Source organism: Heloderma suspectum, chromosome 4 (genome assembly GCF_057233095.1).
Source record: "Heloderma suspectum isolate Gila_16-S chromosome 4, 16-S_ref, whole genome shotgun sequence".
Taxonomy (NCBI): Eukaryota; Metazoa; Chordata; class Lepidosauria; order Squamata; family Helodermatidae; genus Heloderma; species Heloderma suspectum.
In genome coordinates, this window is record NC_139461.1 from 281,576,927 (window position 1) to 281,721,105 (window position 144,179).

At 44.7% G+C, this 144,179-nt stretch overlaps 3 protein-coding genes across 6 annotated transcripts; 1 reads left to right on the plus strand and 2 right to left on the minus strand.

The window, feature by feature from the left end:
• Window positions 1-1,143: 1,143 nt before the first annotated feature.
• On the plus strand, window positions 1,144-18,392 carry TOMM34 (translocase of outer mitochondrial membrane 34). The gene is made up of 7 exons (XM_084853991.1): window positions 1,144-1,348; window positions 4,597-4,696; window positions 6,032-6,184; window positions 7,864-8,033; window positions 10,475-10,613; window positions 11,897-12,023; window positions 16,696-18,392. The coding sequence occupies exons 1-7, from the start codon at window positions 1,228-1,230 to the stop codon at window positions 16,798-16,800; spliced, it is 915 nt and encodes a 304-aa protein (XP_084710117.1). The 5' UTR covers window positions 1,144-1,227; the 3' UTR covers window positions 16,801-18,392.
• A 3,949-nt stretch (window positions 18,393-22,341) lies between these two features.
• On the minus strand, window positions 22,342-65,575 carry PABPC1L (poly(A) binding protein cytoplasmic 1 like). Of its 4 annotated transcripts, none has more exons than XM_084853988.1 (16): window positions 65,238-65,575; window positions 61,979-62,190; window positions 60,240-60,433; window positions 59,036-59,151; window positions 58,396-58,535; window positions 57,245-57,339; window positions 56,321-56,458; window positions 53,723-53,818; window positions 48,479-48,745; window positions 44,572-44,662; window positions 43,964-44,092; window positions 42,774-42,913; window positions 40,116-40,209; window positions 34,353-34,483; window positions 30,334-30,422; window positions 22,342-22,977 (listed from the first exon to the last, which is right to left on the minus strand). In XM_084853988.1, the coding sequence occupies exons 2-15, from the start codon at window positions 62,169-62,171 to the stop codon at window positions 30,339-30,341; spliced, it is 1,908 nt and encodes a 635-aa protein (XP_084710114.1). In that variant the 5' UTR covers window positions 62,172-62,190; window positions 65,238-65,575; the 3' UTR covers window positions 22,342-22,977; window positions 30,334-30,338. The 4 variants fall into 4 exon arrangements, with proteins under 4 accessions (XP_084710114.1, XP_084710115.1, XP_084710116.1 ...); XM_084853989.1 differs by lacking the exon at window positions 65,238-65,575 and adding an exon at window positions 64,626-64,763; XM_084853987.1 differs by lacking the exons at window positions 22,342-22,977; window positions 30,334-30,422; window positions 34,353-34,483 and adding an exon at window positions 35,143-35,498 and having other exon boundaries at window positions 65,238-65,327.
• A 7,415-nt stretch (window positions 65,576-72,990) lies between these two features.
• YWHAB (tyrosine 3-monooxygenase/tryptophan 5-monooxygenase activation protein beta) lies at window positions 72,991-91,495 on the minus strand. The gene is made up of 6 exons (XM_084853992.1): window positions 91,347-91,495; window positions 78,916-79,216; window positions 77,635-77,758; window positions 75,735-75,898; window positions 75,229-75,324; window positions 72,991-74,799 (listed from the first exon to the last, which is right to left on the minus strand). Exons 2-6 carry the CDS (start codon window positions 79,207-79,209, stop codon window positions 74,743-74,745), a joined length of 735 nt encoding a protein of 244 aa, XP_084710118.1. The 5' UTR covers window positions 79,210-79,216; window positions 91,347-91,495; the 3' UTR covers window positions 72,991-74,742.
• Between the last annotated feature and the right edge of the window lie 52,684 nt (window positions 91,496-144,179).

A 144,179-nucleotide genomic window follows, 5' to 3' on the forward strand; every position in this document is an offset into this window, starting at 1 on the left:
TATACACATCTATTTATTCAGGGCGCAATCCTATGTATGTTTAGACAGAAAAAGTGGCTGGGGCATGCTGGGAGTTGTAGGACATTTTTTCTTTCTAAACATGCATAGGATTGTGCCCTTTGGGAGCAATCCTATCTAGATAGGTGGCCACCTTCAAACTCGGAGGCGACCGCCTATCGAAAGCAGGGCAAGAGAAGCACGGAGGGGATTGTTCCCTCCGTGCTTCTCCTGCCCTGCTTTTTCGGCTAGACAGCCAATTGCAGCTGTCTAGCCGCTCCGCACTCCTCTTGCGAGCGCAGAGGACGGGGCTGTTCCGTGCTGCCTCTAAGGCAGCACGGAAGTGAGGGGAGCTCGGTTCTCCGGGAACTGACCTCAGAGCGTGGGCTCCGAGGTCGGTTCCTAGAAAACAACATATCCTATGGCCATCTAGCCACTGTCTAGCGGCCATAGGATTGCTCCCTTAGGGTGCAATCCTATGCATGTTTAGACAGAGGAAAGTCCTACGACTCCCAGCATTCCCCAGCCAGCTGGGGAATGCTGGGAGTCGTAGGACTTTCCTCTGTCTAAACATGCATAGGATTGCGCCCTTAAGTTCTTTCCTTTCTTCATTATCTGAATTCTGTACTTGCCCTTTCCTTTATTTTATAAATTTGTGTTAATCTTGCCCTGTTGTATAGATCTAATACATATCTAGGAACCCGAGGTCCGCTGCACAGCCAATGAGCTCCATGGGGCTTGCTCCCAAGCATATGTACATATGACTGCAGCCACAGAAGCCATAATCGTATCTTTCATTGCACCTTAACAGACACGTCGTTCTGAACGAGCTTCATCGGGGAGGGGGGACGTTGGACGTCAATGCAGTCTAATCCTATACAGGGTGAGGCAGGGAGATCCTGCGTGCTTGTTTAGTCGGAAGTGCGTTCAATGCGGCTTCCTCCCAGGTAAAGCATGTGCAATATATTACTTGAAAGCGAGCCCCCGTGAACGCTTTCGGATTTACTTCCGAGTAAGCATGCCCAAGCTGCGCGCCCCCTTTGCCAAACACTGCGCGCGGGATTGCAGCGCCGGCCGCTCAGTGCGCAGAGGCGCCCCTGGAGGACGGAGGAGGAGCCTCGGCCGGATTGGGCCCGCCCCTGATTTAGCCGAGCACGGAGGAAGGAAGCTGCTGTTATTACTTTCCTATTCCTGCAGCCGGAACCGGCTCTTTCGGACCCCGTCGACCTCATGGCTCCTGCCTCGCGCATCGCGGACCTTAGGCAAGCGGGGAACGAACAGTTCCGCAACGGGCAGTACAGCCAGGCGGCTGCGCTCTACGGCCGGGCTCTGGAGTTGCTGCAAGCGGCAGGTACTGGCGGCGGAGGGTGAACCTCCGACAAGGCCTCGAGATCCTGGGAGGGGAATCGCAAGGCGAGGGGTCTGTCGCTAGGGGTCTGGGACAGATATCTCGGCGGCCCAAGCATTGTACTTCCGATAGTATATTTTTTCTTGGTTTGTTGGCCAAGTGAAGTGTCTTCCCACCTCACCTCGCCAGTCTAACCAGTAACCTTGCTCCATGCGTTCTTAGTCTCGACGCCTGACTCATTTATGGCCTGCCACAAATTACATCTATAGGGTACAGAATCCGGCATACAAATAGGGTGACATATTAGGCTTCAACGCCGATAGTTCTACTGTTGACTATTGTCTTGCAAAACTCCTTCCTTCCAAGCCCCAGTTTCTTCACACAAACGCAGCACCCTTCGAGGAGAAAAAGGCCTGTGCTTTCCTCCTGATCTGTTTCATGTATGTACTACTTTAATTTGCACTGTCATTAAAGGCCTTTATAGTAGTTGCTCTCAAAATATCCGTGTTAAATGACTACACCCATTTTACAGGTGGGTGAAGTTGCGGCTGAGAGAGCCACACAGTGACAGTAGTGGAAATGAGACTTGAATCTGGGAGTATAAAGGGCGGGGGGGGGGGATGACTTTTTTGTTTTAATTCCCAGCACTTTCAGTTAAAAGAGTTTCCAGGGCTTGGCAAAACCTTGATAAATTGTGATCAATTGTGGTAGAGAGTTCTGAACTGAATGGAGCATTGGTTTGACTTGGTACTAGGCAGCTTCCTATATCCCAACTCCGGTTTCCCAGATGAGGTCTAGTATATACAGATTCATGCTAAATTGGTGGTTTTAATCCTTCCCAGACACCAGAAAACCCGTACATGTTGGTGAAGAGCAGGGTGCGTTGCAGGGCCAGGTCCTGGCTTGAGGATCCTAAAGCACAAATGCACAAGTACAGCCCACAATGAAGTCCTTAAGACTCCATACATTGGGTACCCAGAATATTTTAAAACAGTACCTGATGGCAGAATATAAAAACTCCATCCCATTAGCTGGTTTGGGGTGCTCTGGGCTTTTTTTTTTTTTTTTTTTTACCAGCTTCTTAGGTAGAGCAGAGGTGCTTTATGGTCCTCTGGATTTATATGGAACAGCATTCTTTTGTCACCCTACATATTCCTGGAATTGGCAGCCCTTGAAGTACATACACCAAATGTGGCAGGTTGAAGTGGGAATACAAGTGGAAGATGTTTAAGTCTTCATAATGGCCTGGTCTTAAAGTTTCTGGTAGCCTCTGAAGCTTCCTCCACAGCCTTGGACTTGTTATGTCACCAAGGTGTCTGCTGCAGTGGTTGTGTCACAATGAGTGAGTTTTGGTTGCCAGCAGAAAATAGAATTATGCTGTCTGACTGGGAGCCAGGAGCTGGACAGCTCGCTTGAGGCACTTTCTGTTTCTTTTCTTCTCTGTTTATCTTCTCAGCCTAATGGGAGAGGCTGAAACTTATTTAACTACCTACTTGTCGTTTCATTTCTGTCCCCTGCATTCCTCCTGGACTTGAGGTGAGGGACAGAACCCATTTAACTGCACTCTGGCTTCGGCCTTGCCCCCCATCCCCCTGCCTACTCTGGGCTTTCCTTAACGTGAGGGATAGTTCCTAAGTGACAGGGAAAATATCCTGAAATGGGGGATGCAGTGAAGAGCCTCAGACTTTTTATACGAAATGAAAGGAAGCAGTGTTCTGTGGAGCCCAGAGGGCCTTTGTATAAGATAGAAGCCATTTTTTGAAGAATACAGAGTATCTGTTCCCTTAGGTCTTTATAAAATTAGGGATGCCTATTCTGCAGGACAGAAATGTTAACTGCTTAAAACTGGGCACTAGAAGGGGCAGATACGTGTGTGGCACCTGAAGTCTTTGGCCTCATGGTCTCCAAAGGCTGTTTCTGACAGGATTTTTTTCCTACTTGGGTATGAATAATGGATACAAAAATGCATGTGCTGCCTGTCAAGAATAAAAGGTACGCATGTGTACTCTTTTTTGCCACGTTCCACTGTAAAGTATTCATTGGCCAAAAATTGGGTTCTTCTTCTCTCATATATCTTAAATGGAACACATCAAAAGTTACATACAGATACATAGAAGGCACATACATTTTGTTCTTCAGTACTCACAAAGAGCCTTTCTGTCCAAACAAGCCATTAGACATGCTTGCAGGAACATCCAGAAAGAAGTTTGATAGTGTGTGACAGTGGGTAGTGTTGGACTTAAGAATGTAAAAACCTGCATCATACCAAGTCAAGCCATTAGTTCATCTAGTTCAGTATTGTCTAAATACCCTGGCAGTGGTGCTCCAGGGTTTTAGACAGAACTTTCCCAGCCCTATCTGGAAATGCCAGAGATTAAACCTGGAAGCTTTTTCGTGCAAAGCATGTACTTTACCATTAAACTGTGGTCCTACCCCAAGTTCAGACCCCCTGGGTTTGCCACTAAGTTCACTGGGGAAACTTGGGCCAGTCACACACACACACGCATCCAAAGCTACCTCACAGGGCTGTTGTGAGGATTAATTGGTGGTGGGGGTGAGAGACCATGCACAGTATCCATTGCAGCACTACCTCTAATGTAAATTATGTTGCACTAGCATAAACAAACATAATCAAAAGGGCAATAGTGCTTGTTGGTGCAACAAGTTTTCAGGGGAAACCTGTCGCACCAGCAAGTGCTATTGGCATTGCTCTTGAGGTCATTTTTGCTAGTGCAATGTAATTACGTACATTGGTGGTAGTATCACATTAGATACTGACCCATGTATAATTCTTGGGTTCTTTGGAGGAAGGCTAGCATAAAAATATTGTAAGTAAATAACAGCAAGGGCACAGGATAAATATTTGGGTCTGTATGTGGAGGGACAACTTAAAAATAGGTTCCCGTAAGGACATCCCTGTCAATTGGGGCGTGGGGTGTCTTGGAAAAGGCATGTCCTTTTGTTGGAGCAGGATAAAAATTAATATTCTCTTGATAGTATATAAAAAGGTGGGGAAGAGTGCTGTTTGAAAGTTGGTTTAGTAATGTCACTAATTAGCCACCTCATTCATTTTTATTTTTCCCAATTGTGACCTCCACCCCCATAACAGTTACTGAGTTTTATGTAGGCAGCAAGAAGCATCTCATAATGGAAGAGGAGGTAGCGCCAACCCTCACTCTACCTTGCTAGCGCAAAATACTTCCTATTATGTTTAGAAGTCTGACTCGATGATTGCTTGCTTTTATGCATAGGAGATAAGAATGCCGAAGAGAAGAGTGTTCTTTATTCCAATCGTGCTGCCTGCTATTTGAAGGATGGGAATTGTAGTCTCTGTATTAAGGATTGTTCTGAGTAAGTAGCTGCTATCCCAAGGAGAAGAGAACAAAAGGCTAGTTCACACATCACCACTTCATTGCTCAACACTTAATGCCTCTCAGACCCTGGCTACAACTGCTCATGTGGAAAGTGACTGGCTCTGCTTGTTCAGAACCCTGAAGGGCTCCCTCCCACTACTCTCTACAGGCAGGGAAAACCAGAAGGATTGAGGCATTGACACACTGGCTAACTACACACTTTGACTGCCAGTAGCTCTTTGCCAGAGAGAGGATCATGTTGCTGGCTGGAAGTAGGATTATCTTCTGATGTTAATTCTTTACTATCAAAATTGCAGGAGGAGCAGGGAACACTAGTACGTTAACCGTAACACTAGAAAGTTAACCGCTACCCCTGGCCAGCAGCAACAACACCTATATGACCCCTTCCTTCTGGCAAGGAGCTGTTGCTATGAGTTTGACCTGGTGGGGCTCTCTGCAGTGTTCAGGAGTCTACAGATTTTGGCTGGTTTGGTAGCCAAGCCAGGACCTGCCTGTCCCCTTCAATACAATCCTGTGAATGTTTACTCACAAGTAAGTCCCATTTTGTTCAGTGGGACTTACTCCCAGGTAAACGTGCATACAATTAGTTCCTGGCTGTAACTCTTACGTTAGGGAAACAGCAAACATAAAGGATGAGGCTGCCATATTTGGTGGTGGTTTAGCTGAACAAATTTAGCAAAATATGTTTTCATAACACCTCAAGCCTTATTCTAGTGCAGGTGGACTGACAGGAACAGGGCCCCAATTTGTGAGTGTCAGTAAAGGAAAATTAATCCTATCAAATGTATTTCACAAAAACTAGAGAGGAAAGCCCATTGTATGTTGACTCTTTGGATGCAGTGGCCATCCGTATAATACCACAAGCACAGTATTTCTTTTATTTATCTCAGTATGTTTTCATTTTCTCATGTGCACCTTGCAAACCCTTGTCAAATGGAAAGGCAGCATGTCGATATTTTGAAATAAATATTTTGTATTGCGGATGTAGATTTTCTACGGTGTTATTTTACATATGAAAAACTGGATTGTGGCGCTCCTAAATTAAAAGTTCCTTGCTTCAGTGAAATACGGTACATTTTAGCTGCTTAGCTCAGTGGCCATGTTGGCTGGGAATGATGGGAGTTGCAATCAAGCACATCTGGTGGGCACCAGGTTGGGGGGGGCAGGAGATCCAAACCATTAAAATAACCAGATGTTTTGCTAAATGGGTGCTGGTTACATGAACCCACTTCCACTGACTTTGACCACTGTCGATTCTGTTACTAAAATGTTGTTATCCAGTGACCTTTTGCCTTCTTTTCTGCTCATTTAGAGCCCTGGATCTGGTTCCGTTTGGGATCAAACCCCTGCTGAGGCGGGCAGCAGCTTACGAAGCTCTTGAGAGATACCATTTAGCTTATGTGGACTACAAAACTGTATTACAGATCGATTGCACTATACAGGCTGCACATGATGGAGTTAATAGGTAATCCCTTGCCCTGTGTTTTAAATGAATGCCCAGAAATCTGTTGCACAAATTTTGTCCAGAAACCAACCTTGGTGTACCCTGAAAGTCAGAGCCTTTCTACGTGAGGCTTTTATTGTGTGCTTATGATTGCTTAGTCATGGTAGTTTGCAGGTCCTTTACATGATGTCATCCCCCTCCAAGGCCTCTCCCATGCTTTGCGACTATTATCAAGTTTTTTTTCTTAATTGGAAAGTGTATTTTTTTATGAATGGCCCCTATAACGCCATTGAAATAGTGTGTAATCGTGCAGTTCTGCTATTCCACAGCACCACCTAGTGGCTGTAAAATGGAATATATAGAAAGGCAGAGAAAGAAAAACCCAGGGGAAAAAACGTGTAAAGGAGCAGATCTTAATCCTACAAAGGAACTGGAAGTAGAAGCCTCCGTAAAGATGCGGGTTAAAAGCGTCATGTGGAAGAGCCCTTAGATTAGGATTAGATTAACCGATCTTGATTTATAAGCATACAAAAATAGCATTTTACCTATACAGATTTGGCATGGAGAGTGAGAAAATTTGTGTTCTGGGCTTTTTAGACTCTATATCCTAGTATTTGAAAATAAACAAGCATGTTGGTTGCCAGAAATGAAGTATGTTTTGGTTCTCCTATCCCACTAAGAATTCCACTCCAGTTTTTCTCCTTTGTGCACCATTAATTTTGGTCTTTCTCCTGGTATTATGTATCAGACTTGACAACTATCATTGAAAATCCTTAAAATGTCTCAGTGGCAGCTATTTCTATCTACCCTTGTGCTGCACAGTATTATCTTTGATATAGGTGCGCTAGCCATGTGGTTTGGTACTTAAGTACATCTCTGAAATCCATGGACTAAATCCTCTAGATAGCCTCATCCAGTTTGCCCATCTGTAATGCAAGGCCAAAAATCTTGCCTGGGGTGAAGTAGCTGATATGTTCAGTTTTCAGTTTCACAACAGCTGTTTACCACGGTAACAGAATGAACTTGCCTCAAACCAGGAACAAAGTATAAAAATGCAACGCTATGTTCTTTGGACACTTAGCAACCAAGGAAATTGCTCAGTATTATGTCTAATAGCCCACCTGTGCTACTGGGGGATGGTGCTTGGGTCGAGGGACATAAAAGAATTCAGGTGAACCAGTCAAAGACAGGGAACTACATCACTCCATTCAGGGGTCAACAAATCTTAGATGGCCTTGGTAGCCAGCAAAAATTAGTTCCTGCTGTGTCCCTGCCCCACCAGAAGGGGGGGGCAAGGTCTTCTGACATTGCACTGAGCCCGCGACCTAGCGCAATGGTGGGGGTGGGGGAGGGGAGTGAACCCCTGCTTTCTTTCACATCTGAGGATAGGGATGGTAACTTGTCCCCACTGGCTATGAAGAATTGATGCACTAAGCCTCAGGCGCTGAGAAATCAGCATGACGTCCCATGGCTTTCCAAGTGTCTCCAAGGCTCAGTGCAACATCTGGGGGAGCGCCTGCTATTCTGTGCTGCTGAAGGCCAGGCACAGAAGAAGGCTAGGGGCTCTTGGTGATTTCATGCTGTTGCCAGATCAAAAAACATACCAGTGGTGAAACAGGACCATACTAACCACACCATCTAGCCACCTGTTTCTGGAAAAGTGTCAGGAGATGGCTAAATGAATAGCTTTCCTCTTCCAGAATGACCAAGGCTTTATTGGAAAAGGATGGCCTTCAGTGGCGCCAGAAGCTGCCACCCATCCCATCTGTTCCTGTTTCTGCTCAGAGAAGGTGGGAGCCTCCTCCTCCAGGAAGCCAAGAAGCTTCTTCAAGAAGCAAAGCAAATGATACTGCACCTATAGCAAAGCAAGGTGAGTAGTTTCCTTACTCTAATGGTTATGAACAGAGCACCCAGAGCCTTACTTAAGTAATCAGATTGATTACCTGTTGAAGATGGAGGCAGATAACTCATTTATGTTGTTGTGTTACTACTTCTCATGAGATAAATGCTGTGTTCCTATAGTATTAACCTAGGTCTGAATGATACACTGATTCCAATCTCGAAAAATGTAAAAGTAATTTCCATAATTCTTTGTAGTCGGTGGTAGGTGCTGACAAATGTGCTTCGGTCCAGGTGTTTTTTCATATTTTATAGAGATGTATAAAGATTTCCAAACAGTGTTCTACAAATATTCAGTTTCATTCTCATTGTCCTGTGTTCCCAAGGAACCACCAAGTGCATTCTGGGATGCCCTGTGCGGATTTATATGTGGGTGGAAAATACCCTTGGTGACAAATGACTATAATAAATACATGTCAGAGCACTGGCTATAAATACATATGCAGTCGATAGATTATCTGAGGTGATTTTTTGACTGGGAGTCATATAGCATAATACCTAAAAGCAACCAAAAGAGGTCTACATTAAACTGTCTTTGTCTCAGGCTCCCTGTGTGAAATTGGGCAAATCTCTTGAGGAATGATGTTCAGAGGCATGAAAAAAAGACACAATCTGATTCTAAATATGTCTAGTAGAAAATAGGTCCCACTGAGCTCATTGGAAATTTACTTCTTGGTAAGCATGCTTAGGATTACAGCTTTATGCACACAATTCTTCTGATACTTAGTGAAAGTTGTGTGTCCGAGGCCTAGTTCTTATAGACATCCAACAAGGAGGCAAAGGTAATTCAAAGAATTACCACCTCTGCCTACAGGTGTGGGATTTGCATGACTAAATACTTCTCCATACTTAAAAAAACAAAACAGAAAAACCCATCTCCTTGAATATGCAAAACTGGAATATCAGGGGAAAGTTTATGCTAGAATTCCTCTCCCTCAAGTCTTAACTTTATTTTATGGCAGGAGTACACAATCTTTCTGGCCCAAGGGCCAAATCTGATATTGCCAGAGGGGCTGCATGCATTCACACACGCATGTACACTCAATACTGAGAGACATGCGCAGGCACGCACATGTTTATATGGGTGGAAAGACATTGCGTACATATACTGAGATGGGACACAGACATAAATATAGATACACAGATGATGGGGGCGGGGGGGAAACAAACACATGCTGCCTTGGGGTCACTGGTGTGGGAAGGAGGCTGCAGCAAACCCAGTCGCTGGTTTTCTTGCAAGGGAATTTTTGTTGTATCTCCAATCTCTCATCAGAGATAAGGAAGGGATAGGCATCGCCACTGACGCAGTGAATGCAGTGGGGTCTGGCAGGCAGCTGCTGAGGGCCTACACCCCAGCAGGGGCCCATTGACAAGAGCCCCCTGGAGTCGTTCCTCCTCTTCACCCTTGCAACCTGCTTGTTCACCTGCCTCTCACTCTAGCCCAGACAATAGAGGTGGTGAAAAGGAGGTTCAGGAGATGCCACTGCCTTCTTACTCTCTGCCTGTCAAGTAGGCAAGTGGTACCAATAAGGAGAGAGAAGATAAAGGAACAATACTAGCTGGTGACAATGACAACGAGAAGATAGACTTGCCGAGGGAGGGGGCCAATTGAGGGTATCTTGCCCAAGAGCCCTCAAAAGCCTGGAGCCAGCACTGCTTGGTGGGCCACACATTTTGCACCCCTGTTTTATTGAGCAGCATTCAATCATGCTATCCCCTTCCTAGAATCTGAGGTGGGAGTACGGTCGAGGCACAGTTTTATTGCTTCCACCGCTATTTGTGTGAACTAGGCCTGCACAGCTTGTGACCACTGAACTGAATGCAACCCAGCATTGTGGACTGCCAGGTGCTTGTTTACCTCCCACCTCCAATGTGTGTTTCTTGTCCCAGGCAGGCAACAAAAATGGGGACGGGGGGAGTGAGAGCCTGCCAAGTTCCTATACCTGGCTGCAGGACTACATTTAGCTTGCTGGGTCCCAAGCTGCCCTGGCCTGTTCAAAGTGCTACTCTGTGCTTGTGCGTGCATGTATGTTTGTGTACCTTATTTCCCATGTGTCGAGTGAGAACATGCTGCTTCTATCAATCTTATGTTCTGATCGTGAGCTCCATGGAGCTGATACTGCATCTTTTTCTCCAGCACTTATCACAAGAGCTTGGTGATATGCTCTGGTACTACCACATTATACAGACAGATTGGCTCAAGTAGCTATTAAATTTATGTCCTCAATCCCTGCTGAACAACCAGTGAAAGAAGCTTGCTTTTATTATTTTTTTACATTGACTGCAATTGTTGAAATTCTACACCTCAAAACATCCAGGGCTGGGTTTTCATTCATGGTATGGCCCCTTGTAAAAAAAAAAATGTGTAGCTTGCCACGTCCATTTTGATATGGTGCTGTTTTTCTTGAATAGCTGCCACAACTGAACGAGCAAATGCATTGAAACTAGAAGGAAATGAATTTGTAAAGAAGGGCAACTATAAGAAAGCTATTGAAAAGTACACAGAAAGCTTAAAACTCCATAAGATGGAATGTGCAACATACACTAACAGGTAATGCTCATGTAACCATGTGACAAGTAACCCTTCCCCCCACCCCATGTCCAAGAAATTGGATCAAGTCACTGTATCATAGCGTAGGGGTATTGGAGACCGATTATGATTGCCAGTTCTAAGTTGTGGGCAGAAAACAATAGAGTCTGTGTTAAATATGTATCTGCATGTCCCCCTCTCTTCATCCTATACTTACGCCTTCTTGGATGAGACTGGTCAAAGCCTCCAAGAAAACAGGACAGGCAAGAGCTCTCCCTTACTACTTATACCGCATTTATCTGTCTCTACACCCTTCTATTTTTGCCTCCTTAAGCTAAGCCATGCCCGTAAAAAGATAAACTCCTCATTTACACCATTCAAGGAGACTGGATTCGATCAGGCCAGCAACAGGATGGGAAGCATATCAATAGGGGGCAAGTGAGAAATTGCAAAGAGCCTGTTGGGGGGTGACTTAGAGCCAATTTAGTTTTTCAGCAGAGCTGCTGTAGTGTAGCTCCCTCCCACCACTTCAGTAATTTCGGAATCCCTAGTTTCTCTCCACGTGAGATAACATCAAAACCAGCCCTTAAACTAGATGTCATGTAAGCAGCTGCACAGACCTGGCAAAAAATCTTGAACATGTACTTGAACTAAGAAATCCAGAATAAGTTATGCAAAATAGTAAGGATTTCCAAATAAATTATGGGAAATTGTGCTGATTTGCTCTATTGGCATAACTTGCAGAATCCAATGTTTCTTGGTGCAGAATTTGGATTGCCTGGCTGCAGCATTGTATTGTTGTTGTTGTTCAGAGTACACACAGCACTGCTTATATTTATGAGTTGAAAGAGGACATACCGTCTTCATGAGCCTAGAGGAAAAGTTTAGGTGAAAAACGTAGGACAACTTAGTGCTCGTAGCACAGACAGCTGCTGTAACAATGGCTATTACTGAAGAGCAGTAAGCCACTCTATATTTAAAAAAATCTTGGCAGTACAGCTAAGACAGGCAAATTACAGCCATGTCAGCTTTGGGGCAAGATGTGAAAGATAAGGTTTTTAGAAGAAATGTAGATATATTGCAGGATGTATCCCAAACCTAAAGCCTTCCGAGGTTTAAGAAGAGTTCCTTGTGATTTTGGACTTGACGCGCATTGTGTTGAAATATAAGAAAAGCCATGTGTTTCAGAATAAAAATGGAGCATTTGCACCACCACTCTATTACATGAATTAGATAATTCCAAACCCAGGATTGCTGTACCAGTTGTTTTCAAATACATTTATAGGTCATTGTCTACATTCCAGGGCTCTTTGCTACCTGAATCTTAAGCAGTACAAGGAAGCAATTCAAGATTGCTCAGAAGCCCTTAAGATAGACCCAAAGACTGTCAAGGCATTTTACAGACGAGCACAAGCATACAAAGAGCTCAAGGTAAGGAATTGCCTGGAATTTTAGATAACTGGGAGGTACAATATAGGAAACATCCCGTTCTCTAAGATTTATTTTATCATTTTAAACAATGTTTTTAGTGTGCAAAGCACTTTATTAGCAGTACTTTTTTTTTACAATCTTATGAGGTAAACCACTGATTTTACAGACAGAAAACTGAGTCTGAAAAATAGTGGTTTTGTAAGCTCCGTGTCTGCCCAAGGATTTACTCTGCTTGCAGAATTTGCAATGGCAAAACCACCTTTCCTTCTCTTCCCCTACCATTATAAGGGTTCCTTGGTGGTTCCTTTTAAGACTTTTTCTTAAAGCAGTGGTGTGATTTACATAGGAAGCAGGAAAAGGAGAATAAGTGTGCAATCCTATGCATGTTTAGACAGAAAAGGGTCCTACAACTCCCAGCATATCCCAGCCAGCCATGCGTTGTAGGACTTTTTTCTGTCTAAGCATGTATAGGATTGCACACTTAGTTGTAAGTTAACATGGTTTGGTGTTCACTTTTGCATAGTTGTTCAGGAAATAAGAAAAAGTTTCAATGGGAAGTTTGATTTAAATCAACTGTTTTTCTTGCTGATGTAAATCATTATTTAAGTTGCTAATTTAAGCGGTTGGGAAATACTGGGAGTTGTAGGATTTTTTTTCTGTCTAAACATGCATAGTATTTCACCTTACATTTCTTTTCTGTCTGACTGTGCGTTCAACTCTCAGTTGTTCTTTTCAGTAAACCAACTCCCGCCACCCCCCCACTTCTGCTTGTCAGGGGATGATTTGCTAACTTTGAAGGTTTGGGTGTGTGTTTTTTTAATTATTATTTCCAGTCCCACTCCCTTTGCTCCAGAGGTTTGAAAAGGAACTGCCCCCAGAAGGTGGCAAGCTTTGGGCAGCAGCTGAAGGGAAACCCAAAGCATGTTGAGTGTTGGACCATGACTAAGGGAGATTAAGAGTGAGGACATTGCCTTTTTTATTTAATCTGCTGGAGGAAACTTTTATCTGTTCATGAGATGTTTATACTTCCCATCAACAAGGGCCTCTGGACAGTTTACAAAAAATATTGAATCAATAGAATACAAACATAATCAAAATATAACATCAAAACAGTATCAATGCCATCAACATACAGTCAGGGCCAGACATATCGGAACAAGGATAACTGTTTTGGCAGTTGGCCTCTGTACACCACCACATTGAAGTTGAAAGGAAACACACCCAGATGGGAGCGGAGTCAGGACTTTCAGCTGTAATTCAAGGGGTTTGACAAAAGTGGGGCACTAACCATTCAGGAAGGACAGCCAGTGGCATACACACACACCCATCATAAGTAATGGAACGAATGACTGACAAGCAGCTGCGTGGCCAGGTATGGCCTGCTTCCTTGGTACCCCATGACCAATCAAGCAGATAAAAGGCCTGGAGGTGGTTCAGAGTGTTACATTTGCATTTGGTAGCTGTTCACTGGAACTCCCAACATGAGGTCCAAAGAGGTGTCCATGCGAGTGAAGGAGGCCATCATTGGGCTGAGGAAACAAACCCATCGGAGACACAGCAAAAACAGTGGGAGTGGCCAATACAACAGTTTGGAACATCCTGAAAAAGAAGGAATTAACTGGCAAGCTCAGCAACAGCAAAAGGCCTGGAAGACCACAGAAGACAACTGAAGTGGATGACCGCAGAATTCTGCTCATGGTGAAGAGGAAGCCTTTCACAACATCTAGCCAGGTCAAGAATGCTCTTGTGGAGGTAGGCATGCCATTGTCAACATCTACAGTCAAGAGACAGCTTTATGAATGCAAATACAGAGGCTTCACAACAAGGTGCAAACCACTGGGAACGCTCAAGAACAGACAGGCCAGATGAGCCTTTGCCAGCAAACACCTAAAAAAGCCTGCCCAGTTCTGGAATAAGATTCTTTGGACTGATGAAACCAAGATTAACTTGTACCAGAATGATGGGAAGAGAAAAGTATGGAGAAGAAAAGGAACAGCTCATGATCCAAAGCTTACCACATCATCTGTCAAACATGATGAAGGCACTGTTATGGCATGGGCATGTATGGCTGCCAATGGAACCAGGTCACTGGTGTTTATTGATGACCTGACTGCTGAGAAAAGCAGCAGGATGAATTCTAAAGTGCATAGGGCTATACTTTCTGCTCAGATTCAGCCGAGTACTGCCAAACTGAGAGGACGCTGCTTGATATTGCAGATGGATAATGACCCAAAACATACAGCAAAAGCTACCCAAGAGTTTCTCAAGGCAAAGAAGTGGGATGTTCTTCAATGGCCACATCAGTCACCTGATCTCAACCCAATAGAGCATGCTTTTCACTTACTGAAGGCAAGACTGAAGGCAGAAAGACCCACAAACAAGCAGCAGCTGAAGGCAGCTGCAGTAAAGGCCTGTCAAAGCATCTTGAGAGAGGAAACTCAGCATTGGGTCATGTCCATGGGTTCCAGACTTCAGGCAGTCATTGACTGCAAAGGATTTTCATCCAGGTATTAAAGGCGACCCTTAAGTTTGAAATTATATTGGTTTGTTCCATTACTTATGAGCCACCAATGATGGGTGTGTGTGTATGCCATTGGCTGTCCTTCCTGAATGGTTAGTGCCCCACTTTTGTCAAGCCCCTTGAATTACAGCTGCAAGTCCTGACTTTGCTCCCATCTGGGTGTGTTTCCTTTCAGCTTCAATGTGGTGGTGTACAGAGGCCAACTGCCAAAACAGTTATCCTTGTTCCAATATTTCTGGCCCTGACTGTAACTATCAGAAATCAGCATAAAATCAGTCAGTCACCAACATAGGGAAAAAGAATTAGTGCCAAAAATCTAGAAATGCACTAGAGACATGAAACTAACAAGCCTGGGAAATAGAGAAAGGTCTTCACCTGGTGTCAATAATACCATAACAGGGGCACCAGATGAACCTCTCTAGAAAGGGCATTGTATAACTAGAGCATGCCTCCTGAAAAGGCCCTCTCTCTACCTCACATAATTGGGCAGGGGTACCTGGAGAAAGGGTCTCTGAAGATCTTAAGGATCAGACAAGTACACACAGGAGGAAGCGATCCTTCAAGGAACTTGGCCACAAGCCATTTAGGGCTTTAAAGCAGGGCTGCAGAACCCTAGAAGGCCACTCCCCCTTTCTTTGGTCCCACCCCCTTTCCCGCAACCACTGGCTGTTTGGTGCCTTTTGTGCAGTTCTTCCCCCATTCTAAAAAGCTGAACTGCCTCTCCTAAGGCTTAGTTACTGGCAGTAAGGGCTTTAAACTCAAATATGCTGGTATGGGGGGGTGGGATAGGCCTCACCCCCACTGGAATGCAACCCCTGAGAGCTTATCTGAAATGGAATTTGGCCTGTGGATTGAATGAGGCTCTGCGCTCCTGCTTTAGTCATGCTAGCCTGGAAACAAACTGGCAGCCAGTGTAGATGACAAAGCATTGATGTGATCATAACTAGCAGACCCCAGTTAATAACCTCGGTGCCCTATTTTGAACCAGCTAAAGCTTCTGGAATATTTTCAAAGGTAGCCCCACATATAACACATTGTAGTAATCCAACCAGGAGGTTTCTAGAGCATGGATAACGAGAAATGACTGTGTTGCTGTAGTAGATTCATAGGCAGGAGAAAGCCAGCAATGGGAGAGGTGAGGTCATTCAGCCAAGCCACTCCAGTAGCAGCTAGCCAGCCCCAGGCATTTGGTGCCAATTCCAGCACCACATGAGACAAGCGACTAGCCAGGGTTCTGCAGTTTCCTCATTCTAAGAAGGCCCGACTCCTGGTTGTTTTAAATTTAAGGCCCAGTCGCTTGTTGGTCTGGTGCTTGCAATAAGTGTTTTAAGGTAATCAGTCTGTTCAGTTCTTTGTCTTTTTCAGTATTTGGCAGAGTTGCAAATCCTTAATACACATTTAAAGCAGTAGCTTCCCCTACTGATTCATGAGGAAATAACCCAATAATTTTCTCAATCACTCATTGGCCTGGTTCACACAATGAAACAACCCATGGGTTGTTAACCATGGGTTGCTTGGGGGTACGCAGGAACAATCTGACTCCTGAGCGCTTCTAGTGCACTAAACAACCCAGAACGACTTGTCTCTGGGTTGTTCTCTGTGACATGTGAACCTGGAACTGTTGGTTGTTGAGGGATAAACAACCCAGAGCTATAACGTAAGAACAAACCACGAAAGGCATCCCAAACTGTAAGCAAAAACTACACCAAATTTAGGGATATGTGAGTGTCTGATAAGCTGGAAAGAATAGCAGGATGTAAGTTGGGCCACTAACAACACTCTGGATTTGCAAGAAGCAATGCAATATCTTTATGTGTGGATTGGCAGCTGAGGAGGCCAGGAGCTAAGCAAGGAGGTTGTCTGAGATTCAACATGTTCAGAGACTGTTGAAAAGTCAGTTGCGATGCATTACAAATAGTGGAGGTAGAAGACAGGGCCGCAGAAGTGGCAGCGCAGCAAGAGGCACCAAAACTCTTTCATCTATGAGATACTGCATTCACTATTTTTTCAGTAATTCAGGGTTGCCAGTTCTTGCTACCGCCAGGTTTTCATGGGGTTTGTTTCCCTAAGGGAGAAGTCAGTAGCTCTAGGCTAGTACAAATACCTCTATCAACCCCCTACCAAATATCTAAATACTACTTTTATTTCTAGGACTACAAATCCAGCAAAGCAGATATCAACAGCCTCTTGAAAATTGAACCAGAAAACAGTGCTGCTAAGAAACTACTGCAAGAATTAAACAAACTCTTAAAATAAGAGGGGCTAAAGACATCTTTGTGCTCTTCTGAAGATGACATGTTTTTCCTGTTTAAAAAAGAAATCACAGGGACCAGCCTGAATGCAGCTGCAAAATTCACCTTTCAGACCTGCTGACATCTCTCTGGTTCCTTGCTTTATAAAAGTTGTTCATTCTTCCTCCTAAAGCCTTCTGAATGTCCAGTGTGACCTCTTGAGATCGCAACTTCCTAGCAAAATTCTAGAGAAGTAGCTGTGCGGCCAGGCTCTGTGCTAGCAGAATGGCAGTTTTTAAGCACTGACAAAGATCGTTCTAGCAGACCAAGCAGCATTTGTCAAATGTGATCTTTCTGGTGTGTGTCTGCAGAGAGAACCTAGGGGCTGCTTATACATTTAGGTAGCAGCAGAGTACACACTAGAGGCTTGAGTTAATAGAGTGGCAGATGGAAGTAAGAGTTTCAAGCATAGTCTGCTTTGCCTTAACTTTTGTGCACTAGGCTCCAGTGGAGTATTTGGTCTTCAGAATGTTACTTGGGAATTTAATGCTGCTTTTGTCCTTTACCAAAGAGCTTGGTACATTGTGTTGCCCTTATAATGTGTGTACCTTTTCAAAATTTGAGTTTTTGCTGATTAGGCTCAGTTTTACTTACCCTTAGGTTAAACACCTGTTACATTGTTTTATACATGCCTTTTACTACACATGGACTCCCCCCCCCCCCCCGTATGCATGTCAAAGTAGTTGTGGGGCTTGGTGGGGACGAAGAGAACACAGACAATTTCCCCCATTATAGAAGTGCTCAGGTGGAGGGGCCTGCATGTACAAGAACGCTTCTATATCTGCCTGCAACAAGTATGGTTTTTTAGGACTACTTCTCACAAACCACACATAAGAAATTTGTGTGGGGTTTTCGCACCTCAGGCTGCAGCATAAAAGACCTGTCTGACTGAATGTTCAGAAAGATTCTCTGAGATGGAGAGAATTGGATAGTAAGAGGGGAAAGGTTTCTAGCCTGGCATTCTCCCTCCTGTACTAATTTTCTCAATGAGGTAGAGGAGCATTTAATTATGGTTGCCTCCACCTGCTGTCTGGTTTAGTCCGGACACACTTTTACCAAGTCATCTGTTGTTTGTGAGAAATAGTCTCAAACAACAACCACAAAAGTGTAGTCCGCTTCAATTCTGCCCTCCAGCTTTTCAGAGTTAGGGTTGCAGTTAGCTATTCACCTTGTGGGAACGAAAACTGTCTGGAGAGTCTTCAGTTTTCCTTATTGCCTGAGAGCTACTGCCTTTAAAGTTGGGGGGGGGGGGAGCTTTGCATGCAGCCTCTTAACACAGGCCTGCAGTGTGCAGGTTCTGCAGCAAGTACCTTAGAAAATTACTGCTGTTAATGTTGCACTGTGAAATACAGCACAGCTCTACTCGTAGCCGACCCTTTCTCCTCCCTCTGGAGATTTTGAACAGAAAAGAATGGCTGGCCACAGAAGCATTATTTAAGTTCTCTCTCAGGCCTCAGTGGTAAAGCTGGATTCTTACACCATAAGTCACTCTACGCTCCTGATGTTGTTTTGAACTTTTAAAATAAACATGTTTGGTTCTGCTACTGTGTGCAATTATGATGGTAGACATGAGAGTTTATTTTGTCCATTTTAGACTGCCTCTGTGAATGTTCCTGAGCAGGACTGGCTCCAGGTTTGAAGGAGCCCTCACTCAGTAAAGTGCCCTCCAGTGGGCCCCCTCCTACATCTGTGGCCCCCTTTTAGCTTTACCCAGTTGCAGCAGCACCCTCATCAGTGGCAAATGGCAGCTGCTATTTATATTTCCCACAGTGCTCCAGGAAAACACTATAGCAAGAGCATGGTGGGAAATTAAAATAGTCCCAGATCCACGGGGGGATGGAGACAGGTTTCAGCACTGGTGGGCCCTGTTGAGGAGATGGGGTTCTGGCAGGTGCCCAGGCCTGTTCCAAAGCAAAGGAGTTATTCCCCGGAACACAGTAGCTTAGTTCTCCATGAACATTATACTTCTATGTGGCTTAGTTCACACGGCACAACAACCCAAGATATTTCTTTTTAAACTCTGGGTGGTTGTGAACACAGCAACATGCTTGGTTATGCTGATTGCTCCTCTTGTGAGCAGAAGTGGCTAAATAACCCAGGGACACTTTATTTATTTATTATTAAATTTATTAATCGCCCATCTGGCTGGTCACCCAGCCACTCTGGGCGATGTACAACATACAATAAAACAGTTTAAAACAATAAAATTCTACAATAAAAACATTTTCTAAAATACCCTAACCCACCCCAAATGCCTGCCTGAACAACCACATTTTTAATGCATGACGGAAGCTCATTAAAGAGGGGGCATGGCGGAGTTCCCTAGGGAGGGAGTTCCACAGAGTGGGGGCCACCACAGAAAAGGCCCTCTCCCTCATCCCCACCAGTCTAGCTGTCCTGGCTGATGGGACAGAGAGAAGGCCATCCGAGGCTGATCTTGTTAAGCGGCCTGTCTGGTGCTGCTGGAGGCGCTCCTTAAGATAGGCTGGGCCGCAACCATATAGGGTTTTAAAGGTCAAAACCAACACCTTGGATTTGGCCCAGAAAACAACTGGTAGCCAGTGCAGCTCCTTCAGCACTGGAGTGATGTGATCTCGCCGGCGGCCGCCTTTAATCAGGCGAGCCGCCGCGTTCTGTACGAGCTGCAGTTTCCGAACCGTCTTCAAGGGTAACCCCATGTAGAGCACATTACAGTAGTCTAAATGAGAGGAGACCAGGGCATATACTACCGATGGGAACAGATGGTCAGGAAGGAAGGGGTGCAGCCGCCGTATCAGATGGAGTTGATACAGCGCTGTCCGGCTCACAGCTGACACCCGAGCCTCCATGGACAGCTGGGAGTCCAAAATGACCCCCAGGCTGCGGACCTGGTCTTTCAAGGGTAGCCGTACCCCATTCAACACCAGGTCAGCATCCCCCAGCCTCCTCTTGTCTCCCACCAGAAGTACCTCGGTCTTGTCAGGGTTCAGCTTCAGCTTATTCCTCCCCATCCAGCCACTCACCGTCTCCAGACATTTGGACAGGGATTCTACGGCCAACCTTGGTGAAGATGTACTTGCTGTGATATGCGAACTTAAAAAGTCTCTCTTCTTGGAATAGCCAAAATTCCTGGTTCACATATCACAGCAAGCAAGCCAGGGCCGCTCACAGTGGGAGAGATCAGGCAGTGTGCATTAGGAAGCGCACTCATTCACAACAACCCAGGTTTTTTTAAAAAAAACTAGGTGGTTTTGATGTAAAAATTGGGCCGATGTGATGGTGTTACTTTTATGAGTGAATTCTGAAATAAGCCACTTAAGCAGTAAGCCAACAGAGTATGAGAGTATCTATACTTAAAGTGTATGACTACAGCCAGGGCTGTGTGTACAATGCAAAATATAGTATTGGGCACAGAAGTTGATTCAAATCAAAATGTTCATTTAAAAAGTGAATTTGAAACTCTTTATTCAGGAAGCAGTTAAGCTGGGCCACCCTACACCAACCAGGTGCCCTCCAGCTATTTTGGACTTTAACTACCAACAGCCCCAAGCAGCATGGTCAATGAGCAGGAATGCGGAGTGTTTGGTACAAAACATCTGGAGGGCACCAAGTTGGGGACCGCTGAGCTAGGCCCATCCTAACTTTCTCTCTCCCCAATCCTTTGGGATCTTCATTCACAAGGAATTTTTTTCCCTACCTAGTCATTGTAAAAGTTCCAGCCAGAGCTTCATGCTTTTCATTCTCTCTCCTGGCCTGCTCCAGTTTATATTAATGCCTGACTAGGTTAGACCTGGCAGGCATTTTACATTTTGCTATTGAGGCTGTTTTTGATAGATTCATCTGAAAATGCAACATACTCTCTGCAAATGGTGAGAAGACCCAAGCTAGCTGCCTTCAAAAAAAAATCAATACCAGAAGGGCAAACGAAAAAACTTCCAGAGGTAGGCGGCAGTCTTCAGGTTCAGGGTCCTTCATAAGTCAGCCCTATCATTAGCAAAACCTGCATAAATGGTAAAAGAAAAGAAAAGATCTAGTCTATCATTTATAAAGGTGTCAGAAGCTAGCTTGGCAGACTGTTGGGGGGGATGTTTTTCTTTTTGAAGCTCACAATTTGGCCAGCCACATTTGTGATTGATGGGAAAATTACAGCCTAAGTCAGTGTTCCCCAACCTGGTGCCCACCAGGAAGGTTTGACTACAACTTATATCCCCAACCACCGCAGCTCTGCTCGTCTAAATACATCTGCATTTTCATGAGGGGATGAGAAACATCTAGTATTCACTGCTGCCCCATCACTAATCAATGCCCTTTTTAAAGTTAGTAGGAAGAGCCACTTCACTCACATCTCATTCTGAGGCATTATTTTTCCATCACGAAGTACAAGGACTTAATAATACAGCACGCTGCTACAATCTTTAGCCTTCTGAATTAGAAGAGGGAAAAGAGTAGGATGACCAGGATTTCCAGCTACACACTGCTGAAAGAGGTTTATACCACCAGGTGGCTCCTCCTCCCTTAACTGTCCCCAACAGCAGCCATTCTAGCGGGCTGTACAGAGGGAGATGGGTGGGGAAGCAGGGCCATTCCACCAGCCTTGCTAAAAGACTTCATTCCCCCCCCCACTCCCCAGAGTTTTTTCCTTTTGTGTCATGTCTTTTAAGACTGTTATCCTGTGGGGAGGGGCTGCTTTGTGACACTGATTGTATGTAAGCCTTTGTCGAAGACTTTGTGTCATCCTAAAGGAAATCAACCCTGAGTGCTCATTGGAAGGACAGATACTGAAGCTGAAGCTCAAATATTTTGGCCATCAAATGCAAAGAGAAAAGTCACTGGAAAAGACCCTGATGCTGGGAAGGACTGAAGGCAAAAGGAGAAGGCGACGGCAGAGGATGAGATGGCTAGATGGCATCACCGATGCAATGAATATGAACTTGAGCACGCTCCGGGAGAGAGCGGAGGACAGGAAGGCCTGGTGTGCTATGGTCCATGGGGTCACAAAGAGTCGGACACGACTGAACGACTGAACAACAACAACAAATTGTGGCCGAGGAGTGCTTTAAACAAATGATCAACACGTCAGCACCTTGCCCTGCCTATGCACACAATGCAGTTAACGTTAGATACCAGCTCAGTATTAAAGTGACTGGTACAGTCCTTGTGCATACTTTACAGAGCAGCTTTAGTCAGCAACGTTACTGTCAAGCTATAATTCAGCCATCTTTCCAAGTTGAATGTTACAAACTCCTTTCCCTCATTTCGCATACACAGATGTGAACTCTATTGGGCATTTTACTTAATAACCAAGGATTCCTAAAAACAACAACTTGGAGTTTCCTTTCCAGCTCCAAAAGGAATTAACAGCAAGTATGATCTTGGTAATTTCTACAGGATTAAGGTTTAGCTGTAGAAAGGGGGGGGGTGTATATGTGACCAAGTAAATCAAGTAGGAGAAAGTTGTTTTTAATCAGAAGAGTGTCAGTTTAAAAGCAACAAGAGTTACTTTTATCATGCAATATAAAAACCTGTTGCAAGTGTCAAGTATGTATGCCAGCTGGCTTTATTCAAGAAGAAATAGCAGACATCACCTTGGTTCATTCCATTAATGTCTGAACAGTACTGGAAGTCTTGAAGCTAGACGTGTGGTTGCTAATGCAATTTATACAGTGAACACTGAAGAAAGACATCTAGAAAAGGACACAAGGGTTGAGGAAGTGAAGCTTCAGCTCTTTATCATGTCAACAGCAGGAACAAATAAAATATTGTTACAGGCCCCAGTAGTGGTTTATGATTAAGGCTACTAAAAGTGACCAGCAATGAGAAATTAACTTTTGAAAAATCAAAACAATGGAACCATTCTGTTCCACTTCATTCTGCTATTACATTGTCACAATATGTCCCCCACCAACTAGAGTTGCCAGAAGAGCACTCGTGAATATTATACATGTATATATTGTAAATGTAAGTACAATACTAGTGGGAAAGAAAATTGCAGTGGATCTTAAGTGCACAAAAGAAAGTGTAATTTAAATAGGGCTAGATTTTTGCATGAAGGACTGGATCATACACATATGCAAAAACAAAATAAATACTTTGACAATATTACAACGGAAGCACTTCTGCCTTGGTGGGTCTCTCTTCAGCAAGGTTGTCCATTTTCTTTCTCCTGCAAACATATACTTTTAATCTTAAATGGAGAAGTTATGGTTAAGTGCTGTCCTTACAAACTGTTATTGTTCTTTGTAAATCTAGATTTTTAAGATACCGCCGGTGTGGCTGTTTGCCACTTTAAGTGCCCTCTCTGGGAAATAGGTGGGATATATGCTTTAAAAAATAATAAGTCTAAATTAGAATACAGAGATAGGTATCTACCCAAACAGCCTTCCCCAAACTGGTGCTCTCCAGATGTGTTGGACTACAACTCCCATCACCCCAGCCATCACAGCCAGGGTGGCTGGGGTGATAGGAGTTGCAGTCCAACACATCTGGAGGGTATCAGGTTAGGAAAGGCTGACCTAGACTGAATTATGTAGCCATCCTGGCAGTAATACAGGGATGCATAGCTTGTAGCCCTCCAGATGTTTTGGCCTATAAACTCCCATCATCCCTTACCATTGACTCTGCTGGCTAGGGCTGCTCGGAGTTGTAGGTCTAAATATCTGGAGGGCAACAAGTTGCCCATTCCTGCAGTAATAGGTAAAGAAAGAGGGGCACATTTGTCCCTTGAGATGCACCATTTGTCTGTATCTACACAGGCACAGGGGTCCCCAATCTTTTCGGGTCAGTGGGCACATTTGGAATTTTAAGACAGTGTTGTGGGTGCTTGCACAAAAGGACTGCCATGGGGTGGGGCTTGTTCACTCATAAACTGGCTACTGTGGGGGACATGACCGGTCACAAAACACTCATTTCCCCAGAAGACAAATGGGTGAGACTAAAAGAAAAGTAACTTGCCCAAGAACCTAACTACAAGGCAGAGGTGGGGGCTGAGCAACACAATACAAAAAACACTCTTTTGAACCCAAATAAAGATAATACTGGAGGACAGCACTTCACTTTGAGGCATGCCAGTCTATGAGTGACTAAGTAAATAATTTTTAAAAAAATCTTAAGCAATAAAAAAATCAGGAGGGGCAGGGAGCCTGGCAGGTGCCAAGAGAGGTGTCCATGGGCACACTGGTGCCCACGGCCACCACATTAGAGACTCCAGCTGTGGGAGGTGGCCTGCCAGGGCATGCATCTAATTGGCATTCGGACCACATGCAACAAGTTTGTGCAACAAGATGGGCCATTTCCCAAAGCCTGCCTGCACAAGCAGAGTGGGCATGAAAGCTGCAGCAATGTGCACAGTGAAGTAGTTGCTCTATCACTGATCCAGACAAGGAGTGAAGCAGACAAATGTCACCTTCACACACTCAGGGCTAAACTACTCCATGTGTTAAATGCGTAGGGTGTCGCTGATCTTAACTTTTTTAGTTATTGTAAGTGCATGGGGCCCCAGTCCAGATTGATGCCAATTTAAAGTTGTTTTTTTCTTAGTCCCCAGGCAGGGTGGGTACAAATTTAGGGAGGTAAGCAGCTGGGTGGAAATGCTTAACCCCCAACCACCTGCATGTGGAGGTCCCAATCCTGATCAGGGGCCCATTTGATTCTGAGAGTTGTACTCCAGCAAAGGAGATTGTTACCTTGTCGTGGTGCTGGAGCTTGAGCACCTCAATGACGTCATGAGCTAAACCGTGAAGGGACACCCAAGATGGGAAGGTCATGGCAGAGAGGTCAGACTAAATATGATCCCTGGGGAAGGAAATGGCAACCCACCCCAGTATTCTTGCCATGAAAACTAAATGGATCAGTACAACCAGAGATATGTCGGTATACCATCGGAAGATGGGACTCCCAGGTCAGAAGATGGTCAAAATGCTACTGGGGAGGAACAGAGGATAAGTTCAACTAGCCCCAGATGTGATGACGCACCTAGCTCAAAGCCAAAAGGATGGCTAGCAGCCAATGGTGCTGATGGTGAACGACGAATCCGATGTTCTAAAGATCAACACACCATAGGAACCTGGAATGTAAGATCTATGAGCCAGGGCAAATTGGATGTGGTTACTGGGGAGATGTCAAGATTAAATATAGACATTTTGGGTGTCAGTGAACTGAAATGGACTGGAATGGGCCACTTCACATCAAATGACCACCAGATCTACTACTGTGGACAAGAGGACCACAGAAGAAATGGAGTAGCCTTCATAATTAATAATAAAGTGGCTAAAGCAGTGCTTGGATACAATCCAAAAAATGACAGAATGATCTCAATTCGAATTCAGGGTAAGCCATTTAACATCACAGTGATCCAAATATACGCCCCAACCACAGATGCTGAAAAAGCAGAAGTAGATCAGTTCTATGAGGATCTGCAGCACCTACTGGATAGTATGCCAAACAAAGATGTTATTTTCATTACAGGAGACTGGAATGCTAAGGTGGGTAGTCAAATGACACCTGGAATTATGGCAAGCATGGTCTGGGAGAACAAAATGAAGCAGGACATAGGCTGATAGAATTTTGCCAAGACAACTCACTGTGCATAACAAACACTCTCTTCCAACAACCTAAGAGACGACTTTATACATGGACTTCACCAGATGGTTGACACCGAAATCAGATTGACTACATCCTTTGTAGCCAAAGGTGGCGGACATCTATGCAGTTGGTAAAAAAAAAGACCTGGAGCTGATTGTAGTTCAGATCACGAACTTCTTCTTGCACAATTTAGAATCAGACTAAAGAGAATAGGGAAGACCCACAGATCAGTTAGATATGAGCTCACGAATATTCCTCATGAATATGCAGTGGAGGTGAAGAATAGATTTAAGGGACTAAATTTAGTAGATAGGGTCCCGGAAGAACTATGGACAGAAGTTCGCAACATCATTCAGGAGGCGGCAACAAAAAACGTCCCAAAGAAAAAGAAAACCAAGAAGGCAAGATGGCTGTCTGCTGAGACACTGGAAGCAGCCCAAGAAAGAAGGAAAGCAAAAGGCAACAGTGATAGGGGGAGATATGCCCAATTAAATGCAAAATTCCAGAGGTTAGCCAGAAGAGATCAGGAATTATTTTTAAACAAGCAATGTGTGGAAGCAGAAGAAGATAATAGAATAGGAAGGACAAGAGACCTCTTCCAGAAAATTAGAAACATCGGAGGTAAATTCCAGGCAAAAATGGGTATGATCAAAAACAAAGATGGCAAGGGCCTAACAGAAGCAGAAGAGATCAAGAAAAGGTGGCAAGAATATACAGAAGATCTGTATAGGAAGGATAATAATATCGAGGATAGATTTGACGATGTGGTCAGTGAGCTAGAGCCAGACATCCTGAAGAGTGAGGTTGAATGGGCTTTAAGAAGCATTGCTAATAACAAGGCAGCAGGAGATGACGGTATCCCAGCTGAACTGTTTAAAATCTTGCAAGATGATGCTGTCAGGGTGATGCATGCCATATGCCAGTTATGGCAACCAGCTTGATTGATAACTGGCAAATAGAGGGAGAAAACGTGGAGGCAGTGACAAACTTTGTCTTTCTAGGCACAAAGATTACTGCAGATACTGACTGCAGCCAGGAAATTAGAAGACGTTTACTTCTTGGGAGGACAGCAATGACAAATCTTGATAAAATAGTGAAGAGCAGAGACATCACACTGACAACAAAGGTCTTCATAGTTAAAGCAATGGTATTCCCCGTAGTAACCTATGGCTGCGAGAGCTGGACCATAAGGAAGGCTGAGTGAAGGAAGATAGATGCTTTTGAACTGTGGTGCTGGAGGAAAATTCTGAGAGTGCCTTGGACTGCAAGAAGATCAAACCAGTCCATACCCCAGGAAATCAAGCCAGACTGCTCACTTGAGGGAATAATCTTAAAGGCAAAACTGAAGTCCTTTGGCCACATCATGAGAAGACAGGATACCCTGGAGAAGATGCTGATGCTAGGGAAAGTGGAAGGCAAAAGGAAGAGGGGCCGACCAAGGGCCAGATGGATGGATGATATTCTGGAGGTGATGGACTCGACCTTGGGGGAGCTGGGAGTGGCAAAGGCCGACAGGAAGCTCTGGCGTGGGCTGGTCCATGAAGTCACGAAGTGTCTTCACGAAGAGTCTTTTTTTATTAATGACTTGGAGGAGGAGGTGCAGGGAATGCTGATCAAATTTGCAGATGACACAAAACTGGGCGGGATAGCTAATACTTTGGAAGACAGAAACAAAATTCAAAGTGATCTGGATAGACTGGAGCGCTGGGCAGAAAACAACAGAATGACATTTAATAGGGATAAATGCCAAGTTCTGCACATAGGAAAAAGAAACCAAATGCACAGTTACAAGATGGGGGATACGTGGCTCAACAACACTACAAGTGAGAAGGATCTTGGAATTGTTGTCGATCACAAGCTGAATATGAGCCAACAATGTGATGTGGCTGCAAAAAAGGCCAATGCTCTTTTGGGCTGCATTCATAGAAGCATAGCTTCCAAATCCCGGGAAGTACTAGTTCCCCTCTACTCAGCACTGGTTAGGCCTCATCTGGAGTACTGTGTCCAGTTCTGGGCACCACACTTGAAGAAGGATGCAGACAAACTGGAGAGGGTTCAGAGGAGGGCAACAAAGATGATCAGGGGACTGGAAACAAAGCCCTATGAAGAGAGACTGAAAGAACTGGGCATGTTTAGCCTTGAGAAGAGAAGACTGAGGGGAGATATGATAGCACTCTTCAAGTACTTGAAAGGTTGTCACAGAGAAGAAGGCCAGGATCTCTTCTTGATCATCCGGGAGTGCAGGACACGGAATAATGGGCTCAAGTTACAGGAAGCCAGATTCCGGCTGAACATCAGTAAAAACTTCCTGACTGTAAGAGCAATACAACAATGGAACCAATTACCTGGGGAGGTGGTGGGCTCTCCCACACTGGAGGCCTTCAAGACGAGGCTGAACAGCCATTTGTCAGGGATGCTCTGACTTGGATTCCTGCATTGAGCAGGGGGTTGGACTCGATGGCCTTGTAGGCCCCTTCCAACCCTACTATTCTATGATTCTACTATTCTATGATTCTATGAGTCGGAAGCGACTGATCAAATAAACAACAACAACAACAACACATCTGGAAGGCACCAGGTTGGGAAAGGCTGCCTTACTAACTGGGTTCGCGTGACACGCTAACCCACGGTGGGTTGTCATCTGAAACAACACAAACAACCTACCCTAATAGCCTATCGTCTGTTGTAGGGATTGTTTTACCCACGATGGGTTGGCGTGTTGCCTGAACCCAGACATGCCAACCCACCATGGTGTTACAAAGTAGCTCTCTTTTGAGTGAACAGTACTGACTCCATTTTTGAGACAGCCAAAAAGCCAGGTGTCTTCATCCCCAGCCTCAGCAAAGGTGAGAGAAAGGCACAGGAATGGGGTTGAGAGCAACATGCAAGACTAGATCAAGCAATTCAGTTTCTAATGGACTGCTTAAAATGCATTCCCCAAAGGCAAAGGTGGGGGTCAAAATTCAGCAAAACATGAACGTGCTGGAGAACAACAGTTGTATTCAATATGCTCCCATTGTTGAACTCCAGCTTTGACAACTGTCTTTAAGACAGTCATTAAGATGCAAGGTCATCTTTTGTTAAGCGAATAAGAGATAGTAAGTAGGACTTTTGGTTTTGGCAAGTACAGCCATCATCCTCAAGCACACTCTTTTGTCTTTCTCCCATAGCAAGCAGTGCCTATGAGCAGTGTCTGGCTCATCAGGCTCATCAGAGTTGTGATGTCACGGCCTTTCTCTGAACTGTGTAAGAAGCCTCAGGTTGGGGCAGGCCATGCTGCTGAAATTACTAGGTGCCTCACCCCTGCAGGGGTAAGATGCCACACTGATGCTGAAATCACTCAGAGTCTCTCCTCCCAGAGGAAAGACTCTATGCTTAAATCACTGAAATCACTAAGCTCCTTGCTCGCCAGAGCAAGGTGCCAATAGTGGGTGCTTTGCCTCCCTTAGTCAAGACTCTCTGCTTTCCTTCCTCTTCATTTGAGACCTGGAATTGCAACGCACACTAGTTCCTGTCTGTAAGAAAGGGCTTCAGCCCAAGGAAAGGTATATTGCTTTTAGACTCCTTCCCACAGTCTTGAAAACTGTTTTTAGGCCTGGAGCTCAGCTTCACCAAGAATGCAGCTAATTTCCCCACCAAAGCATAACTTGGTGAAGGTGGGAGCATCCCCAGTTGGTCTTAAGTGTTAAATCCATGTGCTCAGCTAATTCCCCCAAACTAGCTTGTGGATTTGAATCTTTGTAAACCCCAATAAATGTGCCATTGTGGTGTTATCCTCTCCAACAGTGTCTGAGTGTGAATATCTTTGGGTGGGAATCGCCTTCTTAGCCATAGATGCTCTATTGCCAATGTCCAAAGATTCCTTATAAGTGGGTGTGTGTCTCATTAGAATGTGTGCAAAGTTGTACATGGGTCTATTAGAGCACATCATGAAGTGCCCCATTAGAGCACATCACGTAACAATGGATAAAGGGCATCGGGCAGCGAGCCACTCAGCAAAAGCGGCAAAAGCTGCTGAGAGATCATAGCCATGATCACTTTGGTGGTCATGGTCAAGCCACTGCCAGTGCTTGCCCTTTCCCTTGCCAGGGACAGCCCTGCCAACTGTGCGGGGCGATCACCGGCACCCCCTTCGTCCCTGCCGATCCTCGTTGAGGCCCTGATCGCGGTCGGACCCCCTTTTTAGTTTACTTCCCCAGCCCTGTTTTTGTGCAAAGACAGGGCTGGGAAAAACATTTCTGCACATCCCCATGCCCAGGAATGTGCGCAAATGTCTCCCTAATTTTTTTCCCTTCGGTTTATTGGGTTAACAAAGAAAAACGGCTTGCCCCAACTGCAGCCCTGAATGTTGCACTTAACAAACATTCAGGGTCGCAGTCGAGGAAAGGCTGTACCAACTCTGCTGCATGCATTTTTCAGGGTTCCCCACACACAGTTCCCCTTTTCTTTCAAGATTGCTGAAGCTGCCTCTCATTTGCCAAAACACAAGCAGCAAGAGTGATCTTTGGGGTTAAGTGGGGTGGGTGTCTAGTTTCATATGAAGCAGCAGGGAGGCTAGCACAGATAGGGGTCAGCTAGGTAAGGCAATCCTGCAAGGATGCCTGTGCGTTTAAGGTCCACCCTCAAAAGCATGGGCATCCCATTGGGAAGTGGGTAGTTTTAAATGTCTCCCCCCCCCCCCAATGGGTTGGCATGTCATGCGAACTTGCCCATTGTAACGAAGTCAAAGTACGTGTAACTGAAATAATCGCATGTTCTCCCCCTGTACCCACGTCTCCATTTCCCCCTTCATCTGTCGCTTCTCTAGGACCATCTTAGATTGTAAGCCCCTTGGGGCAGGGACCTGTCATACCTGTTCTCTGTAAAACACAATGTACATAGATAGCACTATATGAATAATAATAACCACGTTATGCCTGTCATGTTCTTCCGTTCCCACCTTGGTCATTGGAGGAATGCTGCTGAGCTGCTCTTACGGGATACTTCAGAGATCTGGTGCGCTTGCAGTACAGCAACTGCTTCATCAATCTAACAAAAGCAAAACCAAGACAAGACGGTCATTTCATACAGCCAGTTGTACCAAGATGAACTCTGCAGATCAACATGCTGGATAGCTGAAGCCCCTTCTCCGATCCTAGAACACCATTATTCTTCCTGAGATGGGTGTTTCAGAAAGCAGGGCTGCTACACAGGCAATTTAGACTGAAACGAACTATGCCTTTAAGCCGCTCGCTGCTTCTTCTTTTTTAGCATCCAAGGAATCTGGCACACATTCAGGACCAAGCCATTAAAGGAAACTTCACTTGAGTTTTGCTACCTGTAGCACATTCAGGCAATAACTTTTTCCACTTTCATGGGTTGAGGATTTCCTGGACCCTGTTTAACAGATCTTGGGTGATGCATCGAGACTCTGTCACTTTACATTTCTGATTCTTCATCTCTTTGCCTGTTGGCTCTACCTTTGTTTGGTCCCAAGCCTGATTTCAGTAGCTCTCTTCTTAACAGTCTTGCTGTAAAGGACTTGTTTGACTTCTGAGCCCAATCTAAAGTCCTGGTTTTGACCTTTAAAGCCTTAAATGGTTTGAGACCAAATTACTTGAAGGACTGCTTTCACCCATATCATCCTGCCTGCACTTTAAGATCAGAAAGAGAGGCCTTTCTCACATGCCCGCCTGTGAGGGCAGTTAGATAGGTGAGTACATGAGAGAGGGCCTACTCTGCAGAAGCCCCACACCTCTGGAATAAATTGTCATCGGGGGTCCACCAGGTCCCATCATTGCAAGCTTTTACGAAGGCCCGGAAAACTTACTACTTTACTCTGGCCGTCCTGTGATTATGTTTATCGGACTAGGTTGCAGCTGCAGCTGTATGTGGAAGGTTTTATTTTTATGCTGGTGTTAGCTGTTTTTTAGGATATTTGCTCATCTTGCTGTTTTTATTACTGCATCAATTTTTATTATGTGAGTTCTAATGTTGTATGCCACCTTGAGAGGGCTTTTGCTCTGAAAAGCGTCGAAGAAATAATAAATGAATGAAATAACCATTCCATCCAGAGCCACTGAAACATGCTGTTTCATTAGAACGAGCTGCTATTAAAAATACAATATACAAGCTTTTGAGATACACAGAATTCTTCCTCATGCAAAGGGAGGATGGGGAGAGAGAAAAGAAGCAGATGTTTCCCAGCCCAGACATAAGAAGCCTAAGTTTCTTTTCCCAACTGGAAAAAAATGGCAGAGAAGGAAAAGGAAGCTCTTGCAAATGATTAGGTTAAGGCCAGACCATGAGATAAGGCAGTCAATTTTTCATTCCAGGACGCAGACAAGTAGCTTGCCAAACCCACTCTGCAGCACAGATCCATTAATGCTGTTAGGCTAGTTTAAAAAGAGAGAGACTGTACTCAGCTGCCTTAATGTGCATTAAACAGCTTCCTACCAATTTTGAAAGCAATTTGCAATGTCATTCCCTCTAAGCCCTCCTACTCCCCAATTATAGATGCTCTTAATCTCCAAAAACAACTTCCTCTTTTATCACAACTTCCCCATGCCCCCACTTCTTAAAAAAAAACAAAAAACTCTCCAACATTCTCACAGTCTACTCCCCATGTCTTTGTCAGATCATAGTTCTGGCCCCTGGGTGAAATGGGATGCTGCACTGGATGGATCCTTGCTTTCATCCAGCAGGGCTCTTCTTATTTATTGAATGCCTGTATGGTTGAAACACTAAACCACCCTTCCCCAGACTGGTCCACTCCAGATATGTTGAACTAGGGCACCAGATTGGGAAAGGCTGCCTAAACCTTTTTAAGAATGGCTTTTCTAATATTAAAGGAGTGACCAAGAGAGGGAGGGAAGGAACGACAGTACAGTGCGTGCTTACACTACATCTTATCTCAGCACACATCTGCATGGTGCTAATCCATATGGCCGTGTGTACACATCATGTTCATGTGCCAGCCTATTCCTCGTAACTTCCAGAACTAGAAACAAGATCCTGCACACATTGACTTGGTTCTCACGTAACAGCGGCATTCAGCAGCAAAGTACAGGCTAATTAATTAACCCATGATTTGTGGGGATGTGTATCGCATGCAAGCCACTTCCAGTTTGCAACAACAACCTATGAATGCCCAATTTGTAGGTTATGAGCATGACATCCAAACCCAGACACTTTGGGTTATTTATGGGTTAAACAACCCAAAGTTAGCCCATGGTTTGTTCGTAGATTAACTTTGGGTTGCTTAACCCATGAATAACCCAAAGTGTCTGGGTTTGGACATCACACTAACAACCTATGAATGGGGTGTTCATAGGTTGTTGCTGCAAACTGGAAGTGGCTTGTGCGCAGCCCCATAAATCATGGGTTAATCCATCATTTGCTGCCAAATCCACTATTATGTGCGAACAGTCCCACTCAATCTTATGTCAAAATGGATACAGATTGGAAAAGGTCAGTTTACATTCCAATTCCAAAGAAGGGCAACGCCAAAGAGTGTTCAAACTACCGCACAATTGCGCTCATTTCACATGCCAGCAAGGTGATGCTCAAAATCCTACAAGCTAGGCTTCAGCAGTATGCGAACCGAGAACTACCGGAAGTACAAGCGGGGTTTCGAAGAGGCAGAGGAACTAGAGATCAAATTGCCAACATTTGCTGGATCATGGAGAAAGCAAGAGAATTCCAGAAAAACGTCTATTTCTGCTTCATTGACTACGCTAAAGCCTTTGAGTATGTGGATCACAACAAACTGTGGCAAATTCTTAAAGTGATGGGAATACCAGACCACCTTACCTGTCTCCTGAGAAACCTGTACGAGGGTCAAGAAGCAACAGTAAGAACCAGACATGGAACAACCGAGTGGTTCAAAACTGGGAAAGGAGTACGACAATGCTGCATATTGTCACCCTGCTTATTTAACTTATATGCAGAGTATATCATGAGAAATGCCAGGTTGGTTGAATCACAGGTCGGAATTAATTGCCGGGAGAATTATCAACAACCTCCGATATGCAGACGATACCACCCTAATGGAAGAAAGCGAAGAGGATCTAAAGAGCCTGTTGTTGAGGGTGAAAGAGGAGAGTGCAAAAGCTAGTTTGAAACTCAATATTAAAAAAAACTAAGATCATGGCATCTGGCCCCATCACTTCCTGGCATATAGAAGGGGAAGAAATGGAAGCAGTGAAAGGTTTTATTTTCTTGGGCTCCAAGATCACCGCAGATGGTGACTGTAGCCATGAAATTAAAAGACGCTTGCTCCTTGGGAGGAAAGCTATGGCAAACCTAGACAGCATAGTAAGAAGCAGAGACATCACCTTGCCCACAAAGGTTCGTCTAATCAAAGCTATGGTTTTCCCAGTAGTAATGTATGGCTGTGAGAGCTAGACTATAAGGAAGGCTGAGCGCCGAAGAATTGATGCTTTCAAACTGTGGTGCTGGAGAAGACTCTTATGAGTCCCCTGGACTGCAAGGAGGTCAAATCAGTCCATCCTAAAGGAAATCAACCCTGACTGCTCATTGGAAGGACAGATACTGAAGCTGAAGCTCAAATATTTTGGCCACCTAATGCGAAGAGAAAACTCTCTGGAAAAGACCCTGATGCAGGGAAAGACTGAAGGCAAAAGGAGAAGGGGACGGCAGAGGATGAGATAGCTAGATAGCATCACCGATGCAATGAATATGAACTTGAGCACACTCCGGGAGGGAGCGCAGGACAGGAAGACCTGGCGTGCTATGGTCCATGGGGTCACGAAGAGTCGGACACGACTGAACAACAACAACAACAGGCTGTGTTGTGTCTTCTTTCCTCAAACAACCATTATGTCACAAGCCATTATGTCCTGCTTGTGGGCTTCCCATAGGTATCTGGTTGCCCACTGTGGGACAAACTGCTGGAATAGTTTGGCCTTTGGCCTGATTCAGCACAGCTTATCTTATGTTCTGATGGGATTCCAGTACCTTAGAGTGGAGAGATTCTGATGACTCCAGCATGAGCAACAACTCAGAGTTATCTATCTCCAGCAGCATGCCCGTGATCTTCCCAGCCAGGGAGGGATGCATGGCATGGATTAGAGGGTAGAGACGTTCACCTGTGCACAACAAAAAAGGACAAGAGCATGTATTACCAGGAGTGGGGGGGGGCAGGGGGGGACTGCAACTTCTGAATAAAGCCCACCCAAAGGGACTACATTCCATTTCAGGCCCAACATCATCAACCAGTACTCTTAAGCAGCAACCAGAGCTCACCAAGGCCAGTCCTGGGCCCACTGAGCCAGATGGCTGGACCTGGGAAGCCACCTACAATGTCCCAAAGCACCTGACATAGCATCATTGTGGGGGATTTTGGGAAATTTTAGGGGGCAGCTTCCTAGCTGTCCACCGCTGCCTCCTATGGCAGCAGGAAGGACTTTTATAAATATCAATTCACTACTACTACTACAACTACAACTTGACATTAGCATAGCAATTTCAAGAGTTCAAAGCACTTCACATGCATTATCTAGTTAGAATCCTTATAACAATCCTGTAAGGAAAGTCTGCATTATTGTCTCCCATATTCCAGATGGGGGGACCGCGGCTGAGAGAGTAGCTTGCCAAAGGGCACCTAGTGAGTTCATGGCAGAGAAGAGATTCAAACCGAAGATTTCCCAACTCATTAGTTCAGTCCCTTAACCACTATGCCACACCAGCTCTCTCGGTTTTCTTTTCTGCCCTACTGCAAAAACAACTTCACTGGACAAATCAAACATTTAGCATCCTCCAGGAGAATTCTCTCTCTTCCTTCTTTCCAACATATATTGTTACGGTAGAGTCCCATTTAACTTGCTGCACACTAAAAAGGCATTATAAAGGTTGCAAAGGCTATATCAAAACAGTTTGAGTCACTCGTGTTTCTCCTGATGGTGGCTGGGTCTGTCTCATCTAGAAGCACTGGGGAAGGTAGGAAAGAGACAACCAGGGAGAGACTCCAGGATTCAGCAATGCCAAGCAACAGCATGCACGAAGTGCTGGCAAGAGTGGAAGAGAGCCAAGACTGCTGAACATAACTGGATAACTGTACCCACCTGTTGCAGTGGAAGAGAAATATAGCAGCACGTTGTAGACCTAAAATGGAGGCAAAATGTAGCAGGGCAAAAGAAGTGCTTGGATAATGCAATTCATTATTGAAGCACAACCTCTAGGTTCAGAGGCATATGGCATGCCTCTGTATACCAGTTGCCAGGGGACATCAGCAGGAGAAGTCTGTTGCCTTTATGTGCTCCTTGTGGGCTTCCCAGAGACATCTGATTAGCCACTATAGGGTACACTAGTGTGGTGCAGTGTTTAGAGTGTTGGACTGGGATTCAGGAGACCTGGGTTCTAGTCCCCACTCAGCCATGGTAGCTCACTGGGTGACTTTGGGCCAGTCAGAGACTCTCAGCCTAATCTACCTCACAGGGTTGTTGTGAGGATCAAATGGAGAGAAGGGGGATCAGGTATGCTGCCTTGGGCTCCTTGGAGGAAAGAAGGGATATAAATGTAACAAAAAAATAACAGGATGCTGGACTGACCTTTCGATAGATCCAGTAGGCCTTAAATCCTTAATCCAAAATAATTAATCTAAGCTCATCCTTTTGCCATTTTCAGAAGATGGACTCGCCTGTTCTGAATAGATCAATTCAGAACAGTCAAGTTCTACCTCCTTGGCAAGTTCACATGACTGATGGGCAGCTTCAAGAATCCTGCTCTCTTTTCTTCTGGTCATTAAACTGAACTTGGGCTGGACATCAAATATTGAACACCTTCAAATAGAGGTCTGTCCTCTGTATAGTAAGGCACATGGCCACCCTAAACACAGTTATTAGCAATGGAGGTTGGTGGCTCCCATGGCAGTGGGGCGGTGAATCTGCTCTGGGTTTCAGTCAGAACCCAATGGCCGAGAGAGTGTAACCAGAATTGATCCAAGAATATGAAAAAGTTCAGTATGTTGGAAAATATATTTTAAAACTCAAGCAGAAAAACAGTGAATACTTTTTAACTTATAGAAAAATGAAAACATGCTACACAGGAAATACTCGGATATAAATGATTTATATCATTTTGCATTTATAAGAGTAAATGCAAAAAAAAAATCATATGCAGAAGTAAAGTGTGAAACATGCAATGGTTACAGAGAAAATACAATTGTAACCATGAAGCGGCGTGACTGTTACATGCAAAGATTACACCACGCAAAGTAAACTGCAGTTTGACTCTTAGTGAGGGCTATTAGAAAAACAGTATCAGGAAAACTGTATTAGGGCATCAAATGAAATAGCTATGCCATACAAAAGGTATAGTAGGCAGAAGTAGAAGCAGTTTGAATTGTTAATTAGCTCCACTTAAAACTTCCACCAGTCCAAACTAGTTAAATACAATTCTTAAACTTCCAGCTATATAAAAGTGTAGTCCAAACCTTTAAGGAAAAGGAAAGGGGAAAGGAAAACTGTAGCTACCTATCCCAAGCAGAGATCTGAAGAACAGGCTCCTGTGGACTCAGATGAAGACTGGAGGAGACCTCTCCCAGAGTTCAAGGTGTAGGACCCAGCAAAGTCCAGATACAAAAATTAATCCAGATAGAAAGTGGAGAATATGTTTTAAAATGGATAAGGTAGTGAAGACTCACCAGTGAGTAAAATAAAATAGAGGGGGAAAACTGAATTAAGCTGCTCAGGAGCCAAGCAAAGTACTAGCTGCGGTGAAGGGATGGCCCAAAACAGTCTCAAAGCCAGGAAAAATACATGCTCAGAAAAAGGGAGGACCCATCTTCTCTCAAAAGGCAAAAACCAAGCTGAGGCCAAAAAGGCCCCCCAAACAAGCAAAATCTGCTAACAAAGCCCAGAGTTGAGCAAGAAGTAAAGATCAAGCAAGAAAAGGAGGAACAAAGGTGATTTCCTCTAACAGGGTGCAGTTGCTTTTTGATCCACTGATACCCCTGAATGTTTCTGCTTTTTGATTTTGTTTGTTTGTTTGTTTACAATATTTATATACTGCTCCACATCAGAAGATTTCAGAGCAGTGAACAACATGATAAAAGAATAAAACAGGTTAAAAGAGTTAAAACATTTTTTTAAACAAAGACAAACCCCAAAAAAGTGGAATTTAACAAACCACAGCTGGTCATGCAAGGAAGGCCTCTTGAAATAACAACGTCTTCAGGAAGCGCCAGAAGGAACACAATGTTGGTGCCCGCTTGACCACTAAAGGCAGGGAATTCCACAGGAAGGGGGCCACCACACTGAAGGCTCTTTTTCTGGTGGACTCCAACCAGGCCATGGGTCCATGTGGAACCACCAGGAACATGCCCTCTGATGACCTCAGTGACCGGGCAGGGTGGTAAGGAAGGAGGTGCTCTCTCAGGTATCCTGGTCCCCAGTTGTTTAGGGCTTTGTACACTAGTACTAATACCTTAAATCTGGCCCGGTAGAGAATAGGTAGCCAGTGCAGTTCCCTCAGCAAAGGAGTTACACGCTGAAAAGGGGCAGCTCCCAACAACAGCCAAGCTGCTGCATTCTGCACTAGCTCCAGCTTCCGGACCAGCCTTAAGGGCAGCCCCACATAGACCGCATTGCAGTAATCCAGTCTTGAGGTTACTAATGCCTGTACCACCATGGTCAAGCTATCCCTGTCCAGGAGAGGCCATAGCTGGCAAACCAGCCGAAGCTGGTAAAAGGCACTCCGAGCCACCGCAACCACTTGGGCCTCCAGCGACAAAGATGGATCTAGGAGTACCCCCAGACTATGGACCTGATCTTTCAGAGGGAGTGCAACCCCATCCAGAACAGGCAATGAGCCTATCTCCCAGACCCGGGAGCCACTCACCCACAGGGCTTCTGCCTTGCCAGGATTCAGCTTCAGTTTATTAGCCCTCATCCAGCCCATTACTGAGTCTAGGCACTGGTTCAGGACTTGCACAGCCTCTCCTGATTCAGATGTCACAGGGAGATAGAGCTGCATGTCATCAGCATACTGATGACATTTAGCTCCAAATCCCCTAATGACCACTCCCTGCGGCTTCATATAGATGTTAGACAACATTGGGGACAAGATGGTTGCGGCACCCCATAGCTCAATTGCCAAGGGGCTGAGGAATAGTCACCCAATTTTACTCTCTGAAATTGGCCCCGTAGGTAGGACCGGAACCACTGTAGCACAGTGCCTCCAATACCCATCCCATGGAGGATACCATGGTTGATGGTATCAAAAGCCAATAAGAGATCGAGAAGAATTAACAGGGTTGCACTCCCCCTGTCCCTCTCTTGATAACGGTCATCCATCAGGGAGACCAAGGCTGATTCAGTCCCGTAACCAGGACGAAACCCAGATTGAAATGGGTCTAGATAATCAGTATCCTCCAAGAGTGCCTGCAGTTGGACCGCCACAACCCTCTCAAGTACCTTCCCTAGAAAAGGGGTATTTGCAACTGGGCAGTAGTTGTCTAATACCATTGGGTCCAGAGTGGGCTTCTTCAGGAGTGCCCGCTTTTCCCTTCCCTCTAGTTGCCAACTGGAAAATTTGGTTCTAGATCGGTGAATGACATGTTGGGGGGCAGAAACCTGCAGGGACAGTTTCAATTGTTTTAGGGGTTGACGTAACCCTAGGCCTTATCAGGGTACAGGGGAACACTCTAGAATCATGGAGCTGCCAATCACAGGGAGTGGGAAATGGTGTAGGTTCTCATAGTGGCCCATTGTTCCATGGCTTTGACAGCTTTGTCAGCATAACAGTCTGCATCTCAGACTTCAGGCAGCAAGACTTTCTGCCCTTAAAGAAAGACAGGCCTTCTTGTGAACCAAAGTTTTACTTCCATTCCATTCCATTCCATTCCATTCCATTCCATTCCATTCCATTCCATTCCATTCCATTCCATGGCTTCCTCACAAGGCCTTTGTTCCCAGTACTTGAACCCAAAAAGGGACTTGAGTAACCGCACTTAATATACTGCTGTATTATCCATTGATGTCTTCTCCACAGCCAAGACAAGCCATCTGTAATGTTTTCTCATAAGTAAGCTCCGTTCAGTATAGGTCATTTCCAGTGTTAATTAAAAGCTTCCTTTTTGCAGGTCCTGCACATTTTATTGTGTCTAACATGGGTGTGGAGAGGGTAGATAACTCCCGGATGACTAAAATGCTCAAGTGTCTCCAGGGAGAGTGGAATGGGGATCCAGCCTGCCCCTTCTTCTAGCATCCCCAGCCCAAGAACCATAAAAGAAATTAAATAACTAATATCCAACATCCAAGGAACAAATAGTATACTGCAGCCTTCTCCAACCTGGTGCCCTCCAGATGTGTTGGACTACAACTCCCAACACTTCATGCTTGGAGAACGTTGGTATGTTACTTCCCCTGAGGTCTTAGGTAGTGAAATAAACCATCCCACTCTTTGGAGAGATTTAAACAAAGCAGATACGGAGAACTTAATATTTGTTTCAGGGGTTAAATTCCAGAATCTGTTCTGAATGTCAAGGTTCAGTTCTGAAACACAGGCAGCATCTGAACACGTACAGAGTGCATTGCCAGCATTACTGAATAATTACAACCAGACTCTGAGTCTGGGAGAAACCAAGAAGGGCTTTGCAAGCTAAAGAGTGGCAACTTTAAGAAATTAAGTGTTGGAATAAAAGTCTCACCCAGAGGTCTAGCTAGATTAACAGGGTGGCTCAAGTGGGGGCAACTTGAGGACTGGACTGGCCATACTCACCAAGCATTTGTTTCTGCTCCTGAGGAGAGGCTGCAGCCAATATGGATGCTGTCAATGGCTCCTGCCCATGGATGTGAACAGCTGGTTCTACAACCTAGAGACCAAGGAGCAGAACACACCAGTAGTAGACCCGCTGCTCCAGTTGTTCCCAAGTGAAGTATTAACACACTTGATAGTGCCCCATGGAACTTCTTCTAGTTACCGCAGCTCTTCCTGCTTGGGGCAGTTTCCAATACTGTCCGTGCACCAGCGGGACCCACCGCCAGCACAATAGGAAGTTAGAGCTTCTTAAACCAACGCTCATTTCAGGAACGGAACAAGTCAGGGAGCTCCACTGATTTGTCCCATTCCAGAAAAAAACCTCTTTGGCTCATTTCCGAGGTTGCTCTAAGAAGCGTTAGCTTCCTGTTGTGCCGACAGTGGGCCCCACCAGAGCAACACGATCTGGGTACTAACCTCAATCTGAAACTCCCTACAAGCTCATGTGACAACTTGGGCACAGGCTCACTGAAGCTCATCAAAAGAAAGGGATTTTCTTCCCTCTCAGCCACAACGGGGTGCAGAGAGACAATCTTCATGGATCACTGCCTTGTTGTGGCGAAGGGGCTTGCGTAACTCAGTGAAGCCATAAGCTATGCTGTGCAGGGCCACCCAAGACGGACAGGTCATGGCAGAGAGTTCTGACAAAATGTGGTCCACTGGAGAAGGAAATGGCAACCCACTCCAGTATTCTTGCCAAGAAAACCCCATGGAACGTATCACAAGGCTAAAAGAGAGACAATATTGCACCTTTAACTTCCTATATTTTCTGCAATGCCCAGCATACAAGTCAGCAATACATATTATGTATGAGGGGATCAGGGTGGTGGTGAACGCCTCCCTTGAGGAGGGAGTGATGCCATCACCCCTCAAGGAGGCAGTGATAAGACCGCTCTTAAAGAAGCCCTCCTTGGATCCCCAAGGTCTGAACAACTTTCTCCCAGTCTCAAATCTGCCATTTTGGGGCAAGGTGATTGAGTGGGTGGTGGCGATGCAGTTGAAGGCACATTTGGAAGAAACTGATTATCTAGACCCATTTCAGTCGGGCCTCAGGCTTGGGCATGGGACAGAAACGGCCTTGGTCGCCTTGGTGGATGATATGAGGAGGGCTCTGGATGGGGTGAATGCTCCTTCCTTGTTCTCCTCGACCTCTCAGCGGCTTTTGATACCGTTGACCACGGTATCCTCCTGGACCACCTGGAGGGGTTGGGCATTGGAAACACCGTATTGTGGTGGTTCCGGTCCTTCCTCTCCGGCAGGTACCAGAGGGTAGCACTGGGAGAGGTGGTTTCGGACCCGTGGCCACTCATTTGTGGGGTACCACAGGGTTCCATCCTCTCCCCGATGCTATTTAACATCTATGTGAAGCCGCTGGGAGCTATCATCAGGAGGTTTGGGGTGCGGTGTCATCAATATGCGGATGACACGCAGCTCTACCTCTCGTTCAAATCTTCACCAAGGTTGGCCGTAGAATCCCTGTCCAAATGTCTGGAGACGGTGAGTGGCTGGATGGGGAGGAATAAGCTGAAGCTGAACCCTGACAAGACCGAGGTACTTTTGGTGGGAGTCAAGAGGAGGCTGGGGGATGTTGACCTGGTGTTGAATGGGGTACGGCTACCCTTGAAAGACCAGGTCCACAGCCTGGGGGTCATTTTGGACTCCCAGCTGTCCATGGAGGCTCAGGTGTCAGCTGTGAGCTGGACAGCGCTGTATCAACTCCATCTGATACGGCGGCTGCGCCCCTTCCTTCCCGACCATCTGCTCCCATCGGTAGTACATGCCCTGGTCTCCTCTCGTTTAGACTACTGTAATGCGCTCTACGTGGGGTTACCCTTGAAGACGTTTCGGAAGCTGCAGCTGGTACAGAACATGGCAGCTCACCTGATTAAAGGCAGCTGCCGTCGAGATCACATCACTCCAGTGCTGAAGGAGTTGCACTGATTACCAGTTGTTTTCCAGGCCAAATCCAAGGTGTTGGTTTTGACCTTTAAAACTTTATATGGTTCCGGCCCAGCCTATCTTAAGGAGCACCTCCAGCAACACCAGACAGGCCGCTTAACAAGATCAGCCTCGGATGGCCTTCTCTCTGTCTCATCAGCCAGGACAGCTAGACTGGTGGGGACGAGGGAGAGGGCCTTTTCTGTGGTGGCCCCCACTCTGTGGAACTCCCTCCCTAGGGAACTCCGCCATGCCTCCTCTTTAATGAGCTTCCGCCATGCATTAAAAACATGGTTGTTCAGGCAGGCATTTGGGGTGGGTTAGGGTATTTTAGAAAATGTTTTTATTGTAGAATTTTATTGTTTTAAAGTGTTTTATTATATGCTGTACATCGCCCAGAGTGGCTGGGTGGCCAGCCAGATGGGCGATTAATGGGGCATAGGAGCCATGAAACAAGGGATGAGACTGAAGTGGCTGGGTTCTAGTTGGTGTCCACATCGAGACCATACCCTCACTAATGACCAGAGCATGCACACACCTTTACTATGTTTGCCAGACTGGATGTTAATGGGACCATCACAAAAATCTTCCACGTGCAAGCGCAGCTGGAAAAAAACATGGTCTGTGCAAGGTTCTGTTCTCTGCATTGTTTCAATGATTGCACAGTGGGAGGTTCGTTACCTGCTGCATTGGCATGGCTGTTACAGAGCTCAAGGGCTGCACGTTCCTTACTGCTGAAGAGTATTTGTACTGAGAGATACTCCGCGAGAAGGTGGGTGAGGAAGGTGCCCGAACACTGATCGTCTGGGTCCCGATGTTGGCTGGAATGAGAACAGGAGCATTTTGGAAGGCTGGCTTTCATGCCGCACACCTTTAAAAGGGCTTCTAAAAATGGTATGAAAAGAAGCGGGGTCGGGGGAGATAACAGCAGCCCCCAACTGCATCCAGAGTCTGGGTCATACAGGCCTGTGAAGTCCGCCCAAGTTCACTGCACGACACCATTAAGTCAACACAACCGAGTCGTCTAAAGTTCACAATAAAGATCCCCATTCATGTATATGGCAGGAGGTAGAAGGATGTACTGGGACACCATTGGCACAGGGGCTAAACCAGACACCAACCCTTGGTGACCCTTTTGTCTGGAGGAGGCAGGATAGGAGCAGGTTTTTTTCCTGATTACTCAATTGATTCCCAAACTGCAGTCCATATACCAGGGCTGCAGAACCCCTTTCAGCCCGAAGGCTGCATGTCATTTCAGAGAAGCTTTCGGGGGCCACATTCCAGTGGTAGGCGGGGCCAAAAGCAAAGGGGGGTGGGACCAAATCCCCAACATTACCAGCATATTTAAGCTTAAAGCTCTTACTGCCAGGAACTAAACCACAGGAGAGGCACTTCAACCTTTCAGAATGGGGTGAGGGGTACTGTACAAAGTCTAGGAAACCACCTAATGATCATTGGTTGTGTGAAAGGGGGTGGGACAAGGGGAATGGGGACAGGCCATGGGAAGGGGCCACCCTGGAGGGCTGGATTTGGCCTCTGGGCTTGCAGTTCTGCACCCTTGCAGAACTGCACCTTAGAACTCAGTGATACCCACTGAGCCTGCTCCAAACGGTATCACTCAGCCCCAAGTTCCATTTCCTGATCATGCTGCCCTGTGACAGACCCCAAGAACTGGGTTTTATGTAAAGCAACAATGAAGAGCATATTGCACATTTGCCTTGCACGTTTTAGGCTTAGTTTGCTGCCTGCATCCAAGCAGTCAGCTGCGCGAATGGATTATTTTATCAAAAGCGAAGCAGAAACCATTCATTTGAATAGACGGATATGTTGCATTCCATTGGCTGATAAGCCATCAGCATTCCCTAACTTACCGACTCTCTGGGCATTGGGTGGTACCCTGGGGACCTGAGTGGATGCTTGCCTCATAGTGCTGATGTTGGACAGCAGGCGCCTCGGAGGTGCGCTAGTTCTCAGGATCGGGGTGGCTGAATGATAGGATGCTAAAGACATGAAATACTTTCGTCAGGAAACTTATTTATGCAGCAGTTAATGGCATAAGCAGAGAACTCCGCTTAGTTCACATTGCGGAAAGCTGACCCATACACCAAGGGTGTTTCCAGACAAGGCTTTTATCATGCAATTGCCCAGCCTCATTCACGGAATGGTACGGAGGGTCCACTTCTATCCCTTCCTGCGTTTTCCCACCGCTTCTTCTGACTTTTTTTTCTTTCCACAAAACAATCCATGAAGGAGGAAAAGATGGAATAGCTGCACAATGCCTTTTGATCAGTAGCACAAGGCGCCCTCCATTTGGAAGCAACTGAAGACCACCACACATTCCTCCCACCAGGATGTCTGAATTGGAGATTGGGTGCTGCTTTCAGGGCAAGGCTTAATCCCAACACCAACCATGGAGAGGGCGAAGCTGCACACCAAGCATTGCCTGCTTTGAAATTCACACGGATGCTGCTTAACTCACATGGAGGCCTGGAGGGCTGCGCATTCCAGCGGGGGGCAGGACGGACGGGAGCAACGGGACTAGGGCTGTAGAAAGTAGTTCTGGTTTGTGGCTACAAAAAAGTACACAAGGCAATCTATGTAAATTTAATGAGGGTGTGTGTCTATTCTCACATCAGCCCTGCCACATTTTGAAATACAGGAGACCTGGGATTTTACTAGCAATATGCAAGTTCTTTCTTAAGCAGCTTCACTGGCACCAGGATTTGAGAACGAGGGTGCTTCCAGATGACCCTTTTTTTCATGCCATTGCTGTGTCTCATTCATGGAATTTTTAGTGGCGGGGGGGAGTGTCGTCTGGATGGTGTCATCTTCCACTCATAGTCCCCCTGTGTTTTCCCCACTGCTTCTTCTGTCTTGTTTCTTACCACAGGAAATCCATTAAAAAGGCACTTCTGATTATTTGTGCTAGGACCTCTTGATCTGGAAGCAGCCTCATTTACAGACTAGAAGTTTAGAAAAAGAGCTACAATGAGATGGTTCAGACATAATGCTAAGCCATAGTTTGGCACTATGTGAATGAGCAAGTCAAGGAACCTCAGGCTGGTACGCTCCTTCCACGCAACAATTCCTTTCCATGTTTGAGGCAGGAAATAGTTTCTTGTTTTATGCAAACCAGAAAACCCTGGTTTACATTTGCCCTGCAAACTAAGACTGAAAACCTGAGCAAATGCACACTGCCATTGCTGGGTCAGTCAAAAGAGCAGATTAGGATTTGTCTTAAACCAGGAAAAGGGGGAAGGGAATTCCCAAACACACACACAGAGGATAGAGCACTTGAATCTGAGGCTCCTTGACCATTCATGTAGCAGACCATGGTTTGGTCTTATGCCTCAACCACTTCTAAGTAGAGATGTCAGAGAAATCCGCAATGGAATCAAATGAGTTCAGATTTCTATGAATCTGACCAAAGGATTCCTCATCAGACCGGCTTTTCCTGAGTTGTAGAGATTCCACAGACTTGTGGACCCTTTTTAAAAAACTTTCTAGAATTTGATGCAAATTTAGTCATAGAAAAATACCTAAAATAAAAAACACCACCAAAAATGTGCATTTCCCTCATAGGCTAAAGCATTAAAATGTGCATTTGGGGGGATTTGTGCTATGGAGGGATTTGTGCATTTTCATAAGTGCAAATTTGCGCAAATCTGGGAATTTGGGAAAAATCTGATTCAGTCAATGAACAGACGATGAAAAAAACGGCACCTGACAATCTGCAAAACTCAGATGGAATGGATGTTACAGAATCCGTACATCCCTACCTCCAAATGATTATAATTGTCCAAAAAAAGAGAGCAAGTTGAGTGTTTGACCTGGGCACGTTTAAGCTCCAGAAAAAGAAAATTGAGCATGGGGGATATACTGACAGTTCCCAAGAAAGAAAGAAAGAAAGAAAGAAAGAAAGAAAGAAAGAAAGAAAGAAAGCAAGCCTGAAAACAGCAAGATCATTTATGAGTTAGGACAGGAGAGGATGAGTTTTAAGTCACAAGAATATAGATTTAGGTCCAACTTTTAAAAAACGCTTCATGGCTAGGATGAATGAATGAATAAATAAGTTGCCTATGGAAGTAGGAAAGCTGCTACAGTAAAGATTCTCTCAGAGGAAGACTGGACACTACACACATCTTTTCCCTGTGACTATATGCTGAAATTTCACAACCACTGTTCAGTGCTTACATTCAAGACTCATTGCCCCTCCTGTTTATTAGCAATACCATCGAGACCATCAAGACTCATGTCCACAGCAGGTCCTGACTCAGGAAGTGTCAGATGGTGCCAGCCTATCTTAAGGAGCGCCTCCAGCAACACCAGACAGGCCGCTTAACAAGAACAGCCTCGGATGGCCTTCTCTCTGTCTCATCAGCCAGGACAGCTAGACTGGTGGGAACGAGGGAGAAGGCCTTTTCTGTGGTGGCCCCCACTCTGTGGAACTCCCTCCCTAAGGAACTCCATCATGCCCACTCTTTAATGAGCTTCCGCTGAGCATTAAAAACGTGGTTGTTCAGGCAGGCATTTGGGGTGGGTTAGGGTATTTTAGAAAATGTTTTTATTGTAGAATTTTATTGTTTTAAACTGTTTTATTATATGTTGTACATCACCCAGAGTGGCTGGGTGACCAGCCAGATGGGCAATTTATAAATTTAATAAATAAATAATAAATAAAATAAAATGGGGATATATAGCCCATATGCTACCACTGGGAACCGGCCAAAGAAGGGAATGACTGGATGATCAGCCAGACAAGCAAAATGCCACTTGAACATATGTCTGAGCAGATCAGGTGACAAAGCCTAGGCCTTGAAAATGCTTCTGAGCTGGGCTTGTTCCAAAGCAGCAAGGGGAGGAAGCTAGAGCTGATGCTCCTGCTTTTGGTTTGTGACACAGCCCCATCTGGCTTCTCCTTTGTGCACTGGATTGGAAGGGTACTTTCAGCCCTGAGCTCCCTGAAGGCCAACCAGTGATGAATGAATGAATCCGTTATTTACGGACAACTGACCATCAGCGTAACTGGTGATACCATCAGGGCAGGGTTTGGGGGCAAACCTCCAGGCCCTGCCTCAGCAGACTGAAGAAAGCCCCCAGATGCAGTAGGGCTGGCATACCACATCTTGAAGAAAATAAAGTGATACACATGACCATCTAAGGAGCACCCCCACCCCAGCCCCAAGGCAATTAAGTACAGAATCTAAATTTACTGACCTACGCCACTGAGGCCAACTCATACATGATGAATAGCTCATCATTCAGTCACTTAGGACCAAGACAGGCACGACATAGGCGATCCATGACAGAATCTACACACTCACACACACATTGGCTGGGTTCACACAACACGCTAACCCACACTCAGTGGTTGAATGTGGGTTGCTGAACTGTGGATTATCACGTTGTCTGAATGCAGTGCGTTTTCCACAGGGTAGCTTGTTAACCACCCTGAACAAAACAGCAAACCATCTTTGATCTGGTAGATCTCACTCTGAGTGATTTGCTGTAGATTGGCAAAGGCTTCTGACTTCCAATGGTCTAACAATAACCACCAGTGGAGGCTGGTGGCTCCAATGTCATAGGGCAGTGAATCTGCTCTGGGTTTCAGTCAGAACCAGTCAGAACTCTCAAGGAGCTAACCAAGGTGCCAAATCCTACTTCCAAAATAGGTTCAGCACCTTGGACAGTCCCTTGAGAGTTCTGATGGCAACCCAGAGCGGATTCACCACCCCACTGGCTTCAGAGCCACCAGCCTCCACTGATAAGCATAACTAAAAAGTTTTCTCCTAAATTAGTTTGCTGGAAAAGAATGCTTGGGGGGAAGCGGAGAATGTTTCTGTGTGTGAAAGCAATTCTTGGTTCTCATACTGCTCACACATTCCTGAACTGAGCATGTGCTCAGAGGCACCCTGTTCCTTAATTCTTGGCATACGTCCACCTGCCCAAGCCAGAACTTTGCTCCTGGCTCCGGTTGGTGGATCCTGCAAGCCTGAAGTCTGCCCACCCCTAAGTTACAGCATCGTGACTGCTGTTGGTGCTACTAAATGAACACTTTGGTGAAAACGAGGAATGGATTTTTGTGTGAAAGGTCTCTGGTACTAAGCTAGTTATACTGAGGGATATGAGAGGGCGAAGTGGGGTCATTCCACCAGACCTGCTGAAAACAGACTTAATTTCCCCCCCGCTTCCCTCCCCATTCCTTTTTCCTCGTGTCTTTTTAGATTGTAAGCCTGTGAGCAGGGGCTGCCTTGTTTTAGTGATGGAATGTAAGCCACTCCGGGAGCCTTCTGGCTGAGGAGCAGAATAAAAGTACTTTAAATAAAATAAATTAAAACACGGAACGTCGATGTATTTAAGAGCAGCAGCTTCTATATGGATCTTACCTGTGGAATGGAGGGCAGGAAGTAGCCAGCAGGAGGCTGAAAGGAGCAAAGGAGCGGGCCAGGCAAGGCCCTCATGCTAGCCAGTCTCTGCATGTATTGGTTGGTGAGAATGGCTTTTCGTTCCTCTTTCCTCTGAGCCAGGGCGACATACAAAGGCTTGGTGCTGACTATCCTCCCATTCATTTCAGTCACAGCCTTCGTAGCCTCTTCTGGGGAGGAAAAACATACAAACCCAAACCCTTTGCTGTGTCCACCCTCTGTCATCACCTAAAATTGAAAATCAGAATAAAGGCCACTGAGTGCGCAACATTCCTATCCGCGCAGCGCAGGCAGAGAGAAACGGATCGCAAACGAAGGGGGCCCAAGGACAGCTTTCCAAACACAAAGTCCTAGGTTTACAACTCACTTGGTATAACCTCAAGTCCTTCTTTTCAGTTCAAGGCTAAATGTGAACACTTCTTGCTCTTACTATAACAAAGCTTAATTTATTATACTCTGCTATAAAAGCAGGGAAGACCCATATTGATATATGCTGGGGGGGCTGAACCTCTTTCAGTTGAAGGGCCAATTTCCTTTTGGGGGAAGCTCTCAGGGGGTCGCATTCCAGCAGTGGGCAAGACAAAAGGCAAAAGGGTTGGGGCCAAAAATGCCAGCTTCTTCTTCTTATTATTATTATTATTATTGTTATTATTGTTATTATTATTTCTTAAATTTATATCCCACCTTTTTTTCCATCCATAAGGAACCCAAGGTGGTGTACATAATCCTCCTCCTCTCCATTTTATCCTCACAACAACGACCCTGTGAGGTGGGTTGGGCTGAGAGTCTGTTGTTGTTGTTCAGTCATTAAGTCGTGTCCCAAAGTCACCCAGTTAGCTTCATGGCTGAGTGGGGACTAGAACCCAGAACTCCCAATTCCCAGTCCAACACTCTAGCCAGCACAGCACACTGGCACACATATTTTATTCATTTATTTATTTCATTTCTATACCACCCAATAGCCGAAGCTCTCTGGGCGGTTCACAAAAATTAAAACCAAACAGCACACAATAAAACAATTTAAAATATATAGAACATTAAAACCACAATATAACAATACAACCACGATAAAATCTAGCAGCAGTGCAGGAGTTTAAAATACAGATTTAAAACAACAAAGCTAAAAGTTTAGAAAGCTAAAATGCCTGGGAAAATAAAAAGGTCTTCACCTGGCGCCGAAAGGAATACAATGTACTTCACTAGGGAGCTCATTCCAGAGCCGGGGTGCCACAGCAGAAAAAGCCCTCCTCCTAGTAGCCACCCGCCTCACTTCCTTTGGCAAGGGCTTACGGAGAAGTGCCGTTGAGGAAGATCTTAAGGTCTGGGCAGGCACATATGGGAGGAGGCGATCCTTCAAGTAATCTGGCCCCAAGCCATTAAGGGCTTTAAATGTTAATACCAGCACTTTGAATCGGGCCTGGAAATGGACTGGCAGCCAGTGCAGCTGAAAAAGTACTGGCGTAATAGGAGCTCACTGGCCAGTCCCTGTTAACAATCTTGCTGCCCTATTTTGGACCAGATGAAGTTTCCGGACTGTTTTCAAAGGCAGCCTCACATATAACGCATTGCAGTAATCCAGACGAGAAGTTATCAGAGCATGGACAACTATAGCTAGGCCATCTCTGTCCAGGTAAGGGCATAGTTGGTATACCAGCCTAGGCTGGTAAAAAGTGCTCCATGCCACTGAGTTCACCTGTGCCTCAAGTGACAGCTCTGGATCCAAGAGCACCCCCAAACTACGAATGTAATCCTTTAGGGGGAGTGCATGCCCCTCCAGAACAGGTTGAATATCACCTAGTCGAGCAGATGAACCACCTACTAACAGTCCCTCCTTCTTGTCTGGATTGAGTTTCAGTTCACTGGCCCTCATCCAGTCCATTACCGTGCCCAGGCCCTGATTCAGAACAGCCACTGCCTCACCTGGGTTTAATGAGGAAGAGAGGTAGAGCTGGGTGTCATCTGCATATTGATGGCACCTCAGCCCACACCTCCAGATAACCTCCCCCAGCAGTTTCATGTAGATGTTAAACAGCATAGGGGATAACATAGAGCCCCGTGGAACCCCATGGCACAATTGCCATGGCACAGAGAGATAATCCCCCAGCACCACCTTCTGGAATTGGCCATCCAAGTAGGAGCGGAACCACTGCAGTGCAGTGCCTCCAACTCCCAACCCAGACAACCTATCCAGAAGGATACCATGGTCGATGGTATTGAAAGCCACTGAGAGATCCTGGAGAATCAACAGGGTCACACTCCCCCTGTCCCTCTCCCGGCAGAGGTCATCCCACAGGGCGACCAAGGTAGTTTCCATTCCAAAACCAGGCCTGAAGCCTGATTGAAATGGATCTAAATAGTCCATTTCATTCAACAGTGCCTGGAGCTGTCCTACAACCACCCGCTCAAGCACCTTGCCCAGCAAGGGGATGTTGGCCACTGGCCTATAATTGTTAACATCCTCTGGGTCCAGGTTAGGCTTTTTCAAGAGTGGTCTAATTACCACCTCTTTTAAAGCGGCAGGCACCACTCCCTCTCTAAAGGAGGAATTTACAACCTCCTGGACCCAGCCGGACATCCCCTCCTTGTTTGATTTAATAAGCCATGAGGGGCAAGGGTCAAGCACACAAGTGGTCAATAGGATTTGGCCAAGCACCTTGTCCGCATCCTCAGGCCTCAGTAACTGAAACGCATCCAATAAAACTGGACCAGACGGTGCTCTGAATGCCTCTACCAATAGAACTGCATTAATCGTGGTGTCCAATTCATGACGAATCTGAGCGACTTTATCTTCAAAATGCCTTGCAAACTTATCACACATTCCACTTTCTCTCTCCCTGGCCCAGAATGTAACAGGCCGCGAACCACCTGGAAAATCTCCGCTGGACGATACTGAGAAGATGCAATCTGGTGGAAAAGAACTGTCTCTTTGCCACCCTCACCGCCACAGAGTAGGCTTGATAGTGGGCTCTTACCTGTGTTCGGTCAGACTCAGCACGAGTTTTCCTCCACCTGCGTTCTAGCTGTCTCCCCTCTTGCTTCATTGCCCTCAGCTCAGGTGTATACCAAGGAGCTGGCCGGGCTCTGCTCAGAGGGAGAGGGCGCTTGGGCGCAATCGTGTCAACCACCTGAGTCATCTCTGCATTCCACAGAGCAACCTGGGCTTCGACAGGAGCACCAGCCATACCAGCAGGAAAATCCCCCAGAGCCCTCTGGAATCCATCAGAATCCATTAATCTCTGGGGGCAGACCATTTTAATAGGTCCGCCACCCTTGCAGAGGGGGAAGGCTGCCAGGAGTCTGAACCTCAGCAGGAAGTGATCTGACCATGACAAAGGGACAGATGTTAATTCCTCTACTTTCAGATCACCATCCTCCTGCCCAGTCGAGAAAACCAGATCAAGCGTGTGTCCTTTTATATGCGTTGGGCCGATGACATGTTGGGACAGCCCCATGGTTGTCATGGTGGCCATGAAGTCCTGAGCCGCCCCGGATACAGCGGCCTCAGCATGGAAGTTGAGATCCCCCAGGACCATCATCCTAGGGGTCCTCAACACCAAGTTCGAGACCACCTCTGTCAGCTCAGGCAGGGAGTCTGATGGGCAGTGGGGTGGGCGGTACACCAACAGAATCCCTAATCTGTCCCGGGTACCCAACACAAGGTACAAACACTCAAGATCTACAAACACATAATTCAGCTTAAAGCTCTTAGTGCAAGTATAGGTGAGACATTTCAACCTTTTAGAATGGGGAAAAAACTGTACAAAAGCCATGAAACCACCAAATGATTGATGGTTGAGGGAAAGGGGGTGAGGTCAGGGGAAGGGGGCATGACCCTCTGAGGAACCCTAGAGGGCCAGACTGAGGGCTGGATTTGGCCTCTGGGCCTACAGCTCTGAACCTCTGGTATATGCTGTCAAAAACAAACAAACAAATAACCACTGTACCGGAGGTTGGTAACTTTGATGGTTCCCCTCCCCACAAACTGGGTACCTGTAGAGTTTCTGCTCACCTCTATCAACAGTCCCACATCTACTCAATGCCCCAGTGCCTTCACTACCCCACTTCTCTGCCCACTATAGTTGTTCAGTTTCAAGTTCAGCAGCCAGAATTCCAGGGCTTCACCACACAAGGCTAAAATCCTACACCCTTAGCAGGCCTTCTGCTTCCAGATTCTTTGTGGGATTAAGGTCAGCTCCTGTTTATTCCAGGCTTTGTTTCTCAGCAGGCTTTATACGTTTCATTTTACAGCCACTAGATGGCGATGTTGTTATAGCAGAACTGCACAATGTCACACAGCCATTGCAGCAATTAAAGCGGATTAATATTTGTTACTGCATTATCCGTGATCTTTTAAAAAGCAGGAAAAATGTCAAAAAGTGTGGGAGATGCCCAGGAGGTTGATGAGTTGTGTAAGGGATCTACAAACTTCTGTGAGTGACCAATCATGAGTGTGCCATAAAAGCCTTGTATAGAAATGCTCCCTGTCTAATTTACTGCAGAGAAAGCGAGGAAGAGAGAATGGCAAGTCACTGGATTATCTCACGACAGCATCAGCTTCACAGAAGAACTGGTGGTAAAGCTGTTTCTGGACTGCAGTGTTCAGACTGCAGGTTTGGGCTCATGCGATTGCTCCTTGCACACCAATTCAAAATAAAGAAATTCCTGTACATAAAAAAAAAAATACCCTAGGTTTCCAAGATGGGTGAGTGGTATGAAAGGTGCAGGGAAGTACAGGGTACAGTCCAGGCCTTTTCTACATGAGGCTTTTAACCCACACCTTGACCGAGGTTTCTGCTTCTAGATTCTTTGCGGGATTAAGCTTGGTTCCTTTACACGTGTTTTTTTTCCTGGGAGTTTTCTTTCTCTACCTTTCTATATGTTCCATTACACAACCACTAGGTGGTGTTGTGGTATAGTGGAATTGCGCAATTACATGAAGCTTCTATAATGCCACTGAGAAAAATAGCAGACTCTCCTTGTTAGGAAAAAAACTGTGATAATGGTTGCAAAGCACAGGAGAAGCCCTGGAGGATGACAATGTCATGTAAAAGACCTGCAAATTACAGTGAGTGGGCAATCACAAGTGCACAATAAAAGCCTTGTGCAGAAAGACTCCCAAAAACATCTTCAGCTGGTAGAACAAGGGCTAGGTCTCCATTATTAAATGGCACAAAGATACTCATTTATAAAATATAAGAACCTTACCTTGGCGCTAGTGATGGTTCCATACGGAGAGAATTCCTTCCTCAGTCGCTCATCATCAATCCCATCATCCAGGTTCTTTACATATAAGTTGACTCCCTAGAAGCAAACAGACCCAGCCAGCTTCCCCATCATTCATATTTATTATCTGTACACATATTTCCTACCTTTCTATATAAAATGCCCAATGATAGTGGCTCCAACATTTATTTATTTACAATATTTATATACCACTACACATCAAAGGATTTTAGAGCGGTGAATAGCAAGGATAAAAGAATAAAATACCATGTTAAAACAATTAAAACATTTTAAAGAGACAGGTTCTGATAAATGCCAAATTTCATAAACCACGGCTGGTCACTCAAGGAAGTCTTCCCAAACTAACAATGTCTTCAGGAGGCACTGGAAGGAACACAACATTGGCACCTACCTGACCTCCAAAGGCAGGGAGTTCCACAGGAAGGGGGCCATCACATTGAAGGCTCTATTCCTGGTGGACTCCAGCCAGGCCAGAGGAGGCGCTCTCTCAGGTATCCCAGTCCCATGCCATTATAAAGCTGGAAGGGACCCAAATGCCACCTAGACCAACACCCAACCCTCTATATCAACCTTCCTTCCCCAACTTGGTGCCTCCAGATTGCTGGACTACAACTCCTATCACCACCAAACAGCAGGCCAGTGGCCATACTGGCTGGGGATAATGGGGGTTGTAGTTCAGTACATCTGGAGGGCACCATTTTGGGGAAGACTGATCAAGCCTGATGAAGAGTTCTGGAGAAGTCAAAGATTCGCAAAGTATTTGGTGATATTTTGATTGACCCTAGTAAAGATGTTGCCCCAATCTGGATTTTAAAAACTTCTACATCAATGGTCCAGCGCTTGACATGTGCATATCAGAACATTCAGGGCAGGGGGCAAGCAAGCGACACTATTTTTGAGGGCCTGCTTGAGGGATGCATTGTGCTTCAAGAATAGGGCTGCCATATTGCTCTAGCTGGCCAGGTTTTATTCAGATTCTAGGTATGCCACCCAGTGCCCATTTACACCATTAGTTGGCCAGGATTCCCAGCTTTCATTTAAACATGGGAGAAAAAGTCTCTAACTCATGCAGAATCAGAGATAGGAGGCAAAATGTGCAGGCACAATTTCTGCCCAATCATTTGTGATCGGGCAACTGCCTTTCAGTGGTTTTAGCCAATGAGTGCAGTCATAGCTATGACTGACATTCAGGGCATCAGTGCTAGCCATAGAGAAGACATGTGCAGGGTGATGCACCCATGCAGAAAAGGGACTTTCTGGTTCATTTTGAACCCCTTTTTTTTAGTCAGCCATGGTGGTGAAGTTATTGCTTCCCACTAAAAACTAAGAACTGAGAAATCCAGAATTTTAGTTCAGCTGTGATTGGATAGTAACACATTTGCCCCTAAACAAAAGGTAGCAGCAGAGACAGAAGTTCATGCTCTAACTTAGACCTTGTTTAATGCAAAATACATAAATAGACCTTCCCCCTCCTACCCCATTTGTCAACATTTTAAAATGACCCTGACAGTAAAAATAAAGTTCACCATTATTATAGCTATATTTTAGAGTCAGATGCTGTGGCTGAGAATGTGTGGGTTACGTCGACCATGAAAAGTAGCCCAGTGTTGTTGAACCCATATTTCTGGGAAAGGTCGACAGAGAGATAAAAGCGGATAACAACCCTGCAGGATAGTCCAGTGTTTTTATCCAGTCTCTTAGCATGGGGGGGGGGGGGCGGGGATGGAGCCTCCTGCATCTGTGAAGTTGATTGTAGAAGCAGCACTGAGAGAAAGGTGTGAGTAGTTGGCTTCTCACCCATGGGGCAAAATATAGGGACTGTTGTGGGTGGTGGGTTGCGATTGCAAAAACAGCCTAAAGGGAAAGTGTTGAAAAACCCCTTCCCTGGTGCTGCTTCTGTAATTAACTTTGCAACACCCTCTTGCATTTCCCTTTAAAAAATAAACAAACCTGAACATGTAGTCTGAGCTTCAGGTCATTAAATAGTGTGTTAAAATACCGCAGTACATAAGAACGTAAGAAGAGCCATGCTGGATCAGACCAAGGGTCCAACTAGTCCAGCATTCTGTTCACACAGTGGCTGATCAGCTGCCCACGGGAAACCCACAAAGAGGACAATGATGCAACAGCATGCTCCTTCCCATGTTCCGCAGCAACTGGTGTACATAGGCATACTGCCTCTGATAGTGGAGGTAGCATGTTAGCCGTTGATAGCCTTCTCCTCCAGGAATTTGTCTAACCACCTTTTAAGTAGAAGTTATCACTACCACCCCTCCATTCGAGGTGTCACTTGCGGCCAATGGCTGCTTTGGTCTTCCAGCCAAAAATACCCTCCCTGCAACACACACACACACACACTCTACAAACCTCAGGTCACAGTAACCAAAGGTCAGTTTAGTTCAACGCTCTCCTCTTTTGCATCTGGCCCCTCCACCCTCAAGCCCTGGTATAACGGCATACTGGAGCTCCACCACAGTCTGTGGGATTCTTAAAGTCACAGGCTCTTTATGTCCCTTGCCAGCCACACCCAATCAGCACCTTATCTTCGTTTCACATTACCTGGTATCTGCTCACCCTTTCCTGCTTGATTTGCTCAAATTTACGCTTCAGCTCACTCTGACGTTCCATCCTCTTCTGAGCTCTGCCAACATACACCATTCGGCCACTGATCTCCTTCCCATTCATGTCTTCGACAGCCTGCCAGAAGAGTGGGGGTCAAGAAAGAGGGTCGCGCACAGAAGAAGCTGCGGCATCCACTCTCCTCAACAGGCCGGGCATCTGACTCATAGAAACATGCCCTGCACCGGTTTTAATTTTTATTGCAAGGGTTTTGAAACTCTTCCAGGGCTGAGTTCAATTTCGGAGAAGCTCCCGGAGGCCGCATGCCAGAGGTGGGTGGAGGCAAAGGGGGCGGAGCCAGAAACAGCAGCGTAGTTTAGCTTAAAGCTCTTACTGCCAGTAATTAAGCATATGGAGAAGCATTCCATCCTTTTAGAATGTGAAAAAAGCCTCTGCAAAAGCCGGTAAACCACCAAATGATAAGCAGTTGTGGAAAAGCACTTGGGACCATGGGAGGTGATCATGGCCTTCTGGGGAACCCCAGAGGGCCAGACTGGAATCCCAGGTGGGCCAGATTTGGCCCACAGGCTTAAGGTTCAACTGTTTTATTGCCTTCGCTAAAACCTACCTTCCAAGATATCCCAGGCAATGAAATTCCACCCTCCTCCCCCAAACAGCAATTTACTTAGTATTGAAGGCATTATGCATTAGTTGCACAGGGAATAGCTTCATCACATAATAGCTCCATCTGTGAAGAGGCACCAGTGCAAAAAGCCCATTAACTTCTTACATACACACACAGTCCAAAGTCAAATCTCTCCCCCACCAATACGTCTTTCATTCAGGTTTTGAGAGGTGTACTGATTGGAATAAGAAGGGTAGGCAAGCAGCTGGCTGAGATAGATAGAACAAAGACCATCTTGCCTTCCGAGCATCTTGATGCTTCTCAAAGTTGACAAACCCAAACCCTTTCGAGCGGCCTGTATTATCCATCATGACCTTGACACTCAGCGTCTTCCCTGGAAGCAGAACAAGCAGCTTTAGGCCAGTGTGACAGCCAGCAAGGACTCTAAGGCATGCTGGGGCCACAAGTTATATGGTTCACCTCAGAGCAAGGATAAGGATGGTGCCAGGCAGGTGGGACTACTCTCGACCACAGCAGTGGGGGACCTCCAGCCCGCAGGCCTAATTCAGGCCATGGAAGTTTCCCATCTGGCCCACAGGGGGTTATGCTCCATCCATGGATTCTATCCCTCGCCAAACACCACCCCCTGGGCTGGAAGCTACTGGGGGCCTAGGGAGGAGATGGGAAGAGGAATCCCCTTGTTATCTCCATTGTTTGATCAGAGGTAACAAGGGATTCTCCTGCAGAAGGGATTACTCTCCGATCACAGGTAGAAGATCACAAATCAGGGATTCCAGATAGGCAGACTGTCATTACACACACACTTTGACTTGCACATGTTTGCTCTGGAATGAAGCATTTTTTGTTGCCTCAAAGCAGAGTCCCAGTTTTCTCTTTTAGTTTAGTGGTGAAAATGAGCAGTCCTGGTTACAGGGTAAAGATTTCTGCCCCAATAAGACTAGCTTTCCTTTCCTGCCCTGCACACCTTGATCACCATTCACTGCCAGGGATGAGTCCCTGCTCCTACATAAACTGTAGATCTGCTAGAGAAACTAAGAGAAACAGATCAAGCAATTTATCAGGCAAGCTTCTCTCAGCTCTGGTATGATTAGAAAGGGGGAAACCATTTCTATTTCTAAACTGGGTTCCATACTGAGATTTATCCTTAAGTAGGATATTTAATAGCTACACTCTTATAGTTGAGGGCAGGTGAAGGGATCTGTATTCTCACTTTACCAGAAGATGGATTTGGTTTGATTGGCAATGTTGTGTCAGACTATCACAATGCTGGTTGTGACTTCAGCTATTTGAAGAGCCAAACAACAGAAGCAGCCTCCAAAGCATTTGGGAAAACTAGTTAATCCTCCTTACTCAATTTTCTCTTACTCACACAATCTTAAGATCACTATCCATGACACTGCAGACTGCACTTTTAAAAGGCTGCACTTACCGAATTTTGAGAATATTTCCTGCAGCTTCTCATCATTCATGTCATCTCCAAAGTTCTTGATGTAGACATTGGTGAATTCCATTGCCCGGGCTCCATATTCCGCCTCCCGCTCCCGTCGAGATTTAAAGTGGCCAACGAACCTGCAAAGTGTAAACAACGTACACATGAAACCACTTCACAAAAGAACTGCATATAGAGCAAGCAAAAGGAAATCTCCTGTGCTGTTCCTATACAATCAGCAGGGACTTTTTGTTTTAAGTGCTAAGTGGACAATAAAGCGTGCTCCAGACTCTTGCCTGCAAAATATTTTGCACCAAATACTAGATAACCTGAACTGCCCACCTGTATCACACTCGGAATGAGAAATGCAGGGATAAATAGCTGAACCCTTGGATGAACACAATGAAGGTGAGAAGCATTTGGAAGCTACTCTAGGAAGAAGAGGAGAGAAACTCTTAATATTTCTGCCCTATATATGTTTTCTCCCCAGATGAAAAACACTTTCTCCAAATAATGTTCAATGCATAATGTACCCTTGAAGTATATTAAGAAAATGGAAGACCTAATGACTACGTTTCATCACTATGTTGGACATATATAGTAGAAATCTTCCCACCCATCTCCGCAAAACTCCACTTACACCTTACGGTCATTGAGGAGCATCCCATTCATCGTGTCAATTGCTCTGTTTGCTGCCTCATGGGTCTCAAAATGGACAAAGCCATAACCCCGGGATCCATTCTCATCACAAACAACCTTTAAGATACAGTGGAGAGGGAAAGAGAGAAGAGTGAAGAATGCCAGAAATGTGGAAACAAAAATGGGCCATTGCCTGTCCCTCTTATCCCCAATTTGCTTGCCTGTCTGTTCAATAGCTGCAAAGCCTCCATATAGGGCCAGCCTTGCCATTAGGCAGAGTGAGGCAATCGCCTCAGGTGGCAGATACTAGGAGGTGGCGGCAAGGTGTTGGAAAAGAGAGCTGTGAAGCACACAGCCTGCCCTACACCCCCTTAGCTAGCCTGCTGCCTTCAGGTGCAGTGATGGACACTGTCCTATTGACACTGTTGAATTATTTAGCTGCCAGTCCATTTGCGTTTTGTACATGGAATGGGAGCGAGCACCATCTTGTTCTTCATCTCAGGCAGCAAAATGCCTTGGGCCATCTCTTCCCCCATAACACTGAAATCCAGCCTTCTTCAATCTGGTGCCCTCCATGTTTTGGACTACAACTTCCATCATCCATGCCCATTGCCCATGCTGGCTGGGGCTGATGGGAGCTGTTATCCAAAACATCTGGAGGGTACCAGGTTGGGGGGAAGACTGCTGTAGCCAGAGACATCTCTATGCAGAAACACAACGGGGCCTTGAGCAATAAGCAAAAGTCCTAGTCACTTTAGGGAAAGGAGGTAGGTTCTCTCCATGTGTCAAAGGGGAAAAAATCTTGGATTTGAATTAATTCAGAATGAGCTGAGTGTTCGATACTTAAGTTCTGGTTCTTTGGACAATGGAGGAAGTTTTGACAGCAAAGTAACCCTCTCCTCTTGCCCCATCCTGAGAAGATGCTATGGGGGTGGGGGAAGCAAGGAGGAAATACCTAATATGCTTTGCCTGGGAGCCAAAAAAAAAAAAAAGGCCGAGGGCAAAGCAGTAAGATTGATTGGGGATTTCATTCAAATGGAACCCATTAAGTGTTGGTAGGTTATATTTTAAATCGTTGCTCACCAAAAGATATTAAGGAAGAGTGAAGTCAGGATGCCTACATTTTTAATACTGCTGGCCAAAAATGACCTGTCACAGTGAGAGAATCATTTTGAGTGTTGTACTTCTGCCGGTGTTATAATTACCTTGCAAGAAAGGATATTACCAAAAGCCGAAAATGTGTCATACAGGGCTTTGTTATCAATGGAATCATCCAGGTTCTTGATGAAGATGTTCCCAACACCCGATTTCCTGAGTCCCGGGTCTCGCTGAGACCACATGATGCGAATGGGCCGACCTTTGATCACTTCAAAATTCATGGTATCCAAGGCCCGCTCAGCTGGTAGAAAAGAAAGCACATTCAGTTATATACAAATGTAACAACAAAACTGAGAGTAAAGGGGGAACTGAGACACAGCCTAGCACCTAACCTTTCAGAAAGCTGTGCATGCACACATCGAGTTTACTACTACCAACAGAGATAATGATCTCCAAGTCTTGCAACCAGAGGTGGGGATTAAGAAACTAGGGTAAGAGGAGAAACTGGAAGCTGTAGGTACAAACAATTTTCCATGGGACATGGAAATGGGACCATGGTTACATGAGTTTGTTGATAAGATAGGCAAAGTTAGATATGCTGCTGATGCTGGATCCTCTCTGAGGGACCTCTGTAGATCACAGATCAGAGATAAGAGTCAGGATTACTCTGAGGCGGAGGGAGGGAGATTCAAATCCCTGAAGGAATCCCTGAAGCTGCCATGGGCTGGATGGGGAAACGTCCCTGCTTTAGGATGTTTACAATGGCTAGACTTAATCACAACAGTCTAGTGAGATGGGGTAGGGAAGGGGGAAAGGTCAAGACTTCCCTTCACTTTGGTTTAGTTCAGCAGTTACTTTGTAGATATCAGAAATGGTTTAGAATGCAAAAAGTGGCTTGCTGCTTAATATCTAAATGCTTAAATTTAAGAGCTCACCACTGGGGATCAAGTAACCATGTCAACAGGGTTCTAGTTGCATCTTTCCCAGGGTGGGGACGGGGACCACAGACTCAGTTCTTTTCCCAAGGAAAAGCTTAAATAAGTCACAGGCACATTCTCCAATATGGATTCAGTACAATATTTGAGGGGTTATATGTTATCTCACTGGGAGACAATGATATTGTCAAAAATTAGTGAAGAAGATTTACAGGAAAGATGGCAAATTCAATTTGGGTTAACTTAAGGAATTATTACAAACATATCAGTTGTTAGTATTCGACACCACTAGGAATAATAAAATTGATAGGTACAATGTGAATTTCAAGCAGCAGATTATATGCATATGTGGTGGCTTTTCTCTAAACATCCACATTTTCTGGAAACAAGCGAATGGAGACATAAACAGGATGACTTCATGTGGCCTAATTTTTGACCTAAAAACAATGTTACTGGAACTTTTTCATTCTTACATGAACCAGTGATATCTAACTTCCTAACAGCAGCAAAGACAATAATTGTTAAGAATTGGAAAAATGCACACACACAAAAATTATGTTTAAAGAGTGGATAAACAAAGTTTGGCAATGAGTGCAATTATCAAAAATTAGTGAGACATATGGTAGCCAGCTAAACCTCAAATTTGTGAAAGACTGGAGCTCTTTGAATGAATATTGGAGAATAAATTATAAGGTGGAAATTAATAGGTATTCATGTATCAATATCTCTTAATAATCCAAGTAGTTTCGATGATATTTTGTATAAATCATATATGCAGAGTTAGTGCAAGATGTTATTTGTTTTGTAGCCATTAATAGGTGTAGATTATTGTATTTGTATACCAATACAGTTAATGAATGAATGAATGAATGAATGAATGAAAGAAAGAAAGAAAGTAAGGTCTCACTTACCATCAGCAGGCTGCTGAAAATTTATATACGCGTAACCCAGAGATCGGCGTGTGGCAACATCTCGACAAACTCTGATGGACATAATTGGTCCAGCAGGCGAGAATTTCTCATACAGCATGGCTTCAGTCACATCCGGATGTAAATCGCCCACATAGAGAGAGGCTAATGGATATCCAGGGCCACTAGCATTCATGGTCAATCATGCAGTGTAACTTTGGAAGCGAAGCAAAACCTACTTACTCCCATGCAACAAAACAGGGATTTTTGAGATACAAAAACAGCAGGGCTTTGGAGCAGACATGGCTGCTTCCACGTAACCTATGATTGAGCCCCCCCAGTCACCAGTGCAGAAACTGACTGTAGTACAGTGAATAAAACCCACATGGTATCAGGGGAGAAGAATGAAGGCTGAACTGCCTCTCAGTTAACCTTACATTTTTACCAAGATGTTCCCCTATACCATGTATATGGGAGTGAAAAACAAATGTGTACATGTATCCCTGCTGAAGCTGCTTCCATGTCATCACCTATGGGGGCTGGTGCGGGGGGCAAAATACCTCAGTCAGCCCAGCCAGCAGCAGGAGAAATGCCAACAAAGGAGAAGGCTTGTGGCCTGGGATTTACTTACCGAGACTTGTCCCTAATTTTACAGGTATGTGTGGGGTCCCAAATCAGTAATCTCCTTGATAGGAGCTATTATTAGTGATGTTGTAGAGAGCAAGGGGGAAATACTTCATTATAAAAATGTAAATAGATTACTGTCCTGAGGCCTACATTTATCTTTTATTTAAAATATTGCCAAATGGGTGTGATGTACATTTGTTTTATTGAGTAACAACAAAATACCTCAGTCAGCCCAGCCAGCAGCAGGAGAAACTCCACACAAGGGAGAAAGCCTGCGGCCTGGCATTTACTGACTGAGACTTGTCCCTAATTTTACGGACTACAGGCCCAAGCTGCAGTACTAGCAAGACGAGCCCTCTGCAGCACCTCTGCGGGGTAAGCGGACTTATATTGGGCTGAGGACTCCTGATGGGTTCTGTGGGGTTTTGCTTTGTTGCTCTGGTGGATTCCACACACACCCTTTCTGTTTGTGTGCAGTGTTCTCTCTTGGAGGGGTACTGTTGCAGGTTATTTTGTTTTACATTTTTTTCATAAAGTACCTCTTTGAATATATCTGTCGTATTTTACTCCCTTGAAGCAACATCATGATTTTAGAGCCACGCAAGGTAAAATATTTAAACTAATTTGTGACCTGTGTGAGCCAGTTGGCAGGATTACATACACACATACACTTAAATACATTGCCCACTGGGATCCCGTCCCTATTCCGTAATACACATTATGGTACAGTAATGCAGGAAGGAGTTGCAGAACTCAGCTCCCGGTACACAGAATACAAGCAATTATAATGTATGGTCCAATGCCCACCAGCAAGTCACAGAAGCTAACAGGGGATGCTCAACAGAGGAATGGGTATAGAGGAGCATAAATGCATTGGATCAAACATTGTAATTCTGGGTACAAGGAGCCAGGTTCTGCAACTCCCTCTTCTGATAATACTGCATCAGATTAATCTCAAGCTTTTCCTTCCATAGGTCTCCTTAATAAGAAACTCGGAGACCATCAGAATAGTCCACAGAATTTGGAAATCAGTTGTAAAGAGCCATGCTTCTACTTCCACAAGTTCACTTCTTTAGTTTCTTCTATTTCAGCAATTCTATCTATATGGTCTCCTCTCTTTCACCTTCCGGCAAAACCAGAACACAGAATGTTCCAGAAAATGGTGGCCATTGCAGTGCTTCTCTAAATGAGAGATACAATGCAAGACCAGTTTCTTATCTGCTTTGCCGTCCAAGACCACATCAGAATTACAACTGAAAATGTATTTAAGCTGCTTAGGAAACATATGCAAAAGCAGCTTCAGCTTCTTGGCATTTTCAAAATTTTAGAGTTCCTTTCTCACAAGCATAACTACACATATGCCATTTTGCAGCAGAGGTAAACCATACAAGCATTCCTTTAAAACTCCCATAATTCCTGACCATTGGCCATGTAGACTGGTGCTGATGGGGGTTGTAGTCCTAAATATTTAGGGGGACCCAGGCTGGGGAAGGCTGCTTTACACCCTCAGCTGAAGATCTGCATTCAGAGGGAAGCCATTTTGTTAGAAGCTCTTGTTGCTTTAACCCTCCATCATCCAGCTTAATTACTTCAGAAGGAACCCTATGAAAAAGGAGCTAAGGCAGTCATAGAATGGAATCCCACACATACCAGTTCTCATGATACCTCAAACCATATATGTTTCATTACTGCTCAAAAACATTGGAGAGAGAGGCCAAAAGCAACTAACACAACCCTTTTGCAATGCTCTTATAAATTTCCCAATAAGAAACTATTGTATTTGGAAGGCATGAGTGGTATGATGCATTGCTGCCACTACTAATACTTGGTCTGTGCAATTAAGGAAAATGTTTAATTCCTTTTGTAGCTTAAAACATACACACACACACACACACACACATATGCAGACACACGCACACACACACCGATTATCCTAGAAAGGATATCTAAATGATCTGCCTTTCCCACAAACACTCAACCTATTTCAAACATATCTATAATTAATTAAATTTTCTTGTCCTACCCTTCCTTCAAGTTATTTTCAGAACAACCCTGTGAAGTAGGTTAGCTTGAAAGATAGCAATTAGGCCAAGGTCACAGCGTGAGCTTTGCAGCTGAACAGGAATTTTGACCACGGCCTTCCTCTAGTCTAGGAGTAGACAACTTGTGGCCGTCCAGATATCTTCACCTACAACTCCCATCAGCCTGCATAGTCAATGGTGAAGGATGACAGGAATTGTATGCCAAACCCAAAACATCTGGAGGGCCACAAGTTATCCACCCCTTCTCTAGCCACTACACCACACTGACTTTAACTGAAGAAACAGGCACATAGTAGGACACCAGCAAGCTGGGAAAGAGGAAACATTCACAACAGTAACTCTGAAAATGGGAAAACCAGCCCACAGTGCCTCTCTCCTTCAGACTACACTCCTATGCGTACTTACTTGGAAATAAGTCCACCTCGACACACACCAAGTGGGAAGGCTGTCTGAGTAAATATGCTCAGGACCAGGCTACACATGGAAGAAAATACTCTCTTGATGATACCCCCGTCCTTGCCACTAGCCAGCTTTCCCCCAACCCATCAAAGACTCACATGTGGCTGCATGCAAGACCACCAGAAAAAGCTCACCTTGGGTGCATGCAGGTGCTCTCTGATGTGGGAGCAGCTCTCACAATGCTATCACCCCGCCCCTTCCCCTCGCAGAGCAACAGGTGTGAGAGCCCAGCTTCCTGTTCCCACCTGCTCTCTCTGCATTTTAGCCATGCTGCTGGTTCAGCCTTCCCCAACCTGGTGCCCTCCGGATGTTTTGGACCACCTCCCATCAGCCCCAGCCAGCATAACCAATAGTCAGGAATGCTGGGAGTTGTAGTCCAAAACATTTGTAAAGCATCAGGTTGGGAAAGGCCGCACCAATTCCTTCCAAGGGAAATTTACAAGAGAAGGCAGTCAACCCAGACCCTTTTCTCAACCACACAAAAGTTTGAAAACATTTTGGGCTGGAAGCTAGTTTCATCTCCCATGCCAGTTAGGTCATGTGCACACACACACACACCCATCATAGATGTAAACACCAACAGTTAGGTTTGCCAGCCACTTGTTTCTGAGAAATTTATGAACTCTACAAAATCATGCAAAACATACATTCTAGATAAGACTCCTATCTTCAGCACCGGGCCTACTCCCACATTTACTCTCTGGGTGTTTAATTTTTAAAGAAGGAGGTGCTGGAATTCAACTCTGGGCCACAAACTTCACTTTTAACATGTTTGTGGAGGAGCGGTATCTGTGGCTGCAGTAACACTGGTGGTCTGCACATACTTACAGCCACACTCTTCTTTAGTATCACCCTGCATTGACGAAGTGTAAACATAGGTACTGGCTTAAACTAACTTATATTAAATCCTATATACCAGGGATGTTGAACCTCTTTTGGAGAAGCTCTCACAGCTGCGTTCCAGTGGTGGGTGGGGCAAAAGGAGCAGGACTAAAATACCAAACATGACCAGCATATTGTAGTTTAAAGCTCCTACTGCTAGTAACTAAGCCTTAGAAGAGGCATCTCAAACTTTTCAAATTTGAAAAAAAAAAAATCACAAAAGCTGGGAAGCCACCAAATGATAGGTGGTTGGGGGAAAGGGGCGTGGCCAACCAACAACTCTGCTACGTACTAAGAGCGAACCCTATCTCCAAGTGCCTGTCCTTAGCCAGAATTGCACCATCCACACACAAGTGTGAGGTGTCAGCAGGCTTGGGAACCCCACGTTTTGCAGAAGTACAGAAAATCTTTAGGAAAAAACATTGGGGGGGGGAAATGAAAACAGCTCAGTGGAGGCTGAGGATGCTCAGTGGGCACAGGATGGTCACCCACTGTTTGGGTGGGTGGGGAAATAGGAAGTGAAATGGAATGGAGTATGCTGGAAAAGGACATGCATGGCAGGTTAGTATCCTGAAAAGGAGTATGCCAACACTGCAACATTTTGGAGCAGATCCTACTTGTTAAAGCAGATTACTCTACCTACTAAATAAGTAAAAACCCTCTTCTTTCATGAGGCATATCAGACGACGTCATGCACCCAATGAAGTATATGGTGAGCAATTACATTTTAAATATTCTGTTATTTGGGGATTTGATTTACAAGGCATTGTTTTGTAGTATTAAGATACAGATACACATTTTCTAGGAGCTAGGGACATGCACAAAACGGATATTAAAAATGGAAATGCAAAGAAATCTATGGGTAAACATTTTAGTCTACATGTTGTTGTTGTTGATTCGCTCAGTCTCTTCCGACTCTTTGTGACTTCATGGACCAGCCCATGCCAGAGCTTCCTGTCGGCTGTCGCCACCCCCAGCTCCCCCAAGTTCAGTCTACATAGGACTCAGATATTTCCATCACTGGGGCAGGGAATTCAGCAGCTCACTCCCAGGGACTGGGCTACAGAAATTCAAAAGGGTTATTAGGGATGTCATATATGAAATTCATGTGTGTGTGCATGTGTAATAGAAACTAAAATAAAACAAGAATTACCCTTGGGAGAATCCCTATGGGAAGTGAACTGGTAAAATCAGAGACAAGAATAGCTGTGGATCTTGAAACAATATATTACTGCTAAAAATATTAAGCTTCTGTTACTCAGCTAGACTGAGTCATGCTCAGAAGCCATCAACTCAGCGACAACCGACTGGAGTTATATATCTCAAATGTTCTCCTCCCCTACCAATAGTATTCAAGGGCTAGATGTGTTTTGGTCTTAGAGCTTCTCTGCGTTAAGCAAAACCCCCACATCCTTACTGGGGCTTTCTGTTTTTGGTTTATGGGATTATGATGGGCTCCTTTACATGGTGGACACATGGTTTGAATCGAGGAAAGTCCTTCCTTGGCAAGTTCTATATGTTTCTGTGTATTTCCATTTACAGCCAATAGATGGCGCTGTCATTATAGCACTATGCCAGCATTTGATTTGACACAGCTGATAGATTGGAATAACGTCCCTTTTTTCATTATCTCCAATCTTTTTGAAAGCAGAATAAATGGGGGAAAGTGTGTTAGACATCCTGGAGGTTGATGATGTTGTGTAAAGGATCCGCTAACTTTCATGAGTGGCCAATCACGAGTGTGCAATAAATTGCTCATGTAGAGAAGCTCTTGGGCTGCAGAAACAGAGCCAATGAGAAGCTCCAGTGGTGCCTCTGCCTGATGAGCTGCCCTCACTTAGGTATCATTAGATAGCTCAGAGGCTGACTTTTCATCTACCATTTTGAGAGCATGCTTAATCATTTCACACTGGAAACTTTCCACAATTTAGTTATTTTAATAAGTGCCAATGTTTCAGGGTCAGGGAACCTGCACCCTCCAGTTGTTGGTACTACAGATGCCATTATGCTTGGCCATTGACCATGCTGGCTGGGGCTAATGGAAGTTGGAGTGCAACAACCTCTGGAGGGGCCACAGGTTCATCACGCCTGTATTGCATAATCTTTTATTCCCATTTAACCCAGGACAGATACCTCTGTCACCCAATCCTAATTATTTAAGAGAGAAATCCTATTGGTATTGACGGTTGCCCTCGACTCTGGACGGGTCTATCCAGTGTGCCTATCCAGTGCAGAGCGGGAAGAGCAGTGAGGAGTGGAACTCCTCCCCACCTCTGCTGCACTGCTTTCACAGCTAGACAGCCAATTTCGGCTGCCTAGCTGCAGGACCTCGGAGCATGGGAAGGGGCGGCCAGACGACACATAGGAAATGTCATACCAGCACTTCCGGCCTCCCCACCCCAGCCCACACCGGGAACGCCCCATTTCCCCCACTCCGCGCTGCTTTTCCGAGTGCAGAGTGCGGGGCTGATCCGCGCTGCCTACGAGGCAGCATAAGCAGGGGTGGAGCCTCAGAGCGTGGGCTCCGAGATCAGTTTCCGGGAAACAACCAATCTTATGTCCATCTAGCTGCTGACTAGCAGCCATAGGATTGCTCCCTTAATGTGTTTCCTTGCATATTCTAATCCTGACCCACACCCTACCCATGTTGCCATGGTCCTTGTTGCTGCAAGACTAATCCAGCCCCATTTTCAGAATTTATCTCCATGGATTTATCTCATCTATTCTTTCAGCTTATTTCTGGTGCTATATAAAGCCATTGCTATTTCTTTCAACTTGCCACTCAGATACCTTACTTTTTTTTCTCTCTCTCTCTCTCTTTCCCTCTCATGAAATGGGCTGTTCAGATGTCCATAGGCATCTGCTCTCGCAAAGCGAGTTATTGATGTTATGCTGCAGCAGAAGCAACTAGGCTCCTGGAGCAATTCCTCTGAAGTCGGGCCATAATATACTTGCCCTTTGCTGTTTTCCTGATGGCTCAGTCTTCAAACTGATTTTTTAAAGTTGTGGATATGCATCAGATCCAGCTGAATCCCAAATCAAATCAGGCCACTTTGGAGAGATTCTGAGGGTCCCCAAGGTGAAGCAGGATTCCCTTGGAAGTGACCAGGACCAAACCTGGACTGTCCCAAAGCTTTGTAATTTGGAATGCTTCAGAAAGGCAAACAGTCGGGGCAGAGGGGAGAATCACTACTTTGATTTCTCTTTTCCATACACAGTAAACGTCAAGGGGGTGAGGAGGGAGGGGAGTTAAGTGACTAACAGCTTTACCTTGTAATCACAGAGAATGGTTTGCCAGGGGCTCTCCAGTCACTGCTTGTGGGGAGGGATTTATCGTACAAAATTCTTTGCTCAAGGAAGCTCTTGCTTCTTTTGCTGAGAGCAGTAACATTCTGGAAGAGCTTTTGTTTTGTTAGGAATTGTTTATGGCTGGCTTCTTTATTTACTCATTCCAGTTCCAACCAATCCTCCAATTAGCCAAATTCCTGGAGGAGGCTGTCAATGGCTACTAGTCCAGAGTATCAGAGGCAGTGTGCCTATGTACACCTGTTGCTGGGGAACATGGCTGGGTGTGGGTTTCCTGGTTGGCCTCTGTATGAACAGACTGCTGGACGAGATGAGCCTTGGTCTGATCCAGCATGGCTGCTCTTATGTTTTCCTTATTCCAACTTCCCAGTCCTTTTCCTAAATCCTTCATTTTCTTTTCTACTACATCCATTCATCCTGATCTTCTGTTTGAAAAGAAGTTTCATTTTTCTTCTTTATTAACTTATCTTAGAACGAATTACATAGGCAGTGTTACTTTCCTTCCCCGCCCCCCATTATGGATTTAGTTCTATAGATTTTATTTTAAACCAACTTTTGATCTCTTGCCACCCTAAAATCAACTTTGAGGGAGCCCTGAAGAAAAGCCCCTGTACCTATCCTCCTGTTACTTGGCAACTTTTGTACCAGGGGGCAGAGCTGCAGTATCTGCTGTTTCCATAGCAACTGCCCTCCAAACAAAAGGAGTTTGGTTTTTTTGTTTTTTTTACTACCCAACCCCGTAAATACTCCCCTTGTACAAAAAGCTTACATGTATCTGTCTGAAACAAATGTTATCTCCACAGATGAGGTAACTATGCTGGCAAGTATCATTTAATTCTGTCAAGAACAAAGAAGTGATCTGCACTTTCCTTTAACTTACTGTGCCTGTTTCTTTAACATTTGGTAGGTCCCATCCCCTTAAAAAGGTCTGCTATGTCTCCGAATTTCTTCCAATTCAGTTAAAAATTATAGCATTTCATGGATTTCCCATGGTGGCCAATGGGAGACATGAAGCTTTGGGTTCCCAAATTTCGCTTCAGGCTCAGACCCAAATCAAAGCAGACAGCCTCTGAATCGGTTTTTGAGTTAAATCAGGCTGTTTTCCAAAGTACCAAATCTTGTGGCTTATGCACACACCTAGCATATTTCAGCTACTTGGCATTATAGCAGCTTGCTTTTCAAAACTGTCTAACCTAAAGGCATTTTAGGTCTAGCCTAAAGGCTCCTTTTTCAGATGTGATGAGATGCATCAGAAAACCAGAATCTATTATTACCACTCATCATATCTCACAATGGCAAGTTTGCATGCTGCTAGGATGTGCAGTGCAGTATCACTGGGAGCAAGATATTTAAAACTGGGATCTGGTGAGCTATTGTACATACAAAACCACAGATCACTTAATCCTTGCCATGATTCGAGTAAGTGTAAAGCAAGCACAGCTCAGTCTTCTGCCGCTGAGCTGGTCCTCAGTTACCTACAAAATCCCATTTAGAGACATTTGATCACTACAAATTAGGCTCCACACTATTTCATACATATGGGCTCACTATCATGGTACAAAGGCCTGTAGAGCTCCCACGCTACATGCCTCACAGGGCTTTATAATGAAGGTAGTTTTTGAGTGACATGAATTTATGCCTTTTTTCAGAAAACTAAGAAACCAAGGGCCATTACAACCGATTTTGTTCAGTGTTATATTTATGAATCTGTAAGGGATTTAAACTGTTTCAAACATCCAAAGCTGCTTAGCATTCACACATAGTAATGCGTGTGAACTCCCATGTAAAATTAAAGTAGCCAAGGAGCTGTTTTATAAAGCTTGCTCACCATCCTCGTTAATGAGGCAGTGTAGTCCAGTGAACAGGAAGTTTGGCTTGGATTCAGATTCAAGTCCTACCTCTCTGCAGCTTTGAGCAAGTTGCCTCCTTCCACTTTTTCTGTGGAACAGAAGAGTGACGAACTCCACAAAGCTGATGTTTTTCCCCATGAGTTACCATAGGGAACCCTTGCATCCTTTAGAGAGCAATCCTACCAGAATAGGTGGCCACCTCCGAACTCAGAGGCGACTGCCTATCCAATGCAGGGCAGAAGCAGCATGGAGGGGATTGTCCCCACCATGCTTCAGCCGCCCTGCATTTGCGGCTAGATAGCTGATTTCAGCTGTCTAGCCACAGGAAGGAGTGGGGGAAGCGGCTGCCAGATGACACGTTGGATGTGTCGTACCGGCATTTCCACCTTCCTGGCCTCAGAATGCCCCATTTTTACCACTCCACACTCATCTTCTGAGTGCCGGGGGGGGGGGGGGGGAAGGTTCTCAGGGAACCGACGTATCCTACGGCTATCTAGCTGCTAACTAGCAGCCATAGGATTGTGCCCTTAGTTATTTTTGTAAAAATTTATAAATCACCTTTTAGGGTAAACTTTTAGAGTATTTAGGGTCTCTGAAGACCTGTAATAATATGACCTAACGGAAATCAATCAGCACAGAATTCTACAAGTAGGAGGCCACTACCTAGAAATCCCTATATTTGTGCCCACCAGTCTAAATGTTCTTACAGGCAGGCACACAAGAAAGGCCTGCAATGCTAATCTCAGCATGTGGACAGGTTAGTATGGGTTAGATACCTGCAGCACTTTTTAAAACCTGTTCTATATTGTACAATCATCTATTCCTCCCTCCCTTCTGAAATACACCAGTGTATAGATTTGAACAGCATGGGAACCATTTTACATGCTTGTTTCCCACACCAGTTTAGTAACATCTGTAAGAATCAATCATCTGCATCGGGCAACAGACTTCATAGGAAGTAGTCGCATCAGCCTTCAACTCACGTAGCTGCATTTTACAGACATTGCTAGAGCAACAGGGAACAATAAGTAGCCCCACAGAAGCGCTGCTGCAGGCCCCCAATAATATACAGATTTGTCTTGTCTCAGTCAAGCCCACACAAGAATTGATCTTACTCCAGCTTCCAGGGTGCTGCTGCAGCACTACCCATGCAGAGCCCTTAAAATGTAGCCATGTCTTTTTTCCCTGTGGAACTTAGGCAAGCAGCTCTTTGGACCCTCAGTAACTGCAAGTAATTCTTTGGATCCCAGCTACAACCATAAGGAGAGAATATTATATCCATGTTCTAACAGAAGTTCAAGGAAGATGTTGCCCAGTGTCATTGCCAGTACTCCAAATAGATATTCCTTCTTGGCAATACCCTACTAGACCTAACACTCATGCAGAAGGCCAATCTGGTTAACATTTTTTCTGAGCTGATGAATTTATTCAGTTTTAAGGCTGTTTGCTTTTTAACTCCTTTCATAAGCCACACAATATAGTGCACCTTAGTTTTATACTATCTATTGATATTAGATAGAGATGAAATTTCCAGAGAGACTTAAGGGTACAGTGTATACTGCTATCCTACAAAACACAATTTTCCCAACATACAAAAACCAGTAGCAGCAGCACTTTGGTTACAGAGTAGCAGCAAAAGTTGAACTAACAGAGTGAGAACTATATAAATACCTCCATATTTCCTTCAGTGAAAACCAGCTTATAGACATAGCCTACATACTGAGAACAATTTCATCTATTACAGACTGTTCTAGTACAGTTAGTACATATATGAGACATAAAATAGCATGGTCATTCTGCCACCACAATGTTCCGCCATTACAGTAAGAAATGTAAAAAATAGACCACAAACTGATAAAATTCTTTATTGTCTTTGAATTGTTTTACACTTTCCTGATTGTGTAAGGTGAAACTAGAACTGTTTAAAAGACATACACAAATCTAGTACATCGATAACCAGGTATTTCTTTTTGCTATACTATTCTCACAACCACATGTGTGCTAGGCAATACAACCATCACAGAAGCAAACTTTAGGCAAAATACTGGTCAGTAGAAACAAAGCAAAAAGAGCTACCAGATATACAGACAGGCTCGATTCCACATTCACTACTGCATTTATCAAGCGCCAAGTATAACTGCACAATTTGTTCAGCTAGTAGAGGGGAATTTTTAAGTCAGTGCATGAATTTCTCTCTTCAGCAGACAGAAGAACAGACAAAAAGATGGATTCTATGAGCTAAGTGGAATGTTATAGGCAAAGGAATGATACTGAAAAGATTGATAGGGTGAATATTCAAATCTTTCCACTGCATTATTCATGCAACTCCTATTGAATTCTAATCTTTGATTGGACAAGTTTATGAACAATTGAACATTCAGAATTTTAGTACCTCAAGTTAACAAGTAATACACATGTTTATGATCTGTATTCCTAAGGCAGCTATGGGGAATCTTGAATAAGAACCTGATCTTGGTTATGACCAAGTGGCAGATACTATGAGCGGAGAACTACAGCAGCACTGGCAACTCTTCAGCATCTAAGTGAGACCTGTCCTCCAGCATATTTAAGTCTCTCCCATCACCACAGAGTAACACCACACACAAAGGAGCCCAGACTTTAAATTGAAGCAGGAACAGAGGGTGGGTAAAACACAATCCATACAAAGAAGAGCTCTGATACTCAGAGGTACAGGCCTCCCCCCTAAAGGGAGGACAAGATTTAAACATTTTAAAGTAGGGAAAGAGTTCTACTTAGCATGACTATCCAGCAACTAATAAGGCCATAAAAAGTAGAAACATCCTGTTGGAATTCCATGTTAATGCACTAAAAATTCACTACCAAGAATAGCCCACACTGTAAATATTCCACTTATTGCTGTGGGAAGGGGCTCAATGATGCCCATAGTAAGAGCACTGAATTATTTCTCCAGAGATGAAGGCCCAGTTTTCTGCCACTGTTAGTCTGGAAGTTAGGCTGTCATTTCCCCATCTTAAATTGAAGCCTTAGAAAAGTTTTACATTTACATGAGCATTTGGCTGAAAAGCAGTGTGTCCAGCATCATTATTTCAAAAAACAAAACAAAAAATGTCTGAATGAATGTGCCTATTAAATTCACAGAAGTGAGCTACTGAACTGGAATGCCACACAATAGATTGTTTCCCTTCCATGTTGCAGTGTCACAATATAATCTTTATAATTTTCTGTACAACTTTACAGTAGAATTGTACTTCGACAATGTTGATACCAGATTATAATCCTTCCAAGGACTTACATGATTTGTGTCTACTCTTCCATCATTTAGAGTTTTGTAGAGTCAACTGCAATTGCAAAACCCATAATCACAGTGTTCAGTTAAAAAAAAATATAAACACGGTAATCATAACTGCAAGTGTTCATAATAGGAAAGGTTTAGAATGCCATTGCTCAACTGATTTCCATTTTACGTACACAAAACACCAACCAATTGTTTTTACCCCACAGACAGTTTGCTACGTTGAGGTTGTGAAGTCGATGTACTATTCTTTTTGCTTGTCGCACAAAGGGATATAATGTGTAGGATACAGAGTGACATTGAACATATAGTGAAGCGTGACAGCCATTAGTTCTCGCCCTCCCCAGCTTCCCCTTCATCTCCCTGGTTTTCCGATGTCCATAGCTGTAAGAAAATACAAACATGTTTATGCTGAAAACATCCAGTTAATTACATTGGTCCAGAAAGGGGAGGTGGGGCAATTTGTTTTAGTAGAGCACTCCTCTTTAGTAGAGCAATATGATTTTATTTGAGTGGAAAAGATAATGAATGATGAACTAAAGACTGGAGATTAGATGAAGTTAAACAATAAGTACATGAAGCCTACAGGCAGCACACCAAGATCTGCTAGCAGACCAATAAGGGCATTTGTCAAGTTTTCCACTATAGGTATGACTGCTTCACACATGAGAGCTGTCATTAACTTCTACGGGACTTTGAGCTACCCTCAAAACATTTTGTAAGGATGCAATTATTTATCATTTATGGGACAATAAGTCTTAAAACCTCAAACGCTGCATCATTTAAAGAACAGTCATTCCAAAGAATACTTACAGTAAGGTTATCTCTAAGTAGCTGCATAATCAGAGTGCTATCTTTGTAAGATTCTTCATTCAATGTGTCCAGTTCAGCTATTGCTTCATCAAATGCCTAAACAAATTCAAATAATTAAATGTTTCATCCACTTGTATCACTCTGTTTGGATTCCAAAAACTATGGCCAGCTGAGTGAAAAAAAAAACCTGCTTAACAATACTCATAAGACCTGCATCTATGTTAGCATCATGCCTTTATTTCTGCCGGTGAAGTTGTATTTCTTTAGAATTCAGAAGTTTGTGCATTTTAGACAACAGAAGTCTAGTTTTCCCAGAGAAGAGTTGGTCATTTTAGCTTAGCAACCTTTCTTCTGAAAGGATGCATTTGAAGGTACAGCCCTCAATCACTATTCATTGAACCATAAATGTCTACTTTCAGAGCAATAGCTTGTTTTCCCAGCTGTTTAATGTGTATCTCCCAACTTGTTTCCCCATAACCATTTTTGATAAGATTAAGTCTGCTTACTGTCTTTGCCAGACTACAGGCTTTCTCTGGCGAGTTTAGTATCTCATAATAGAACACAGAGAAGTTGAGTGCCAGACCAAGTCGAATAGGATGCGTTGGCTGCATCTCTTTCTTGCTGATTTCAAATGCTTCTTGATATGCCTGCTGAGAATTTGCTACTGTTGCTGCAAAAATAGATGGTATTAAGTTTATTTTAATAGCTTCTTGACATAGGCAATTAAAATCGGAAGCATTTACAAAAGGTATTTCTTTAAAGTAGGGTTGAGCAGTGTTCTCCAGCAAGTAATTTGGCAGAAAAAAGGGAACACCAGAATGTTTCCCCAAAGACTCAATATTTTACCTTTTTTGTACCTGTTGACAGTCCCAATCAACGGCTGCTTCGGGACCAGTCTGCTTTATGACTGGCTATTTCTGACCTAGTAACAGGGATAGCCACTATGCAGCAAGATTTGGCTGCACAGCATCACTGACAGCAAGCAAAACTCAGGGTTAGAGCAATTCCTACTCAGGAAGAGGCCTGATCTGAAGAAAAAAATGGTGCCAAAGTGACAGCCTATCAGACTGTGAAGAAACTCACAATGGAGCACCACTGCCTAAATGTCAGATACCACACAGGTGGTGGCATGGACTGTGTGTACTTAAAAAAAGAAAAAGTGCCAAATAAGGATGCTTGAAGTGGAGGAAGAAATTCTGCAAAAGGTATCCCCCTCCAGTCCAGCTCAGCCCAAGTTTAAAGAATAAATTACTCAAACAAGTGTATTTCCTAAGCTAACTGTGGATATAAGCCAACTATACAGCTGACATATTGCAATGTATACAAAAGAGTGACACAACTTTAAATGATTTATTATAAAAGTAGCATGGTCTAAACAGTTGCATGCTAATACTGCATGATCCTAGCTGCAGAACATTCCCTATTCCATCATCATAAGGTATTTTATCCAGAACCAAATTCCATGGTGTCTTGAACAGTTAGTGTAGTATAAGTTGTGCCTCACATTACTGTTGTGATCAAATCATGACATTTGAACAAAAACCCCATACCTAAAGTTTTCATTTGGTTCTACATTTGCTGACCTTCCAAACATATTACAAAGTTTGCAGGGGAGGGGGAGTAGAAAAATTTCTACAGAGTCCGGAATTCAACAGTGCTGTGCCATTCTGTTTGCAGGGTGGCTTTTGGTTCATCAAATGCCTCCACTAATGAAAGAGAGGAGGCAAGTTTTCCTAACTCCCCTTCCCCCTGCAAATCTGTTTTAGAGAGCTGGGAGATCTCAAGAACAGCATAGAAGCTAGCAGGAGAGTTGCAAGGGGAGTCAACAAAAATCCCACCTTCCATTAGCAGAGACGTCTGCTGGATCAAAATCTACTCTGAACAGAATGGCATCGTTGGATTCCACCCAGTAAATGTAGGCTAAATGATAAAATATCACTAGCTTGGTATCATGCGCAGGCATGTTCTTTTCATAAACAAATTAATACCCCATCCCAAGGGTTTAAGGCACACGAGAGATCAGACTACTACAACTACAGATTGTAAGTACATTTTATTTCATAAATCTGTGACTTTATAGGCAGAACAGGAAGTACAACCTACAAGGAAGTACAGGAAGTACAATGCTTTCTGCTTCCCACAGAAGTGGAACTTTCACATCTTTTCTTGTGGTTCGATGCTCAAGTTCTCCCTGCACTGGGAGCTTGTGCATTTGTATATACAGGAGATATGAATGCAACAGGAAGTCAATTGTTCCTGTTCCCCTCCTCTGTATTCTGAACATCTGAAGTCACGGAAACAAATTTAACTTGAAATCTAGGAACAACCTTTTCTATGATGTTACACGCAGCTTTTGTAAGGTATTATTAAGAAAGACTTGGCATGCAAAGAAAGTTAATCACCTACTTTGCTTGTTGTCTCCAGATGCTACCTCTGAAAGGTATCTGTAGTAATCTCCTTTCATTTTCAAATAGAAGACCTTGCTTTCTGGCTGTGTGGCATTAACAATAAGGTACTTATCCAGCAGTTCCTGAAATAGGTATTATTTAAAAATTACACACTACTTTCTAAATTCATCACCATGATGCATAAATCTACAGGAACACATTCTGGGAGACCTCTATTGTGAACTTTAGCAGACAAGCCTGCTTCATTAAAACAGAGCCCTTCATCCATTTATGGACACTTACACAAATTAAGTTGATTAGTTCTGTGCAACAGGCAGGCAGGCTTTTTATGGTGTGGCAGAAACTAGGCCATACTGCACCAAACACTGGAGTATGTTTTAACCAGTTTTTCATTTCCATTCAGCTCATGCCTAAACCAGTTTTCTATCAGGAACCAGGTCTCATTAACTCCCAAGATCTGAAGAGGTCAGTCAGCCAATTGTTTTTTAAAAGTGTGAAGCATGTGGATAAATGTCTTCACCCAGAAATTAAGCTGGGCGTACATGGTAAAAATCAGGTGGCTCACAGAAAGGTTTGGTGGGCATTTAGAGAATGTGGACACTAAAGGAACACTTGTTTAATAGTGAAGGGAATACTCCCATGGTCACCCACTGATGGATCCTCCCCCTTCAGAAGATATTAGTGAATACGCACCCCATGTCCAATACAGGAAATCCAGGACAACTTCTTGACAACTATGATTTTCTCTTGATTAATAATAGGTGCATGAGATGAAAGCAAACATTCATGAAGAATCAGGCCAGGGAAAGAACTACCAGGAATATGCTATCTCTTATCTGCTGCCATTGTATGGCTATGAGGAAACCATAAAAACACTGGGGAGTATTACAACTCCCTCAAGCAGACTAGGAAGGGTGAAGCATCAAGTTCTTCTAACTTTAGGGATAGAAGGCTGGTTGCTACATTACACTAGATAATGTAAGTAGGATGTTTCTGTTGCATAACGAGTGAATGCTTCCAATCGTCTTTTATGTTCATCTATGACCAGCAATTGTTTTTAGGTTTGGTCCATACAAGTATATACTACAAAGCTTCAAGGGAATTTAAAAAATCCCTACAATTCTTGAGAAACTAATTACAAATACAAGCTAAAATCTTTGGCTGTTGGACCAAACTAGATCTGTTAACAAGGGATAAAAATTATATCCCTGCCTTAAGTTTCCTCACAGACAGAGCTCCTTAGCAAGTATTGCTAAAGAAATTGCTAGTGGACTCTTACCAGAACATCATTGCAGATGTCTTGAAGTTCAGCCTCAATCTTCTCACGATATTCTCTTCCCATCTGCTGTTTTTTCTCATTCCGTTCTGTCTTCTGTTCAATGCTGGAAATGACGCGCCAAGAAGAGCGACGGGCACCAACGACATTCTTGTAGGCGACAGAGAGTAGATTTCTTTCTTCATTGGACAGCTCATGCCCCTGCTCAGTGACAGCCTTCATGGCAGCAGCCATATCATCATAGCGCTCTGCCTGCTCAGCTAGTTTGGCCTTCTGTACAAGTTCACTTTTATCCATGGTTATTCTTAAATGAAAAAAAAAAAGAATAGGAATGTGTACTTCCTGTTCAATTTCCTCCAAGGGGACAGAACCAGGATTGGATAGTAAGTGTATGATGTGATAACAGTGACAGTAAACAATGAGGGTTTGGGCTGTTCCTCATACCTCATACCCCAAAGAAAGGTTTCTTATTAATAGGGCTCCACAAATTTTGACTGTGCTTACTAGTCAGTCATAATCTGTGGTCACTACTGACCCCTGCTCCCTGCAGTTACTAAGTTAACAACATCCCTGGAATCTGGGTGCAACTCTCTCAAAGATGTGCTGGAAGTACGAGGTCCAAGCATCCACAAGGAAAGAGGGGCATGCAGTCTCACTCTGGGAAGGAAGACAACCACACTCAAAACCAAACCAAGGGCAACAGTTAGACTGAAGCTGAAGTTTAGTACTGGGGACATGCTATTGTCCCCCAGACCAGAATGCTCAGGATGGTCTTGAGGTGGAAAATGAAATCAGGGAGGCATCCAAATAAGGAAGTGTTGTAATAAGGGGCAAGTTCAATTATCCCCACATAGATTGGATAAAGGCATGTTCCAGTCATGACAAAGAGGTTAAATTTCTCAATGCCCTAAACTTCTGTGCCCGAGAACAGTTGGTCATGGAACCACCCAGAAGGGAGGCAACCTTGTATTTTATCCGAAGCAGTACCACCCAGGACCTAGTAGGAGATGTGCTGTCGAACCAACTGGAAACAGTGACCACAGTGCTGCCAAGGAAGTCCAAGACAGTTACGTTTGACTTCAAATAAGGAAACTTGTCTAAAATGATGGTACTGGTATAAGAGAAGCTGAAAGAGTCAAGATGGTTAAGTCCAAGAGGTCACCAGCATAATTAATGAGCAGTGTTGAGGAAACCATTAGAGAAAAGGCTTCCTTCAGAAAATGGAAGTCTTGCCCAAATGAGAACAAAAAGGAACACAAACTTGCTCAAAGGAAATGCAAGCAGACAATGAGAGATGCAAAAAAGCATTTTATAATACTTCCATACTGCTTAACATATTAACATATCGCTAACAACTTCAAGCCAACAATAAATATATCAGAAGCAAGAAACAAACTAGAGAGGCAGTTGGACCGTTAGATGACAATGGAGTTAAAGGACCACTGGAGGATAAGGAGACCGTGGAGAAACTGAATGAATATTTTAATCTGTCTTCATTGCCAAGGATGTAGGACATATCCCTGTGCCTCAACAGATGCTTTCAGGAAGGGAATCGGAGGTTCTATGATTCTATGAACTGAGGCAAATAGTTGTGACAAAAGATGAAGTTCTTGGCCTTATTGACAATAACCTAATTGAAAGCTAATACGTCACCACGCCCAGCTGATATCCAACCTAGAATTCTTAAAGAACTAATGTGAAATTGCAGATCTTCTAACAAAAATATGTTGTTGTAGTTCAGTCGTTAAGTCGTGTCCGACTCTTCGTGACCCCAAGGACCATAGCACGCCAGGCCTTCCTGTCCTCCGCTCTCTCCCGGAGTATGCTCAAGTTCATCTTCATTGCATCGGTGATGCTATCTAGCCATCTCATCTTCTGCTGTCCCCTTCTCCTTTTGCCTTCAATCTTTCCCAGCATCAGGATCTTTTCCAGGGAGTTTTCTCTTTGCATTAGGTGGCCAAAATATTTCAGCTTCAGCTTCAGTATCCTTCCAATGAGCAATCAGGGTTGATTTCCTTTAGGATGGACTGATTGGACCTCCTTGCAGTCCAGGGGACTCGTAAGAGTCTTCTCCAGCACCACAGTTCGAAAGCATCAGTTCTTTGGCGCTCAGCCTTCCTTATAGTCCAGCTCTCACAGCCATACGTTACTACTGGGAAAACCATAGCTTTGATTTGATGGACCTTTGTCAGCAAGGTGATGTCCCTGCTTCTTACTATGCTGTCTAGGTTTGCCATAGCTTTCCTCCCAAGGAGCAAGCGTCTTTTAATTTCATGGCTACAGTCACCGTCTGCAGTGATCTTGGAGCCCCAAAAAATAAAATCTGTCACTGCTTCCATTTCTTCCCCTTCTATATGCCAGGAAGTGATGGGGCCAGATGCCATGGTCTTAGTTTTTTGAAAGTTGAGTTTCAAACCAGCTTTTGCACTCTCCTCTTTCACCCTCAACAAGAGGCTCTTTAGATCCTCTTCACTTTCTGCCATTAGGGTGGTATCGTCTGCGTATTGGAGGTTGTTGATCATTCTCCCAGCAATCTTAATTCTGACCTGTGATTCATCCAACCTGGCATTTCTCATGATATACTCTGCATATAAGTTAAATAAGCAGGGCGACAATATACAGCCTTGTCGTACTCCTTTCCCAATTTTGAACCAATCGGTTGTTCCATGTCCGGTTCTTACTGTTGCTTCTTGATCTTCATACAGGTTTCTCAGGAGACAGGTAAGGTGGTCTGGTACTCCCACCTCTTTAAGAATTTGCTACAGTTTGTTGTGATCCACACAATCAAAGGCTTTATCATAGTCAATGAAGCAGAAATAGAGGTTTTTCTGGAATTCTCTTGCTTTCTCCATGATACAGCGAATGTTGGCGATTTGATCTCTAGTTCCTCTGCCTCTTTGAAACCCAGCTTGTACTTCCGGTTGTTCTCAGTTCACATACTGCTGAAGCCTAGCTTGTAGGATTTTGAGCATAACCTTGCTGGCATGTGAAAACAAAAACATGTAGCCTCTGTAGCAGAGAATGGCCTAAGATCAGCCACCATAGCAGAGAATGGCCAATGTAACACCAATTTTTAAGAAGGGATCCGGGAAATTACAGGTTGGTTGGCCTACCATCTGTTCCAGGTAAATTGATGGAAAGCATTATTAAACATAAAATTAGTAAGCAAATAGAAGGACAAAAGCTGCTGAGGAAGAATCAGCATGGCTTCTGCAAAGGGAAATCCTGTCTCACTCATCTTTTGGAGTTCTCTGAGTGTGTCAAATATGATCTGGCAGACATTGTTTACTTGGACTTTCAAAAGGCTTCTGACAAAGACTCCTGAGCGAACTTAACAGTCATGGAACAAGAGGAGAGGTTAAAGAACAGAAAGCAGAGTAGGAATAAATGGTAAATTCCCCCAGTGAAGGGATGTAAACAGTGGGGTCAGACAAGGATTTGCATTGGGACCAATACAACTTGTTCATAAATGATCTGGAATAGGAGTGAGAAGTGAGATGGCCAGGTTTGCTGATGACACCAAATTATTTAGTGTGGTTACAACAAAAAGGGACTGCAAAGAGCGCCAAAAGAATCTCTCCAAACTGGGAAATGGACATCAGAATGGCAAATGTGGTTCAATGGAAGCAAATGTAAAGTGATGCATGTTGGGGCAAGAAGTCCCATCTTCAGAAGGTTCAATCCCTGGTATCTCCAGGTAGGGTTGGAAAAACCCTACCTGAAAACCTGGACAGCTGCTGCCAGTCAGTGTCAACAGTACTGCACTAGATAGACCAACGATCTTATTTGCAGCTTCCTATGTCTACATCCAACTTCAGGTATACTCTGATGGGATCTGAGCTAGCAGTGACTGACCAAGAGAAAGATCTTTGAGTTGTGGACAGCTTGATGAAAATGTCAACCCAGTGTGCAGCTGCTGTGAAAAAGGCAAATTCCATGTTAGGCATAATTAGGAAAGGAATCGAAAATAGAATTGCCAAGATCATACTCCCCTTATACAAATCTATAGTGCAATCACACTTGGAATACTGTATACAGTTCTGGTCACTGCACCTAAAAAGGATACTGTAGAGTTGGGAAAAGTGCAATGAAAATGATCAAGGGGCTGGAGCAACTCCCCTATGAGGAAAGGTTACAATGTCTGGGACTGATTAGCTTAGAAAAAAGGCAAGGAGCAACCTGACGAAGGTGTACAAAATCATGTATGGTGTGGAAAGAGAGACCTTTTTCTCCCTCTATCATACTAGAACCTGAGGTCATTCTATGAAGCTGATTGCTGGGAGATTTACGACAGATAAAAGGAAGCACTTCTTCACACAGCACATAGTTAAACTATGGAATCTGCTACCACAGGATGTAGTATTTGGATTGCTTTAAAAGTGGATTGGACAAATTCATGGAGGATAAGGATATTAATCGCTACTGGTCCTGATGACCATATGCTACCTTCAGTATCAGGGGCAGTATGCCTATGTACACCAGTTGCTGGGGAACACAATTGGGTAGATGCTATTTCACTCATGTCCTATTTGCAGGTTTCGCACAGGCAGCTCATTGGCTACTGTGTGAACAGAATGCTGGACTAGATAGGCCCTTGGTCTGATTCTGCATGTCTCTTCTATTCTTAAAATATTGGCTTCAATACAAACATAATCTGACTTACCCAGCAACCTGAAGTGCTGCTAACAAAATGATTAACTATAGACTTCCTTGAGCCAACCACCACCAATATTTATAGTGTCCACAAATATGCAGGGCTGACAATCCAACTTACTGCTACTCAACTGCACTTTGCTCATATAGCTTAGACAAGTGAGAGGACTGTCCCAGCTTCTGAAGCATAGCACCCTTCCAAGTAGCGGAAAGCTAACATCAAACCTTTAAATGAGCAGTGATGTGGGACAACAATTTTTCTAGTGTTTAATTTTTCCAAGGAAATTTTTCTGTTTCACAAGTTGACTAGTATTAACAAAAGAATGCCAACTGCAAATACAGTATTAGGCAAGCTTTGCAGCTTCAAACTTCTAATGAATGGTTTTCAGGTGATTATCCCTAGCAAGTATGTGAGATAATCTGTCATTGAAATGCATGTATGTCCCAGTGTGAAATTAGTCACTACTACTAGGTAGTGACATTGAAACTGAATGTGCCCCAACAACCTTAGTGGAAGAAAGCTAAAATAGATGAGTAGTTGTCAGCATATCATGCACAGTTCTTTGGGTTGAAAAAATAAACTACTGCACCCTTTCTCAACCTGATGCCCTCCAGATGCATTGGACTACAACTCCTAGCATCACCAGCAAGCCATGCTGACTGGGGGCTGCCAAGTGTTGTAATCCAGCACATTTGGAGAGCACCAGGTTAGGGAAGGCTAATGTAGGGCACAATTCTATGCATGTTGAGATAGAAGTCCTACAATTCCCAACATCTCCCAGCCAACCATGCCTGCTTGGGAATACTGGGAGTTGTAGGACTTACTTCTGACTAAACATGCATAGGATTGCACCTTTAGGGCACAATCCTATTGAGATAGCCAGCAGCCTCTGAAGTAGGAGGCTGCTGAGTATCCAATGCAGGCCAGCTGCAGCATGGAAGCAAGCCTTGCCTCTGTGCTCTGCCTTTTGGCTTAGGGGAGCAAAGGAGGCAGCCCAGTGCAAAGGAAGCTGCGTAATGCAGCTTCTGTGGTCTCCTCCCCATCCCCTTTTACCTGTCTCCATGCTCTGTTCCTGAGCACAGAGATGTAGCCAGTGAGGAGAGAACTGTGCCAGCTATGAGGGGGTGAGGAGTGCAGTTTTTGGGAACCGAAGTTGGAGCCCTGGCTCCGACCTCGGTTCCCAGAAACCAAAAAAATCCTGTGGCACTCTAGTCAGCATTTAGTAGCCATACGATTGCTCCCTTCATGTGTCAGTTTTCAGTACCTTTGCTTTTTTCTTACATTTTAACTACTCTTGTCTTTAAATTTTTACATGTATTCAAATAAAACATTTTACAACGTATGTTAGATCACATTACGTGTACTTTAATTCCCCCCCCTCAAATATTTCAAGTCCTTGTGGTTACTGGGACAAAACATTAAGATGCGGTACTTTTTAAAGCTTTGTTGTTTACTAAATACAAGTAAAATAAACATGCTAAATTAGATCACTCTCTAGGGCATCAGAAAATTTTGATGCAAACTGAAAAATTTCCATTGCAAGTGACTGTATGCAAATCAGCCTACCTTGCATAGGAAAATTTTCCAATTCAAAATTTTCCAGAAAACCCCCATCTCTGAAAATCAATCTATATTATCATGGAAAATGTCAAAGTGACAGGAGTATGAGCACAGTAATATCCTGGCTCCACTAATGCTAACTACTGTGGTTGTTCTCAGGAGATAAAGTGGCTCAAACTTCGAGACTTGGACTAATCAAGTAATACCAAAGGAGCTGTATACTAGAGGACTAGCTGCCAGTTCACTAGCGACAGCCAGAAGTGCAGTTCTGGAAGGCGGGAGGGAAAGCCTCCACTATTCTGCCACAGGAGTAACAGGTTTTTAGAAATCCGCCAACAACACAGGGAGGGAGAGTGCGACTCTTTCAAAACGGCAAACGCATGCAGCATCAATGCTGGGATGCAGCATCAATGTTACTGGTTCTAGAAAAGGGGTGCTAAAAATACATACCATGCCTGCCACTTGCACCCTGTAAAAATCCTTCACAAGACAGTGGGTACAAAAGCAACATACTTTACAGGAATCAAGAAAACCAAGCATTGCTAGATACTGGAAACTATAGCTGAAACAATAGTTAAGAATCAGATCCCTGCTGCATGCACATACAGTCACAAAGACCCCCTATAACTCAAAGGCATTTTAAAAGTAAAAAAAATATTGAGTAATTTGAACAGCAGCAACATCTAGAATGCCTGTTTACTCCACCTTATTCTGGGATAGCCATCCCTGACTGCTTCAGCCTCTGATTAGCTTACATGTTCAAGGAATGAAGTCAGAGACTGAAGCAAGAAGACAGACAATCTGAGAAAGCACCTCACCTCCCTTTTATAATGGGAAATGTAATACAGTTGTTAAAATTGTTGACTAGGGGGAGCTCACAGTTCCTAGGAAAGGCAAAAAATGTGAATGACCCCAGAGAAGCAGCAAGGGTGCTGCTGAAGCATAATGAATTCCTTGCCTGTGTAGACAGAAGTTGCTACTGCAACTGAATCTGGACTATATTAACAAGCACAGATAAAATGTAATTCTCTCCTCATTCTCTTCTTTCAGTTTGCAGTGAACTGACATTAACCACAAATGGCAACCAGCTTACAATCCAACAGCACAACTGCTAAAGTAAACTATAACTATTTCAATTTCAGCAAAAGGCTTGTCATAACAGTTACAGATGCATCTTACATGAGGAAAGTGATACTGAACTATAAAGAAGGTGAAAGCCCATTGCTAGTTACTGGCCACATCAGCATTGGAATAAAGTACAAAGAACTGTTCGCAGAATTGCACTCTTTTCCTCTCCAACTTGAAAGTGACCCTTGCAGAGAATTCCTGAGGCTCCTTGGTACTTTTAAGGCAGACAACGAAGCCATTTTCCAGCAACAGAGCAAAACAGCAAGCTGGTTCTGGAGAGCTTATCACTGGATCCTATATTCTGCTCTAGGATCAAACTTGGAAGTTTCTTTTGCGGTCATCAATGTTTAGCACCAGTTCATACATCGCCATTGCAGAGTTTTCTCCTAGTTTATCTATGGGCGCAATCCTTTATGTATTTATCTGGGAATAAATGCCCTTGAATTCAGTAGCACTTCTTAGTAAACGTGTACAAAACTGCACTGTACAGGCATACAGTAGTAACAATATACTTCATACAAATGATTACAAATTGCAGTGATCCTCCCAGCAATTTCCCCATGTCATCTCCATCATAAATTTTCGCCCCCATTTCGAGTGCTGATTTTGCAACCTTATTCTATCCTGCTTTTAGTTGGAAGCAAGAACTTTCTCCTTTTGAAGGTCTCACATGCCCCCTCTTTAGAAGTGTCCCTCCTGGGGCTAATCGCTTCAGGGCGATTTTCAGCAGGACTGCAGTAACAAGGAAGTTACCCCCACCTCTTGAACCATGGTGTTATTCCTGCTCAAGAGACCTCGCAGCAATTTCATTTTTTTTAAAAGATGGGCTCATTAAAATTGCTTATACACACTTAATGCTACATTTAGTTTGGCCCGTGAGAGTCATGTGGTTGAATCCCTCCTTCCTGCCTAACAGGTATGGAATACTCCCCATGACCTGAAATATAATACAATATAAAAGAAATATATGCGCGCGTGCGCACACACACACACATAGTTGAAGACGTGGGTATTCATTTTCACACCACAGGATGGAGGACCCCCCAAACTTGTAACTTCTCAAGTATCCAAAGAATCCTGCTTTCTACATCGATAGCCTTTGCTTTATATAATTTGTAAAAATTATTCTTACACACTAAAACAGATTTCCTTCACAACAGACTGAAATACCTGGACTGCGATGCATTAACACAAACACTCTGATTTTCAGATCTCAAATCAAGCGAATTCATTTTAAAGAGTTTGATCTAATTTTACTCCTTATAGAACATCTAACACAAAAGCTTTAACATTTTTATTTAGCTTTATAAATTTGCCTTGATGCAAGATTTGCTACCAAAATATTTACATCTATCTAACAAGGTATGGGTAGGCAACCTCCAGATGTTTTGTACATACTGAAACTCCCATAATCTCTGACTATTGGCCATGCTGGCTGGGGCTGAAAGGAGATGTAGGCCAAAACACCTAGAGGGCACAAGGTTGCCCGCCCCTCTAATAGGGCATGTTAAAAGTCCTGGAGTTGAGCTGCATCTTCTTTCAAGAGGCAGCCTTTTTTCTCTCTCAAATGTAAGCAATCTTTCTAGGTCTAGATGTACAAAGGAGCAGTTTGGATACTCTCCATTGCTTATCTTGTTAAGCCAAGAGTTCAGTTGATCTGTGCTCATTATGAGGGTATTTGGAAAAGGGAAGAAGTGATAGGGGAGGGATCTCTGAACAAAAGATTCAAAGCCATGGCAGAAACAGGGTTTCCCAAGAAGAACTAGCAAGCTCAGCATCATTTTTCAATAGGCACCCCCGGGAAGCTAGTTGTCATGTATAGAACAAGACATGCATTTTGGATTTAAGCATTTTCTAGTAACACGCGATTTTCAAATGTTTCCTGCCGAGAAAGGTCAGATAAAGCCACAGGGACATGCAAGCAAAATCAGAAGCTGTTCCAAGAGATTACTAAATTGGTATTCTGTGCCTGATTATAGGATCCTTTGAGGTAAGTCAGTTTGGATTCACCGTTTTTGTAGTCTGTTACTTCACATATCTATGAATTACATATGACATTCAAAACAGATGAGAAATGATACTTAAAATCCTGTAGAAAAGGAAAATTGGTACTGAAGTGTCTGACTTGCATAATATAGTAAAATGGAAATTCACTGTCAAGAAATATTTTGATTACCTGAGTGTGCATTTTTAATGAAGAAAATAGATCCTGTTTTAGTCAATTTCTAACACATTAGAATTAAACCTCTTAAGAGACATTTGTAAGAGAAAATTGCTGACAGTTTTCCAGAGTACGCATTAAAAGCTGTAGCCAAATCGTTAATACTGAGCTTTCTTTCTAAAAAAGCCTATTGTAGCCAAACTTAAATAATAATAAGACTGGTGATCTCACCCCAACAGGCATACATCCTCATTACACAACAGGTGCAGAAGATAAAAATGGGTGCTACAACACTAACATCAGGATACGTATTTTGAAAAATTGTTTCCATTTGCTAGAATCAAGAAGGAGAAAAAAAGAAAAGCTTCAAGTGGAACATCCCAGTTCTACAACTTCCATATTCAATACTCAGGAAACCAGCAGCTTTCTGACAGAAGGGGGGAAGCTTTCTTTATAATTCAGTCACAGATATGCTGACGCAAGAGCAGCTACAGTATTGACAGATATTGTGGATTATGTGAATGCTCTCCCAGCAGGCAGCACAGCTGGCAGTTACTTTTCAGGGGGCACAAGAACAGAATGTCCCTGAAGCCCCTTCCAACAGCATGGCAATAACTCAATTTTTCTTTCTGCAATAGCAGGTTTCTTGCACATAACTGCTGTGTGTCCTTTTATGTTGACCACAGCCAAACAAGCACAAGCCACTAACATTATATTGATTACTCATAACATGATAAAATGGACTCTACCTCACAAAAGCTTATGCCACAATAAATCTGTTGGACTATGTTGTAATTGACATCAGCATCAATCATCTCCTTTCCATGTATGCCAAACCATCCTAATGAAGAATGAATATTCACTCATACAGCCACAAACATCATGTAAGGACTGTACAATCTTTACATTATGCCTCCTAATAACCCCAAGGGACTCTCACAACTAGTCAGTGATCCTATGGTAGAGGCATCCTAGATTATACTGGTTTTCAATTCAGGTTCCAGTCTTCTCAAACTGTAGGGAAGGGTTCTTGGGGTGGGGGTATGGAACACCCAAAAGGGGGTGTGAAGTTCCAGGGAGGAATAGGACCCTGAAGGAGGTGGAACCTTCCTCTCTTCACTAGCCAAGATATGAAGGTGAAGGATTTAATTATTTATTCATTCATTCATTTCATTTCTATACCGCCCAATAGCTGAAGCTCTCTGGGTGGTTCACAAAAATTAAAATCAAAAAGCATACAGTGCCCTCTGAAGCTGGTTCCTCACTACTTCACTCTGGATTTGTGAATGTGATTGTTCTTCACTTGCTCTCTCGTGCCAACCTGATTTGGAAAAAACATGATTTGTTCTAAAGATTTATGTGTCATTTTAGGAGGAGTCTGTGTCATTTTAGGAGGAGTCTGATGTCTTTTTCTATTCCCCTTTCTAATGGAAGTTTTGGGTTAGTAACCCAAATTGACAGGTTTTCACACAAAGCAGCAAGCTGCATATCTACAACTGCAGGTAAAGATAACTGCTATGGAATGGATGGGTTGATGCCAGATGGGAGTAAACTCAAATCTAAAAAATACTGATAGAGACATGTAAATCTAAACAGCTCAATTCATATGAAAAAAGCAGTATGAAAAATTCTGCCCAAGTTTCACCTCCTTAATATTTATTCTATTTAAAGTATGATGCGCAGTTCTTTTGAATAAATGTTTATGTGGATCACATATTACCACTTTAATGATATGCTTATCTAGGGTTCTTTTTTTTACTTAAGATTTTTAAAGAGCTCTGGCTTAAAAGGCTGCGCCAAATTATGGTCAATTCCCATTTCCTAATATAGCTTACATTAAAGTTCATGAACAGTTAACCAGTAAGAACTACTGCCCATGACAAACCCTGGTGTTAACCTGCCATTTGGCTTCTGGAGTGCTCCTTACCGCTTACCCAATTCCCCCATTACTAAGAAACGTTAATTAACATAAAATTTGTCAGAAATGCTAGCGTTATGCTTAAATGTAATCTACTCCCATGTCTTTAAAAACAAAATACATGGGGCTGTGTCCAATGTTAGTCCTACTTGACATGAATGGGACTTAAAGCAAACGAACATTGGATATAACCCCATGGATTAAAAATAAACAGTTTTTAACAACGAGAAATTGAGCGTACTGGAAGGGTGGTGGACCAACAAGTAGGCAAAGGAGGTGGTGGGGGAAGCAAGGTTGAAATCCTAAGCGACTGAGGTCCATGGGGTCTGCTTCCACGCTTGCTTTCCGCTTAAAGGAGAACGGGCTGTTAAGAATCCTTTCCCCCCACCTTTCTAGGTGGGCAAAGTGTCAAGGGGCGGATTGGGGGTGGGGGCGCTGCGAAAGGAGGCAGGTCCGCCCACGGCAAGTGCAAACCGAAGGAGCCGAAGGCCCTTTTGCCAACAGCGAGGCTAAAAAAGAAAAGCCCCATCTCCGGTTTGTTCCGCACAGGTGAGCACGCCCAGCCCCAGGCAAAAGAAGGAGAAGGTGGCGGTGACTCAGCCAGGGCGGGGCCGCTTCCAGGCGAGGTGACGGCGCCAGCTGAGACCCAGGGAGGGGAGCCGGACGAGGGCGAGAGCGCACACACACAGAGAAGGCAAGCGCCCCATTACAGAGGCGGGGCCGCCCACGCCCGTTAGTCTCAGGGCGTCGGCGGGGGAACATCAGGGTGGTTAAGCGGCAGCGGCCTGGCGGCCTTGCTCCGGCCTCTTCCGAGCCCCCGTCTCAGGAAGAACCGATCCCGAGACGGCGGTGCTCCCGCCTCCCAAAGCCCTCGGGAATGGAGGGCGCCCGAGGGAGAAGGCCGCGGCTCTCCTCTTTCCGCCTCGCCTCCGTTCCGTGGGGGAAGGGCAAGGGAGCTGCACACGGAGCCGCAGCCGTTACACCGGGAGAATTTGGGCGGGAAAACCGCTCACCTGGCGCGGGTAGGGCTAAGGCAAGGGAGAAGGCGGCTCAGGCCTCACAGACTCGGTCCCGGGCGGAACAAGCGTCTCGGCGCGCGGCAGCCCGCTTCACGATTACCACACATACACACCCTGCGGCTCCTGCAGCCACTTCCGGCCCCAGGGACACGCCCTTTCCGGCAGGGACACGCCTCTTCCCCTCCCTTTCCTCACCCGCTTCCCCCATTGGACTAGCAGGGCCGCGGAGAGGAGTGGGCCGGCTGCAGGCTGGGAGAATGCCGCTCGGTAGCCATGGTAACAGGGCACGGTGGTCTGGTCCGCGGTGGGGCTGCGGGGAGGGGGAAGAAGACCACTTGGGCCTTCCTCCTCTTCCCGTTCCCCCTGCCGCGTAAGCCCACCCCTCGCCTCCGCCTCCGCCGCCGCATAGTCCCCGTTCATTTGGCACCACCCAGCTCTCGCTGTCGCCCAGCCCCGGCTTCACTGTGTCATATTGTCAGCCATGCGGGGCGGGGGGGGGGGGTTCTGGGAGGGAAACGGGCACGGTGTGGCTCAGAGACAGAGAACCCGCGCGGGGAACAAAGAGGAGACGTAGTCCCTCCCTCCTCCTTTCCCACGGAATGGTAGCTGCCACCTCGGCGTGATCTCGCAGCCGCTTGTGTGGGTGAGCAAAAGGTGGTGGGCGAACCCCTGCAGCTGTCTGTGGTAGGGGTAGACAACCTGGTGCCCTCCAGACAGTTTAAGCTACAACTCCCATAATGCCTGCCCATTGGCCATGCTGGCCGGGGTTTATGGGACTTGTAGTCCAAAACATCTGGAGGCCGCCCCCTTGCCCACCTCTGTTCTATCGAGCCCATCCCTCTGCCTTCAAGGGAGTTGGAAGGTCAGTGGTCGAAGCTACGCCTTCCATGCACCAGGTGCCAGCATCAACCCTTGTCACATTCAGTGAGAAAGAAGAGCCAAATAACAGGTGATGCAAAAGGCCTCTACCTCAGACCCTTGAGCCAGGGTCAGACAAAACTGGAGAACATCCAAAATAACCCAGTGGGGAAAAGTGACAAAGCCTCAAGATGTAGAAAATAGATAGTTTTATTCCTCAAAGTAGCCAATGCATTTCAGCCCTGTACTGTATATTTTGGGCCTTCTTCAGGGGTTAAAACTTAAAAATTGCCTGCAGAGATCTCTGAAAAGGGATGTCTCCAAGATGAATCCTGCATCTTGGAGTATTCATCTTGAATTAGTGTCTTTTCAGGGATCTCTGCAGGCATTTAAAAAAAAAAAAAACAACCCGAAGAAGGTCCAAAATATATGGTACAGGGCCAAAATGTGTTGGGCTATTTCAAGAATATATATATATAGAGAGAGAGATAGATAGATCTTGAGAGATCTCTTTTTTCCATCAGATCCTTGAGCATCATTTCAGACCCAGGCCAGTCATAGTCGTTGCTACTTCCCATTATTTTTCCCTTTCAATGTGGTTCATAGGGTTTACTTAATAAAACTCTGTTAAAGCAAACCTCACAATTAACATAATAACAAAACAGAAAGCGACAATATAAACCATTTCATTACTATCCCCATGAACCAATCCATCCCCTCTCACCTCCCCCACAGGATCCATTCTTTGCTTTATTTGTAGCTTGCATGGATTTCAATGGAGCCCAGTCATTTCAACTGTCAATTGCAGCTTCCATGTTTCCCATGGACATTCTGACAGCTCCCTTTACTTTGTTTCCAATGGACATTCCTGTCCTTCGTTTTAGTTCATCCCAGTACTTTGACAAAGTCTCATCTTGTATGGCAGCTTCCTATGTTTTGATTTGTTTTAATGATGACTCTTGAATAAATAGTATGTCACCTGTTGCCTCTTCGCATATACATATACATAAGCAACTGCTGCCTCTTCCCTGGTTGGATGGCAGGGCCTTTGTGTCTTCACCTGTTAAATGACCAGCAGAAATTCAAAAGATAAAACTTTTTCTTGGCATGAGGCATGCAGTGAGAAGGAAAGCTTCAGTAGCTTATTTTCTGTGACACCTGTGAAAAGTAAGCTCTGCCTGGAAGGGAAAAGAAAATGTGGCAATCTTGCCCCCAACTCTACCCATTTCCTCAGTGTGTGTGTATGTGGAGTCAGGTGGCCTGAATTTGAACCAGTTGCTGCATAATATGCAAATGAGTTAACCTATGCTTTGTTGTTGGGTTAACTTTGGGTTGTTTAACCCTTAAACAACTCAAAGAGTTTCTGGGTTCGGATGTCACACTAACAACCTGTGAACAGGGGAATCATAGGCTGTTCATTGAAAGTGGAAGTGATGAGTGCTGGAGGCAGTGTGCTCACTCGCTCCTGGCAATTCGTGGTATACATGCAAACTGGGACACACTGTTAAGAGTAGTGCTTGCTGCAACCATAAAAGCCTTTCTTGCTTCTAAAACCATCAGAGCAGCTCCTCCCCCTTTATTTTTTTTTTAAGTGGGGGCGTTCTTCTCATTCTTTATTTCAGAATGAGAAACTTAGCTCATCACTGGGCTTTATTTTTTTTTATTTTTTTTATTATCATTTAAAGCATTTTTATGCTGCTCCTCAGCCCAGAAAAAGGTTCCTATAGTGGAATCAGTAAACGACAGTCCCTGCCAGCAGGCTTACAATATAAAAAGATATGACACAAGGAAAAGGGGATGGGGAGGGAAAAGGCAAAAAGATAAGATTTTTCAGCAGGGCTGGTGGAATGGCCCTGCTTCACGTCTTATTTCCTGGTGAGGGCAGTCCAAATAGAGCATACCCTGATCATCCCCCAGCCTGCTCCTTTGTCTCTTGCTCCTTTACATTTACAATGGGCCTTACATTCAGTAGTGGGAGAGGAGGCAGCAGAGGTGGCAAGACCAGTTCTCCCCCTGAGCTGTGCTCTCTGGCAGCCTGGAGCTTCTGTGTGCCCCCCCCCCCATTATATGTTACAGGCAGGTGCCACCTTTAGCAAGAAAGTGGTTCTTTGCTCTCCATATACCAGCAGCCAGAGAGAAAGTGCTGAGGGAGCTTGACTCAGGTTGTGGCAACTTGGCAGGACTTCACTTACCTGTGTGGGGAGTTGGTGTCATCAGCAGCCACCCACTGAACAGTCAGCAGTGAGTCCAGGCATCTCCCAGTTAGTGCTGGCTTTCAAGCCATTCCTGGAATCCTTGACTGCTGCCTCTGCTGCCACAGAGACACAGTCACAAAACACAGTGAAAACTTAGCAGCCTCTGATAAGTTCCTTCTACATCCCTCTGCAAAGTACTGTGATTAGAAGTAAAAAGGAGAGGCCTGGTAAAGTTATTCCCTGGTTGGAAAGTAGAGCTGTCAGTTACAAAAGTACAAGCCCTCCTCTCCTTCTCCCTCTCCTCACTCTGGCGTTTTACTTGAATGGAGAGCATAGGGGAAGGAATGTATCAATGTTTGTGGACACTGTCTGTATCTGTGTCTTTCTGAATCACTCCTGAAGCTTCAGGAGGTCCCAGATTTGCTTTGCGGCAATTTAGAGGATCTTTGCTTTGCTTCAGATGAATTCCAGGTCTGTCCAATTCAGTTCGGGATTCATCCAAACCGATGCACAACCCCTAGCTTTAACAAATCATTTCAAAATGTTGTAATGTTTGTTTGTAAGTTGTACACTGTTTGATTGCTACTTTGATGTCAAAGAACAAGTATAGAAACAATAAATAAAAAGAAAACATACTGTCTGACAGCACTCTTAGTAAGAACTGCCTTCCTTCTATCATGAAGACAGACAATCCGAGCCACAGGCTGGTTAAAATGAAGTACTTCGATGATAGCAGATGACAATCCATTGAAGTCCCTCTTTTGACGTGCAGTTGATTTCTCTGTGATTTTAAGCCACCTGTAGCTGGCAAAAGTAGTTGTGATATAGCTCGATTGTAGGTCAGGCTATGAAACTGCAGTCAGAAAAATACTTTACTCTGGTGTAATCCCATTGAAGTAAGTGGGTTTTATTTAGAGCAAATTGAGGTATAAGAGAGGCAACCTTGCGGAGGCTTTTGTTTTTGTGCTTTAGCGTTATGATCCTGAAAATGATCACAAACCTATAAGCATCAGTTGATATTTCTGTTCTTCTGTGATAGTATTGTTGCTTGCTTTGTGAAGCAATGTTATTATTTCAAAGACTTCTCTTTTTCTCCCAAACGGTAGGAAACGTTGCAGATGACAGAAGCGTGGCATTTTTAGTGGGTTCTTTCAGATGTGATTTTTATCTTGCTATAAACACCTCACTGTCCCATTAACTTCACTTACTTATATCTTAGGGTGCAATCCTATGCATGTTTAGACAGGAAAAAAGTCCTATAACTCCCAGCATGCCTTAGCATACCCCAACCAACTCCCATGCTGGCTAGGGAATGCTGGGAGTTGCAGGACTTTTCTGTGTCTCCAATGCATAGGATTGCACCTTCAGTTGCTTAGATGTGCTTTTCCATGGCTGGTTGTGAGGAGTCTTATCAATCAGGGCCTTACTTCAAGAAGTACACCAGGTCCCAAATACAAGACAAGAAACAGATTTCTTGTTGTGTCCCCCCCCCCCGTGTGTGTCTGTGTCTATGTGTGTGCATGTGTAAAAATTACTGTAGCTCTAAAACATCAGGATTGGAAGTGGTCAGGAGACTGGTTTGATGAGTCCCGATGTTGGCATCTGCTGAATCAGTTCAGATAGAGCCTCTTATAGGGACTGTTGGGAGCATGGCAAGAGAATAGACTAGGAAAGTGTCAGGGCCCAGTGGGGTGAAAGACAAACATCATGGTCCAAATAGGTCAGGGGTCAGGTTCTAGAGCAGGCAGACAACAACCTAAAGGGCCAAAGTGTCATGGGCCCATCTTTTCTGGCATATACTCTGGCACGCTGACACAGGACACCCAAATCAGTGATACTCTTTATTGTAGTAAATCTCACAGTAAAAGCTTAATGGTTACAACTCTCCAGAAGTTATATAGCTAACGACAGCTATAGGCACATGGCTTAATATAAGAAACAGTCCAAACCCTAAATACTGCAACTGTGTCTGAGATCAGTCCCATGATAATTTCCCAAGTTGAAATCTCTACAGTTCAGAATACAAAGCAAGGTCAAGGGTTATGGTATGTCCAAGCTAGAGTGAGAGCAGCAGGTAGCAGAGATCTTCCCTTTTAGAGCCTCTTTGATCCATGCTCTCAGGCAGACTAAGTTCAGGTTTCAGGATTAGAGCAGGCAAGTGAAAGTCCCAGGCAGTAGAGATCTTCTCCACTAGGGTCTCTACTACACTAGATCCCAGGCAAGCTAAAAACACAGGTGTCAGGATGGGCCCAGGCATTAAAGAAGGGTTGAGTCCAAACAAGAAAGTGATCCAGGCATTAGAGATGTTGTTTCCAGTTTTATATTCCATGCAGGTTCTTAACAATACAAGGTTCAAACAGATAAAGGTCCAGATTTGATGGAAAGTCCAGGTGACAAGTGCTTCAGGCAGCTCAGACAGTGGTAAGTCCAAGCAGGAAGGGGTTTAGGCATTAAAGATAAGAATGTTCTTAGCAAAGGCTCTGGTACCTCAGCACCAGGGGCCACAAGAGCCCTCCTTCTTATAACCTGACAGAGGACTCTAACTGATAAACTAGCATTATGCCTAACAGGGCATGTCCGTTCTGCCTCCGTTCCCAAGGAGGCAGAACAGCCTCCGTTCCCAAGGAGGTAGGTTTGAAAATCCCCCCTTCTTTAGCCTTTCCTCTCCTAGAGTCTCACAGGACACCTGCAAGTTGTCCTGATGGCACAGAGAGTAAGGCACCTGGGTCCTGATGCCAGATTCCATGGTTCAAATTTATTCACACCATACAGGAAGCGTGCTGCACATTTAACAGCAGTCTCAGCTAATTTTTGTGCCAGATAATTTTTGTGCTAGCTCCTTGAAAGCCATGCCTCTCGTCAATTAGGAGACAAGAGCAGGGTCCCTGTGATGGATCTAGGTCTTGGGGTGGGGGCCTCTACACTATGGCAATACCACCCCATCATCAAATGTGGAGGATCATCCCTCTCCAATGGGTAATCTTTCCCTTCACCTCTGCTGCCACCATTAAACTGCACCCCTTTATTTAACATATACCTTTTTTTCCTAAGGCAGCTTGTCATTAGGCATGGCATAAGACAAATCAGAACAGAGGTAACAGGAAAGTAAACAAAGATATACAGTATTTTATGAAAAAGAAAACAAGAAAGCTTATTATTTAAGAAAATTGTTACTACTTTTAAACTAGTGCTGTGCCAAAAATGTCAATTCTTCCATTTTTGGTATTTCGTTGGGGGAGGGGTGAAATGAAAACTCCAGCAAAAGAGGCTGGGAAAGGTAAGAATTTCGAATAACTTTCTTCTTGGGGAGGAAAGCAGGATTTCAGCTTACCCTTTTAAATGTAGGAGGTGGCTGAAGGGTTTTCTTTCTATTTAAAAACAAAACAAAACACCACATGCACTAGCAGGAGCCCATGACTCTTCTCCAGCCCAGCAACACTTTCTGAATGCCCAGGAGACTATGTGACCTTGCCCTCTCCAACAGGAATTCAGGAAAGGTTCCAGAAGCTTCTTTGCAAAGCGTGAGCAATCAGGGATTTTAGAGCTTTAGAAAAGTTTTGATCTTCCTTGCAGCAACACAGAGCAAGCAAGATAAGTGTTTTTCTAAATCTCCCAAAGTCCCATTTGTTCTTTGCAAAGAAGCTTTTTGCAAAGAAGCTTCTGCAGGCTGGGAGTTCTTCCTGAATGCCTATTGGAGAGGGCAAGGTCACACAGTCTCATGGGCACTCAAGAAGTGATGCTGGGCCAGAGAAGGGTCTTGTGCTGGCAGTGTTTTTCAAGTTAAAAAACACACACATAGAAGATCCTTCAGTCACCTTTCAAACTTAAAAAGGTATGTGGAAACCCTGTTCCCCTCCCCAAGGAGAAAATTCTCCAAAATTCTCCCCCTTCCTGCAAAAGAGGCAGAAAAAACAACACCTCTTTCACAGGGAGAGAGAAAAATTCCTGAAAATGGGGGGGGGGGGACACACAGCACTGTTTTAAACAGGGTTTCTATAATTACTGTTACCACCAAATAGTTATTAGAAGCCCCAGTTCCTACCCCTAACCAGCCTTAAGCCAATTCCTCTTTCATGTTTCACCCGTTAGCTCACAGGCCTAACAATGAGGACTTGAAAGGCAGTCTGGTTGGGTTTGACTTCCACTTGGAACCTTCAAGGGTTTTTACCAGTCTTCACTTTGGTCCAGCAGCTGCCCAGTCTTCAGACCACCACCAGCTGACACTCAGATTTCAGCTCTTTCCTCTGAAGGCTACTCCATGAGTCTTTCTCTCCTCATTGCAGGCCTTCTTCAGCTTCTGCCTCATGTACTCTCAGCTCAGCCTCCTCAGCTAGTCTTACAGCTGCTCTTCCTTCTAGCTGATTACTTTAGGCTCCCCAGCATCTCATGAAGACTCCTCCTGATTACTCTTCCCCAAGCAAACTGTCCTGCCAGCGTCCCCCAGGCAGACTCTCAACAGCTCCTTTTATTCAGTCAGAACCCTCCAGCCAATCAACTTTAGTGTGGCCAACATTCTGTTACCCCACAGAACCAATGGACATCTTTAGAATGTTCAGTTATTCTCTAATCAGATGGTGCCAGTTTCAATCATACCTCCCCATATATAAAGACAGAAATGTGGCTTCATTTTTATCTCTTAGTATTAGTGGTAAATACTAATTTGCCTGCAGTCCATATTTACTACAATGTAACTCTCCTAAGGCACAAGCCTAGAGTAAAAAGCATATATTTTTCTTCTGCTGTTAACCCATCCAGAGCCTTGGTAACTGAAACCAAAACACAACAGTTACACCTTTGCCTCAGTTTATCTCAGATTCTTTGCAGCACTACACATCAGCAAATTGGGTTCATTAGTATGAATTGTATATAAAGCAATGAGGAGGTGTGCCCATCAGGCAGCTGACTTGTGTACCCAACCAGAAGAATCTGATTGCAGTGGCCTCCCCTGCCCCCTATATGATCGTGAAGTTCCTGTGCCAGGAAAATCATGAGTTCTGGAGGGGAGGGGTGATCCACAGGTCTCAGACCCTGTTATAGTAATGATATGATAATGTTCAGCCTCTGAAAATATTGTCATGAATACCAAAATTCCGTGCATGCAGTTAATTTTTCTCCAGGTTTAAGGAGAAAAAAACAGCATTGTTCATGTTTACCTCTGGCAGATATATCTACTTCTTTGTGACCCCCTAGTTTTCACAACAGGAGAGAAGCAATGTAATTTTGTGGAGAGACGTACGCCACACTGGGCATGTTTGTGCCACAGGGAAAAACTTGCTACAGAGCCAGTAGCTGCAGATTATCATGGATATTTGTCCATGATAATTAACAACAGTCTTGTCTTTGCATGCACTTCCCATTTACTTTGTGACATTATCATTGAGCAAGTTGTTACAATGAAAGGATGCCTATATCTCCAGGAGGCAGCTTTTTGATTATGAGTTCTTGTTCCACAAGCTTGGAATGTGCTGCAACTAGCCAAGGGCTGAAAGCCTGCCTTGCTTCTGTGGAAATTTGCCCTTCTTTGATCAAGCACACGGGATAGTCCAGTGCAGACACCATGCTCACAGCTGTGCTTACCAAAAACAGTGTGGATGTTCCCAGGTTTATGCAAGCCAGAGGCACATTTCAATGCTAATTCCAAAGGTCTAATGTGCTCTCAGGTGGGTAGCGGCCCACATGGACAGAGACATCCCATGGCTCAAATTGAGCAAAAGGAAAGTGGCTAAGACCAACCTATTGTCAGGGCTAATACTTTAGGTGAAGACATTTCAGGTTCACTGATATAAAGTGGTTATAAAACAGTGTGTTGTGGTCCATGGAGTTTTAAAGACAACTCATATTTAACTTGTAGCTGATAACAAAAACATGCCTTCTGCAAACACCCTTAAATATTGTTTTGCACAGGATGTTTCCTGTGGTTCAATATGTATTTAAGGCATCTGCAATGGTCGTTTGATCTGCCTGGGTGTGCACCATAATATCTTTCTGGTTGGCATCTGCCCTGTGAACATAGCAATCTGTGTAGTGTCAGATTTCTCTGCTGCTACTTGCAAGAGGCTGAAGTGGAAGAAAATGTACACACACGCGCGCGCACTTGTGAAAAAGGATTATCTAAGGCAGCAGGATACAGAAAGTAAACAGGAAGCATACACAGTGCTTGCTCATGGTAGAATCACTACAGCTCCATGTTCTTCCAGTAGATGGCAGGGAAGCCTAAATGGTGGGAAAATGTCGTGCACTCTTTTCTCAACAACTTAAAAGCATATGTATCCTGAAACTGCCCAGTCCTTGCAAAAGCTGTACATATTTTGAATTCATTATTACTAATAGTCTCAGAGGCTAAGCAACTATGGAACCGTGTGCATGTATGGAAAATGGGACAGAGAATAGCAAAACAACTGCATCCTGTGGATGTAATGTGTAGTGATCAAGTCTAATGCCATTTATATATGTGGAAAAGGTTTATTCCACTTTTCTCACAGAGGCCATTGTCAAAACATAGGCAAGCAGAACCAGACTGGTTTGGTCCCTTTCTTATAGGTCAGCCTCTCCCAACCTGGTATTCTCCAGATATTTTTGGACTACAGCCCCCATCATCCCTAACCATTGGCCATGCTGGCTGGAGTTGATGGGAGTTGCATAAAACATCTGGAGGGCACCAGGTTGGGAAAGGTTGCTATATACAGGCTCTAGGTCCAATTGAAATGTACTAAATTCTTCCTGATGGAAGGTTGTTAAGCTAAAAAAAGCTGATCTTGCCTTAATTGACATGATTTTTAAAATTTATTTATGTTATTTAAAATATTTCTTGGTCACCTTTCAGGGCAGGTGGTCTCCCAAGGTGGTGTACAACAATAAATCACATAATAAAAACAGATATGGTAGTAAAAACACAGTAAGAACAGCAATATTAGTGTGAATTTTATACTAAGCTGCAGGGGCAAAAATGCTCCAGACATAACCAAAGGATGTGAGGTGAGAGTTTTCTGGCAAATGGGAGATAGATGGCTATCTTCACTCTCTTTGAAGCAACTGCTTATATCAAGCAGTGCACTGTCTTCCACTTGCCAGGAAACCTACACCATGCCTGGAGCATTTTTGCCCCTGCTCCTGGAGCTTGATATAAAATTCACACTAATGGCATCAATTATTATTTGTCATCCTAATGTGGCAAGAACACCAAAGAGTTTTGAAATAACCAGTTTATTATGGCATGAGCTTACAGTGAATTCCTTCTGGTGCATGGAACGTTATCCTAAGTTGGCTGGTGGAATCCTGATCCATAGAATCCAATGGCATGTTAACTTAAGGTGCAATCCTATGCATGTTTAGATGGAAAAAAAGTCCTGCAACTCCCACCATTCCCCAGCCAGCATGAGGAATGCTGGGCGTTGTAGAACTTTTTTCCATCTAACTATGCATAGGATTGCGCCCTTAATTAATGTCATGTTTGTTCATGTTTGTGAAGTCTGATGTCCTGGAGTGCTTTGTCCCTGATTCTCCCCACCATGAGCACCAGTTTGTGTGAACTAATTGCTGCAGTGAGCATTGGATTGAATGTGCCTATGGCCAAATGTGAATGGCCGATTCACCTGGTACCAGTCTTGTAATGGTAACTGTGTATGCCTCACCATTGCAAGGGTGTGATGGATAGGGCATATCATTGGCTGTTATCCATGATGGTTATGTGTACATGTATGGAAATTGTGGTAAAGAATAGGATGCTCAGAGACAATAGCAGAATTGCCTTCATGCCCAATTCGTGGTCTTACTGGAGACATTTGACTGGCAGGTTGTGAGACTGGATGAACATTTGGTCTGATCCAGTCGGGCTCTTTACTGCAGGGAGGTCAAATCAGTCCATCCTAAAGGAAATCAACCCTGAGTGCTCATTGGAAGGACAGATACTGAAGCTGAAGCTCAAATATTTTGGCCACCTAATGCGAAGAGAAAACTCTCTGGAAAAGACCCTGATGCTGGGAAAGACTGAAGGCAAAAGGGGAAGGGGACGGCAGAGGATGAGATGGCTAGATAGCATCACTGATGCAATGAATATGGACTTGAGCATGCTCCGGGAGAGAGCGGACGACAGGAAGGCCTGGCATGCTATGGTCCATGGGGTCACAAAGAGTTGGACACGACTGAACGACTGAACAACAAGTCTGGCTCTTATATATTATTTATTTTTGCTTAATACATTTATATCCCAACATTCCTCTAATGAATTGCATGGCCCCCTCTCCCCATTTCATCCTCACTGTGAAGTAGGCTAAGCTGAGATATAGAAAACAGCCCATGGTCACTCAGTTAGCTTGATGGCCAAGTGGAGATTTGAACCTGAATCTTCCCAGTCCTAATCTTACATTTTAACCATTGCACCACACTGGTTGTTCTTATGTTCTTTAAGTGGAGGTGAGTTGTGGTGTAAAAAGCATAGGCTGAGTTATGAGCTGGACTCATGGTGAGAGAAAGCAGTCTCCTAACCTCTTCACTTTTTGCCAACTTCTGCAAGGATCCACTCAGTCAACATTCAGAACATAGAAATCTGGACTTCTGAACTGAGACCTTAGAGATGATGTTGCTTAATTTATTGGGAAGATGAGCAGTATGCAAATAGCTAGCTAATGTAATTATTTGCTTTGCAAATTCCGCTTGTTGCCATTTCTCCTGCATGGTGTCGTGTCATGTTAACCAAGAGTCTATCTGAGAAGCTTATTGAAGCAAGGAGTATGTGAGCATTTACTATCAAGAAGGGCCCTGCAGACTAAATTCTGCTGTCTTCTCAATATTATGTGATTTGTCAAAGTAAATTATTCAGAGTGGAGCCTGTAGACTCAAACCGTATCTCAAACCTATTATGATGTAATTAGATTTGGAGGACAGGTACTCAATTTGGTCCAAAATAACAGCCATTCAGCCTTCACAGTCAAGTGTATTGAATTGCATAGAGACAGCAAAGAAGAACTTTATCTTGGCTCCTCTGACAGGCATAGTGTGGGCTCATGCAACGACGACTGGCAAGTGAAGATGGAGAGGAACAAAGATTTAATTCATTTCCAAATAAGTCTTCACAAGCTGCTTTGGGGAAACTTCCTGTGATTCAACAGATGCTACGAGACAAAAACTGGGAACATGAACAATGATGCTCGCCAGAGTTATTAATGCTCCCCCAGACCTTCCCAAAACAGCTTGTGGCTTGACACATTGATATAATTACAGATTAAAAACCTTCACTTCTCCTTGTACACAGATCAAACTATTCTCAGGTGCCAGCCAAAAAGCCAAGCAAAACAAGTCATCAGAAGATCCCATTAGTACAGATGAAAATGAGAACCGTAAATAATTGAAGGCTAATGATCTTCACCTAGAAATTACTTTCAAGTCATCAGGAGCCACATAAAAAGGAGAGCTGGGAGACACATAGGAAAATGAATCTGTTGAAAAGGAGGGCTTAATAGGTGTTTTTGAACTTTGGGTACGTGGGGAAAATTGGGAGTTGCTGATTCCATATTGCTGATTATTACACAGGGAAAATTAATGTGTTCAGATTGCAGGAAGAGTTTAGACTAAATGAGACTAATTATGAAAAGGTTATGCTGACATAGGGTTACAGGAACATAAAACAAATGCCTTGCTATACATAAGAACATAGGAAGTGCCCTGATAGATCAGACCAAAGGTCTATCTAATCCAGCTTCCCATTTCCCACAGTGGCCAACCAGATACCTATGGGAAGCCTAGAAGCAGCACATGAGCACAATAGCACCGTCTCACTTATCTTCCCCAGCAATTGGTATTTAGTGGCATACAGCCTCTGAAACTGAAGCAGCATATAACCATCATGTTGTTGTTGTTGTTGTTGTTCAGTCGTTAAGTCGTGTCTGACTCTTCGTGACCCCATGGACCATAGCACGCCAGGCCTTCCTGTCCTGCGCTCTCTCCCAGAGTGTGCTCAAGTTCATATTCATTGCATCAGTGATGCTATCTAGCCATCTCATCCTCTGCCATCCCCTTCTCCTTTTGCCTTCAATCTTTCCCAGCATCAGGGTCTTTTCCAGGAAGTTTTCTCTTCGCATTAGGTGGCCAAAATATTTGAGCTTCAGCTTCAGTATGTGTCCTTCCAATGAGCTGTCAGGGTTGATTTCCTTTAGGATGGACTGATTTGACCTCCTTGCAGTCCAGGGGACTCGTAAGAGTCTTCTCCAGCACCACAGTTCGAAAGCATCAATTCTTCGGCGCTCAGCCTTCCTTATAGTCCTTCTCTCACAGCCATACGTTACTACTGGGAAAACCATAGTTTTGATTATAGGAACCTTTGTCAGCAAGGTGATGTCTCTGCTTCTTACTATGCTGTCTAGGTTTGCCATAGCTTTCCTCCCAAGGAGCAAGCGTCTTTTAATTTCATGGCTACAGTCACCGTCTGCAGTGATCTTGGAGCCCAAGAAAGTAAAATCTGTCACTGCTTCCATTTCTTCCCCTTCTATATGCCAGGAAGTGATGGGGCCAGATGCCATGATCTTCGTTTTTTTAATGTTGAGTTTCAAACCAGCTTTTGCACTCTCCACTTTCACCCTCAACAAGAGGCTCTTTAGATCCTCTTCACTTTCTGCCATTAGGGTGGTATCGTCTGCGTATCGGAGGTTGTTGATAATTCTCTGGCAATCTTAATTCCAACCTGTGATTCATCCAACCTGGCATTTCTCATGATGTACTCTGCATATAAGTTAAATAAGCAGGGCGACAATATACAGCCTTGTCGTACTCCTTTCCCAATTTTGAACCAATCGGTTGTTCCATGTCCGATTCTTACTGTTGCTTCTTGACCCTTTCTCAGGAGACAGGTAAGTGGTCTGGTACTCCCATCTCTTTCAGAATTTGCCACAGTTTGTTGTGATCCACACAATCAAAGTCTTTAGCGTAGTCAATGAAGCAGAAATAGACGTTTTTCTGGAATTCTTTTGCTTTCTCCATGATCTAGCGAATGTTGGCAATTTGATCTCTAGTTCCTCTGCTTCTTCAAAACTCCGCTTGTACTTCCAGTACTTCTCAGTTCACATACTGCTGAAGCCTAGCTTGTAGGATTTTGAGCATAACCTTGCTGGCATCTGAAATGAGCACAATTGTGCAGTAGTTTGAACACTCTTTGGAATTGCCCTTCTTTGGAATTGGAATGTAAACTGACCTTTTACAGTCTTGTGGCCATTGTTGAGTGTTCCAAATGTACTGGCATATTGAGTGCAGCACTTTAACAGCATCATCTTTTAGGATTTTAAATACCTCAGCTGGAATACTGTAATCTCTGCTAGCTTTGTTGTTAGTAATGCTTCCTAAGGCCCACTTGACTTCACTCTCTGGATGTCTGGCTCAAGTTCAGTGACCGCACTATCATGGCTATCAGGGACATTCAGATCTTTCCTGTATAGTTCTTTTGTGTATTCTTTCCACCCCTTCTTAATCTCATCTGCTTCTGTTAGGTCCCTGCCTTCTTTGTCCTTTATCATGCCCGTCTTTGCACAAAACGTTCCCTTGAGATCTCCGATTTTCTTGAAGAGATCTCTAGTCTTTCCCATTCTATTGTTTTCCTCGATTTCTTTGCATTGTTCATTTAAGAAGGCCTTCTTGTCTCTCCTTGCTATTCTCTGGAACTCTGCATTCAGTTGGATATATCTTCCCCCTTCTCCCTTGCTTTTCGCTTCCCTTCTTTCCTCAGCTACTTGTAAAGCCTCATCAGACAGCCACTTTGCTTTCTTGCATTTCTTTTTCTTTGGGATGGATTGAGTTGCTGCCTCTTGAACCATGTTACGGACCTCCGTCCATAGTTCCTCAGGCACTCTGTCTATCAGGTCTAATCCCTGAAATCTATTCCTCACCTCCACTGTATATTCATAAGGGATATGATTTAGGTCATACCTGAATGCTTTAGTGGTTTTCCCCATGTTCTTCAATTTAAGCCGAAATTTTGCAACAAGAAGCTCATGATCTGAGCCACAGTCAGCTCCAGGTCTTGTTTTTACTGACTGTATGGAGCTTCTCCATCTTTGGCTGCAAAGGACATAATCAATCTGATTTCGATATTGACCATCTGGTGATGTTCATGTGTAGAGTCGCCCCTTGTGCTGTTGGAAAAGAGTGTTTGCTATGATCAGCGTGTTCTCTTGGCAAAACTCTATTAGCTTTTGTCCTGCTTCATTTTGTACCCCAAGGCCATGCTTGCCTGTTATCCCGGTGATTTCTTGACTTCCTGCTTTGGCATTCCAATCCCCTATGATGAAAAGGACATCTTTTTTTTGGTGTTAGTTCTAGAAGGTGTTGTAGGTCTTCATAGAATCGATCAACCTCAGCTTCTTCAGCCTCAGTGGTTGGGGCATAGACTTGAATTACTGTGATGTTGAATGGTTTCCCTTGGATTCGTACTGAGATCATTCTATCGTTTTTGAGATTGTACCCCAGTACTGCTTTTCCCACCCTTTTATTGACTATGAGTGCTACTCCATTTCTTCTAAGGGATTCTTGCCCTCAGTAGTAGATGTAATGATCACCTGAATTAAATTTGCCCATGCTTGTCCATTTTAGTTCGCTGATTCCCAAGATGTCGATGTTCAGTCTTGCCATCTCATGTTTGACCACCTCCAGCTTACCTTGATTCATTGATCTGACATTCCAGGTTCCTAAACAATATCATTCTTTACAGCATCGGACTTTCTTTTCACCACCAGACACATCCACAGCTGAGTGTCCTTTCGGCTTTGGCCCAGCTGCTTCACTCTTTCTGGCGCTACTTGGAAATTCCCTCTGCTCTTCCCCAGTGGTATACTGGACACCTTCCGTCCTGAGGGGCTCATCTTCTGGCGTCATATCTTTTAGCCTTGTGATACGTTCCATGGGGTTTTCTTGGCAAGAATACTGGAGTAGGTTGCCATTTCTTTCTCCAGTGGACCACATCTTGTCAGAACTCTCCGCCATGACCTGTCCGTCTTGGGTGGCCCTGCATGGCATAGCTTATGGCTTCACTGAGTTACACAAGCCCCTTCGCCACAACAAGGCAGTGATCCATGAAGGGGATAACCATCATGACTAGTAGCCAAAGGAGTCCAAGATGGGTGGGATTTTTTTTTAAAGGAAATTCTAAAGGCACAATTACAAACAATTCCAACAAGAAAAAAAGGCGGAAAACAACAGAAGAAGCCAATGTGGCTTCACAAAAAGCTTAGAGATGACCTGAAAACAAAAAAGGACACATATAGGAAGTGGAAGGAAGGCCAAGCTACAAAGGAAGAGTTCAGGAAGGTAGCACAGAATTGCAGGGATGGCGTCAGGAAAGCTAAAGCTGAGAATGAGCTGAGGTTAGCGAGGGATAATAAAAGCAACAAAAAGGCTTTCTTCAGATACCTGCATAGTAAAAGACAGAGGAAAGAAATGGTGGTTCAGCTATTAAATAAGGATGACAAAATGATAACAGATGACAAAGAAAAGGCAGAAGTGCTCAATTTCTACTTTGGCTCAGTCTTCTCCCAAAAGAGGGTCTATGACCCACCTGGCAAAGATGCAGGCTGAAGGGGCAGGATTGCAGCTTGAGGTCAATAGGCATATGGTCAAGGAACACCTAATTACTTTGAATGAGTTCAAATCTCCAGGGCCAGATGAACTGCATCCTGGAGTAATAAAGGAAGTGGCAGAAGAGCTCTCATAACCACTGTCTATTATCTTTGAGAAATCCTGAAGGACGGGTGAAGTGCCCAATGGCTGAAGGAGGGCTAATGTTGTCCCTCTCTTCAAAAAGGGCAAAAAGGAGGAACCTGGGAACTACAGACCTTGAAAACGATGCAGTCAGTACTTGAAGCCAACATGGATTTGTCAAGAACAAATCCTGCCAGATGAATCTGATCTCATTTTTTGATCAGGTCACCTCCCTTGTGGACTGTGGGAATGCTGTGGACATCATATACCTTGATTTCAGCTAAGCTTTCGACAAAGGACCCCATGATCTCCTGATGAGCAAACTAGCTCAAAGTGGGTTAGATGAAACGATCCGGTGGATCCACAGTTGGCTACAGAATCGGACTCAAAGAGTGCTTATCAATGGGATCTTCTCAAACTGGGGTGAGATATCAAGTGGGGTACCACAGGGTTCAGTCCTGGGCCCAGTGCTCTTCAACATTTTTATTAATGACTTGGAGGAGGAGGTGCAGGGAATGCTGATTAAATTTGCAGATAACACAAAATTGGGCAGGATAGCTAATACCCTGGAAGACAGAAACAATATTCAAAGTGATCTTGATAGGCTGGAGCGCTGGGCAGAAAACAACAGAATGAAATTTAATAGAGATAAATGCCAAGTTCTGCATCTAGGAAAAAGAAACCAAATGCACAGTTACAAGATGGGGGATACATGGCTCAACAACACTACAAGCGAGAAGGATCTTGGAATTGTTGTCGATCACAAGCTGAATATGAGCCAACAATGTGATGTGGCTGCAAAAAAGGCCAATGCCCTTTTGGGCTGCATTAATAGAAGCATAGCTTTCAAATCCTGGTAAGTACTAGTTCCCCTCTACTCGGCACTGGTTAGGCCTCATCTGGAGTACTGTGTCCGGTTCTGGGTACCACACTTTAAGAAGGATGCAGACAAACTGGAGAGGGTTCAGAGGAGAGCAACAAAGATGATCAGGAGACTGGAAACAAAGCCCTATGAGGAGAGACTGTAAGAACTGGGCATGTTTAGCCTTGAGAAGAGAAGACTGAGGGGAGATATGATAGCGCTTTTCAAGTAATTGAAAGGTTGTCACAGAGAGGAAGGCCAGGATCTCTTCTCTATCTTCCCAGACTGCAGGACATGGAATAATGGGCTCAAGTTACAGGAAGCCAGATTCTGGCTGAACATGAGGAAAAACATCCTGACTGTTAGAGCAATACAACAATGGAACCCATTAGCTTGGGAGGTAGTGGGCTCTCCCACGCTGGAGGCATTCAAGATGAAGCTGGACAGCCATCTGTCAGGGATGCTTTGACTTGGATTCCTGCATTGAGCAGTTATAGGCCCCTTCCAACCCTACTATTCTATGATTCTATGATGATCTTATCCTCCATGAATTTGTCCCATCCCCTTTTAAAGCCATCTAAGCTACATCTTGTGGCAGCAAATTCTATTATTTATGCACTGCATGAGAAAGACCAGACCAGACGTCCACTTGGTTTAGCATTCTGTTTCCAACAGAACATTAAAAGAGTTACAAAAAATGATAGTCACATTTATATATATCTGATGTCATCTTCTGGGGAGCAATAAGATGAGCCAGAAATGCATGACAGTTGCCTTTTGTGTAAAAGGATGTTCCGGGGATTGGGTTATGCTCTTTAAGAATTCAGTCGAGCTGTTTGACTGAAGCTGATAGGTGGGAGATTCAGGACAGATAAAAGGACGTACTTCTTCACCCAGCACATAAACTATGGCATTTGCTACCACAACACGTAGTGATTGCCGCCAATTTAGAAGGCTTTAAAAGGGGATTAGATAAATTCCTGGCAGAGAAGGCTATGAATGGCTACCAGTCCTGATGGTTATGTGCTACCTCCAGTAACACAGGCAGTATGCCTGTGTACACCAGTTGCTGGGGAATGTGGGCGGGAGGGTGTTGTTGCACTTGTGTCCTGCTGGTGGATTCCTGGTCAATAGCTGGTTGGCCACTGTGTGAACAAAATGCTGGACTAGACGGATCCTTGGTCTGATCCAGCATGGCTCTTCTTATGTTCTTCTGGGTTTGCACTAAGTGATGGACTTTTCCAACAGCAGTCTCTAATACCTACTGTTCACTTAAATTAGCGGCGTTGAACCTCTTTTAGCCTCAGGACTAAAGTCCATTTTGGAGAAGCTTTCCAGTGGTGGGCGGTGCCAAGGGCAGAAGGGGTGGGGCCAAAATACCAGCATATTTTAGCTTAAAGCTCTTACCATCAATAACTTAGGAGGGACATTTCAACCATTTAGAATGAGGAAGAAACTGCAAAAAGCCGCAAAACCACCAAATGATCAGTAGTCAGGGGAAAGGGAATGGGGCCAGGAGAAGGGGGCATGGCCCTCTGGGAAACCCCAGAAGGCCAGGTTGGGATCCTAGCAGGGCTGTATTTGTCCCCTGTGCCTGAGGTTCTGCATCCCTGAATTAAAGCATCTAATTCAGTAGGCATTACTATTTCAAAAATTCATTCAAGTCTTTGGGTCAGGCTATGCCTCATGACTGATACACATGTGTCACATGCCACAGATCTTTCCAAGCTGTCAGTTATCTGTAGGTAGAGACGCTGGAGAAATCCTCAACAGAACCAAATGAGTTTGGATTTTCATGAATCTGACCTATGGATTCCTCAGCGGACCAACTTTCCCCCTGTTGGGCAGATTCCACAGACTTGCTGGCATGTTTTCTAACTGTCCCATCATAGAAAAATACACATTAAAAAAAAAAAACCCTGGCTAAAAATGCACATTTCCCCCATAGGCTAAAGCATGAAATTTGGGGGGAATCTGTGCATTTTCACACTGCGAATTTACGCAAGTGCACATTTGTGCAAATTTACAAACAAACAAAATCCAATTCTGCAATGGGTGGATGATGGAATGAAAGGTGCCTGACCATCCATGAAACGCAGATGGAACAGATTTTATACAATCCATACATTACTATCTGGAGGTCAGCCCGCTATAGCATTGCCACTATCTGCAAAAATGGGACTATCACAGATTTGCCACCACAATTCGGGCAGTGGGTAGGGGGGAACCCGCAAAAGTTAGGCCAATTACAGTGCTATTAAAAGTTTTATTGCGTTTGTCACTTTACTCTCAGGTAATCACAGATCATCATCATGCCACTTTTCCACATAAATGTGCCCAACTTGTCTCACAACACACGGACACGAATACAGTTTGAATCCAGGGGTGATTGTTAGGCCAAGGGATTCCGTGATATGCCTGTTTGAATCTGAATCTGGAAATCCTGGTGGCCATTTTGCAATCTGCCATGCTTTCAGAAAATCTACTTACAAGGCAAATGAGCAGGCATCATGTATTATTGCGACGTTTGCATTCTTGTGATATTCCATCTTTTCTTGTACCACGCCTCTTGCATTCTTGAGATATTTTAATCCTCTTAACATGAAACACTCTGTGTAACTGATTTGTCTTTTGTTCCAGCCATATTATTTCTCACAAGCAACCCCCCACCCACTGCCCCCTAAAGTGCGAGAGCCAAACTGTATGGCTTTCATCAGAACAACATCTGTGCTACCCACAGCACTATCCCCGGTACTGCATTTCTCAGTGTTTTAACTCTTCAGTACAACATCTCAGAACTAAAACATGAAAGGCAGACTGCCTCAACCATTCGCGATATGGACAGTGACAGACATCATGCAAAAATGAGCTGGCGATGCAGACATACACGAATTGTGTCCAGTGGAATTGGGGGGTATTTTAATTCCGATAGCTTAAAAGAAAAGTGCAGGCTGGGCCAGGCTGCTCTATATTCTATCTGGGTCAATAAAGCTCTGCACTAGAAATTGATCCAGGCAGAAGACCAGAAATAAAAATAACTGCAGGAAAATTCTGGCTGTCTTTGAGCAGGCTAAACAGGTTGCCAGACAGACCTAGGCCCTTTTCACATTATCTTGACTTGCACAATAAATTGGTCTCAGTTTCCTTTGTGTTATGCACTCTCTGCACATTCTTTCTCAAGGTTGCACTTTTGTTCTGGGTCACAGCATTCCCCAAGCACTCCAAGGCTCTGTGTTTTGTACCATGACAGCTGTGATATTTCCCCTGAGCTAGCACATCCATTTCTGTTGTTGTGGCTGAGGGTAATTAATGCAGTTACACAAGAATAAGGGGACAGCTACTGGATATCATTGGCAAGAATTGTTTCATTCTCCTTTTATTGTGGTTTTGCATTTTCTTTATTTTTATTTTGCAAGCTATCCTGGAAATATTGGAAGTCATCATACCTGTTTCTGAAAGAAAGAAAGAAAGAAAGAAAGAAAGAAAGAAAGAATTAGCGATGTGCAGCACCACTCTTGGTATAATCACCTGGTCCAATGCAGGCTTTTAAAGCAATGGACATACCACAGGGGTGGGCACCTTGTGGTCCTCCAGATGTTTTGGCCCATAACTCCCCTCACCCTTTGGCTCTGTTGGCTATGGCTGATGGAAGCTGTAGGTCAAAACATCTGGAGGGCCACAAGTTGCCCACTCCTGATTTATGTATTCATTTGATTTGTACCCCACCTTTCAACTAAAAAATGGCACCTAAGGCAGCTTATAGGCATAATTAAAATTGATTAAAACAATGAAATACATTAAAATGCAATAAAACATAACAATCACAGATATTTTTTTTAAAAAAAACAGCACCCAACCCAATGGCCTTTTTGAATAAAGTGGTCTTTGCCTGCTGGCGGAAAGACAAGTGAGAGGGAACAAACCTAGCCTCCCTTGGGAGGGAGTTCCACAGCCTGGGAACGGCCACCAAAAAGGTCCCTTCTCTGTGTCACCAAATGTGCCTCTGAAGGTGGTGGTCTCAAAAGAAGGGCCTCTCCAGCCACGTCCTTTAATGCAGCCAGGACAGCGCCTTCTTTAATGGACAGTGCCTCCATTTATTACCTCCCAAACCCAGCTGGTTCTCCCCCAATTGATGTTATCAACTAAGGCCTGGCTTCAGGTTTATGGGGCCTCGGCAAGTTGCCCGTGGTGCCCCCCTCTGTGGCTTGGTGAACTTCCCCATCACTTACTGGTTGGTGGGGAGAGGCTGCAGAGCCAAGTGGCTGCAGGCCCACTCGGTGTGTGAGTAGTGGCTGGAACTGCCATTTTAATGACACCGGCCTGGCCTCAATATGTTGCAGGTGGGGCTGGCATCTGTTACAGGGGAGCAGCAGTCACCACATACATGCTGAGTGGGCCTGGAGCTCTGCTCAGCACAGCCATCATCCAGCTGAGCCACATCAGCTGTGACAAACTGGTGGTAGTGGTGGTAGGACTTGCTGGGACATTGGGCCCCAGCATTTGCCCCACCATGCTGGCTGCTGGAGCTACGCCTGAACTAGGAAGGGCAAGGGTTGAGCAGACATGTGGTAGGCTGCCCCCCACAAGCATTTTATCCACATCCTCAGGCCATACTTAGTGAAATTCATACAAGCAACCATGATCAGACAGCTCTCTCATAATTCCCCCACAGTGTCCTTCTGGATCACTTGTCTAAGATGGGGAGAGGTGTGATTTAGGGCGCAATCCTATGCATATTTAGACAGAGAAAAGGCCTACAACTCCCAGCATTCTGGGGAATGCTGGGAGTTGTAGGCCTTTTCTCTGTCTAAACATGCATAGGATTGTGCCTAAATGTATTTAAAAACTGCACTGTTGAACATAGATATGAGAGACCAAGCTAAAAGCCCTGCTCAGCCACAAAGTTTAGCTAGGTTAACAAGTCATTCACTCTTAGCCTAACCTTCCTCACAGGGTTGCTGTGAAGCAAACTTGAGAAGAATGTCTTGTTATCTGCCCTAAACCTTTGGGATAAAGTGGAAAGGAAAAATAAAGAAAGAGAAATAAATGTATGGACTGTAACACATGGATCACCCACCAGATGTCGCAGTAATTAAGCTCTTGAAACTATTAGCAATAGTAGAGGATATTTGCAACAGGAACTAACAAACACAACTCTTAACCTAACCTACCTCACAGGGTTGTTGTGAGCATAAAATGGGGAGCCATATATGTCATCCTGAGGTCTTTGAAGTAAGGGTATGATGATGATGTAGTCTAAAACTTGCAGCCAAATACATAGATTATGTTCTCTGGATAACTCTCCCAGTTGAGCTGTGAAAGATAATGTGGACAACAAGTCTATGAAATTCTTCAAGAGACTGTTATGGCAAATCAGAATTGCTGGTCTAGGAAACATTTCTCCACTACTAGACTCCATGATGTAGCCCAGAGGAATGTCTTGATTTGTGTCTCTGTCAAAGAGGAATACAGGCAAGGGCATATGACACTCAAGGTACTAGTAGTAAACAGTGCAGGAACTGCCTACACTGTAAGGGCATTTGCTTTCTTAACTGTGCCATAATTCCTTTCTAGACCTTCACACTTGACTCTGCACAAGGAAAATATTTACCAGAGATAGGATGGCCAGGTGTCCTACTTTACAGAGGACAGTCCTCTGTTTGAAGGTGTCCTCTATTTGAAGGTGTCCTCTATTTGAGGGGCTGTCCTGTCCAAGTCTGGTTTAAAGATAAAGAACCATAAGAAGGAAGAGCCCAGGGCCCTGGAAGTTGCCCATCCACAGTTAGCACCTGAACAGCAGACTGAGCAGGTCCACAGGTCAACTGTTTACTGTCTTCCCCAATATGGGGAGATATATTATGTTTCTATTTAAATGATAGTTTGTATTTCTAAACTTGCATCTTTATATATGGATTAATATGTGCAAATATGCGATTGTTATGCAGATTGGCATCTTCTTTTGTCCTCCTTTTTGGTGATGCATTTCCTCTTTTTTGGTGATGTGTAAGTGGTCACCCTACCCAGTGAATACAAGGCCTCTAGCCCACTGTTATCTTCACAGATATCCAGGTATTGGCTCCCCACCCCACCCCACCTCTTCATAATGCTGCTCATGCCCAGGAGAGATGGAATCCTACAATAATGCCAACCCCCAAAATCTGCCTCTGGAAAATGCAAATCTGACCACAGAAATAGATTAGGCAAATTCAGAACAAAAACGTAGGTTATAAATCAGGGGCATTGCAGGGGTAACATGGTGCATTCTTTAAAAAATGGTGGGGGTGGCGGAAGAGTTTCATTCAAATCAGAGAGAGGTACCAATAATCAGGAATAGTTGTGGGATGCCAGAAGGAGCGCAGTGCAGCATTTGAAAGAGTTCACACTGTTGCAGAAGAGGAACATCTTCAGCACCCTGTAAGCAGGGAATGACCTGAGTACGAGTGATTAGAACAGCAGCAGGTCCTTCAGTAAGGAACCATTTATTATGTTTTCCTTGGCAGGAGCATTGATCACTCCTTCACATCTGTGTCATTTCCACCTTGCCTACCACTCAATCACACTTAGCAACAATTTTCTAGCTTAATCATTTTTTTTCCCAGGCCCGAGAAATAAATCAGTGCTCCCTGGATGCAAGTGAGCAAAGTAACATTTATAACGGCTTTAGGGCTAATGAAATATTAACTGCATGGTCCTTTTAATAGGAATAGACAGAACTGTACGCCCACTGGTGGGTGCTAATCTATCCAGGCCAAGCAGAAGGACAGATGCAGCATTTGAAGAAAGTTCCATTTCAGATTTTTCTGATCTCAGGAGACAAGGGTGTCAAATCCATCTGCAGAAAAGGAGCTTGGCTCAGGCTGAATTACGGTCCCTAAGCCACACTACATCTATTCACGGTGTAGTTCGTATGACAGGCTGCAAAATGTCTACTGATATCGACTATCACATTTGTATTCAGATCAACGGAAAACATGACATTTATTTATGTAATAACTTGACAAACTCCAGGCCTGAGCATCTTTTGGAAATGTTCTAAGGATGCTTACAGACATCTCTGAAATTAGGAATCATAGTAAATTCCCACTGACACCTTGCCCCCACACATAGAGCAAGCCTGCCAGCCTCTTGACAGTGCAAAAGACATATGTGTGTATCAGTGATTCCATTGCTGATAAGTGTGTTTGTCTTGCCCCTCTCCTCTGCCACCCTGGGTAGGGTATAAATCATCTAAGCAAGCAAGCAAGCAAATAAATAAATAAATGCCTCAGTTAGGCTGTCTCCTTTTTTATTTCTTAAAGTGCAGCAAGAACATTCATTCAATGCTGTATTTAACATGTGTGCACACACGAACACGTTTTTAAAAGCTGAAACACGCAGCTCTGGGAATGGGTGGCAAGTGACCTGATGACATCACAGGGGCCAGCCAATCAGCACCCTGTAGGGATGGCTTCTGCTGCCAACAGGAAGAATGAGTTTCCAACAGTCTTGATCCTGAAAAAAGGCTGTGCATCTGTTCAAAGCCCCGGGGCAAGTGTTACCACAGTGACCTCACTATTCACATTATGTACATCTGTACACACTCTAAACCCCATCTATTTGGGCTGGTTTTCCTAGTCAAGGTAGAGATCAAGGCATTTTAATGGTATTTTAATATACTGGGTTTTCTTTCTATTTGAAGGGATGGGGTTTTTTTTAAATTGCTACCCATCTCAAGCCTTCATGTTGGACCAGGCCATTAGTCTCTGAACAACTAAGGGTGCAATCCTATGGGTTGTACCCCTGTTAGATGGAAGCCTCCAGACTTGGAGCGACCGAGGCAATTTTCACCTCTTCATCCTCCTGTAGTTTCTTTTTCCTCTAGTGGTTCTATTTGTGGCAGATGGGAGGGGGAGGGATTGGACTTTGGAGTCCCTGTTCCTGAAGTCATAGCAGTGTCTACAGCTTTAGGAGGGGGACTTTGAAAAATCCTTTTGGTCCCTGGGATGCTCTCCAGGGACCATAGGATGGCTCTCTAGAATATTATCTCCCGAGTAATTTCTTTGGAGAGAAAATATGTTACTTTTAGGCCTCCTCTCTTCTTTTACTATGGGTCAGCCCATGCATATATATGTGCGTGTGTGTGTACGCATCACAACACTTCAGCCATTTGGGCTTTTCAGTTGCTCTTCCAAACATGCCAATCATTTGCCATGTGTAGAAATTCTCAAGCCAGGTTTTGAACTAGGATGTTAGCATCATGACTTGGATGCATGCAGAAGCACCCGTAAGACCAGTATAATACATTTGAAGTCCACTGAAAAAAAATCAGCTGGTGTTGAAACCCCAAACAGTTGTATGACTTGTCCTCCCTCACCTCTCTCTTCCCTTTTAGTGTTAGGCCACTTTGCTCTTTTTCTGAAATGACCAGCTTATTAAAAAGATGGTCTTCTTCCATACATACCTAACCAAACCTTAAGATTGTCTTTAGAGGCTCTACTCCATGAGCCCCCACCAAATGAAGTGAGATTGGTGGCTACTGGATAGGTTGGCCACTTAGGAAACATGGAAAAAGAGGAAATTCATCACCAAAAATGGGGACAAAAGAAGACAAATTTACATATGCTAATTTATATGTATAAATGCAAATTTAGAAATAATTATTATAATTTAAATAGAAATATGGTGCATCGCTCCAGAGTTTGCTGTCCAGGTGCTGTTGATGGGCACTTCAAGACCCAGCTCTTCCTTCTGATGGTTCTTTATCTTTATACCAGACTTGGACTGGACAGCTGTCAAGGTGGAAACTGAGCCAATAGAACCCCAGAGCAGTTCTGATTCTGAAGAGGAACAGCAATCTGTGGGAGAGGAGCTCGCTCATCTCTCACAAGCACAGCAGCTGGCAGAGATTCCTCCTGCCAGCATTCCTTGGAGAGAGAGTGACCCTGGCAGTGAGAGAGCGCTGGAGGGGGGCTTGCTGGACGCTCAGCGCAGACGCAGGGAGCGACAACAGATGGAGGGCGCAGAAAGGAGGCGTAGTGCTCATTTGGCACACAAACAATGGTTGCATCCCGAGGACCCAAGGGAAAGAGGGAGGATATCTCCCTAGCCCATAATTTCAGGGTCTTCCCATGGCTCTCCTTCAAACGGGGACCAACTGCCTTACCTGGAGCTTAGGCTACTCTGCTATCTTTCCCCAGTGCTGTTCCTTGCTTTGTCGCTAGTGATTAGTATCTGAAAGAGTCATAAAGTAATAAAGGAATAAAGTCTTGGAAAGAATCCTTGTCATCTGTGTCCTGAGTTAGCTATTGGTGGGGACTGCAAGAGGCAGCTAGGGCGCTCCTGACAACAGCCCATCAAATAGAGGACACCATCAAAATAGAGGATGGTCCTCTAGCAGCCCTTCAAATAGAGGACTGTCCTCTGTAAAAGAGGACACATAGCTTCTGTACGACTGCGATAAGGCCTTCTTAGTGGCAGCACCCCAGCTCTGGAATCCCCTCCCCAGAGAGGCTTGCCTGGTGCCTTCTTTTTATTCACTCAGGCCTTTTAAACAATTTGTTTGTTGGTTTGTTTTAAAGCTTTTAAGGGCTGAACTACGGAGAGAGCAATCCTATGGCCACTAGCCACTGTCTAGAGGCCCACAGGATATGCTTATTTCCAGGAACCAATGTGTTGAATCGCAGCTTCCTCTCCCAGTCATGCCCCCCCCCCCGTTAGAGAGCCGAAAACAGCTGTCTAGCGAAAAATAGCAAGGCAGGAGAGGCACAGAGGGAACGATCCCCCCCATGCCTCTCCTGCCTTGCTTTGGATAGGCGGTCGCCTCCGAGGTTGGAGGCGGCCGCCTATCTAGTTAGGATTGCGCCCTAATTGGTCTTATTTTTCCACTTCTATAAAGATTTTTAGGCTACATTTACTGCTTTTGTTGCATCTTGTATTGCATTTTAATATTGTATTTTATTCTCTCAGCTCACAAAGAACATAGACTGATGGGTGGCCACATAGCTATGGTTAATAGAGAAATCAATATAAACCAAATAAACTTCGTTCTTTGATGTACAGCTCTCAACCTTGACATCCATTCCTTGAACTGTTATGTAGTTTGCATTTGCGCTTCAATGTCATCCATGGAGTTGAAGGGTAATATTTCAGCCACCATAATAAGAGAGAAGTTCATTCGGCCTTATTCTTCAGAGTGACCACAGCCTAAGGATGCAATCCTATGCATACGTACTTAGTCAGAAAAATGTCCTACATGCTGGCTGGGGCATGCTGGGAGTTGTAGGACTTTTTTCTATCTAAACATCCATAGGATTGTGCCCTGAATGGTTGAACATGGCTGTCCTGTACTCATATAACTTCTTGTTGTTTATTCGTTCAGTCACTTCTGACTCTTCATGACTTCATGGACCAGCCCACGCCAGAGCTTCCTGTCAGCCGTCGCCACCCCCAGCTCCCCCAAGGTCGAGTCCGTCACCTCCAGAATATCATCCATCCATCCATCCAACTTGACCCTTACGTAAAAATGTATGTATTGCTATGTTCCTCTTGAATTCCTCCTCCCCCAGATTGATTGCTCACCTTCTCACCCCTTCATGTCATTCTTTTCTGCATTGTTACAAAATATGCACCATACAATGCCATATGGAGGTCTGTTTTGCCTAGGTGAAAGTATCCATTGTTTGTGTCTGTTTGAATTCCTGAGCTAATGATTGAAGTTGTGAGCCCCATTATTCAGAAAACAATTTCGAGGGAAAGAAGGGCTTAAAACAATCTGAGCTGACAGCATGTTCCAAGATGGCTTGCTTTCATTTTTTTTGCCTTGTTTCCTTCAAGTGTTATGGAGAAAATTATGGGCTTTTTAGAAAGAAGAGCACTTTGCCACTGCTGAATGAGGGTGCACACTGTGAGAAATGTTCCCCATTATCACAGCAATTTCCATTCCATTACTGAATTCTACACTTCCATGAGGTAATTTGCATCTGAGAGAAACATCAGGATTTCAGCTGGATCAGGATGTCAAATGTAAAACTGTTGTCTGCTTGCCCCATCTGACGGCCAGATGGATTTGACCATGTAATGAAAGGAGTGGATATTTGTTCATGAGTTCCTGCAGCACATCTGTTTCCATTGGGAACAAATCCGTCCCAGCATTATATCTAGTCCAGTGGCAGTCCCAGATTTTTGGATGTCTGGCAACTTGTAGCTAATGGTGTCAGCTCCAGGTTTTTGATGGCCTTCAGGGAAGACACCCTCAAGCAGGGGTGTCATTAGACGATGCCCACCTGGGCATGGGCCCTGGATCTTTTTTGAGCTGGGCCCCAGATCTTTTGAGCTGTCCTAATTGACTTTAAAAAAAAATCCCATTGATTTGCATTGGAAAACAAAAATGGCCATAACTTTTTTATTTTGTATGATAAATACATGACATTTGGAGACCTGGCAGCCCCCATGGAACTGATTGAATCTGCCAAAGTTCAGGCAGTTAGGTCCAGTGGCTTTTGTGCTAGTCACAGGTAAAATTTGCTATTTTCAGGAAAAACTGTCAAAGCAAAGAGCTATATTTTTTTTGTGCTTCCACATATATCCATGGAATTTGGAGACCTGCCAGCCCCCATAGAGATGACTGAGCCTGCCAAATTTCAGAGAGTTAGGCCTAGTGGCTTTTGTGCTAGCCACAGTTAAAATTTGCTTTTTCCAAGAAAATGTGTCAAAGCAAAGAGTTATAATTTATTTGTTCTTCCACATAAGTGTATGGAATCTGGAACCCTGGCAGCCTCCGTGGAGCTGATGGACCCTGCCAAATTTCAGACAGTTAGGTCCAGTGGCTTTTGCACTAGCCATGTGTAAATTTTCCTTTTCTCAAAGTCTAAAACAAAAAGTAAAACCTGTTAAGTCACCCAGGGGATTAGAGAAACACCCAGAAGGTGTTTAAGGTGACCATTAGGAGGTCACTATCCCTAATCTCTGGTGTAGGGGTTTTTTTAGGTGCAAAAAACCTCTCTCCACCTACTTTTCTTTTCTGCTCTTACATGCCCACTGTTGTGAGCTTGCCTGCAATGAAATTTTGAAGAGGGAGAAGGAAGGGAAGAAAGAGCTCCATGTGAAATACTGGTATTTCACACAACATCAGATCTTAGTGCCCCAAACTAGAACCTTTGGATTCTGCAGAAGTTTAGTAGCTTCAGTACAGCAAAGGATCCAATCAGCCTCCACAAACTTCTTTCTCCCGCTCCACTTTAATTTCTCCTAAATAGCTGTAGGACTCAAAATTATTCCAAAAGGAGGGTTAGGACTATGTGGTGTCATGATCAAGAAACTCCTGAGGCTTTTAAATAGGTTCTACAGTTTTAATAAAGCTAGAAAAAGCCCTCAGCCACCTCACCTCATAAAGTTCATTTAAGTATGTGCAATCCTTATAAACCCTCCACAGCCTCCTAAATTCCTCTGCAGTACTACCTCTCTCAAAGGAGCCACTTGGCTTAGGGAATTCTCTCTACCCACCACCCCCACATACATTTCCAATCACCATTCTTCTTTTCTTCTTCCCTCTCCTATCCTGTTCTTTCTTTCTTTTCTTTATTCCACCCAGAGCATATCTGGGGGAATTCTTAAAGAGAATTCTCTTTGGTGGGCAAGAGAAGTTCTGAACTGTATTTGACTTTATACAAACAGACAAGAAGTTTTTTCTCCATCACCTCACTCAAGTCTTTGAGAAGAGTGGGTTCACATGGTTGCAGAGAAACAAATCTGGGGCTGTTTTGTCTGTCAGTTGCCATTATCCAGCAATAGGAAGGGCTGTAGCTCAGTGGCAGAGCACATGCTTGGCATGCAGAAGGTCCCAGGTTCAATCCCCAGCATCTCCAGGTAGGGCTAGGAAAGAATCCTGCCTGAAACCCTGGAGAGCCGCTGCTGCCAGTCAGTGTCAACAGTACTGGGCTAGATGGACCCAGGTCTGATTCAATATAAGGCAGCTTCCTATGTTCCTATGAACAGAAAGCTTTAATAAAAATAGGAGATTTTGGTTTGTTTTTTAAGTGGAGGGGAGATAAAAGCTGCTCATTTATACAAGCCTATGTATGCCTACTCAGAAGCCCCATTATGTATAATGAAGCTTACTCTCAGGAAAGTGTGCATAGGATTCCAACACAAGTTACTTTTGCAGGGACATTTGCACCTTGATGTTCTTCATGTTTACTCAGAAATAAGTCCTGGGTTGTGAACATGGTACTGCAGGCTTAATACAGTGTCTACCCAATTCTGTCTAACGAATTGACTACCCTTTCAGCTCAGTCCTACGCATGTTTTGTCATTTGTGGGTTTGGGGTTTTTTTGTATGAACTCTAGCTTCATACAAAAGCTAGAGGGAAAGGCACTTAGTGCATGCTCAGAGCTTCTCCATAACTTAGCCCTAGTTTTGAAAACAGACTCATTGGCTGAATCCTGGTGAAGTCTTGGCACAAATGAAGTTATGGGGAGGAAGATACAATGAGAGCTTGTGCATAACAAGGAGGAGGTAGAGAGGAGTTGCACAAAACAACACATCTGTTTTTATGAAGAGATGCTGGAGGATGGCAGGATGAGGAGGGATGGTTGCATGGAGGGGAATAGAATTGGTAGGGGGAGAATGTAAGTGCTCAGTGGTGAAAGAAAAGCATTCTGCATATGCTCAGAGGCACTCTATATTTAAGAACATAAGAAGAGCCATGCTGCATCAGACCAAGGGTCCATCTAGTCCAGTATTCTGTTCACACAGTGGCCAACCAGATGCCCACTGGAAACCCACAAGCAGGACATGAGTGCAATAGCACCTTCCCATCCATGTTCCCCTGCTGCTAACACTGGTGAAATGTAAATAAATTCTAGTATTTCTAAATTTGCATGCATGTATATCCTTCATGCAGGTTTCTTACCTGGGGGACATCTCTATTGACCTGTGCATTTTCATACAAATTTATCCAAAAACTATTGGGGAAGTAGTGAATGGAAGGGAAAGCAAATTACTCCCTCCCCCAAACTGGAGAACTCCCCTTCCACATGAACTGCTGCACCTATCCTTCTGAAACTTTGCTGGTTTCTTACTTAGGGACAACTGTAGGCTGTCTGTAATTTTCAGAACAATGGTCCACAAGGAACATAGGGAGATAAGTATGTCTTCTTTTGGAGACCTCAATATGTCAAGGCCACCCTTGCACAAAAACCCTTGTCGCTAGCATTTTGAAACTTGGCAGACATGATCTCCTCTGATGGGGCAATGAATCCTGAAATTTTTATCCAATTCCTCCAAGGAATTAAAACATTATTGGCAGTTCCTTTTAAAAGAAAATCAAAATATAAATCCTGCACCTATTTTTCTGACATTGGGCAGGTGTAATCATCTTCTAGGGGGCTACTATGCCTGAAATTATCCAGTTCTGACCCAGAGAAAGAAGTTACACTTTTTTTTTCTAATTTCCCATGGTAGTCAACGGGAAGCATAAAGACTCATATTTCCAAACCCTGACTCAGGTTTGGTGCTGAGCTGAAGTGGTCCGACTACAAATTGCCCAGAGCAGAAGCAGGATGTTTTCCAAAATGCTGAATTGGGGTCTGAGTTGAAGAGGGGTGGGTCAGTGCACACTTCTTATGTATGTGTGTACTGTATGTATGTAATCTATACACACTTGCAAGCACACTGCATGCACACACACCACACACACACACACATTAGACGTGCGCTTAGACTCGTGTGTGTGTGTGCGCATGTGTGTGCATGTGCATATATATATATATATATATGTGTGTATATATATATATATATATATGTGTGTGTGTGTGTGTGTATGTATGTGTGTGTGTATGTGTGTGTGTGTGTGTGTGTGTATATATATATATATATATATATATATATATGCACATTTGTGTTCTGGGCCTGTGTCCCAGATCTTTTAAGATCCTAGCAACGCCCCTGCCCTCAAGACACCCTCGGTGGGCCGCCCTCCCTCAGGGAGTCCACCTTCTCACCTTCTCACCACCATCATCACCAGCTGCTATGGCTCCTCTTCCTCTTTCTCATCATGGGTACCACTTGCTTGCTTGACAGGCAGAGAGCCAGAAAGCAAGCAAGCCGTGGCATCTACTGCTCCTCCTCCTCGCTTTGTCCACATTGTCTGGGACAGAGTGAAAGGCTGGCAAGCAAGCAGAGTGCAATGGCGACGTGGAGGAGCAAGTCCAGGGGGCTCTTGTCAGTGGGCCCCTGCTGGGATGCAGGCTCTCAGCAGGGGCCTGACCATGCCTACTTTTGACACCAGCCCTGATCCAGCCTCTACAGAACAGGAGAAACAGAAGCCTGCCTTACTCTGGAATTTGGTCAGTTTCACTTCTTGTGTTCTATCAAAACCTATGTTCTATCAAAACCAGGCAGTGAAATTTAGGGCCAGACTACATGTGACTTCAAATGTGCCAGCTGAAGCTTCCCTCCTAGGGTAATAGCAGTTAGCTTGGGTGTGTTGGGCTGGGTGAGGGTGGTGGGGATATGGTTTTCGGCCTTGATGTATGGGGAAAAGTTCTCCTCTTCTAGTGCCATGGTCCCAATCCTGCTCCTCCTGCTCCAGTTGCTGTTTCAAGAATAAACACATTAACAACTGCAGGACGAGCAGTTCTGCAGGGGACGAGCAGAATTGGGACCATGGCATGTGGGGAGGAGAATTTAACTCTTTCTCCGTACGTCATGATCCTGCTGAAAACTGTGCCTTTCCCACCCATCCACAAGCTCCCGATGTCACATGTAGTTTGGCCCTTACGTGGCCTTTGCCCCAATGGAGACAAATACTGCAAAAAGACAAAATGAAATGAGGGTGGAACCTGTGTAATGCTAAGGGTATTTCTGTGGGAAGAGATGGTGACTTTACTGGTATTTGCTAACTTTTTGTGGGATTATAGGAGTAGCTGAGTGTTCCTGTACTAAATACACACAGGAGCACTAAACCTCTAAAGACTGAAGTGTGTGTGTGTATGGGGGGGGGGGGTATAAAGCAACACAGCAGCAAAGCAATAAGGAGGCCCTGCATCTGTTGGATGCAGTCAGTCTTAAGGTAAAATGTACAGGAGAGATAGAAACACAATAGACCCTGATATGCTTGACACAAGGGAATCTGGATCTAGACTCAGAACACTTAGTTGAAATGGCCTTAATCTGGAGGACAATTCACAGGCATTATACCACTCATACCTCTTTTTTTTTCCTCCTAAGGAGGTTTCATCTCCAGGCATCCCAAACTGCCACTCCTGATACCCATTTATTAGCACAGCCACTGATAAGGGCGGAAGCTGAAATGTTTAGCTTAAAACATATATTTTTAATACTCTGTTGTTAGTCATCTTTCAATATACAGATAAACAAAAGGTAAATGAAATGGTACAAGTACAGAGGTGAGGAATTCTCTTATTCAGACATTGTTACTGCTGCAACAGACACTGTTCCACAAATGTCTGTGACATTCCCACAACCAAAAACCACACACCTTTCAGGACTGTGGTAGAAACATTAGCTCAGCGGACAAGGAGTATTGCATCCAAACATTGTGGTGGTCTGAATGTTAGGGAAATGCTCTTTCCCTACAACTGTGCAACTCACTTAAGGAAGCCATCTGGATTCCTGCATTTATTTAGTACCCAGTAACTAATGTTCACTGGGCAGATTACAGCCAGTTAAAAAACTAAAATGCCATTTTAAAACACAGTTAAAAATATAAAATACAATGCAAATATTTAAAAGAATAAAATACAATATCATAAACAAAAAACAGCACAGGAATCGATAAATCAGCAATAATAACCTAGAACTAGGTCTCTAAAATGCCTGGGAGAAAAGAAAGGTCTTAGCCTGGTGCCAAAAAGATAACAAAGTAGGTGCCAGGTGAATCTCTTTCGGGGAATTTACAGGTGGGGTGCCAACACTGAGAAGGCCCTCTCTCTTGTAGCCCCCTGCCTAGCTGCCTTTGGCAGGGGCACCCAGAGGACGGTCTCTGAAGATGACCCAAGGGTCCAAGCAGGTACATGCAGGAGGAGACATGCCTTTGGTCCCAAGCCGTTTAGGGCTTGAAAGGTCACAAAGAAGAGAAACAGGTTCCCAGGATACAAAATAGTTTAATAACAAAAAGCCTGTGTTTCAGCCCATCCCTAACTTTTAGGCCTCCTTTAGGGGGCTGCAACATTAATGATAATAAAAATTACAAATGGGACAACACATCATATTGAAACATTCTTTCAAATGGATTAATAAAACATATTGCCACAAGGGCTTATGCATATACAATCTTGTTTAAAAGTGATTGTTTTAAACAATATTATATATTCAATCCTTCCCAGCATTGTTGTTGTGTTGTCCTATTTGTAATTTTTATTATCATTAATGCTGGCGGCCCCCTGAAAAAGGCCTCAAAATAAGGGATAGGCTGAAACGCGTTGGGCTTTTTGTTAATAACTATTTTACATCCTGAGAACCAGTTTCTCTTCTTTTTGACCTACTTTGGATGCTCACCTCCCTCCGCTTTAGGGCTTTAAAGGTCACCACCACCACTTTGAGTTGGGCTCAGAAATGGACTGGAAGCCACTGCAGCTGACAAAGCACTGGCATCACATGGTCAAATCAGCCAGTCCCAGTTAGTAACCTAGCAACTCTATTTTGCACTAACTGAAGTTTCTGAATTGTCTTCAAAGTAGCCCCACGTAGAATGCATTGCAATAATCCAATTGGGAGGTTACCAGAGCATGGACAACTGTCGCCAGGCTATCTCTGTCCAGATGGGTTCACAGCTGGTATATCAACCTAAGCTGATAAAAGGTGTTCCTGGCCACCGAGGTCACTTGGGCCTCAAGTGACAGTGATGAACCCAGGAGCACCCCTAAGCTGCATGCCTGATCTTTCAGGGGGAGTGCAACCCCCTCCAGGGCAAGTTGAATGCCAGGGAGCTGGGCAGACGAACCACATGCTAACAGTACCTCCATCTTCTCTGGATTGAGCTTCAGTTTTTTGGCCCTCATCCAGTCCATTAACTAAGGAAGGACAGTGCTACTTTGAGGGGAAATACTTGGATGCCCTGTAGCAGCATTCCCCAACACGGCACCCCTTAGATGCGTTTAAACGCAATTCTCACCATCCCCAAACAGCCAACATAGCCATGCCTGTTGAGGATGATGGGATCTGTAGGCTGTTGTGTTGGGGAAGGCAGCCCTGCTGCAATTGAGTAAAGGCTGTGCCTCCCCCCACTCCATTAAAAAACAAACAAAAGGTCCTGAGCGAAAATAAACCACTTCCATTTTACTGAGCGGCCAGTGCGATGCACAGTGGGTTCATTATGCAACTTGGGTCAATATCGAATATTATGAGTTGGCTTTACATTTAATATCATCAAGACTTGAGAGGCGGTGTTTGCTTCTTTACACAGAGGCTGTATCTGTCTGAACACTATTCGCCTCCACGATCAGATGTTTCATTCAGCCAGTGCCAGATATTGAATGGAATGGAGATGGGAAGCAGATATTCTGACTGGTGCAGCCACGTACCTAGAGAAACATGATTAGTTCTTTCTGTAAGCCATTGTGGCAGTAAATATCTGCCACGTTTCTTCTTTATTAAAGTGACAAATGGGCCTTGCTTAAACAATTACTGTTAGCATGTTACAACAACTCCATGATGATACTGGTCCCGACTGCTTCTCAGGCTGGAGACGGAAAGCACTTTTTCCCCTAAGGAAGGGGAGGGTGGTCTGCAGGCCCACCACTGGAACCTGGCACCCTCGGGCAGCTGCTTGGGCCCCAGTGCCTGGGGAGGGTGCACTGCTCCTCGGATGTCTGCCCTGTGGCCTCCATGTTAGACAGCTGGGTCTGAGCAGCCATTTAACTTTCCCACAATGCTCCCGATGTAATGTTGCTCCAGGGCATTATGGGGAATTTTAATGGTGGCTCAGACCCAGCTGCCACAGGTGATCTCACTGCTGCTGCTGCTTCTGGGTCAGCCCACCATTAGGGATGTACAGATTTCATAAAACCCGTTCCGCCTGCATTCTGTGGATTGTCAGGTGCCTTTCATTCTGTAGTCTGCTCATTGGTGGAATCAGATTTTTTTTTCCAGTTTCCCAAATTTGTACAAATCTGCACTTGCAAAAATGTGCAAATTCCCCCCCCCCGCACATTTTCCTGCTTGAGCCTATGGGGGTAATGTGCATTTTCAGATGGTGTTTTTTTATTTCATGTTTTTTTCTACAACTAAATTTGTGTAAAATTCCAGAAAATAAAAATTAAAAAAAAAAACACCAACGATCTGCAAGTCTGCAGAATTCATGTGCCTCGGGAAAAGCTGGTCCACATGGAAATCCAAACTCATTTGATTGCGTTGCAGATTTCTCGGACATCCTATCCACCATGGGCCGCTGATGGAGGAAGAGGCCACTAATGTAGAAGAGAGCCTTCCAGAGGGTAATCTGTAGAGGGCCCCCTCAAATGTCGAGATTTGAAAGAGAGACTGCTGCTCGTGATATATACAGTCATTCTACTTTTAACTCTTGTAAACAGGTTTCACAGGTTTTGGTATTGTTTCAAAAACCTGCTTGAGCAGAGGTGGCAGTACTATTGTTTTCCTCCAGTCTCATTTTTCCTGATCCTGCCTGTAGCGCAAACACTGAGGCAGACAGTGCCAAATGGAGCAGAACACACAGGTGGAATGTATAATGGAACACATTGAATGCACACAGGTTTGAAATCCACATGTCTAGGAACAGCCTCAAAAGTTACAGCATGTTAAGAAATGGGAAATGGGGGTGCTCTACTGAGCAATATCTTCTACCACATGCTCCATTTGCAGAGACCTACCACTCTGTTGCCTTTCTCCTGCTGTGCATTTCCAAATGAAAACAGGATTTGGCTTTTAGGTGAGGGCTGGGGGAGAGGGAAATCATTCAAACTTCCCGCAGGGCATCTTTTATTGTTCTTTAAACTGCCATTGGGGGTTCTGCACTTCAGCTTGCCCTTTGCTAAAGAGCACACGCTAGGTGGATAAATAATTAGCAACTTTGCCATGCTCAATGTCATTCGATGAAGTCTATAAATGCCGTCCACTGGATCCCCACCAAACTAAGCGCCGAGGCCAGCAGCACATTGACATCGCGGGAAGAGGGGGCCACTCAGCTCTAAAAGGCAACACGCAGCCAGGAGCAGCAGCAGCTGCTGCTGCTGCTGTTTTCAGCTTTTCCTTTTCAGAGACATAAAATGCAGCATAATAAAATACAATATGATAAAACGATAATAAAATGATGATCACTCTAAAAATTTCCAGTAGACAAAAAAAGAATATACTACCAAATGATTAAAATGTTTCACAATACATAAACAGTAGTTTAAAGCAGTAATCATCATTGTTTTTTAAAAGGACTGGAGGAACAAACCAGGCTTCACCTGGCATCAGGAAGACCATAAGGAAGCACCAGGTAAGCATTCCACAACCAGGGGACCCTCTCCTTGGTAGCTGCCCACTTCATTTCACTTGGCGGGGCACCCAGAAGAGTACCCCTAAAGAGGACCTCAAGGTTCAGGTAGATAGACCAGTTTTAAAATCTTTACACTGGCTGCCAATTTGTTTCTGAACGAAATATAAAGTGCTGCTTCTTACCTTTGAAGGCCTTACATGGTCTAGGTCCAAGGTACCTTAGGGAGCGCCTCCTCCCCTATGTCCCAGTCTGCCACCTAAGGTCCTATGAGGGCTCTCTGCCATGACTGCCTAATGTAAGATTTGCAGCCACCCACAAGAGGGCCTTTTCTTTTGCTGCCCCTCAGTTGTGGAATGACCTGCCAGTTGAAATGCGCCTGCTGACCTCCTTGAAGGGTTTTTAAGTGGGAATTAAAGACTGGCTGCGACAGGATGAGGGCTAATAAACTGAAACTCAATCCAGACAAGACTGAGATGCTGATAGAACCAAAGAGGCACCATCTTAAAGTATTGGCAGCCATCTGAGGCAGCCTCCTACAGTGGAAAGTCCCAGAGGAAGATTGTCTTATCAACTGCCTTGTTGACACCAACAGTAATGGTCTGTTTCATATTAGGTACAGCCAGAGGAGCCCCCCCCCCCCCGAGTAGCCACCACTCCTGCAGCTGGTTAGAACCAGTTCCAGCTAGATCGCTTCCTGCCCAGCTTGTAAGGACAGGTCAGCCGTAGAGACATGTCAACTACGCATGCTTAATAAAGTTCATGAATATTATGTGGCCCACCCCACATAGCTAATGAGGTCATTATACTGAATGTATATTAGCTGTACCAAAAACATTTAGGGTGTGGTTCTCCTTTGTGGCATTAGCCGCGAGAATCCGCCTGAACAGCGCTGTTTGTCTCCTGCCAAATAAAACTGATGTCAGGGTGGACACTGAGCCCATAGAATCCCAGAGTAGTTCTGATGCTGAGGAAGAGCAGTCGCTCCTTCGGGAGAGGAGCACGCTCCTTTTTTCCCAGGACCAACAGCTGACGGAGCTTCCTCCCACCCACATTCCTAGTTTAGAAAGCAGTCCAGGGAGTGACTCAGCACAGATAGCAGACTGGGGGGGATGTGCGGCGCAGACGCAGAGAGCGGCGCCAAATGGAGAGCGCGGAAAGGAGGCGTAGCGCCCGGTTGGTGCTCAAAGAACGGTTGCGCCCGGAGGATCCAAGGGAAAAGGGGAGGGATTCTCCCTAGTCCTTATATTCAGGGGTCTGCCAGTAATTGCCCTTCAAACGGGGACCAACTGTTCTAACTTAGGGCATAGGGATGCTGCTGCTCAGATCTAGTTGCTACCTGTAGAGCTGTTAAGTTGTAAAAAAAAGAATAAAGCTTTGAAAAGAATCCCTTTGTCTGTGTCTGGACTTGGTTACTGGATTAGACTGAGAGCCCTCCAAGGAGCCCTTGACAGCTGCGTTGGACTGAATCTGAGTTCTGTGTGTCTCTAAGGGGATATTGGCATACCCCTCCTAGAGGGAACGAACTTAAGCATAATTTGTGCAACAAATGGCAACTCCACCAGGACTCTTCCTCTAGTCGACCCCCTCAACCTCCGATGGCAAGAAATGAAGTGCGCACCGGAAGCCTGAATTAGGATCCGCCATTCCCCTGCTTCTCGGACGTGTGTCGACTGGCACTGGGGACCCTAGAGGGGAAGTCCCTTTCTGGACACAGAACAAACAGTCCTCCGCTCAAAGGTGATGGTTTGAAGCAGCCGGACGTGGCCACCTCAGACGAGGTAAGAGTGTGTTTCTCTTTTGGAATTAGCATTGGAACAGAGGCCAGGAGAGCCATGGGTTCTGCCTCTAGTAAATGTTCTGAGGGCACACCTCTGGGGTGTATGCTTCAACACTGGAAACAGTTTAAGGGTGATATGATTATGATGTTAAAATGTCTAGAAAAACTTTGGAGAAATTTTGTAACCGCGAGTGGCCAACAGTGGATTTGGATGGCCCGAGGGAGGCTCTTATGACCCTTCGCTGGTCTCTTCTGTTGACCAAGTAGTCACCAGAGACGGCCATTTAGACCAACTCCCATATATTGATTCCTGGGAATCCGTGATTACAAGGAGACCTTCGCCGTCATGGTTATTGAAATGTAAAATGTCTCAGTGTAAAATGATGATTGTCCGCAGAGGTCCCCTGAAGGCTGCAGCTTCGGACAGCCTCTGTCCCCCGTCAGCCCCTGTAATTCCCCCGGTGCCCGAGGACCTTTTAGCCCCCCCCTTTTATATCCCAGCCTCCCACAACCTGTGTCCCAGAAAACTCCGGCCGAGATTTAGGCCGAGAAAAAAATTTGGGAGGATTTTTGGAAAAAGGAACATGAAAAGAGAGAGACGGCCGCTGCCAAGGCTTGGTTAGAGTCTCTCCGGAGCCACGAATCAGACCCCCCCCCAAACGACCCTGAGGCGGCGCCAGAAACATCTCTCCAAGCTCTCTTAAGGGAAGTCCTTGACTCAGATGGACACACGGCCTATGTGTATGTTCCTTTTACTACCAGCAACCTCTATAATTGGAAATGTCAAAATCCTACCTTCTCCAAAGATCCGGGCCGAATGGCTGGGGTCTTCGAGACTATCACTGACACTCACAAGCCCACTTGGCAAGACATGCAGACTGTCATGCTCACCCTATTGACAGCTGAGGAGCGTAGACTAGTAAAAACAAAAGCAACGGAATGTGTTTTTGAGACGGCTCGAGCACAGGGCGAGGACGAAGATAAGATTAGCGGAGCCAAGGCCATCCCTGACACCAACCCCGGGTGGTCACATGCGACTGATGCGGAGCGCAAGCAGCACACCAGCTATGCTAATTTGCTTGTAAAGGGAATGAGGAAGTGTATTAGAAAGACAGTCAACTTATCCAAACTGTATGAGATAAAACAGGCAAAAGAAGAATCCCCAGCGGGATTCTATGAAAGGATGTATGAGGTGTGTCGGAATTATACTGATCTGGATCCTGAGAACCCCAACAATCGACGGGTTCTGTTGTCCCTATTTGTGGGCCAGTCATATGATGACATTAGAAGAAAATTGCAAAAGGTAGAAGGAGTAATGGGAAAGGGCACTGAAGAGCTTATTGAGATTGCTATGAAAGTCTATGATAGGCAGGAAGAAAAAGAGAAAGTCAAGGGGGCCAGGCTCCTTGCTATGGCCATCCGGGGTGAAGATCCTGGATGCTGAGGAAGGGGCCGTGGGGGATGAGGGGGCGTCCCCATGCAGCGGACTAGGGCACGGCGAGAGTAATAGAAACACGGGCCGCCATTTAGACAGGAACCAGTGCGCCTGCTGCAAACAGCACGGCCATTGGAAGAACGAATGTCCCCAGAACCAGGCCAATGGTGCGCCCACTGGTCCTGCGCAGACACCGCCCCTCATGGCTCCCCTGTTCTATGCTGAAAATCACTTGGAATAGGGGCGTCAGGGTGCCGGGTACCCCCTCTTGGCTCAACAATGAGCACACCTGGACCCTGCAGTAAAAACTGAAGTAGGGGGCCAGACTATGCCTGCCTTAATTGACACTGGGGCCACGCTTAGCCTCGTCCCCTTTGCAAGGGCCCCGGGGGGCTCAGGGGGAAGTGTGCAGATCCAGGGCGTTGAGGGTCGTACGACCTGCCTCGAAAAGACCCGACCCCTCCTCACTAAAATTGGTGACACCCACCTTACTCATCAGTTCGTTTGCAGCCCCGCATGCCCTGTAGCCCTCCTGGGAAGAGCCATCTTGACAAAACTACAGGCTGAGATAAGCTTTTGCAATGGCCAAATAGAAGTTAGAATTCCCAAACAACAGGGGTCCAACTACCAGATGGCCTTGTCGACTTATATGGTCAGGGCTCCTGAGGAGAGGCCTGAGTGGTCACGATTCCCAGGTGTAGATCCCTCCGCCTGGGCTGAGAACGGAGGATGGGCCCGGGCAAAGACTGCAGCCCCCGTTGTTTTCACTCTAAAGCCCAGCCACAGCCCTGTCAAGGTCTGCCAGTACCCAATGAAACTGGCTACCCAGAAAGGCCTGAAACCCCTTATTGAGAAACTCAAGGCTTACGGCTGGCTCCGTGAAGGAACCTCCCCATACAACACCCCCATTTTGGGGGTCCCCAAACTGGGCCCCCCAGATTTCAGGCTTGTGCAAGACTTACGCTTTATCAACAAATTAATTATAGCTCCCTATCCTGTCGTGCCGAACCCCCACACGATCCTGACCCAGATCCCTCCAAAGAGCCCCTGCTTTTCTGTCTTAGACTTGAAGGATGCGTTCTTCTCAATACCCCTCCATGAAACGGCCCAGCCCCTGTTTGCCTTTGAATGGGAAGACCCTGACACTCACCACAAGACCCAGCTAATGTGGACAGTAGTGCCTCAGGGGCTCACATGCGCTCCTGAGATTTTTGGGTCCCAACTGCAAAGAGACCTGGCCTCCTGGAAGGGGGGCCTCAAAAAAGGCCAGGTCTTACAGTATTGTGACGACCTGTTGATCGCCGCCGAGACCCTGCAAGACTGTGAACGATATACCTGCAAATTGCTCAGTTTGCTGGCCACCTGCGGGTACAAAGTCTCTGGCAAAAAGGCGCAACTCATAAAAGCTGAACTCACCCTTTTAGGCTATAAAATCTCAAACAGCCAGCGCCGCCTTGATCATAGACGAATACAGGCCATTCAAGACTACCCCTCCCCGAGCTGCCAGCGTGAACTTCGGGCGTTCTTGGGCCTCACTGGATTCTGTCACTTATGGATTGCAGACTGTGGTGGCAAGGCTAAGCCACTCTATGAATCCTTGACAAAAGAAGGGGCGCTCAATTGGGCCTGGACCAGGGATATGGAAAAAGCCTTTCAAGAGCTTAAATGGTCCCTAATGTCTTCCCCGGCCTTGATGATCCCAAATCCTGCCAAGGCCTTCCGCCTCTTTGTGAATGAGCAAAGGGGGGGTGGCAGCAGGTGTGCTTTGCCAGGAGTATGGGCCCTCCCTTTGCCCAGTAGGATATTATTCAAGGATGCTGGACCCCGTTGCTCGATCATGGCCCACCTGTTTGTGAGCTGTTGCAGCCTGCACCCTCCTCGTTCAAGAGGCAGAAAAACTAACCTTAGGAGGAGACATGGAAGTGGTTGTTCCCCATGGGGTTCCCCAGATATTAGGCTCGGGGGGGGGGATACCTCAACCCTGCCCGGCATTCGCGCTATGAGATCGCCCTTCTGCTTGCCCCAAATCTCACCTTCAAAACCTCCACAACTCTGAATCCGGCAACCCTCTTGCCACAGCCAGGCCAGGCAGCCACCCACGACTGCCTAGAGGTCCTCAACGAAGAAACCCTGGCTCAACCAGACCTGCGAGACATTCCCTGGCCCGACCCCGATGAAGAATTCTACGTTGACGGGTCCAGTTTCATGAAAGATGGGCATCGACACACCAGAGCAGCTGTGGTATCCAGCTCAAACCGCTAGCTATATAAACTCCCAGCCCACCTTTCGGCCCAGGCCGCTGAAATGGTCGCGATGACAGAAACTTTAAAAATGGCCTCCAGTAAGCGGGCGAACATTTACACCAACTCCAAGTATGTATTTATGACAGTGAACACGCACAGCAAGCTATGGAGACAGCGAGGTTTCAGAACCACCTCCGGACACAAGGTGGCCCACGAACGTCTGATCACAGCCCTCCTTGAAGCCCTGTTGCTGCCCAAGGAACTAGCAGTTGTGCATGTATATGCACATGAACAAGCCGAGGATCCCGCTCAAAAGCAGGGGAATCACCAAGCTGACATCGCAGCCAAAGAAGCCACCGAGGATGGGATGACCTGGATATGCCTGGCCATGCCCACGCCAGTAACAAAGCCCCAAAATACTGAGGAAGAAGAGACACAGGCCAAGATCTGCGGAGGGCAAAAGGGGCCAGACGGGCGGTGGGTCCTGCCCCATGGAATCATGTACACCCCTTTAGTAATTTTAAAGCAGATCTTGGAAGACCTGCACAATACCCAGGGCCGTATGGGAGCTGGACCCACGGTAGATTTAGCTAGACACACCATCCTAGGGCCCACCATGCACGCGGAGGCACAGAGAATAGTCACACACTGCCCTGTTTGCTTAAAAACACACAGCAAAGGGAAACAGCCTCCCACCCCAATGGGAGGGAGACCGTGGGCTCACTATCCATTCCAAAGGCTTCAAGTTGACTTTGCTGAGATGCCCCCATGTAAAGGTTTTAAGTATATGCTTGTGTTCGTTGATCAGCTCACTGGATGGGTTGAATGTTTCCCAACCCGTACCTGCCAAGCCCAAGCTGTGGCTAAGGCCCTACTCAATGATATAATACCTTGGTTTTCTCTCCCTGAGTCCATTGAATCTGATATGGGGAGCCACTTTGTCTCCCAAGTTACTCAGAGAACTGCCCGGGCTCTGGGGATCCAGTGGCACTTTCACACGCCCTGCCGGCCCCAAAGCTCTGGCTAAGTTGAATGAATGAATAGGACCCTAAAGGAAGCTTTAGTTAAGATCTGTGCTGAAACTCACCTCAAATGGGTTGAGGCCCTCCCCCTCGCCCTAACTAAAATCTAGAAAACACCCCGCAAAGGGATTAAGTTGTTCCCTTTCAAGCTCATGTTTGGGTGGCCACCCCGAGTTCTGCCCCCGGGACAACGCGAGGGAGCCACTTGGGAAGTGGGAAAGCAAATGTTGTGGGACCATGTTACTGGTTTGCAGTCTGTTTTGTTTCAGTTACACCGCCACGCCGCGGAGTTCCAGTCTTTGCCGCTTGACCAGACCATCCACCCTTTCCGCTCCAGAGACCAAGTACTAGTCAAAAAGTGGGAAAAGGAGCCCCTGACTGCCAGGTGGGACGGACCCTATACTGTGGCCCTGACTAGCCACACAGTGGTAAAACTTTTGGGGTTGTCATCATACTAGGGTGGTCATCATACTAGGATAAAAAAGTATCCAGACCAGACCTCTGCATCCTGTCCCCAAGGAGACCCAGGGTCCACAAGCAACAACCCTCTGCCCTCCCCGACCCCGGACGCTCGGGGAGGCACAGGGCAAGATTTAGAGACGGCATGGGACTATCAGGCTCTTGAGGGTCTGAAGGGACTTTTTTGCCAAAAATGAAGTGGCTCTGGGTCCTAGCACTACTTTCCAATGGTGAAGTGGGAGCGGGGCAATCTTGTTGTCAAAAAAATGACCAAACAGATTTCAGAACTTCTTTAGGGGCAGAATATTATAAATCCATGATGTCCATCACCTGCCTAGGAAAAAGGGGTTTTGAGGTACAACTGATGAAACCTTACACCTACTACACTGGCAGCCAGAAAAGCCAGTTACCACTAGGGACCAAGGTCTGCCTCACCAAGGGAGGACAGTGGGGATTAGATCAGTGGAGCCTGCTGCGGGTCCATAAAACCATCAAGCAAGTCATACAGCAGGCCAGATTAATTACAAAAGCTCCTCCTAAGCCACCCTTAGTGCAAATCCCAGAAACAAAAGACCACCCCTGGAGACCTGGTTAGGGATCCCAATGATAAAAGAAACTGATAATGTATGGCTAGAGTGGGTAAAATGCACAGCCAAGTCCTTAAACAAATCCAATTGTTTTGTATGCACGGCCGGAAGATCCGTCGCCAAGGTATTACCTTTTCCCTTATGATGGGACCAGCCTTCCCTCCTTGCTTGCATGATCCATCTGTTTCAACATCCCGATGCATGGGGCAACGAGAGTTGCCAAGACCTCAATAAACTCTGTTGTTGTTCAGTTGTTAAGTCGTGTCCGACAACTGTTGTTCAGTTGTTAAGTCGTGACCCCATGGACCATAGCACTCCAGGTCTTCCTGTCTTCCGCTCTCTCCCAGAGTGTGCTCAAGTCCATATCCATTGCATCGGTGATGCTATCTAGCCATCGCATCCTCTGCCGTCCCCTTCTCCTTTTGCCTTCAATCTTTCCCAGCATCAGGGTCTTTTCCAGGGAGTTTTCTCTTCGCATTAGGTGGCCAAAATATTTGAGCTTCAGCTTCAGTATCTGTCCTTCCAATGAGCAGTCAGGGTTGATTTCCTTTAGGATGGACTGATTGGACCTCCTTGCAGTCCAGGGGACTCGTAAGAGTCTTCTCCAGCACCACAGTTCGAAAGCATCAATTCTTCGGCGCTCAGCCTTCCTTATAGTCCAGCTCTCACAGCCATACGTTGCTACTTGGAAAACCATAGCTTTGATTAGACGGACCTTTGTCGGCAAGGTGATGTCTCTGCTTCTTACTATGCTGTCTAGGTTTGCCATAGCTTTCATCCCAAGGAACAAGCGTCTTTTAATTTCATGGCTACAGTCACCGTCTGCGGTGATCTTGGAGCCCAAGAAAATAAAACCTGTCACTGCTTCCATTTCTTCCCCTTTTATATGCCAGGAAGTGATGGGGCCAGATGCCATGATCTTAGTTTTTTTAATGTTGAGTTTTAAACTAGCTTTTGCACTCTCCGCTTTCACCCTCAACAAGAGGCTCTTTAGATCCTCTTCGCTTTCTGCCATTAGGGTGGTATCACCTGCGTATCTGAGGTTTTGCCGGGAGATAATTCTCCCAGCAATCTTAATTCTGACTTGTGATCCATCCAACCCGGCATTTCTCATGATGTACTCTGAATATAAGTTAAATAAGCAGGACGACAATATACAGCCTTATTTTGAACCAATCGGTTGTTCCTTGTCTGGTTCTTACTGTTGCTTCTTGACCCTCGTAAAGGTTTCTCAGGAGACAGGTAAGGTGGTCTGGTACTCCCATCTCTTTCAGAATTTGCCACAGTTTGTTGTGATCCACGCAATCAAAGGCTTTAGCATAGTCAATGAAGCAGAAATAGACGTTTTTCTGGAATTCTTTTGCTTTCTCCATGATCCAGCGAATGTTGGCGATTTGATCTCTAGTTCCTCTGCCTCTTCGGAACCCAGCTTGTACTTCCGGTAGTTCTCGGTTCACGTACTGCTGAAGCCTAGCTTGTAGGATTTTGAGCATAACCTTGCGAGCATGGGAAATAAGTGCAATTGTACGGTAGTTTGAACACTCTTTGGCGTTGCCCTTCTTTGGAATTGGAATGTAAACTGACCTTTTCCAGTATTGTGGTCACTGTTGAGTGTTCCAAATTTGTTGGCATATTGAGTGTGGCACTTTAACAGCATCATCTTTTAGGATTTTAAATAGCTCAGCTGGAATACTGTCATCTCTGCTAGCTTTGTTGTTAGTAATGCTTCCTAAGGCCCACTTGACTTCACTCTCTAGGATGTCCAGCTCAAGTTCAGTGACCACACTATCATGGCTATCAAGGACATTCAGATCTTTCCTGTATAGTTCTTCTGTGTATTCTTTCCACCTCTTCTTAATCTCATCTGCTTCTGTTAGGTCCCTGCCTTCTTTGCCCTTTATCATGCCTGTCTTTGCACAAAACATTCCCTTGAGATCTTCGATTTTCTTGAAAAGATCTCTAGTCTTTCCCATTCTGTTGTTTCCCTCGATTTCTTTGCATTGTTCATTTAAGAAGGCCTTCTTGTCTCTCCTTGCTATTCTCTGGAAATCTGCATTCAGTTGGATATATCTTCCCCTTTCTCCCTTGCTTTTCACTTCCCTTCTTTCCTCAGCTACTTGTAAAGCCTCATCAGACAGCCACTTTGCTTTCTTGCATTTCTTTTTCTTTGGGATGGATTTAGTTGCTGCCTCCTGAACAATGTTACAGACCTCCGTCCATAGTTCCTCAGGCACTCTGTCTATCAGGTCTAATCCCTTAAATCTATTCGTCACCTCCACGAATGGAGGGTCAAGAAGCAACAGTTAAGAACCAGACATGGAACAACTGATTGGTTCAAAATTGGGAAAGGAGTACGACAAGGCTGTATATTGTCTCCCTGCTTATTTAACTTATATGCAGAGTACATCATGAGAAACGCCGGGTTGGATGAATCAGAAGTCGGAATTAAGATTGCCGGGAGAATTATCCACAACCTCAGATACGCAGACGATACCACCCTAATGGCAGAAAGTGAAGAGGATCTAAAGAGCCTCTTGTTGAGGGTGAAAGTGGAGAGTGCAAAAGCTGGTTTGAAACTCAACATTAAAAAAACTAAGATCATGGCATCTGGCCCCATCACTTCCTGGCTTATAGAAGGGGAAGAAATGGAAGAAGTGACAGATTTTATTCATAAGGGATATGATTTAGGTCATACCTGAATGGTACCTGCCCCTCAAAATAGAAGGTCGCGTCCTACCCCCTGTGTCTTCCATGGAGGGATGGAACCACACCGGATGCATCTACTGGTCCCTAGAGCAAGATAGTACCCCTCTGGGCAATCTCTCAACCTGCCTCAATAGCATAACATTCCATAATAACTCTCTGCCCGTTCCCCGAGCCGACCTCTGGTGGTATTGCGGAGGCCTGGAGCTCTTTGAAACCCTTCCTTCAAATTGGTCTGGGACCTGCGGGCTGGTTCAGCTGCGGTCCCCTTTTCCATTTCTTTCCACCCACCCCAGCAGCCTGCCCGTTCCCGCCGAAGGCGAAGTGTGACCACTTCTGACAATCGAATACATATAGATTCAATAGGAGTGCCAAGAGGAGGCCCTGATGAGTTTAAAGGGCAAAAACAAATAGCCGCGGGATTTGAATCTACTCTGTTTTGGTGGGCAACCATTAACAAAAATGTAGATTGGATTAATTACATCTATTATAATCAGCAAAGGTTTATAAACTATACCCGAGATGCTATAAAGGGATTGGCCGAACAATTAGATGCCACTAGCAAATGGCCTGGGAAAATCGGCGTGTTCTTGACATGATGTTAGCAGAAAAAGGAGGAGTATGCGTTATGTTAGGTGGGAGTTGCTGTATCTTCATCCCCAACAACACTGCCTCTGACGGCACGGTAATGAAGGCGTTGCAAGGCCTCACCACCCTATCTGAAGAATTAGCCAAGAATTCAGGAGTTAACAGCCCCTTAACCGTCTGGCTGGAAAAATGGTTCGGTAAATGGAAACATTTGGCAGCCTCTATCCTTATCTTGCTTGAAGTGGTAGTTGGAGTTTTGGTACTGTTTGGCTGTTGCATCATCCCCTGAACTAGGGGTCTGTCCCAAAGATTAATTGAAGCTGCGTTGTCAAAACAAATGCTTTTGCTTTATGACAAAGTCGAGATGGCTGACCAACGTGTTTAATGCTCGATGAAAGGCTTTTAAGTGGGGATTGATAGAACCAAAGAGGCACCATCTTAAAGTATTGACAGCCATCTGAGGCAGCCTCCTACAGTGGAAAGTCCCAGAGGAAGATAGTCTTATCAACTGCCTTGTTGACACCAACAGTAATGGTCTGTTTCATATTAGGTACAGCCAGAGGAGCCCCCCCCCCCCCCGAGTAGCCACCACTCCTGCAGCTGGTTAGAACCAGTTCCAGCTAGATCGCTTCCTGCCCAGCTTGCAAGGACAGGTCAGCTGTAGAGACATGTCAACTATGCATGCTTAATGAAGTTCATGAATATTATGTGGCCCACCCCGCAAAGCTAATGAGGTCATTATACTGAATGTATATTAGTTGTACCAAAAACATTTAGGGTGTGGTTCTCCTTTGTGGCGTTAGCCGCGAGAATCCGCCCGAACAGCGCTGTTTGTCTCCTGCCAAATAAAACTGCATTGGACTGAATCTCAGAGTTCTGTATGTCTCTAAGGGGATATTGGCATACCCCTCCTAGAGGGAATGAACTTGAGCATAATGTGCAACAATGCTGTTGGTGGGAGGTTCTTCTGACTGCATGAGGGTGCTCAACCTGTTCTGGATGGGGTTGCACTCCCCCTGAAGGAGCAGGTCCGTAGCTTGGGGATTCTCCTTGAGCCATCTTTGTCACTTGAGGCTGAAGTGGCCTCAGTGGCATGGAGTGCCTTCCACCAACTTCAGTTGGTGGCCCAGCTATGCCCCTGTCTGGACAGGGATAACCTGGCTTCAGTTGTCTATGCTCTGGTAATCTCCAAGTTAGATTACTGCAATGCAGCTACTGGAAACTGCAGCTCGTGCAAAATGCTGTGGCCAGATTGCTAATAGGGACCAGAAGGTCTGAACATATAAGACCGACTCTGGCCCGCTTGCACTGGCTGCCTGTATGTTTCCGAGCCCGTTTCAAGGTGCTGGTTTTAGCCTGTAAAGCTTTACACGGCTTAGGACCACAATACCTGATTGAGCGCCTCTCCTGACACGAACCTACCCATATACTACGCTCAACATCTAAGGCCCTCCCCCAGCTGCTTACACCGAGGGAAGCTTGGAAGACGGCGACAAGGGAGAGGGCCTTTTCAGTGGTGGCCCCCAAATTCTGGAATGATCTCCCCAATGAGGCTTGCCTGGCGCCAACATTGTTATCTTTTTGGCGCCAGGTTAAGACCTTTCTCTTCTCCCAGGCATTCGACAGTATATGATAAGTGTTTAATCAATCCTTGAATGTCTTATGATTATGGTTGTTTGTTTTTGAGATTGTTTGTTTGAAGTTATTTTATTTATATGTTTCTTTGTGTATATTGTCTGTTCATGTATTTTTTATGTAAATAGTTTTTAATATCTGTATATTGTATTTTTAATGTTTTTAATCTTTGTAAACCGCCCAGAGAGCTCTGGCTATTGGGCGGTATAGAAATGTAATAAATAAATAAATACATAAATATTATTCAGGCAGGTCTTCCCTTTTTAGAACCCTCATTCCTCTTTGTTGATTCTTGTATACTGTTTTTATGCTGTTTTGTTTTTATTGCTGGATTTTTTGTTAAATTGTTTTTAACTTTGTATGCCATCTAGAGTATTTGTATATAGGCAGGTTATACATTGGAATAATAATAATAATAATAATAATAATAATAATAATAATAATAATACATGGGAGAAGGTGATATTATTTGATCTTTATTCAAATTCAGATCATGATCCTATGTGTATGCCTAAATAATAAGCTTATGTGGCTATCGATGTCACATAAAATCATATAATGGCCCCTTTTATTGGGTGAATGGGTTCCATAGGTCTGAACAAAGGAAAGTTACCAGGAGAAACATGCAGTAAAGGCCAAAGAATTAGAACAAACAAGTTGTGTGTATGTGCAAAGCTGACCGGGGAATGTGAACAACAAAATGCAGTTGATCAGCAGACTTGAAAGAAGGAAACAACGGACAAAGAGACTTCCAAGATGAGCTTGGAGCCTAAGGCAGAGGTTGTATGAGTGCCAACAGGTGAAATGATGATCAAGACCTTGGGGGAAAGGTGATGTCTTTAAGCATTAATAAGATAAGCCCAGTTAATTATATAAGTATAACCAGGACACGTAGTCAATGGGTGTGTTTTTCCACATCGTTCAAAGACTTGGCAATGAAGAGTATTTAAGATGCTCCCAAAACAACAGAACTCTGAGGAAGACCAGAGCACCAAAGAAGCAGCTGCCTGCAGCACACTTTCTCCTTCTGAGTATACAACATGACTGGTCATCAGGCTGTTGCTCCAACATGGGTAACTATCTGAGTGAATATAGGAAGTGTGAATGGATTGAATTGAACTGCATTCTGTCTAAATATAGTTGCATTTGGGTTTTGAGTCTCGGTATGTACCTCACCTCATAATCCCAGCTACATATAACGAACACCAAGCTTTGCCACTTTGTCATCACATTTATTTTATATTTGGAGATGGCGTTTATCTTCAGGTCAATGGCACTGCCATGGATACCCATCTGGCACCATACTATGCCAACATGTTCATGGCTGACTTGGAGTTTCCTCAGCTTCTGCCTCTAAAGTCCTCTCCTTTGCTTGAAATACATCAACAATACCTTCATCATCTGAGAAATTCTGTCAGGTGTTAAATAACTTCCATCCCAATGCCATCCTGAGCTGGACCAGTCCTTGAAACAGGTCAATTTTCTGGTCACTACAATATAATTATAAGATGAGCATATGAATACTACCAGAAGCCCACTTACAACTACACCTAACTGCTTATTTTGAGCTACCAGGCACAGACATTTTTATTCAAGCAGGCTTTTGGCATGTGTGCTGGTCTGTTGGTTTCGGTGCTGTTTTAATTCTATTATTGTTGTGTTTTTAATTGCAATTTTAATATATTTGTTGTCAAGTCCCTTGGTTCTCTCCCTTCGCAATCACACACTCCAGGATACCAGGCTTCAGGCTCACTACTTTATTAGTTAGCTACCAAGTTCTTTACAAATGCAAATCCTCAGAGACTCTTAGGCTACAAAGGAAAACAGCTACTCCACACAATTACAAATATCAGTAGAGGGGCCAAGTAGGAATCAGAGATGCTGCCAGCAGTTTGAAACAAGAACTTGCCGGCCAGAATAACTTAGGGGGGATGCCCCTTCCTTACAGTTGTGCCCTCTTACGTAGGCTATCACGCATAGCAAACCGGATGAAACGTCTGAGCTCCGCCTCTAACTTTTCCCACTTCACTCTGCGCCCGGACTCTAGCATCCTTCAGGTCACACCCCACACTCTCCTCCACCTCTGAGACCTGAATTCTTATGGGGGAGGAAAGGGGGGGCCCTTCAGGTCGAGCCATCTGTGAGCCAAGTTACTGAGAAGAACGCCTATCCATATCTGAGCTCACTAGGAAGGAAACCTCCTCCAGTTCTGGCTGTTCCCATTCTGATTCTGAGCTGCTAACTATCTCCACATGCTCAGAATCATTCCTGACATCTGTTTTATTTTTGTTTTAATCAAGTTTTTAGTTTATTTTCTTTCTTAGTACCTTTGTTTGTAAGCTGCC

Coding starts and splice junctions, on each gene's coding strand:
- YWHAB (XM_084853992.1), bottom strand. CDS start 79,209: ATGGATAAAAGTGAACTTGTACAGAAGGCCAAACTAGCTGAGCAGGCA. Junction 77,759..78,915: donor ACATCTGCAATGATGTTCTG/GTAAGAGTCCAC, acceptor TACCTATTTCAG/GAACTGCTGGATAAGTACCT. Junction 75,325..75,734: donor CCTGTAGTCTGGCAAAGACA/GTAAGCAGACTT, acceptor GAATTTGTTTAG/GCATTTGATGAAGCAATAGC.
- TOMM34 (XM_084853991.1), top strand. CDS start 1,228: ATGGCTCCTGCCTCGCGCATCGCGGACCTTAGGCAAGCGGGGAACGAA. Junction 1,349..4,596: donor GGAGTTGCTGCAAGCGGCAG/GTACTGGCGGCG, acceptor TTTTATGCATAG/GAGATAAGAATGCCGAAGAG. Junction 6,185..7,863: donor GCACATGATGGAGTTAATAG/GTAATCCCTTGC, acceptor TTCCTCTTCCAG/AATGACCAAGGCTTTATTGG.
- PABPC1L (XM_084853987.1), bottom strand. CDS start 62,171: ATGAATGCTAGTGGCCCTGGATATCCATTAGCCTCTCTCTATGTGGGC. Junction 58,536..59,035: donor CTCCTCAATGACCGTAAGGT/GTAAGTGGAGTT, acceptor TACACTTTGCAG/GTTCGTTGGCCACTTTAAAT. Junction 44,093..44,571: donor GCAGCCCTCCAGGCCTCCAT/GTGAGTTAAGCA, acceptor TCATGTCTTTAG/CATCCTATCATTCAGCCACC.